At 48.6% G+C, this 144,179-nt stretch overlaps 2 protein-coding genes across 3 annotated transcripts; both read right to left on the reverse strand.

Annotated features, from left to right (window-relative positions):
* Positions 1 to 19,901: 19,901 nt before the first annotated feature.
* Positions 19,902 to 79,935, reverse strand: C2CD2 (C2 calcium dependent domain containing 2). Its single transcript, XM_052643256.1, has 14 exons — positions 79,663 to 79,935; positions 66,929 to 67,027; positions 53,904 to 54,023; positions 50,682 to 50,786; positions 48,934 to 49,056; positions 46,003 to 46,123; positions 43,800 to 43,908; positions 40,227 to 40,291; positions 37,528 to 37,652; positions 35,764 to 35,938; positions 34,483 to 34,596; positions 31,611 to 31,738; positions 29,359 to 29,677; positions 19,902 to 20,649 (listed from the first exon to the last, which is right to left on the reverse strand). Exons 1-14 carry the CDS (start codon positions 79,933 to 79,935, stop codon positions 20,429 to 20,431), a joined length of 2,097 nt encoding a protein of 698 aa, XP_052499216.1. The 3' UTR covers positions 19,902 to 20,428.
* Positions 79,936 to 114,505: 34,570 nt separating this feature from the next.
* ZBTB21 (zinc finger and BTB domain containing 21) lies at positions 114,506 to 131,148 on the reverse strand. 2 transcript variants are annotated; one of them, XM_052643704.1, is made up of 3 exons: positions 131,055 to 131,148; positions 116,342 to 117,926; positions 114,506 to 115,741 (listed from the first exon to the last, which is right to left on the reverse strand). In XM_052643704.1, the coding sequence occupies exons 2-3, from the start codon at positions 117,912 to 117,914 to the stop codon at positions 114,771 to 114,773; spliced, it is 2,544 nt and encodes an 847-aa protein (XP_052499664.1). In that variant the 5' UTR covers positions 117,915 to 117,926; positions 131,055 to 131,148; the 3' UTR covers positions 114,506 to 114,770. The 2 variants fall into 2 exon arrangements, with proteins under 2 accessions (XP_052499664.1, XP_052499656.1); XM_052643696.1 differs by having other exon boundaries at positions 114,506 to 117,926.
* Positions 131,149 to 144,179: the final 13,031 nt, after the last annotated feature.

A 144,179-nucleotide genomic window follows, 5' to 3' on the forward strand; every position in this document is an offset into this window, starting at 1 on the left:
TTATTTCCGGTTCAGCCTTGAGGTTCACCTCCATAGCAGGCAGCCACGCCCAGCCCCACTACCTATATATTTGTGGGCAATCTGAACATCTTCATTCTGGGGTCTCAGACTCCTGACCCATAAAAGGGAAATTAAGATGCCCACCCCATATAGTTTTGGGGTGAGTATAAAGTGAGATACACCTGGTGTGTGCCACTCACTAACAGTTCCTCTTCCACCCCACCCCTCCATCCCCAATTAAGTCAACCCAGTACATCCTTCCTGTATCCCACTCCTGGCCAAGACCATCTGTGGTACCATTTTGGGGAAGTATGCAGGCTGGCATACTTCCTGAATGCTGATTCCATATGCCCTCTGCCCCATTTCCATCCCCAGGAGCTATTAAAGGATGAACAGCAGACAATGCAAAGTCCAAATGAAAATGCAGATTTGCTGAGCACATAATTTCATGAGCAGAGTAGAGGACAGAGTTGAAAATTCCACCACGGAAGTCAATTAGTTACAAGGAAACAAGGCAGAGAGATGGGATTTCCAATTTGCCCTTAAAATGCCAAGGATCATATTTTCCCCCAAACACAGCACAATAGTTTCTGTTCCTAGGAACACTCCTTTACATTACAAGATGTCTCAGGTGGCTCAGCATGTTTGACTTGGGGGCTTCCTGCCTGATGGCCTGCACGGGCAGGGTCAGAGGTCAGTCTGGAATGTGGGCAAGCAGCTGGTCACAGAGCAAAAGAGGAAGGACAAACAGGAAGAAACATGTGGAAACCCACTTTCGTGAGCTGCTGAGGTGCCCCCAGGGGCCTGAGAACCGTCTGCCCACTGGCAGGAACCCCCTCCACTGGTCAATACCCGGTCATGTTCAAGGAAGTTCTCAAGAACTTCCTTGAACTTTCTGCATGATTCTGCCAGGTCATGGCAGAATACAGGGTTCCCACAAAGCTGGCAGCATCAGAGAGTGCAAACGACAGGAACCATTCTGGCCTTTCTCGAGGCCTGATGTGGCCACCGGCCTCTGGTCTGGCCTCTCAAGGAGTCCAGTTCCTGGCTATTCTGTGAACACTGGGGTGCCAGAATCTTTCCGAATTACAGTTTTCTCTCAGGGATATACCCAGGGATTGCTGGATCATACGTTAGTTCTTAGTTTTTTAGGGAACCTCCATAGTTCTTTCCACAGTGGCTGTACCAATCGACACTCCCTCCAACAGAGTGGAAGGGTCCCCTTTTCTTTACACCCTCTCCATCACTTGTTATCTGTAGACTTCTCAGCGATGGCCATACTGACCAGTGTGGAGTGATACCTCACGGTAGTGCTGACCTGCATTTCTCTAACAATTAGTGATGCTGAGCATCCTTTCACATGCCCATCTGGCATCCCTGGGCTTCCCTGGGGGCTCAGATGGTAAAGAATCTGCCTGCAGTGCAGAAGACCCGGGTTTGATCCCTGGGTCAGGAAGATTCCCTGGAGAAGGGAATGGCTACCCACTCCAGTATTCTGGTGTGGAAAATCCCATGGACAGAGGAGGCTGGTCTGCTGCAGTCCAAGGGGTCACGAAGAGTCAGACACGACTGAGCAACTAACACTTGGCATCCCTATGACTTCCTTTGGCAAAATGTCTATTTAGGTCTTCTGCCCACTTTTTGACTTGTTTGTTTTTCTGTTACTGAGTTATACAAGCTATCTGTATATTTTGGAAATTCTGCCCTTGTCAACTGCATCATTTGCAAATATTTTCTCCCATTCCATAGGTTGTCTTTTCATTGTGGTTTCTTTTCCTGTGCAAAAGCTTATGACTTTGATTACATCCCATTGGTTCAGTTTTGCTTTTATTTCTATTGCCTTGGGAAACTAAGAAAACATCAGTACGATTTATGTCAGAGAATGTTTGGGCTATATTCTCTTCTAGGAGTTTTCCGGTGTCTTGTCTTTATGCCATTTTGAGTTTATTTTCATGTGCAGTGAGAGACCATGGTCTAACTTCATTGCTTTACAGGTAGCCATCCAGCTTTCCCAATGTCAGTTGCTAAAGAGACTGTCTTTTCTCCATTGTACATTCTTGCCTCCTTTGTTGAAAGTTAATTGACCGTAGATGCTTGGGTTTATTTCTGGGCTTTCTACTCTGTTCCATGGATCCACAGGTCTATTTCTGTGCCATACCAAGCTGTTTTGATTAGTATACCTTCGTAATATTATCTGAAGCCTGAGTTGTGATGCCTCCAGCTTTGTTCTTCTTGCTCAGGACTGATTTGGCGATTCTGTGTCTCTTATGGTTCCATATAAATTTTAGGATTATTTTTCTATGAATTATGTCTCCGGTCATTTGATATGGATTGCAATCAATTTGTAGACTGCTTTGAGTATTATGGCCATTTTAACAATACTATTTCTTCTAATCAAAGAGCATGCGCTATCTTTCCATTTCTTTAAACAATATTTAATTTCCTTTATCAGTGTTTTATAGTTCTCAGCATATAAGTCATTCATTTCCTCGATCAGCTTTATTTCTAAGTATTTTTTATACAATTTTAAACAGGATTTTTTAACTTTCCCTTTCTGATATTTCACTGTTAGTGTAAAATAAGTGCACCAGATTTACACATGTTAATCCTGTACCCTGCTACTTTCTGAATTCATTTATCGGTTCTTATAGTTTTTGTGTGGCATCTTTTTGTTGTTCAAGTGGCTAAGTTGTGTCTAGCTCTTCATGACCTCAAGGACTACAGCCCACCAGGCTTCCCTGTTCTTCACTATTTCCTGGAGTTTGCCCAAACTCATGTCCATTGAGTTGGTGATGCCATCCAATCATATCATCCTTTGTTGCCCCTTCTCCTGCCCTCCATCTTTTCCAGCATTAGGGTCTTTTCCAATGAATCAGCTCTTCCCATCAGGTGGCCAAAGTACTGGAGCTTCAGCATCAGCCCTTCCAATGAATATTCAGGGTTGATTTTCTTTAAGATTGACTGCTTTGATCTTCTTGCAGTCCAAGGGACTCTCAAGAGTCTTCTTCACCACCACAATTTGAGAGCATCAATTCTTCAGCACTGAGCCCTCTTTATGGTTCAGTGCTTACATCCATACACGACTACTGGAAAAACCATAGCTTTGACTACACATGTACCTTTGTTGGCAAAGAGATGTCTCTGCTTTTTAATCTGCTATCTAGGTTTGTCATTAAAAAAAAAAAAAAGGCAGAGACATCACGTTGCAACCAAGGTTTGTTGTGATTTTGGAGCCCAAGAAAATAAAGTCTTTCACTGCTTCCACGTTTTCTTCCTCTATTTGCCAGGAAGTGATGGCGCCAGATGCCATGATCTGAGTTCAAAAATACTGGAGTGGGCTGCCATTCCCTCCTCCAGTGGCCCATGTTTTGTCAGAACTCTTCACTGTGACCTGTCCATTCTGGGTGGCCCTGCATGGCACGGCTCATAGCGTCACTGAGTTACACAAGCCCCTTTGCCACGACAAGGCTATGATCCATGAAGAAGTGGCATCTTTAGGTTTTTCTATATATAGTATCATGTCACTTGCAAATAAAGACAATTTTACCTCTTCCTTCCAGTTTGGATACCTTTTCTTTTTCTTGTCCGATTGCTGTGGTCTGCACTTCTAATAACTATGTTGAACCGAAGTGGTGAGAGTGGACACACTTGTTCCAGATTTTAGCAAGGAGGCTTTCAGCTTTTCACTGTTGCATATTACATTAGTGATGTGTATGTCATAATAGGTTTTATAAAGAAGCCTCCTGAAGTCTGTGCTATCCTGGAAAAATCCCTTTGGTGCGTGGAATGCTCCTTTGTAGAAGGGAAGTTCAGTCTCTAGACTTTTCCAGCATGTAAGAAATCCTAGAATAAGGGACTGTAGATAGTACTGTCGTAGGGGAAAATGACAGAAAAATTCACAGAGTGTGAGATTTAGCCATTTTAACTACTGATCCTGGAGATACGTACCTTACACCAGTGGTTCTCAAAGTGTGGTCCCTGGACTAGCAAAGAGTAATACCAGCAGCACCTGGGAATTTCTTGAAAAGGCAAATTCTTGGATCCCTCCCCAGACCTGCTGGAGCAGCCTCTCTGGGCTGGGATCTCCCTACTCTGCTAACCTTTAGGTTATTCTGAGGCAGCTCAAGTCTGAGAACAGCTGCTTAACCTTAAATCTTTTTAAAACTTACATGGCTGCCAAAAGAAAACAAATAACAACTGTGATCACTGGAGGGCCGCAGTAATAGTGTCAGGAAACCAGATTCATCCTGAACGTCATTTAGGCTCAGGTCAGGATGACCTGTGTGCAACTTGGTGAGAAACGGTTTGAAAAGAAGGGTGATGTGGAGCAGATGTTCTCTGTGACAACTGAGGTTTACAAGGCAGCCCCCGTAATGACAACTGTTAGAAAATGATTCTGCAAAGGAAGATTAAAGTGGGAGGAATCACCCTACCTGACTCAAACTTAATTATAAAGCAACAGCAATGAGTACTCCGGTTTAGTTGGAGGGACAGAAGCATAGGTCAATGGAAATGGAGAACATATTCACACAAATATGCTCAACTGATTTTGAACAAAGGGTAGAAGCAGCTCAACTAAAGAAACATGGTCTTTTCAACAGTGCTGGAGCAACTGGACATGCAGAGGCAAAAAAAAAAAAAAAAAAAAAAGAGGAAAAAAAAGCACTGTGACCTTACATCTTACACAAGGATTAATTCCTAACAGATAAGAAACTTAAAAGGATAATTTTTTTTTTTTTACAAACATAGGAGAAAATCTTTAGAAACTAGGGATAGCCAGCTTTTAGACTTGTTACCAAAAGCATAGTTTACTAAAGGAAAACTGATAAATGGGACTTCACCAAAATTTAAAGATTTTGCTTTACAGAATTCAGTGTTAAGAGGATGAACAAAGTGAAGACCTGGAGACATTTTAACAAACCATGTATCCATATATAAGATACGCAAAGAACTCTTAAAACCCAAGGATAAAAATGCAAGCAACCCATTTATAAAGTGGGCAAAAGACATAAACAGACATTTCACCAACACAAACACTGGAATGACAAACAAGCACATGAAAACATGTCCAACATCATGAGCCTCCAAGTACAAAGCACAATGAGACACCGCTACATACCTCTCAGAACAGCGGGGACTGGGGCACCCATGTGCCCTGGTGGGAATGGATCCATTCGACAATTCCTGATAAATCAACATGGCCTATGACCCAGCAATAGTACTGGCTGGATGGTCATCCCAGAGAAATGGAAAGTTACATCCATATAAAAGCCTGTACACGACTGTTGGGGGCAGCTTGATTCCTAACAGCCCCAGCTGGAGATAACCCAGTGTGCCTCACTGAGTGACCGTTTCTGTAACCCATCTACAGTCTGGAATACCAGTCAGTACTGAAAACATTGAACTCCTGACACACGACAGACCCTGGTCAGTCTCCAGAATGCTACTGGGTGAAAAAAGCCAGTCCCCAGCAGTTACATAGTGTGTGATCCTGTTCACGTTCTTGAAATGGCAAAATCAGTGAGACGGGAACTAGAGCAGTGAGTGGTTGGTGGGGGTCAAGGAGGGGTTGGGGTGGAAAGACAGAGGGCATGAGGCTATAAGAGGGCTCCAACCAGGCTGGCATGTTCTGTATCTGGACCCCATCAAGGTCACCATTCCTCCAGTCACCCAGTACCGGAGCTGTGCATGGCGGTACCACTGGTGGGAAGTGGATGAAGCGAACATGGATCTCTGCGTTCCTTTTCACAACCACCGGGGTAGCCACAGTGATCTCCAAATCACAGCAGTTTAAAAGCGATGTCCAGCACAATGGGTGGGAATGGTCTGGATCCTGGTGGAAATAAAGCACATCAGACCTTGACTGGACAGTTGGATATCTGAACACTGGCTGGGCATCTGGCCAGATTTTGACCACATCAAGGTGCCAGCATTAAACGTTTTAGGTGGGCTCACGTATAGTGTTTATTTTTCGGGTCCTTCTCCTGGAGAGACACAGATCGAAATGTTCACAGATGCAGTGACGTGACCAGGGTTTGCCTCTGGGTCTGACCAGTGGCAAGTCCTGGCCGGGGTGGAGGGGGCGGTCAGGCCCCGGGCAGCAGTGGCTGGGGTGGTGATGGACTCGTGACTGTTGCCAGCCTGTTTCCTGTGTCCAGGTTTTCGTATGAAAACTCCTTGTGAGTGGCACCCGTACACGTGTCCCCTGTCCTCTGCTTCCATTGACGTTTTTTGAGTCCTGCCCCCAGAGCTGACTGAAGACACACGTCAACTCCACTAAACATCTTTTTCTTCACCTCACTTGACCTCTGGGTCACTCCAGACGTGGCTGACCTTCTTCCTCTCCCCACACTCACTTGCCATCACCTCCCACGCCGGAGTCCACCCAGACCCTGACCCCACCTGACGCTTAGGTCCAGGCATGACCGACCTCTTTGCTGACGGTCCCACAAAAGTGTTGTGCGAAACGCTATTTCCTGCCCTTCACCTGAGAGTATTAAGTGGCTCAGCCTTACTTCAAACAGCTGTTCAGTTCAGCTCAGTTCAGTCACTCAGTCGTGTCCAACTCTTTGCGACCCCATGAATCGCAGCATGCCAGGCCTCCCTGTCCATTACCAATTCCAGGAGTTCATTCAAACTCATGTCCATCGAATCGGTGATGCCATCCAGCCATCTCATCCTCTGTCGTCCCCTTCTCCTCCTGCCCCCAATTCCTCCCAGCACCACGGTCTTTTCCAGCGAGTCAGCTCTTCGCATGAGGTGGCCAAAGTATTGGAGTTTCAGCTTCAGCATCAGTCCTTCCGATGAACACCCAGGACTGATCTCCTTTAGGATGGACTGGCTGGATCTCCTTGCAGCCCAAGGGACTCCAACACCACAGTTCAAAAGCATCAACTCTTCGGCGCTCAGCTTTCTTCACAGTCCAACTCTCACATCCATACATGACCACTGGAAACCATAGCCTTGACTAGACGGATCTTTGTTGGCAAAGTAATGTCTCTGCTTTTGAATATGCTATCTAGGTTGGTCATAACTTTCCTTCCAAGGAGTAAGCATCTTTTAATTTCATGGCTGCAATCACCATCTGAAACAGCTGTGAGGGATGTAATTTCCAGCATATTATAAATATTGACTTCTTAAAAAATAGTTCTGTGGCTCTTTAAGCAGGTCTACTGGAATCGAAGCACCAGAGTGTGCCATCCGGTCATAGGGTATGTGGACAAGCTCTTCTCCCCCTTCAGGAGGCGCCTCTGTCTCTACCAGCGTTTGTTTCCATCACTGCAGGTGTTAAACCCCACGTGTTACACTGGTGCTTACACGGATCTTTTATGCATACAGATCAAACCAGTCTTGATTTTCTAGGACCCTGAGTATGTGGTAACTTCTCCTGGAATGAGCTATCATTGCAATAACTGGGACACCACTGATCAAAATGGAAATGCTGCCCACACTGTCGACCGGTGACCTGACACACAAGCTCGGTTTAATGAGGTAAACGGGGCTTTCTCCCCAGTCCACTCACGTATGGTGGAAGTTGATTCAGCTCTGCTCCTATCCTCTGCTCTCACAGATGTAAGTGTCAAAGGCTCTGCTCCACAGACAAGCAACTTTGCGGGGGAGGAGCTCTGTCACTACTTAGTAAAGCCACTGCCTGAGGTCTGGGGGTCGCCATGTCCTGGATGACGGGAGGGGCCTTTCTTTCTTAAGCCGGGAGCACTTCAGGGAGGTGAGGACCAGGGCCGTGAGTGCAGGGCAAAGGTCTCTCTCACCCTGAGGGGCAGTTTAAAAATGCTGCTGGTCTCCTGGGCCCTGATTCCCCGACCACGCCCCAACCTGCACACCTGTCAGCTGACACCCCCTGCACATTCCCCACCAGTCCAGCAGCAAGGCCTGCCTCACTCTAGAAACACTCCTTGTCCCGTCCTGACTCATTTCCCCTCTGCCTCCACCCTGTTTCTAGGGGAAGACACAGATTTGCTGGACCCCTGCCCAAAGCCCCCAGGGGTGTCTGGCTCTCAGGGTGAACTCTGAGTAGAGTACAGCCTGTGCTGCCCTGACTTGGCCACACAAAGCTTGCTGCCACCCCAGGGCCTTTGCACTTGCCCTCACCCCAGATCTCCACTGAGGAACACTGGTTTCCATTCAGCCATCCCCTCCCCAGACAGACCTTCTGGGTCCCCACTGCCCAAGTGCGCCCACCCCTGCCCAAACCCCCACCTCCACCTGCTACTCTTCCTGCCTTCTCCGCCAGGCTCCAACCACTATCCATCTCCTCCCCTCCAGAACATTCGATCTATGGGGCAGGGCCTTCTCTCTTCTCCTCTTCAGCACCCGGCAAGGGACAGCTGCTTGAATGCAGGCATACATGAACTGTGTGAGATGAACTCAGCAAGTACTGTCATGGGTCACAACTGTGAAAAGGAGGCTGAGAAAGCATTTGAGTCTCTGCTCCCAATCTCAACCTCTCAAATCCCATGTCCGAGAAACAGCTGCCTTCAATCTCTCTTAAATCTGCAGAATGGGTGCAGTGTTCTCCTGGCCTTCTACACAGACAATGGTATGTGAGACATATATGCCAAGCTAATGGAGCTCTTTCTCAGATACAATCATTCCCAGAAAAGCTATTAGCCTTGTAGTTGAGGGTTTTTGTGTTTTTTTTAATGGGTGTTCTGGAAAAATATAAATTTTTTTTCTGTTTACAAAATAGAACATATTACTACTGCATTCTTTGCTGGCAACTTTCTTGCAAAAATATGAATCAAAGATATAGGAGGAAAAAACTGCATAGGATAAGTCCTACTATTTTTCCTCTTCAAAATTCAAACTACAGTCGTTTTCTTAACCATTCCCATAAGGTAGTGATGTCAAGGAAATGCAGAGAAGCAGAGTGAAGCAGTGAAAATGTGGAAAATGTGAAAATATCCAGGTTTGAAACAAAATATGGTAGTGGTGTGTGTGTAGTGGGGCGGAGAGAGAAGAGGGAGGCTGACTTATGAAAACAAAGTGTCCACAATCATTACAGGTTCCAGGGAGAGTTCACACTGTTGCCTCCAAATATTTGTCACAAAACCAGTTGCTCATTTACTTTTCATCCTTAAAAATACTTCCAGGAACTTAACAGTGTTCTCCAAATTGATCTGGTGAATCCAGATTTTATGAGAGTGGCTTAGGCAAACGTGGTATTTGTGGGCTGGCAGCTTTAACTATGTACACGGGTCCACGTGTCTCTGATCACACACTTTTTTCTACCATTTTAATCTACCCATGGTGTACCCAGTGGTGGGGAGGAAGCAATTTCTGAGCGTTTGTGGATTTAAAAAAATCTCATCCACTACATTAAGAGCTTAATAAACACGAAATAACTATAACCATCAGGTAGGTGGATATTTCCATAGGGCGTTTCCACTTGTCCCCTCAAAGCTGACCCTCACCCGTCCCCGACATCCTCTCCAGAGGCCCACATGGCTTGCTGGTCCACCTGTCCGCGCCAGGGCGGGGCCAGCGCACCCCTTCCCAGCACGGCCACCCACCCGGAGAGTAGACACATGTCACCTGTCCATGGGTTTCACTATCATGCCTCTGCCACGCAAGGGTTTACATAAACGGGATGCAGGGTGCTCTTGAGGGTGGGGGTGGGGTGGGCAGCCCCATCGCCCAAATTCAGGGGTCTGCCTTTGTAATCTCAGGAGCCAGGGGTCCAGGGACCCTCCCCGTGCGCCCCCGGAGGCTGGGCCCCAGGACGGGGTAGCGTGACATCACGAGGGACCGTCGGCGACGAGGGCGCCCGGGGGCGGGACAGCGGGCCGGGGGCCGGGGGGCGGCGGACCACCCGCGCCGCGCCCACGGGCGAGCGCGGCCCCGGCCCCGCGCCGGGAGCCGGCCGGCCGGCCGGGGTGCGGGGGGCGGCGGGCGGCGGGGCCCGCGGCGGGGCCGGCGGCGACGGGCGGGCGGGCAGGCGGCGCGCAGGGCGATCCCGGAGCGGCTCCGGGAAATCCAGCCGGGTTTTGACTCCGATCGCCCACGGTGCCCGCAGCCGGCGAATGTAACAAAGAACAGGCGGCATGGCGGATGGACCGGGGCGGGCGGCGGGCCGGGCGGGGCCGGGGGCGGCAGGCCGGGCCGGGACGTGCGGGGGCGGCCGGCCGGGGGTGGCTGGCCGAGGCGGCGCGCGCGGGGGCGGGCGGCGGGCGCGGGGCCCGGGCTTTACCTGCCTTTGGAATGTGCAGAGCGGGATCGGATCCGGACTCCGGGTTGCGATCCGCTCCGGAAACTGCGCAGCACCGGAAGCCGGGGGGCGGCAGCGGGGTATTGTGGGAGTTGTAGTCCTTGGGGGGCGCGGGCGGCGTGGAGGCGAGAGCCTGGACAGGAGAGCGGGAGCCGGCGGCCTGGGCCTGGACTGGGCGGTGTGGCCGCGGAGCGGGCGGTCTGGACTGGGGAGCGGGCACGGTGGATCGGGAGCGGGTGGTGTGGACGGGGCAGCGGGCGGCGTGAACTGGAGAGCCTGGGAGTAGGCGGTGTGGACGCGGAAGCGGGCGGCATGGACCAGAGAGCAGCTTGACGTGGTGGACGGGGCAGTCCGGGATTGCGGACCTCATGGACAAGGGGGACCGGAGCGGCGTGGACTGGACTGGCAGGGCGCGGGCGAGGCGTGGACCGGTCGCTGGGTGAACGGGCGGTGTGGATCCGGATCGGCCGGGACACGCGTGGCGGATTCCGGCTACCCTTTCCCCGGGGCCGGAGGGGGCGTCAAGCGGCCGCGCGCGCCCCTTCCCCGGTGGCGTGGCGGGTCCAGATACCCGCGACGGGTTCGCGTTGGCAGCTCGCACACCCCCCACCCCGCGCGGACCTTTCTTCTGATGGCTCCCTCGAGACTTAATTTCCTGGGGGTGGGGGGAGGGGAGGTGAAAGAGAGTCGAACTCTATTTTTTTCTAATTTATTAAATTTTTAATTGAAGGATAATTGCTCTACAGAGTTTTGTTTTCTGCCAAACATCGGCAAGAATCAGCCATGGGTGCACCCGTGTCCCCTCCCTCCAGAACCTCCCTCCCATCTCCTTCCCCATCCCACTCTTCTAGGTTGTTATACAGCCCCTGTTTGAGTTCCCTGGTCATACAGCAAATCCCCACTGGCTATTTACTTTACATATGGTATTGTAAATTTCCATGTTACTCTCTCCATACATCTCAACCTCCCCACTCCCCCCGCCACCCCCACCCTGCCGGTGCCCATGTCTGTTTGCTGCCCAGGTATAACCATGTCTGAATTTAGCCCACGGAGCTGCTTGCTACCCTTGGTCACCTTTCTGTCCACTTGGTAAAGGCTTAGAGGCTCTTGACCTGCCTGCCAAGCTCCTAAATTAGAGCAGCTCACTGGTGAGTGGAGATCCTGCCTTTTCAGTCCAGGCCCTGGGAGTCCCCAGAGTTCTGCCTTAACCACTGCCCCACACTGCGCTGTGCCAAGTACCTACAGGCACCCCGGATGCTGCGAACTTGAGGCCAGAGTGCCACTGTCTGGCACTAACTCTGTCCCCTCTGCCTTCCACCCAAACTTGGGGGAGGAATGGGGCTTGTATGGTCTCAACCCTTATCATTCACTGAACAAACAGTCACAGAGGAATAAAAACAGAAGAGACCAGAAGGATCCTTCATCTAGTCCTGGGCACTCAGGTTTGGCAATGTAGCTGCCTTGTACATTTCTGCCTGCCAAAAACTCATTAATAAAATCAAAGAGAGGGACTGAACTGAGAGCAATGATTTGAAATTGATATTAGAAAGGGCTCCTTCCCCTAATATATATATAAAGCTCTTAAGAACCAATAGGAAAAAGATAAAGAACCCAACAAAAAATGAACAGTCTATGGACAGTTCACAGAAAATACAGTGACTCCTATGTATGTTAGTCACTCAGTCATTTCCAACTCTTTTTCAACCACATGACTGAAGCCCTCCAGGCTCCCCTGTCCATGGGATTCTCCAGGTAAGAATACTGGAGTGGGTTGCCATGCCCTCCTCCAGGGGATCTTCTCAACCCAGGGATCAAACCCAGGTCTCCCACATTGCAGGCAGATTCTTTACTGTCTAAGCCACCAGGGAAACCCATAGGAAATGCTAACCAACTATATTATTGCAGCTATGTATGTAAGCAAAATTACAGTGAGATCATTTTTATCTCTCAGATTAGCAAAGATTTTCAAAGTTTAATAGCATGATTTTGAAGAGCCTGTAGAGAAACAAACGGTCTCATCCTTTCCAGGTTCGGATGTAATCAGCACAGCCTCCATCTGGGCCATCTGTTAATATCCACAGAAATCCTTAATGCACAGAACCTTTGGCCTAGCAGTCCCACCTGCAGGAATTTATCCTTCAGCCGGACTCACTTGTACAAATTGATCTGTGTATGAGGTTGATCTTTTTTTTCTTTGGCCATACCTTGAGGCTTGTGGGACTTAATTCCCTGACTAGGAATTGAAACCACACCCTGGGCAGTGAAGTTGATCTTAATTTCCCATCAGTAGCGCATGTCCATAGGGACTGGGGAGGAAGTGCTGCTGGGGCTCCTTTCTCTGCTCATCCCCAACCTTGACAGACAGCCTTCCCCAGTGGCTGCCCGGTGGCACTCTCAGTAGGTCCGCATCACGGCCTCCCACATCTGGATCACCTCACCTGTGTCTCCTCAGCTCCACCCTGCTGAGCCCCATCCAGTGGTGAGATTCCAGCCTTCTGTTCCTTGAACACATTGCCAAGGTCCACACTCACCCCTGTATCTTGGAACATGTTCCCAGGTTCTCCCCATCATTCAGGTCTTTGCCCAAGTGCGCCCCAACTCCGAAGATCCCCAAACTGACCACAGCAGCTAATGAGCAACCCCCACCAACACACCCACCCCTCTTGAAACATCACTCGCAGGTCTCATTCAATAAACTAAGATCATGGCATCTGGTCCCATAACTTCATGGCAAATAGATGGGAAAACAATGGAAACAGTGAGAGACTTTATTTTTGGGGCTCCAAAATCACTGCAGATGGTGACCTCAGCCATGAAATTAAAAGACGCTTGCTCCTTGGAAGAAAAGCTATGACCAACCTAGATAGCATATTAAAAAGCAGAGACATTACTTTGCCGACGAAGTCTATCTAGTCAAAGCTATGGTTTTTCCAGTAGTCATGTATGGAAGTGAGAGTTGGGACTATACAGAAAGCTGAGCACCAAAGAATTGAGGCTTTTGAACCGCGGTGTTGGAGAAGACTCTTGAGGGTCCCTTGGACACCAAGGAGATCAAACCAGTCAATCCTAAAGGAAATCAGTCCTGAACATTCATTGGAAGGACTGTTGCTAAAGCTGAAACTCCAATACTTTGGCCATCTGATGTGAAGAGCCAACTCATTGGAAAAGACCCTGATGCTGGCAAAGATTGAAGACAAAAGGAGAAGGGGACGACAGAGGATGAGATGTTTGGATGACATCACCAACTCAATGGACATGAGTTTGAGCAAGCTCCAGGAGATGGTGAAGGACAGGGAAGCCCAGAGTGCTGCAGTCTATGGGGTCACAAAGAGTTGGACATGACTGAGCGACAGAACATGTTCTTAGAAAGTGCTTTCTGAAGAATTTAGGGTGAAACATGATGTCCTCAAACAATAATCGATCAGTTGAGCACTAGATCCTGGACTGAACAAATGGAGCGAAACCAGTGAGTCTAGGTGAAGGATACATAGGTTATTCTCTAGGTTGGAATTTTAAAAAATAAATTGGGAGAATTAAAAACACACAAGGCTTTCCCTTGTGTGTTTGAGTGGCTAAGTCTCCACGCTCCCCATGTAGGGGGCTGAGGTTAGTTCCCTGGTGGGAACTGAATCCCACATGCCACAAAGAAGATTTAAGATCCTGTGTGCCAGGAACAGCCAAATAACTAAATATGTATGAAACCCCACATAAACAGAGAAGTGCTTCCCATACTATCAGTGGGTTTTCCTTCTCAGAGAGCTGCTGTGACGTCAGGATGCCATTGCTTTAGTGTGCAGCCCCAGACTGGGGCTCTTGCTCCCAGCCCTGACATTGGCCTGCCTGATACATGTCTCATAGCGCTGGTTTTTGTTAATTTAAACATAAAGCTCCTTTGCTAGGGGATACTGTGGACATACGTATCCTCAGCTTCACTTCTCCACCCCACCTTTGACTTCTGCTTTCAATCTGGCTAATTCTTCCCACCCAGATAAAGAGAACTAACCAGCAAATAGTCTCATGCCTACTGTGTGCCAAGCAGGCATCTCATGTTCCATCGTTCTCACCCATCACATAAAGTCCAGGAAAGACCACGTGAGGCCATAAGTCCTTGGTCTCTTCAGTTGACATGAGGTAGTAGAGACTAGTGGTCATAAAAACGGGTTATGCAGCCAGGCAGCCTGGGCTTAAATTCTGGTCCTGCCAGTCACCTACCAGCTTTGTGATCTTGAGCAAGCGACTAAACCTCTTGATGCCTCAGTTTCCTGAGATCATAACTCACAGGGTTGCTTCAAAGAGCATAGACGTCAGTGTCTTAGTAAATACTTTGCAAAATCCTGGCGCATAGCAAGCGCTCAGTTAGTTTTAGCAATAATTACTGTGATCTCGAGTCCTCCCCTGGTATTTCTCTAAAATATGAAGCAGCCCAGTGCACCTATACAAGCATCCAATTTGATGAATATTCACAGCGTCAATATCATGAATAGTTCTGAATGCCTGGCACATGCAAAGCACAGCTTGGCCATTTGCATTACGGACGTTACGGTTCAGAGCAGAGGTGAGCTGTGGACAGCTGTGGAGGGGGATGCCCCTGGCTCACCTTGGGAAGGGGGCCTGGCCTGGCAGCTTTCTCTTAGGGGCGGGCACTGTGCTAGGTCATTCATGCTGGTATCCAGCCCTCTATGGTGGGCGAGCTGCCTTTCTTTCGATAAACGATTTACTGACACACACAGCACCCTACATTTGTGAGGGACCAAGGTCAAGAGCAGCACTCTTTGTCATGCACATCCCCTCCATGTCCACTCCGTCCCCAGACCCCAGTGAGTGCAGTAGGAGTGGGTAAGCAGAATTCCTGTATGAGCTGATACAAAGCTGTCAACCGATGTCCATCATCACTCTTCATGGGCACCATTCTAAACCCAGGGGATGCAGGCACCCACATTCTTGCTGGGCTTCAAGTCTAGGACAGGGTGAGAAGGGGCCGAGTGACAGGGCTGAAGGATGCTGACAGAAGTGCTCCGGGGCAGGCACTTCACATAGAATGCAGGACTTGTTTGGTTAGACCGTAAGAACAGAAGAGGTATGTCCTGGGGCTGAGGGGTGCGCGCGCCACAATGAATGTGCTGAAGTGGCTGAACTCGATACATCTATGCTGTATAGATGGGATTGGCAAGAACACAGTGGGCACCTGCAAGTGACCGCCAGGAGGTCAGGTTAGGACAGCTGGCTATCCAGCACCTCCGTCCAGACTCCTCCCGGACTGTCAGAGCAGAACAGACCTCTAGCCATGCAGGAAGCAGCTGTTCAGCAGAGGGCCTGAGATGCCTTGGTCCCAAACCAGACTCGGTGCCGTCGCCACCTGCCGTGTCCAGAGCAGAGAACCCAGAGCCGAGCCTGCAATGCTGGGGCTTTATGCAGGCGGACCCTTCCTCTGAAATGCAAGGCTGTGAGTCAGTCTTGGCCCTCGAGTGACCACTCCATACCCTAGTGGATGTTCAGGGTTAGGACAGCTGAGAGGAAGGGTGGGGGATGGGGATGGGGGTTGGACTGGGGACCAGTTTTCTTAGGGCTTGGGCAGAGCAGGGGGCCGGGAATCTGACACAAGCAGGGAAGCTGATAAGCAGCCAAGATGTGAGGCCTTGAGGGCTGGCACCGGATACTCTGTCTGCACGCCCCTCCTGGCCCCTGCCCACTCCTACCCCCAGAACCTGCAGCCTGGGTCCCAGCCATCCTGGGGCCCCACCTGGCATCTACCCCTCCAACTCTCAGGCGGCTGGGGTAGGGTGATGATGGCGGTGTGATGGATGGATAGCGGTTTCACCCCAAGGGGAACAGTGCTCCCCAAAAGGCCCTGGGGATCACACAGGGTCACATAACCACCGGGGGACCCAGGCCAAGAGACCCTGAGTGGCAGGCAGCACCTACAATTCACCGGTGCCCTGAAGTTCACTGGAGACACTGTCGTTCCAGTAAATGACTTTAGCTCCAGGCTTAAAGCAGGTGCTTAGTGGCATATGAATCATTTAGGAAGAATGTTAGGACAGCTCCTCCTCCAACCACCTGACCAGGGTCACACCTGACGAGAGAAAGACCAGGATTCCCAGACCCTCGGAGAAGCTGAGGGACACGGGGGCAACACAGGACTCAGCAAAGGCAACTCAGTGTTTAGTGCTCTGTGGGCCATTTATTTCCTTCCAAGACCATTTGCATTCCAGCCACATCTTCCCGGAATGAACCCAACCACACAAGGTCAGTACGAGACCGCAGTCTGTTTTTAAAGTGCTACCCAGGAATACAATCACGGTCGGGTAAATTCATCACCACGCTTGGTCATCAAGCCAAACCTCTCCGCATACCTGGAAACCCTTCTGTTTTCTTCTTTAAAAAAAAAAAAATTGTAGCTTTGATACAACACTGGGGAGGGGGGAACTATAAGCCTAAATTATAAATGGCACATTACTGGTCGTTTGGAAGCTGGGGGAATGGGGCTGTGCTGTGCCCAGGCATGTCCAACCCTTTGCAACCCATGGACTGTAGCCTGCCAGGCTCCTCTGTCCATGGGATTTCCCAGGCAAGAACACTGGAGTGGGTTGCCATTTCCTCCTCCAGGGTGAATGGGGCAGTTTGTTGCATTTTGACTGCTTCCTCATCTGGAAGGAAGGAACGCCAAAAAAAATAAATAAATAAATAGAAGAAGGAGGAAGCAGAGAGGTGTAACCTGAGTTTGCTTCGTAGGACTAGCAGTGCTGATGTCCCCGGGCTGCTTGCTTTGGTCATCACGCCTTCACAGGTTTGGGATGGTGGTGGCAGGACCTGGCAACAGGATCTAGGCTGGTGCTGAGACCTGTTTTTCATCTGATGGAGTTAAATGTTCTGGCTTCCAACAGCCACCAATTTATATTCCAAGTTTCAAGACTGAGGGCCATGAGAACATTACTCAGAAAACATTTGAATTGAGTGGCAGCAGTGTAAATTAACCTTTCCCTTTCTGTTCAAGAAGAAAACGTACAGCATTCTTCTATAGACGTGGCCAGTAAGACCAATCAAACGTCTGGACAGGCACCCAGCTTGTGACTGGCTGGCAGCGGCAGGCCGGGTAGTTATCTCTAGAAATCCCAGGATGCTTGTGGACTTAAACTTGAGACCTGATGGAAATAAAGTGCTTGGTCTAAACCTTCTTCCTCACAGCAGGTTTTCAGCCAGAATGATGAGATGGGTACTTCTGTTGATGCTACATGAAATCAGACACACACCTAAAGGTCCATTTCATTCCTCAGGAAATAACACAAGCTCATCCTTAAACAAATCCAATAGAAGTATTGACAACTTATTAAAACAGACATGACCAGCTGGTTCCAGACATACAGATACACATTAATATTAGCGTTCATGAGAAATTGCTTTCAAAGCACCACTCTGCAAGAAATTTCATCAAAACAATATTAAAAGCCCCGAAACCACTCTCACGTGTGGAAAAGGTAAACGGAATGAAGTGATTTACAATAAGTAGGTTTTGCATTTGGTGTATAATCTTAATTGATGTTTGGTGTCAATGACATTTAACATAAATACCCTACACTATTAAAAAATACACCTGGATAAACAACTTGGAAATGAAACATTCACAGTATCAATATAGCCCGTGTTCTCACGGCACTACCCTGACCCTACCTCTCATTTTTCTTGTCTTATTCCTATGTCAGTGTCCTCTGTCACTTCCGAAAAACCCATTTGCCGGAGACTAATGTACGTGCGTCTGGAAGGTGGGCTCCTGGAGTGACTTAAATGTACAGGTTCTTGATGTGCATCTAATAGACACCAGCAGACACACATGTCGTCAGTACACACTCCCTCTCGCGCCAGCCCATATGCTTCTCCCTCCCTCACAGGTTGGAAGGAGAGCCCCTGACACTTCCCCAGGACCCTGAAGAGGTGTCAGGTCTTGAGAAAGTAGAGAAGCAGAGCCCTGGATGAAGGTATGGAGCAGTGAGCAGGACGCTCATGGGGTTGTTCAGGTATGGGAATGGCTACGACTTCTTTTAGAGCAAGAAAGTTGAAACTAAAAAGTTGAGTTCGAATCAAATAAAAAATTGCACTGACTTCTGATCAGTGCCTGACATTCTTACATACACAATACCCTCTTAGAATTAATTGTGAAATGTCACAGGTTCTGCCGACCACATGAGAAAGGACAAGAATCCCTCAAGTGAAACAGAACATTAATAAGACCATTGGTTCCAAAAGACTAGTAGTGATTTCTAGTCTGTGGGGACTAACTTGGTATGAACATACTAGATTTTGGAATGCCAGGTGCTAATTTACAGTGATAACAATTGGAGTATAATCTTTAAAAGCAATGTATGCTAAAAAAAAAAAAGTCATTTTACAGGCAGTTGATAACTCTTGGGACACCTAAGGATTTTGAATAGTGCGTTTTAAAACAAAATTCTTAGTTTTTACGTTTTTTGATGTGGGCCATTTTTAAAGTCTTTATTGAACCTGTTTCAGTATTGGTTCTGATGTTTATATTCTAGATTTTGGCCACGAGGCATGTGGGATCTTAGCTCTCTGGCCAGGCATTGAACCCATACCCCCTACACTAGCAGGTAAAGCCTTAACCACTGGACCACCAGGGAAGTCCCTATAATAAAATTCTTAATGTTATTTTCTAATCTCATCCTCAAAAAGAAAAAAAGTAGGAAAGAATTCTATAAACATGATTTTTATAAAGGTTTCTGCTTATCCCTGGCTCCCTTACCCATGATGTATATGTTGAAGGAGTCACAAAAGCACCTCTGGATAGGGACTCACCCAATTTCATATCTGTGACAGAAGCCAAGTGTTCATAATCGCCTTCAAGTCTTACAAAGAAAAATGGATCTTATGCAAAACCTGTCATCAGGATGACAGGTGCTCCTTAATGAGCATTTCTCCTAAAAGTGCCTCATCCAGAAGGAGTGAAAACCTGTGACTGGACCCCAGGGGATGGGCTCACGGATGAGGAACATGGTTCCCCCCAGGGGAAAGGCGAATTGATGAGGAAGGTAGTTTGGAAGATCCACAGGGTACTAACATTGTGTGCCAAGCTCACTGTTTTTTTCCACTGGAAATTAAAACAAGGGCCTCCCAAGAGCAGCTGAGCACCATTCACAGTAGCATTCTGAAGAGCTCATAAAAGAAATCTGACGTATGTTTGGCTCATTTGTTATTAAACTTCCATTCCTAAGACTCACACCTGAGACATAAAATGATTTCCTCCTTTGCCCTGATAGTACTTTGTTTCAGCTGTTGGCAATATTTGGCAAAACCTTGAACTAAAGAAAAACCACGTATGTATGGTGAACACAACCTTGTGTCTGTGGCTTATTGCTCCTGACTTCATCTGACGGGCTGGCTGCTCTCCTGTGAGCCCGGACGGCAGACGGCAGGGAAAACATTCCGTGTGTTGACTGCTCTGTTGGTATTATTATAGCTTCCGACACTATTCAGAAAAATGTAAAACCACGTAAGGATTTACATATCTCCTACTTGCAAATAGGCTCAAAGTAAACTTAGAAAAGTGTTCAGCATAATATGCATAGGATATATTTAGTATTTGCATAATTTTTCAAGTTATATGGCTAATATCAAAGGCAAGTGTCTTCCTACATTTGTCAGTGTTTCCGTTACTGCGGTGATTTCTCTGTTTGCCCGTGTCCCTCCTATCAGTCCTCAGGGGCAGCCGCACTTTTTACTCTGAGTAGCCAATCAGGAGAGGTGACCCATCCATTCCATTCACAATGACAGCATGGAGGGACCGCCCCCTTTGCTACGTGGTCCAGGCACCAACCAAGGTTAGAGCACGGAGGACCGAGCTCGTTTCCCCAGCTGCCCATCCACAGCCCCTTACAGTGAGTTCCACAGCTCGCACAGGAAGTATCCTCCCATTTAACTTCAATTCTCAGCTGTGAGCACAAACGGTGGAGTCTTCGGGTCCCCTGGCTTCTGGTGGCAAACTGGGCTTTGCAGGTTCTCTTCAGGGAAACCTCCTGGATGGAGACTGTTTTGTTTTGTTTTGTTTTCCCTTTAAAAGACAAAACGGTTGGGAAAACCCCAGCTAGATGGTGGACAGGGCGGCCGTCCAGCAGCTCGCTGGCCCTGTGGCTGTATCCCGGCAGGTGGTGATGGTGGATCCACACCTGCAGCTTACAGAGAGGGGGCACCGGCCTACGGGCAGGGGTCTGAGGGGGCGCCATTCAGGGTGCTCTGGCCCCGGTGCCTGGAGAGCAGCTTCTTGTTCAGGATCCGGGAGAGTGTCACCCCCTTCCTCCGCGCCCCATCAGGCTGCTGCAGGAACACAAGGTCGTTGTGCGACTGGCTCAGGCCGGGGTCTTTCTGCTGGTGCCGCCGGCGGAAGAAGAGCTTGGCACCCTTCCTTAAAATTCCTCCTGAAAGAGCAAGGCACAGGGTCAGAGGGCTGTGGCGAGAGGCTGGGACGTGCCCGGGAGGGAAGGAGAGAAGGCAGCTCCAGTGACTAACACAGGCAGCCTGTGACTGCAAGCGCAGAAAGGTAGCTGGGTCAGGCCACACAAGAGCTCCCAAGCCGTAGTGAGCAGAGCAGCTTAAAACATGAGAGTAGGGGCAGCGGGCTGGACTGTCCCTTGGAATCCATTCCCAGGGAAGGCACTCAGATCCCTGACTTTAAGGGGTCCCCCAGCCCTACCCACTCCTTGTCATGAGGAACAGTATAAGTAGCAGAGCAGGGAAGGGTGCTCCGATATTAAAACCAAATTAAGGACTCTGACAGAAATGATTTTCACCTTCTTAGGAAAGTTGTTTAGTCCCCGAGTCGTGTCCGACTCTTTGCGACCCTGTCGGCTGTAGCCCGACAGGCTCCTCTGTCCATGGGATTTCCCAGGCAAGAATACTGCAGTGGGTTGCCATTTCCTTCTCCAGGGGATCTTCCTGACCCAGGGATCAAACCTGCATCTCCTGCACTGGGGCAGGTGGATTCTTTACTGCTGAGCCAGCTGGGAAGCCCCTTAGGAAAGTTAAATAACACTTATTCTTTGGGGGAGGAAGAGCTTTTATAATTCCAGATCCAGTATGTGTCTATCAAGCTAAGTCACATGAAATGTCTGTTACTTGATCACTTTTGATCTACAGAACCTCAGTTTTGCCTGTTCCAACCTATGCGGATTCGACGTAAAATGATGGAACGTGAAATAGAAAAAATACAGCAGCAGCAATGATTTCAACGGCGATGCTTCCTTAAAGGTCAAAGGCCAGCTACCACAGCAACGGGACAGAGCCCACTAACCTGCTTTCACTTCCACAAACTAGTTTAACACCCTGTGAACAAGGCCCAACAGGGTCCTTTCCAGTCAGGCTGTGAAACCCATGACCATTTGCATGTAGGAGTTAAGGACTTTGAAAGAGGAATGGCTTGACGTTCCCAGTGAGGAGCTTTATAGCTAATCTGGCAATTCATTCTTTTCATGACAGATCCAGCGAGTACTTCAAAAGCTGTAACATATGCAGAAACCATCCGGCTTTATCCAAACGGGAGGCCCGAGAGCAACACTTTGCTCTTCTAGCTGAAACGTTCAGCCAGTTGTGAAATCTGACCCAGTCTTGTCCACAGACCTTTGCAGGATCAGCACTGACTGTGGGGAAGGCAGCAATCCCGTGAATTTCAGAGGCCACACCCTAGACCTGAACTTAAGGATGCCTGTCCTACTTGCTCTGCCCAGAATGGATGGGTCTCCTCTCCTGACTGGCTGCTCCAAATAAAAAGTGCAGCCAGTCCTGTGGACTGAGAGGTGGGACAGAGAAACAGAGAAACCACCACGGGAACTAAAACACTATGACAAATGTAGGACGACATTTGATTTTGATATTAGCCATATAACTTGAAAACTTAGGAGCTTCTGTGCGGAAGCTCAAGAGAAATGGGCTGAATTTCATTCGGTCAAAGCTGCCCCCAAAGACTTGTTTTGATTTTCTCTTTGGATACAATCACCTTCCAAGAAGGCTGAATAGGATATACATATATACATCAGTCAGTTCAGTTCAGTCCCTCAGTCGTATCTGACTCTTTGAGACGCCATGGATTGTAGCACGCCAGGCCTCCTTGTCTGTCACCAACTCCCAGAGTTTCCTCAAACTCATGTCCATTGAGTTGGTGATGCCATCCAACCATTTCATCCTCTGTGTGTATATATATATATATTTATTTATTTATAGTTATATATATTCATAATTATATGTATTGTATGTATATATTTACAATTATTATAAGTATATATAATTGCAAATATATAAAAATATCTATATACTTGTAAATATATATATACACAGAGGATGAGAAGGTTGGATGGCATCACCGACTCAATGGACATGAGTTTGAGAAATGGCAATCCACTCCAGTATTCTTGCCTGGAAAATCCCACGGACAGAGGAGCCTGGTGGGCTACAGTCCATGGGTCGCAAGAGTTGGACACGACTTAGTGACTAAACCACCACCACCACCAAAGTTGGGAGGTGGTGTGTGGGGGCTTGAGGAAGGCTGGAAGGGGGACAAAGCAGAAAGGTGAATGTAAGTCTCAGTGGCTTTACTCCAAGTCAACAGGCCTGACTGGCTGCTCCCTGGACCTCAGAGGTCCATTCCCGGATCCATTCTAATCCCTGGAAGATGCAGCGTATCTCAAAGAAGCCACCAGGCAGGGTGCGTGATGGCAGGAGTCACCACCAGCCCTGGGGCCTGACTCTGGAGTCTGGCCAGTGGGGTGGATACAGTGACGCCTGATGGCTAATGACCTAGGGATTCAAATGTCCCGGAGGCTCCCAGCCTGGCCAGGTTCCCTTGGGTTGGGGTGGGAGGCACTTAGGAGGTGTTTCCGGTCTACAGGTAGCTGCTCTGGGTTAAGTTCACAGTCACTCAGTCATGTCCGACTCTTTGCGACCCCATGGACCGCAACACACAGGCTTCAGCCCCTCAAATAGCATGTAAATGTGGGGCTGTCACATCAGAACAGAGGAGAGGGAGGGAGGTCCGAGGGACCCATCTGGTTAATCTAGACTCTAATCCCACTTCCCATTCCCATCTCCCTGGGGTGGCGGACAGGGAATGGAGGTGTGGGGAGGGGAGCAGACTGGTCTGTCCCCCAAGCCAGCTGCAGACCTAGCGATGTGGAAGCCAGCAGTAAGAGAACCTCCCCTCGAACACTCCATCCACAAAGCCCATTTCACACGTGTCCCTGTGCCGAAATCCCATCCGGGGTTTGGAGCCAGGGTCTGAGGTGTGAGTGGGGGCGGTGTCACGGTTTGCATCTTGTCCATCCAGAATTCTTATGCTGCAGTCCTAAACCCAGGTCCTCAGAATGTGACCTTATTTAGAGAGATGGTCATGACATTGGTGATTCAGTTATAGCAAGGTCATTAGGACAGGTGCTAATCAAGTATGACTGGGCTCCTTATAAAAAGGGGAAGTTTGAACAGAGGCACCCTGGGAAACGCCACGTGAAGGTGAAGGCAGAGCTCAAGGTGCAATCTACGAGCCAAGAGGCAATATGCTATGTTGTTAGCAATCCCCCCGACCCCAAAGCTGGGGTAGTGGCTGGGAGAGACCCTCCTTCCCAGCCGCAGGAGCAACCAGCCCTGCCCACACCTTGATCTTGGACTTCCAGCCTCTGGAACTCAGAGAAGCAATCTCTGTTGTTTAAAGTACCTCACCTCTGGAGCTCTGTTTCAGCCACCCCCAGGATCTAACACAGACGAGACAGGAAAGGGGAAGATCTGACTTAGGATGAGGATCCTGAAACGGCAGCCACGTCCTCCTGTATCCTTGAACCCTGGATACCGGGTGGAAGATCACACTGCCTTCCCTGCCAGGCACACGCGTGGTTTCTGGTCCTCATCCTCCACCCTCTGGAGCAGGTGGGCTCTGTTGTAAACTTTGCCTGCTCGGCGTCAGTGCAGAACCGGATGCTGCCACAAGTGCTCTGGTGCAGATCAACCCCTAACTTGACACGACTTGTCGTGGCTTCTCTGGGGACATCAGCTTTTTGGACAGAGCATGGTCTCGTGAGGGGTGAGACTGAGGTTTGCACCTCTACAAGCTGCAGCCCAGGTTACATTTCCCAGCCACCTCTGAGGGTGCTCTCATCTCTTGCTTACAAATAAGGAAGTAAAGACTCAGAGAGGGACACGCTCTGTCCTGCAAAGCTTGGCTCCTCTGTGCTGCTGAGCATCTGAGCTGGAGGTGGCCGGCGGGCATCTGGAGGGCCGGTCTGCCACACTGCCACCGGGGAGTCCTCCGGAGGGTGGAATTGAGCAGTTCTCAGAGGGAGCGCAGAGCAGAGCCCTGCTCTTTGGCAGGGACTTGGATAGGCTTCTGGGCGTGATGAAAGGGATGCCGGTGGCCTGGGGAGCACAGAATATTCCAGCACTGTGAGCCCTTCTCCAGGCTCCGCAGTTTAACTCATCACACGTGAAGAAGGACCAGTACAAGCCGAGGTTATTCCATGTGATCGTCTGTCTAAACTTGGTCACTCAAGCACAGTGAGCTGCGGGGAAAATAACTGGGGATGGACACAGCCACGGGTGCGCTTGGTGGATGCTGATGCGGCCGCAGCACGGTAGGTCGTAGCTCAGGCAGGCAAGTGCACTCTTCTGTGCAGGGAGGCAGGGCCATTCAGAGCCACCACGATCAGCACACTGGCACCCAGCATCCTGTGTCAGTTTGCCCAGCGTGCCCAGCGACTCCAGCTGGCACTGAGCTGAGTGTTGCTGGGAAGCCCCTGTCCGTGTGGTCCAAGTCTCCCATCTGTGCCTGAGCCCTAGGAGATACCCCAGGTGACGTGCATGGCCTTCATCCAGTCAACTGAGAACAAAGAGGAGGGATCCCTGGGCAGAGATTCTGCCTCAAGACTGCGGCATCAGCTCCTGTCTGCCCTGCAGGTTCCAGACTCACCCACACAAACTAGATCCTTGAAACCTAGAACCAATAGATTCTGTTTCCCTGGAGAACCCTGATGACACAAGAACTCTAGTTTGGAAGGTCACACTTTCCCCGGGCCCCAGAATCTGTCACTCTTTGCTGATGGGGGAACTCACAATCATGGGGCAATGGAGTGGGGCTGTTCGGATTTAACAAGCCCACCTCATTCACCTGACGGGCAGGAAGCACGGCTCAGACCTCACTCCTGATCTTAAAGATGCCTGAAGGTCAAATGTGAAAATGGGTTACATGAAATTTAAGGCAAATAACCAAAATCTTAGATGGCACCAGGAAGAGAAAAAAAAAATCTTTCCCTGGTTCCAGCAAGGTTGCTGCTGCTAAGTTGCTTCAGTCATGTCTGCCTCTGTGAGACCCCATAAATGGCAGCCCACCAGGCTCCCGTCCCTGGGATTCTCCAGGCAAGAACACTGGAGTGGGTTGCCATTTCCTTCTCCAATGCATGAAAGTGAAAAGTGAAAGTGAAATCGCTCAGTCGTGTCCGATTCTTTGGGACCCCATGGACAGCAGCCTACCAGGCTCCTCCGTCTATGGGGTCTTCCAGGCAAGAGTACTGGAGTGGGATGCCATTGCCTTCTCCACCAGCAAGGTCAATAAAAAGAAAAAAAAAAAAAATATATATATATATATATATACACACACACATAAGGCTCAAGTATAAACACGTTGTTCAGTTGCTCAGTTGTGTCCAACTCTTTTGCGACCCTATGTACTGTAGCCTGCCAGGCTCCTCTGTTCATGGGATTTCCCATACAAGAAGACTGGAGTGGGTTGCCATTCCCTTCTCCCAGGGATTGAACCTGCGTCTCCTACATTGGCAGGTGTATTGACAGGTGTATTCTTTACCACTGGCACCCCCTCCCGAGAAACCCCATAAACTCATATATGAAGGAATTAAAAATAATTATTCTATTTAATGTTGCAGATACTCCCCACTTTATTCCTGGTTGTTTCCACAGTTTAACTGACATAAATCACTCATGGAAAAATGTGTCCCAACATCTTACAGACAGGGGAACAGTGACCAAAAGTAAACTTGTAAGTTGCAGTTTGCTACCCAAAGGACAGCTCTAGATTCCGAGGGGAACCATAGACAGCCCATTCATAGGAATGACTACCTTTTAGAACCAAGGACAGTTATGGAAGCCGGTCTGTCTGTATTTCTCGGCGAGGTGGTGTCGTCACATCAGCTAACAGTTCTGTCTTTCCCTGAGATGCTGGTCCTCTACCACCTGACCAGGGCACTTTGAAGGAGGAAGGGGGGGAAACTAGCATCCTGGGAAGGTCAAACTGGGAAGGGATGGGAGGAATAAGGAAGTGGGGAGGTTATTTAACTTCCAGCTCAGTTAGGATTATCTGCTTTCCTCATAGCAAGACTATTCTTAATTAAAAAAATATATATAAAACAAAAATAACTTACTGTGTAGGCAATTAACTCTGGTTGGCATAGCGATCCTCTTAAGTTAAAGGGGATGAGCAGGAGATGGAGAAAAGGAAGAAGTGAAAAGAAAAGTTTGCAACAGCAAAATCAGAATGCGAGACGGTAAGAGTTTGAAGCATTTACATCACATAACATAGGACGTTACTGAGCAGGACGTTGGTTTGTTTGTCTTACTTTTGAAAAATTTTCAAAGTCTCCACCAATGCTTTTGTTCTGACTTGTGGTAAAACAGACATAAAATGTACCATCTTAGCCACTTCTAAGTTTGGTTTGTCTTAAGCGCATTTGCAGTGTGGTATAAGCACACCAGGGCTTTGTTAAGCTAAAAATAAAACTAGTTTGAGGAATGCACTTCCTGTCTTGTCTGCATCATCACAGTAAGTAGATTTCCAATCAGCAGAATTCCAGGGGAATTCTAACAGGCAGGCAGGTCTCGGAAAGCTAACTTCCTCCTATGCCAGGAGACATAGGTGGTTCTTAATCTGAAAACTGGTTTTTAGTTTAAAAAGGAGAGCTGCCTCCTTGTCACCAGTTTTGGTGGAAGACAGCAACTATCCGCACAACGCAGAATCATCTAAGGTTCTGACAACAGATCTCTCAGATAACACTGGAATATAAAGCACTTTCCTTAAGTGCTACCAAATGGGTCCCTTTAAAACATCCTGGGTCTGTGAAGCCCTAGGAGTGAGGTGCATCCTGTGAGCCCAGCGCCGCCTGCCAGGGCTCAGAGTGCAGGGCCAGCACATCTGTGGGCATCAGGTCCCCAGGAATGAGGGTGTCACCCATCCCGCCGGTCACGGGAGAGAAGCAGGGTGGCCAGGACACAGCAAGGACACACACCGCAGGGAGAGCGCTCCCTGGGAGGACCAGCAGAGGGAGGGAGGGAGGAGGGAACAGCGGTCTCCAAATGCACCTGGGTTGGCGAGGCTCAGCCTTTCAGAATGGACTGAGGGCGGGAGGCAGGGTCAGCTTCCGTGAGAAGAGCAGATGGATGGCTGCTGGTCTGTTGGGCACAGAAGGGGCGCACCCACCTGTTCCCCATGTGTCCACTGCCCAGCGCCCACCTGCCTGCCTTAGGTCCAGGTGAGCCCCCTTGGGTGGCTCTGGCCCCAAGAGGCCGGGGGCAGGGGGCGGGGGCTGGTGCATGCCGGGCTGTGGACCAACAACCAGGCCACCTTTTCCACAACAGAAGCCAGGAAGCCACCACAGAGCCAGTGCTCAGGTCACTGCTCCCCACACCACTCCTGGTCACCCGACCAGGCCCTGGGGATAAGGTCTCAACACTGGGCAGGGGCAGATGGAGTCTGATCTTCATCTCAGGGTCTGGAACCACACCCAGGAATCCTCTCCTTTCTCTCCCCTCCTCTTCTCACTTCTGTCTCCTCCCCCATCTATCCCAATCTGATCTGCGGCAGTGGGTCAAGGGGGAGAGACAGGAATCGAATGGGGAGGGCTCTCCAGCTCCATCCCAAGGATACCGGGGCTGTCCTGTGCCCCGAGGTGTGATGAGCAGCACCCCTGGCCTCGACCTGGCTGAAGCCAGCAGCGCCCCCAACTCCCAGCTATGACAATTGAAATTCTCCAGCTACATCCGGCATCCCCTGGGGAGGGGACATGATTGCCCCAAGCAGGGATCACTGCACTGGTCCATGGCACCAAGAACAAAGGAGCAGAAGGCAGAGCCCCTGACCACGGTTCTCGACCCGTGAGATTCCTAATATCTACCCTCGCCGAGGAGCCGGGACCAAGCTGCACCCAGGACTCCCAGATTGGCCCCAGCCCCTGCCTCAGCTCTCCTTTTCCACGCTCTGCACCGGGACCTCCTATAACCGCCTGGCCGGTGGGGTTCTCGGGAGGCGGCCACCTGCAGTATGCACATCCCTGTGCATACAGGAGGGAGCTGAGACTCAGCGAGTCTTGAAGCCTCACATCTAGAGCTGGCCGAACCTCTGGGCTAAATTTTCTTGGCAAGTATCTTCAGGTCACCATCGTGCCAAAGCGCTGTCTGGGTTAAACTGCACACTGAAGAAATGTAGATTTAAAGCCCTGTTTTAGTGCTAATGCGAAACAGTCGCTTATTCTCATACAGTGATTACCTCACCTCCACACATGTGTTAAGCTAATTGGCTAATTTTCTAGGGAGCTCTCTCCCCGTGGGTCCTGTCAGGGCTGAGTGGGGAGGTCTGGTTTGGTTTCAGTTGGAGGGAAGCGTCTGAGAGGCATGCAAGTGCAGAGGAGCCCTTCTGTGCAGCTGAGGGGACCCCAGTCTCGGCCCAGCTGGTCTCCTTGGCTCCATCGTGGTGTGTGGCTCCTGGAGGCCCCTCTCCATGCGCTGGATGGTTCTACCCCCAGAAGGAGGGTGCACAGACAGAGAACAGGGTGCCTCTAGCCATGAACACCAAGTGGCCCCAAGAACACAGAGAGATGACCTGGCCGCTCACACTCAGAAGGGTCCTGAACGTGCCCCCAGCCCTGCCCATGGGCTCGAAAGGGGCTCAAACATTGAGTGCAGGTGTTTTTGTAGGCGTGGGGGTGCAGGGGTAGGGTGCCCTTGTAGAGGAGAAGGGCAAGAGAGCAGAGGCTGAGAACCGAATTTCAGCCTGGAAACTAGCAGGAGACCAAAGCCACGGACTGGCGGAGGGGAGTGGCGGGGAGCAGGGCCGAGGTGGGCAGGGAGGGGTGGGGAGGGGAGGGTACCTTTATGCTTCTTGGCAGCGGCTGGCTCCAACTCCGACACACTCAGGGAGCTCTCAGACAACTCGTCCCCCTCGGGGTCCTGCAGGGCCTGGCCACCCCACGCCCCAGCCGGTGGCTCCTTCTCCAAGTCCCAGGAGTCTAGCTCTATCTCCTGGGGCTCCAGGACCGGTAGGGTCCCCACTGGGGCCTCCTCCTCGGGTGGGGCAGAGGTCACAGGCCCCTCCGGCTGGTCCTGGGGGGCATCCTCTTGGTGGGCACCATCCATGGAGGCTGCGTAGTCCAGCATCAGGGCTGCGTCACTGTCCTGAGATAGTGAGGTCTGTTCAGGGATACGAGACAAAGTCAGGGTGAGGAAGATGCCAGGATACTCGGGAGGAGCAGTGAGCTGGAGAAGCCTTGGCAGCCCCACACACACAGCCGTGGGGGTGGTTTCAGCGTCCGAAGGTGCCCGGCCCTCCAAGGAGACAGCTAAGGAAGCTGAGAATCAGTGGACACAGGTCTCCCAAGGCAGAGGGTCAGCCTGAAGTGCCAGGCTGGGGGAATCTGGGAAAGAGCACCCTGTGTGGGTGCAGAGGTGGCACACGGTCTGTTTAGTGACCGCTGACAACTGCCTTTTCTGACCCAAGTCAGAAATGCCCACTGATTCAACCTGGGACAATTTGACCTTCAGTAAAAAATGGGGCTTTCTTGGTGGCTCAGCAGTAAAGAATCCACCTGCCGGTGATGGAGATGTGAGTTCAATCCCTGGGTTGCAAACATCCTCTCGAGGAAGAAATGGCAACCCACTCCAGTATTCTTGCCTGGAGAATCCCATGGACAGAGGACCCTGGCAGGCTACAGTCCATGGGGTCACAGAGGGTCAGACACGACTGAGCGACTAACACTTCCACCCTCATTCTTATTTTTTGGTTTTTAGGTTGGTATAGTTTTGCTTTTGGTCACACCGCTTGGCATGTGGGATCTCAGTTCCCTGCCCCGGGGATGGAACCCCTGCCCCAGGGATGGAACCCCTGCCCCGTGCAGTGGAAACTCAGAGTCCTAACCACTGGGCCACCAGGGAGGTACATTCACTCATTTATTAATCCTAAAGAAAACCCAGCTACTGAACTGAGCCAGGTGCTTCCAGAGATGCTATCGCCCCCTCCTGGCTGCTTCTGGAAGTGCGTGCAGGAAACCCAGAGGCATCACCTGGCTCTTGGAAGATGGTTTCCAAGGCCACCCACACCCTGGGTATAATTGCCACATTGGTGACTCGCCCCTAGCACCTCCCAGGACCTGTTATGGCCCCTTTCCCAAGAGCCAGGGGCTCAGTTCTCAGCATGCCCTCTTGGCCACCCTCTTATGCCCTCAAGAAATCAAGCCACCTGCCGTGTCCAAAAATTCATCTTCCTCCTTGTCCCCTTCCAACTACTAAATTTCCCACCTGCCCCTCCATCACTCACATTTTCTTTGCTCATTCTGAAAGGTTCAAAAGAGTAAGGGACTGTCACCTGGGCCCTTGCCCAGAGGGGCTGGCCTCTCCCGTAGCCTGGCCTGCCAGGGGATGTCCACATGGGATGCCTCGAGCCTGCCATCCGCTCTGGACTAAGGTCACAGAGCAGCACAAGGAAGGCACGGGGACAGGGGTGTGTTTTAAAACAAGCTTCATTTCTCTGACTGCAGGAGGCATAAACATTCATTGCAAAAGGAAGCGTTTGGAAATGAGTCATGTGTAAAGTGAAAGTTCCCCAAGACGGCTTGGTGATGGGGGTGGAGGTCCTGTCCCAAAGGGGAGCTGACCTCATCTCGGTCTTTCTCTTTCAGTAATTTTTCTTCAAATGATTCACCAATCTCTACACCCAAAGCATCCCAGGTCAGAAACCATCAAGTTTCTTCCTCAACAGGATAAGCTGCGTAAACAAAAATGTCGCAAGTAATCCCTTGTTGGGGGAACACAATCTGACATTTCCCGGGTGGCTCAGTGGTAAAGAACCTGCCTGCAACGCAGGAGACCTGAGAGATGCAGGTTTGATCCCTGGATCAGGAAGATGGCTTGGGGGAGGACATGCAACCCACTCCAGTATTCTTCCCTGGAGAATCCCAAGGAGAGAGGAGCCTGGCGGGCTACAGTTCATGGGGGTGCAAGGAGCTGGACACGACTGAAGCCACCTAGCAAGCCCGCAGGCAACCTGACATTCCCGGGGGTGGAACTTTCTGGAGTTAAGTGGAGGGCGGGGCGGGGCGGGGCGGGCGTGGGAGGAGGAGAGGCTCACCTTGGAGACCCCGGATATGATGATCGTGCTCTTCTTCCTCGGGGACTTGAGCTTCAGCTTCGAGGACTCGCTGAGCTGTCGGATGGCGACTTCGGCCACCGGGTCAGCCCCGTTCAGCACCAGCAGCTCTGCCGGGGGAAGAGCAGGGTCGGGCACATTAGCAAAACCTGGAACTTCGACAGGAACTTCAAAGACTGGGCAACAGATCTGGTCGTTAAGGAGGGGTTGGCAAACGTTTTCTGTAAAGGGCCAGAGAGTGGCTAGCTTGGGCTTTGTGGGCAGCTGGCCTGTCACAAGGACTCCACACTGTCTCAGAAGTGGGTAAGCAAGGCTGGAGGTAAGAGTGAGCACAGGGGACTTCACCCCTGAATGTGGTCCAGTGGATAAGAAGCTGCCTGTCAAGGCAGGGGACATCAGTTTGACCCTTGGTCCGGGAAGATTCCACATGCCTCGGGCCAACTGAGCTTGTGTGCCACAACTATTGAGCCCAGATTCTAGAGCCCGTGCTCTGCACCAAGAGAAGCCACGGCAATAAGAAGCCTGTGCAATGCAACTACAGAAAGCCCGTGCGTAGCAACGAAGACCCAGTGTGTCAATAAAATAAATAATAATTTAAAAATTTATAAATAATTTTTTTTACAATGGGCATGGCAGGTTCTGGGGAAACTTCATGCGCAGGACAGGCAATGTTTCTGGTCTATAGCTGAGGCTCTGCGCTTACACACACTCACCAAGGTGTACGCTTCACATCATGCACCTAAAAAATAACGATTATTTTGTTTATTTATTTTTGGCTTTGCTGCTGCTTGGGCTTTTTTCCAGGTGCGGCAAGTGGGGGCTAGTCTCCAGCACAGGCTCTGTAGCTGCAGCGCACAGGCTCTGGAGCATGTGGGATCTTCCCAGATCAGGGATCGAACCGGCATCTCCTGATTGGCAGGGGGATTCTTTACCACTGAGCCACCAGGGAGGCCCTCACATCGTGCATTTTAATGCATGGAAGTGATGCCTCAGTAGAGGTGATAACAGAAACCTCGGAGCTCTGGGGAGATGTGAACTCTGAAGGGCAGTGTAGCTACTCCCTGGCCCTCCCAAGAGGTTTGGACACACAAGCTATTGTTCAGGGTGTCGAGGGACCGTTCACGGAGGCTGTTCCTCCCCAGGATTAGCCTGCACCCCAGCCAACATCCAGGGAACGCTTAACTCGGACCCAAGCCCTGCGAAGAGCTCAGTGTGTGTTATTTCAGGTAAATACCCCCAAGGTCTCAGCGGGGGCTGCTTTTTCAGTCTCCATTTGAGGAATGGGGAAGACAGGAGGCAGCCAGGTGGGCGGCAGGGCTGGGACCACTCCGCTCCCCGGCCAGGTCTCTCTCACTCAGAGATGCTGCTGGACCTCACAGGTAATCGCTGCTGTGGGGCATTAAAAGGACATGGGGTGAAGGGGCAGGATGTCAGCAGGAGCTTTTTCTCAGTTTGGCCTTAGTCTGTGGACCACAGATGCTCCACTTCCATGTAGTCGTGAAGGACCAAGCAGCGGAGATCTATGTGGCCACTGACGGCGCCCCCACCCCCCACCCCAGGGGAAGAGTGGAACATGGCGAGGGCTCCCAGGAGATGGCTGCGCTGTCAGTCCCAAGTCTCAGGACGGGGGTGGCGGCACCGAGCCCAGAGCTTCCGTCCATCCTCAGAGAGCCCATCTGGGTGTCAGCTATGCTTGCGAAAGCTTCCAGGGTCCCTGGCTGCACAGAGCGGGCTGGGGATACCACCCTTAGGCCAGCGGGGGAACCATAGCAGAGACACCCCGCTCAGGGTGAAGGTGCCCCCGTGCTACAAGGCAGAGCTGAGCAAGGACTCTCGGGAGCAGCCAAAGGAGGGGTATTGCTTCTGCCGAGGATTCTGCAGCTGTTGTTGTGGGGGGTACCCTGCAGCTCCCATAGAGCCAGGGAAACTCCCACGGGGAAGAGGCAGTTTTCCACCCCTGCTAGGCTCTGAGAACACGCAGCCATCCCAAGACAGCAGCCACCAAAGGAGCGCTGCCTGCCCCCTGCCCACCCCTCCCATCCCATCCGCGACCTTAACAAGGAAAGAAAAACAGGACTCGGTGCACGGGGGCTGGTGGGCGAGCTGGAGAGAAGCCGCCTGCTCCATCTCAAAGTGCTGGTCACGTGTGATGATCAAAGGGAGGAAATTTAACCCCAATGGCAGTGACACAAGCGACCAGGAAGTGAGAACCTGCATCCCGAGTTCTGGGGACACTAACCCAGTTACAGGGGCTTCCCAGGTGGTGTTAGTGATAAAGAACCCACCTGCCAATGCAGGAGATGTAAGAGACCCACGTTCCATCCCTGGTCGGGGAGATGCCCTGGAGGAGGGCATGGCAACCCACTCCAGTATTCTTGCCTGGAGAATCCCCATGGACAGAGGAGCATGGTGGGCTACAGTCCATGGGGTTGCAAAGAGTTGGACATGACTGAGTGACTTATGCCACCTTATTACAGAGGTTTCCAGAAACAAAAAATAAAGAAGTCTTTACAGTTACATCCCTGAATCCTGCTTATTTTATGGTATCCAGGAAACTGGCACATTGAACAAGAGGACAAATAACAGTCATAAATTTTTCGTAGTGAGGCATGAGCTGGGTTTTCGGCTTCTTCTGTCCAAGCTCCCTAAAACTTAGGGCAGGGATGCCAATGGCACTCTCAATCTTCCACTGACTTCCACTTCCCTCGTGCTCTTCTGGCTCCTCACTTGTCCTTGAAAAAAACAACTCTTCCCCACACTCTAACAAGGAAATGCATCTTCTCACCAGATGAAAGCTCGTAAGCAGAGCCTGAAGGGAGCCTACTGGGGACCATCTCGAGTGGTCTCACGTTACCTGTGTCTGAGGAAGAGAATGTTTTGCTGACGGGGGCACCGTGGCAGGAGATGGCCTGGACCGAGATGTCCTTCTCGATGACCTTCACCTTGACAGGTGTCCTCAGGGGAGACTCTGCCGGGAGAAATCCTGGTTATAGCGGCCCTTCGAAAGCTGTCTGACTCTGCAGTCACCAGAAAGTGAAATCATGTCTCATTTCAGCTCTACTTCAAGCAGCCTGGGGGGCTTCCCTGGTGGTCCAGCAGCTAAGGCTCTACACTCCCAAAGCAGGAGGCCCTGGATCGAGCCTTGGTTAGGGAACTAGATGCCACATGCCGCAACAAAAGATTCCCCATGCCACAACTAAGACCCAGCACAGCCAAATACGTAAATATAACTAACTGTAACAACCTAGAGGGGTGGGATGGGGAGGGAGGTGGGAGGGAGGTTCAAGAGCAAGGGGACATGTGTGTATCTTTGGCTGATTCATGTTAATGTTTGGCAGAAACCAACACAATTCTGTAAAGCAATTACCCTTCAATTAAAAAATAAATAAACTCAAAAAATCTATTACTAACCAAATATTCATGCAGCTGGAAAAGGTAAGAGGAAAACCTTAAAATATTTTTAACACACTCTTATTCTTTTTGTGGGGGAGGGGAGGAATGCCCCCAAAGGGGCATTGGAAACCTAGGTTTAAATTTCAGAAACCTTTGAATTAAGCCAGAATTTCACGTTCTGATTTTCATTCAAGAACTGAGCCAAGTGATTTATTCTGGCATGATAATACTTCTGTATAGGCAGGAACACAGTACAAATTAAAAAGTAATAATAAATCATACACTTCTACAGAAGTTGTCTCCAAGGTGGTGGATGTGGGGACAGGTACAGAATTTGGCTAGATCCGAAACCACTATGCGTCAAGCCTCCGAATGAACGATTTTTAACATGAGACTACCCACTGGCCACTCACATCTAAAGTTTAAAGATACAGTGCTGCCCCATGTAAATGACATGGCGTACTTAATTTAATGAGATATTTCATCTAATATCTTGACTTTGGTATCAGAATACACTGCAGGGTTGAACCTTGCTTTGTCTTGTCCTGCGTCTGAAAAGATAGAAAGATAATTGTCTTAAAAGAAAAAGAGCTATGCAGAAGCCTTGCCAGTCACCATTCTTCCTGTGCCAGGAGATTTTTCTCACGAATGATCCGGAGGCCTGCGGTGCTCTGCAGTTTATAGGTGCAAGACATTTACCGGGGGAGCACGACTGCAGACTTTCTGTGGGGAGGAGCCTCACCAGAGCCCAGCGGGGACGCCCTCCCTGCGTCGAAGCGAGGCTTGGTCTTCACGGCAGTGACAGTAGTAACCACGGTCCCGCATGGCATCACAGTGCGGTCTTTCTCTATCTTTGCAGCAGGAGCAGGTGCAGGCATTTGCCAGGGTTTTCCCTCACCGGGTTCTATGTAAGAAAACTGCAGAGAAGGCTGGTTACCTGCTTGTAGTCCGTGCCGACGGACACCTCGCCATGGCATACTGCCTGCCTTTGCAATAACCTCTGATATCTTTACCTGTCACTTAGCACCATAATTAATGGGTAAGAATTCTGATTTTCCCAGAAGTGACATGGGAGGATGAGACCCAGGCTCAGACCCAGCCACTCAGCTTGTAAAGACGGGAACACAGGATGGAGAACCAAACAAAATAAGATGGCCCTTTCTGAGTCAGGCCTGAGTGAAAGGATATCACGGGCAGTTATGTCAGGCAGACGACACAATGTAACCCTGGGCAGGAAGCATCCCACTCATGTCTAGAAATGTGTGGGAGGAAACATCAGCTCTTCCTGGACGAGCTTCTTGTTTCAAGGTGAATGAGAGCAGGAGTCTGACAGACATAAATTGTGGCGCCTACACCGAGGTCACAGGTATGGAGTCCTACATCAAGGTCACAGGTGCGCAGTCCTACACCAAGGTCACAGGCGTGGAGTCCTACACCAAGGTCACAGGTGTGGAGCCCTACACTGAGGCCACAGGTGTGGAGCCCTACACCGAGGTCACAGGTGTGTGCCCTACACCGAGTTCACAGGTGTGGAGCCCTACAACATTACAGGTGTGGAGTCCTACACCAAGGTCACAGGTGTGGAGCCCCACACCCAGGTCACAGGCGTGGAGTCCTACACCAAGGTCACAGGCGTGGAGTCCTACACCTTGGTCACAGGTGTGGAGTCCTACACCAAGGTCACTGGTGTGGAATCCTACACCAAGGTCACAGGTGTGGAGTTCTACACCCAGGTCACAGGCGTGGAGCCCTACACTGAGATACAGGTGTGGAGCCCTACACTGAGGTCACAGGCATGGAGTCCTACACCTTGGTCACAGGTGTGCACCCTACACCTTGGTCACAGGTGTGCAGTCCTATACCAAGTCACAGGTGTGGAGCCCTATACCCAGGTCACAGGCGTGTGCCCTGCACCGAGGTCACAGGCGTGTGCCCTGCACCGAGGTCACAGGCGTGTGCCCTGCACCGAGGTCACAGGCGTGTGCCCTACACCGAGGTCACAGGCGTGGAGCCCTACACCGAGGTCACAGGTGTGTGCCCTGTACCGAGGTCACAGGTGTGGAGCCCTACATTGTGGTCACAGTTGTGGCATCCTACACTGAGGTCACAGGACAAAAATTTCCGGAATTAACCAAGCCCCACAGCAACTGTTTACCACGAACCTCTGGATCTAAACCTGCCAGTTCCCTGACATATTAGGTAAAATACCCACCCTTTTACCCCCTCTACAGCATCCTAACCAATCACTTAATACCACCATTCTAGCATGAATTTCCTCTATCTCAAGGCTGTAAAAACTGGCCAATAGTCCTCGAAAGGGGTTGGCTCTTCCTTGAGCCTGTCCGCTGTTCTAACAGTGTCTCCCACTCTAATAAATTCTCTTCTCTCATTCTGCCTCATGTCTGGAAATTCTTTTTCAACTTGTGCTCAGACCATGACATCAACAAAGATGTCCCTTTGCTCAAGTGGCTGGAGCAGGACGTTGGCCTCATAGAGGAGGTCATACCTCTGCAGTAACTGAACCCAACGCCGAGCTGCCCGAGGAGGCCCCGCTGGTTAGCGTAAAGCTCTGAGGCCCGGAAGGCTGCTTCTTGAACAAATCCAAGGGGACAGTCGTCATCGCCAACAGAGTTAAAGAGATAGGGGATGAGTGGGGAGAACCATGGGTGTCTGCACGGGAGCAGCTGCACCCAGAAGCAACCCTGGATGTGCCCCCCCACCCCTCCCCCCTCCCCACCCTCCTGCCTTGCTCACTGGGAAACGCTCCCATTTCAGAACATTTTAGAAAAGTTAGTGTTGTAAAAGGTACAAGAGGGCTGTGGAAAAGCCACAAACCAAGGGGGCTACAGAGTTATGAAGATCAGAGGCAGTATGTGATCCTATCCTGGACTGGGAAATACTGCTAAGAAGGACCTTAGGGGATCGGCTGATGGGAACAGAAAAATCTGGTCGGTAGATTAACAAAGTGAATCAGTGTGACTCAGGAAGCTGATAACTACACTGTGGACAAATAAGAGAATGCCCCTATTCTTAGGAAGCACATACTAAAGAATTTAGGAGCCAAGGGCCAGGATGTTCCATACTTAAATGCACATGGTTTACCCTGAGTGTGTGAGTGTGTGTGTGTGTATGAGTGTGTGTGTGTGTGTGTGTGTGTGTGGCAAGAGAGAAAGACCAACTGACAGCAACCACCATGTATGAGCACAAACAATGAAGGAAACGGGCAAAATGTTAAAAATATCTGAGTTCGAGTAAAGGTTATATGGTTGCTCTTTGTTCTGCTTTTTGTTTTTACTTAAGTTAGAAATTTCACAAATCCCATCAGGCTGGACTGGAATGGAATTCCCACATGGCCAGCAGGGGCGGTGCCCTGGGCATGGATTAGCAAACAGCAGTTCCACCCTGCGTTCAGACCACACACCCTCTCTTGGAATGTTAGTTCTTATCTCAGGAGCATCCCAGTTATCTCCAGACTACAGAGCTGAGGAAACTGCCTCAAAATTATGGCTAATTAACTAGGGAGCTTGAATTGCTTTTTCCTATGTCTTGGTAACTTTAGGAGATAAACAGATGGCTTAGTTTCACAGCTTAATTAGCCAGGCAAGGGTCACCTCTCCATTTTGTTCATAAAGATTTTAAGAAACCTAATAAATACTGAAACTATGGATTTACACACATGCATACACAGGTCCACGCTCAGTCTAGGGAGTTTTACTTCTGATTATTGTTTTCTTGTATCTAAAGCATGTGCCCAATTTTGCAGAAGGAAATGGCAACCCACTCCAATATTCTTGCCTGGAGAATTCAATGGACAGAGGAGTCTGGAGGGCTACAGTCCAGGGGGTCACCAAGACTCGGACACCACTGAGCCAGCTAACAGTTTACTTCAAAGCATGTGCTCAGCTGAAGCTGCTGGGGCTTCTTTTACAAGGAAAAGCCAGTTGTAATTCATGGAGACAGAAAGCAGAAGGGTGTGTGCCAGAGGCTATGGGAGAGGCATGGGGAGTGAGTGTTAAGTTTTGTAAGATGAAGGACTGATATTGAAGCTGAGGCTCCAATACTTTGGCCACCTGATGCAAAGAGTGGACTCACTGGAAGAGACCCTGATGCTGGGAAAGACTGAGCACAGGAGGAGAAGGGGGCGACGGAGGATGAGATGATTGGATGGTATCACTGACTCAATGGACATGAGTTTGAGCAAACTCTGGGAGATGCTGAAGGACAGGGAAGCCTGGTGTGCTGCAGTCCATGGGGTTGCAAACAGTTGGACAAGACTGAGTGAATGAACCGCAACAAAGATGAATTTTGGAGATGGATGGTGGCGATGGCGGTACAACCATGTGAATGCACTTGATGCTACTGAACTTTACACTCAAAGATGGTTAAGATGGTAATGTTTATATATGTTTTACCACAATTAAAAACTGAGATAAAATTTTAAGAAAGAAGGTTTATTAAGCCCAAGAAGGCTGAGAACTGCTTCTCAAGCCAAAAATTGTTGAATAAAAGATTTTGGATATTTGTTTTAAAAAATGAAAAGAACCAGTTGAATATACTGTTTCTCAGAATGTTTGACCTTGCTAATAACTAGAGTAACTGCTGACAAAGGTCCATATAGTCAAAGCTATGGTTTTTCCAGTAGTCATGTATGGACACGAGAGTCAGACCATAAGGAAGGCTAAGCACAGAAAAATTCGTGCTTTCGAACTGTGGTGCTGGAGAAGACTCTTGAGAGTCCCTTGGACTGCAAGGAGATCCAACCAATCAACCCTAAAGGAACTCTTTAGGATTTCCATCAGGCCACCTGATGGAAAGAGCTGACTCACTGGAAAAGACCCTGATGTTGGGAAAGATTGAGAGCAGGAGGATAAAGGGGCAACAGAGGATGAGATGGTGGGAGGTCATCATTGACTTGAGGGACATGAGTTTGAGCAAACTCCAGGGGATAGTGGAGGACAGAGGAGCCTGGTGTGCTGCGGTCCATGGGGTCACAGAGAGTGGGACAGGACGTGGTGACTTAGCAACAGCAACAATGATCGGAACGGACTTTCGGCTAAACATTCCCTTGGGAAGACCTGGAGTGGCTGAGTGGGCACGGCCAGCCCTTCTGCCGGCCCTCCCGCCCTCCCTGCCCCAAGGCCCTGGTCGGGGCTGCTGTACGACCCTCCCAGAGAGCAGGCCTCCTCCTGTCTGCTGAACACCCACCTTCTGAGGGCTGCCCGTCATCTGAAATCTGCAGGTGCAGCTCCCTCGACTTGGCATTCAACTCACTGTGGAAAGAAGGGCTGTGAGTCCTTAACAATGCTTTACTATTTTCTTGAAATAGTATTTTTTTTCTGATTTGACAGAAAGGAATGCAAGTCACCATCAATATTCAAGAAACTACAGAGACATATAAGCCAAGTGAATACAAAGATTATCAGCAACTTCACTATCCAGAAATAGTTCATATTTGGTATTAGGATTCCCAGGTGACTCGGTGGTAAAGAATTCGCTTGCCAATGCAGGAGATGCAGGTTCAGCTCCTGGGCAGGGCATATTCCCTGGAGTAGGAAATGGCAACCCACTCCAGCAGTCTTGCCTGGAAAATCCCATGCACAGAGCCTGGTGGGCTACAGTCCATGGGGTTGCAGAATAAGACATGACTTAGCGACTGAGCCCACGTGGACATTCCTAGGATTAGCCAATGGAACTTAATGAATGATGATGGAAAGGTTCTGTAGAACTGCCATCAAATTTGGTGGCCACCAGCTACATTTGGCTATTGAGACATTTATTTTATTTTTGGCTGCACTGGGTCTTCATTGTTGCGCATGGACTTTCTCTAGTTGCAAACAGTGGAGGCTACTCTTTGTTGCGGTGAGCAGGCTTCTCATTGCAGTGGCCTCTCTTGTTGCAGAGCATGGGTTCTAGGCACATGGGCTCAGGCACACAGGCTCAGTAGTTGTGGCTCATGCCTAAGCAGCTCTATGGGAGGTGGAATTTTCCTGGACCAGGGATCGAACCTGTGTTCCCTTGCACTGCGAGGCAAATTCTTAACCACTGGACCACCAGGGAATCCCAGCTATTGAGAACTTTAAATGTGGCCAGCGTAAACTGAGGAATTGGGTTTCATCTTGTTAATTTTAATTCATTGAAATTTAAAGAGCTACATGTAGTTAGTAGTTCCTGTATTAAAAGGTAGAGCTGTATAACTATTTGAAAACAAATATAGAACATAATACACCTCCCCACTCCTTTATAATATAGTGTTTTCACCTAAGATTTCATGGACATCTTCCCATGTCAATAGCTATAGACCAACATCCTTTTTCATAGGCATCTAGTACTCCAGTATCTGGCCCTATGAGATTTTATTCAGCCAACTCCTTAATAACCAAGCCTTAATAATGGTTTGCCTCCAATATTTCATAATTATAAACAAGCTGAGATCAACATCCTCATATGTATATCTTTGCACACATGTGTGATTACTTCCTTAGAAAAAGAGCAATTGCCAATCAAAAGGTATATGCATAAAAAAGATTTTGTTTTTTTATATATATTGATGACTTTCAGAATAATTATTCCAATATCTATATCCACTGGCCACTTTTAGTTTTTCTCTACCCACTTGTAAGGGGAAAAATAATCTTTGCTTAAGTTTGCATTACTTTAGCTATTTCTGAGATTGAATATGTTTTCAGATGTTTCTAGCTATCTATAATTCTTACTTTTTTATTTCTAGTTGGGATATTTTGCCCAATTTTCTATGAGAATCTCATATTTGTATTAATAATTTATAAAAACCCCTTTATATTATACTTGGGACGCCTTCTTCCATTACTTTTCTAATTATTTACTATTTAACACCAGAAAGTGATTTCTATATTTTTATAGTCAGCTACTTTACCAAAATATAATTTATATTAATTTTTGTATTATTGTTTCTATCCTACATCCATTATTTCTAATAGTTTCAGTTGATTTTCTTGAGCAGTCTGTGCGTGTTAGTTGCTCAGTTGTGTCCAATTCTTTGTGACCCCATGGACTGTAGCCTGCCAGGTTCCTCTGTCCATGGGATTTCCCGGGCAAGAATACTGAAGTGGGTTGCCATTTCCTTCTCCAGGGGATCTTCCCGACCCTACCCCGGGATCAAACCCTGGCCTCCTGCATGGCGGGCAGATTCTTTACCGCCTGAGCCACCAGGGAAACCCTGAGTAGACGAAATATGCAATCATATCACCTCCAAGTAATGACTGGTTTTGCCTCTTCCTCTCTACTACTTGCATACTGTTTCTTTTTCTTATCTAATTGCCTTAATCAGTATTTCTAGAACAAAACAATGGGGCTCCTTCTCTTGACTTTAGTGGGACTGCTTCTAATACTTATCACTAATGTAATTTTTTTTAAATCTTTTGAAAAAAAGGGAACATAAATCTTATTCTAATTAAGTGTTAAAAATTAGAAATGGGTATTAAATGTCACTGACTATCTTTGGGGCCTATATAGAGATAATTACTTTGTGTTCTCCTTTGATCTAGTGACACAATGGATTTCATTAATAGATCTCACATTAAACCATACTTGCACTTTTGGTATGAACTCAGCCTCAGTGGATTATTCTTTTTTTTTTTTTTTTTAATTCAGTAGTTACAGTGCGAGGCTCAGTAGTTGTGGCTCACAGGCTTAGCTACTCCATGGCATATGGAATCTTCCCAGACCAGGGATGAACCCATGTCCCTGTATTTGCAGGAAGACTCCTACCCTCTGCACCACCAGGAAAGTCCTTGGTATATTATTCTTAATGTGCGACTGGATTCTATTTGATAATATATTAGTTCTTACATCATAATTATGATGTAATTCCTACATCATAACTTATAAGTGGTCTACACTTTTCCCCTTTCCCATTCTCTTTGTCAGATTTTGGTATTGAAAGAATTAATTCTTTGGTGGGTTGAAAAGGAGTCTGGAGCCCTCAAGGAGGAGAAAAGGACAAACTTTTTTTTTTCTACATTGCTTTGTCTTAGTCACATAAGAGGTTATTTTCTTTAAACCCAGAGCCAATGATGACACAAACTCATCTTGCTCAAGGATATGTTTTTCCTTAAGTTCTGTACTAATGATTATATATCAACAATGTATCTTGCTCAAGGACATGTTTCTTCTTCTTAACAAGAACATTCTGACTAATCTTGTTATCTTAAGATGTATGTTGTAAGAGTGGGTCTGGTAAGACCTCTCAATTGTTAGTTCTAATCTTGTTAATTTAAGATTTATGTTGTAGGAGTGGGTAAAAGTATATAAGGCCTTGATAAGACTAGCAAGTGTGGTATTCTTTTTCCCTCTTCTGGTGTCTATGTCAGAAGCTTTCTCTTGTCCCTTTTCATACTTTAATAAAACTCTGCTGCACAAAAGCTCTTGAGTGATCAAGCCTGGTCTCTGGTCCTGAAGCTAAATCTTCTTCGGAGATCACGAATCCAGCATTGTTCACGGTAAGCTATCACTATCAATCAGAAGTTTCCTTCCATTCTGCTCTGGATGGCGTGTGTTTCTAAAGCAAGTGGGAGGCCCAACAACACATCTCTCGTCACAGCGGGGCATGGGAGTAGGTGAGGCGTGAACCGATACTTAAGAGCTGCCTTCAAAAAGAAATCCATGTCTGACTTAAAGCCACGCTTTCTCTCTTCCTTTCCTTTCTACCCTCCTTTTGTGCTACAGGATGGTTTCAGAATTGGCAGCATCGAGTGGGCAAGGCCATGGAAACCCAAGTCCATGACAGCCAGCCGTACTCACAAGGTGAATTCTTCTTCCCAAGTGAGGGCAGTAGTGTTTCTTGCGAGGGTGCTGGAGAACTTCTGCACAGGATCATTCAGCCGAACTATACACACTGGGTTAGCATTGCCTGTAATCAGACAGAAGGCCACCGTATTAGCCTTTATTTCTCTCTTCTAATTGGATCAAGACATTTTGCATATAAGAGAAAGGCTGAATTCGATGTCTGTGGTCTTGGCTTTCCTACTTCTGAGTGTCCATTTACAACCTCTCAAAGCACGTACTCTGGGGTGGCAGATTCTATACTTGCTGGATGTCCACAGCTCTAGACTGCCTCCAAGTCACACTCCTCCCCGCTCAGCTCTGACTGTAGGCACTGCCCCCCGGGGTGACATTACAGCAGAGATGTGGGCCCCACTTTGGATAAGACTAACTGCTTGGAAAAGTCAGGGCATCTGGGGTAACAGCTAAATTTGGGGGTACCTCACATAGAACCTGCTTCCCTCTTACAAAGATGTATGTTTTTACAGTTGACTCAGCTCAGCCAAAAATTTTTGAGGTGTTTGATCCAGGTAACAGGACATTTCACTAGTGAAGATTTGTGTCTGCTTCAAGGCTATGCTTGCCGTATGACATAAAGCTGTGACTATATTGTGTAATCAGTGATCAATGGTAGAGCTTCCTTGGTGGCTCACTCGTAAAGAATCTACTTGTCAATGTAGGGGATGCAGGTTTGATCCCTGGTCTGGGAAGATTCCACATGCCGCAGAGCAACAAAGCCCATGTGCCAACAACTACTGAGCTCCTGCTCTAGAGCCTGGAAGCTGTAGCTGCTGAGCCTGGACACCCTAGAGCCCGTGCTCCACGACAAGAGAAGCCACCTCACAGCACAGCTGGAGGGCAGCCCCCGCTCCCTGCAACCAGAGGAAAGCCTGCACAGCAACAGCCCAGCACAGCCAAAATCAAACAAATAAATGAAGTCATCTGCATATATAAAAAGTCAATGGTGAAGGACCGGACTGTTGTTGACCCGTTACCAGGTGGTATTCAGTGTTCCATGCACATCACTTTGGAGAAGGCGATGCCACCCCACTCCAGTACTCTTGCCTGGAAAATCCCATGGATGGAGGAGCCTGGTGGGCTGCCGTCTATGAGGTCGCACAGAGTCGGACATGACTGAGCGACTTCACTTTCACTTTTCACTCCCATGCATTGGAGAAGGCAATGGCAACCCACTCCAGTGTTCTTGCCTGGAAAATCCCATGGATGGAGGAGCCTGGTGGGCTGCAGTCCATGGGGTCGCACAGAGTCGGACACGACTGAGGCGACTTAGCAGCAGCAGCACATCACCTTACTAATCACCACAATCATCTTCAAGAGGAGACTCAGACCCAGATGGGGACCTCCTGGCAGAGGTGAGAAATGGGTCCCGGACGGCCCCTCCCACCTGCTAAGCGGTGTGGCCTCCAGAGGCGACCTCTGAATCAACAAAACAGCCACCTATGCCCAGCTTCACAGAGCGGTGGCTGTCAAATGTACTCTGCCTGCACTTCTGGAACTGGATGAATCGCCTCACAAATAAACACAAGGAACCCCTGACGTTCTCAGACAATAAAAAAGAACTCATTGCTATTCTGGGCAAAACCCACATCACAGTGGAAAGACGTGTCCAGTCCCAGGCTCCTCGGCACCTGGAGTCTCGGCAGTGATTCAGAGTCACCCGTTCTGCAGTGTTTCTGTCCTCCTCCATAGCAGCCTCTCCTGGCAACACAGGGGCCCCCAGGGGCCCGACACCTGCGTGACACCCATAATCCCATGTGGCACCTCTTCTCCCAGGAAGCAAGGAGTGCGCTGGTTAGGGATGCTTAACATGTATTTACAGCGTCACTAGGAAAAGATAAAAATAGAAAGATGGCTTCCAGGCTAGAGAAAAGGACAAAGCAAAAAAAGTATCTTCCTTCCTTCTTCCTTCAGCCTCATGTGTGCAAAATCAGGACTGTGTTTTCACCATCTTGCATCATGACTACAGTGTTCAGGAGGTGCTCTCTGCTGAAAGGCAGAGATCACACTGCATACCAGATTGCAGGGAGCCACAGAAGGAAGCAAACAGCACAAACAACTCATGAGGCTACCTGGCCCCTCTGCTCATACTGCAGACAGTCACATCCACAGCCAGCTGGCACCATGCCCTCACCAGGGTGCTTTCTGCAGCCCCATCACCCACCTGAAGCACCAGGATGGCTCAGGAGCGAGACTCGGATGTTCTTCACCAACAGTTTGAGGTCATGAGCCCTTGGAGGTTTGGGAGGGCAGGATTCCTGAGTGACTGAAGTGCGCTGCAGATGCTACAGAAAGGAAAACAGAGAGCAGTGACTCCTGGGGAAGAGGCAGTGACCACCGGGCACCTGTTCCAGGGAAGGGATCTTCAAGAAGACCTGTAGAGGGAGCCTGGCCCTCACGCCAGCTCTGGAACAATGTTCCCTTCTCAGGAGGGTGGAGGGTACCAGTCACTCACTCACAGCCGCTTCCCACAGAAAGCAAGTGGAGGAGCCAAGTGTTCACCCAGAGAGGGCGCCCCAGAGGCCCACTGTGGGTGGAGATGGGGTCAAGCCCAAGCCAGTCCAGGAGCTAACGACAGAATGGGACATGCCCCATGGGCTGCAGGCACGCACTGCCCACCAGCAGTGAGCGGGACACCAACCAGGACATGAAAGGCTGCTTCGCACCTCGGGGCGGACCCGCCATCCACGTGGGGAGGAGCTAAGCGTCCTCCAGGTGTCACGCTGGGGACAAAGCAGAGGCAGGTGGCCCTGGAGCAGCTGAGTCACCTCATCCTCAAATCAGCATCGAGGTATCTCCAATCGAGAGCCTCCCAGAGCTTGGGGGACCCCACCTTCAGACCAGCCTTTCCAAGCTAACTTCCGCCTCCCACTCACGGCTCTGAGTATTCTTTAAGAGGAGCTCTTTAGACACAAATGTTTGGGAGTCCTGAGAGGCTTCTCAGAGACATCATGGGCCTCTGCACAGTGAGGTCTTCCAGGAAGGATCGATCCTTAAAGCTGACTTGACCTCACAGCGCTTTCCGGGGGGAACACTTACCAACATCTCAAGGACTGCAGTCTCCTTTAGGTCACTACCTAGAAAACACTATTGCCGACTGTGAGCTGAAGGGGCGGGGTGGCCAAGAAGTCATCATAGAATCCTTAAGATCAGGTCCCTGAGCTCTGGGGACAGAGTAACCCACATGTCTGGGGTGGAGATGCAATGTTTTCTCAGTTCTGTGTGTGTGATGGCTAATTTTCTGTGTCAACCAGACTGGACCATGGGGTGCCCGGGCATGCAGCCCTTGACTAAGCAGATAAGCATGCATACACATTATGCAATTATATGTATATAGCTGGCTCACACAGTTACAGAGACGCTCGTGTACATAAATACATGCACACACACATCCCTTGGTTCTGCTTCTCTACAGAACCCTAATATAGTATGCATGCTATTTTGATACATAAACTCTGCAAATGTATTTAAAAGCATTATAGAATGCATTACAGAAGCAGGCAAGAATACTGGAGTGGGCTGCCTTTCCCTTCTCCAGAGGATCTTCCTGATCCAGGGATCAAACCCGGGTCTCCTGCATTGCTGATTCTTTACCTTCTGAGCCACCAGGGAAGCATGTATAGTCATATTCCAAACAGGCAGCTTTGATGAACTGGGAACCCTGCACAAACACCCACAAAGTCCTCACTCTGCCTGTCTGCTTACTCAGCGGCTCCTTCTGCTTCGTCAGGAGGGTGAAGCCTACTTCTTATATTCTGATAACCCTCAGTGCCCAGAGAGAGTGACAGAACAGTGTGATCCACTGGTATGTGTCCAGGGAATCAGAGAGATTTTGTCTCCAGACTCTACACACTCACGGCTGGTGATGCCCTAAGAGGAACCAGAGCCCAAGAGCCTGCATCAAAGTCAAATTAAGGTTATACTATCATACTGCCTTTTTCTTTTAATACAGTTCATGGGGTTCTCACAGCAAGAATACTACAATGGCTTGCCATTCCCTCCTCCTTCAGCATTCCCTCCTGATGCTGAAGCTGAAGCTCCAATACTTTGGCCACCTGATGTGAAGAGCTGACTCAGTGGAAAAGACCCTGATGCTGGGAAAGATTGAAGGCAGGAGGAGAAGGGGGTGACAGAGGATGTTTGGATCACTGACTCAATGGAGATGAACTTGGGCAAACTCCATTAGATGGTGAGGGATAGGGAGGCCTGGCGTGCTGCAGTCCATGAGGTCGAGAAGAGTCGGACATGACTGGGACCGAACATCTTTTTCATATCATATAATAATGGTGGCTATTCTACCATGCCACATAAAAATACTGGAAACACGAATGAAAAATCACTTTAGGGACTGTACATGCCTGTTTTGCATAACCAGCATAAGAAGATCTGCTCGTAATTGGGAGAATTTATTCATCCCAAGCAAAGGTTTTTAGATGTGCTGCCAGTAAAGATGTGAGAGGCCAAGCCCAGGGGCTGGCCTGGATAAATGTTGTGAATGTAAATTTAGCCAAAGAGTTATTAGCACCTAATCAGGCAGTGGTGAGGGTCCCAGAATGGGGAGGGAGGGCAGGCAGCATGGGCAGGGACCCACAGAGAGGAGACAGCCTCGTGTGTCTGCACTGCCCAAGAGAGGCAGACCTCCGAGAGGCGGTGCTGTTGGAGGCAGGACCTGGTCACCAGGCTGTCCCGGGCCTGGGCTAAAAGTCTGTGGCTACAGTGTGCTGGCTCTGTCTGTCTCAGGGCAAGTTCCCAGGTACTTTGATCCTGGAAGGATAAGGTCTCCAACAATAGGCTCTGGATGGACAGTGAAAAGTCACGTACTGGTCCCTGAAAATGACAGTTTCTGGGCTACTTAGACGTGGACTATGCTGAGTGGTCCAGACACCTCCTCCTTCCCTCCCACGGGGCCTTGGAACCCTGTGCCCTGAACATAAAGCTTCGCCCCAGACTGCAGCCATCACCTACCAGCAGTCGTGCGATCTTGCTCTACCCTGGGGCGGGGCAGAGGGATGGGAGGTGCCACTGATCCCCCAAGAGAGGATGACCATGGTCCGTCATGGGGTTGCGAAGCACCACAAACCGAGAGCCGGCTTACCTGAACTTCTTTCAGGTCCGCAGGCGTGGTGCTCAGAACCACCGATGGGGAGGCAGAGCTAACCAGGTGCTTCAGAATGTCCTTGAGGCTCTCAGAGACTGCCTCTGTCCCAGCTACCAGGTCCTGTCGAAAGAGGAGGTTGTCACCAGATCATCTCCAAACCGGGCAGAGGGCAGGCCAACACATGGCTTTCCTGATGCCCTCAACATGAAACAAACTCCCTGTTGCTGGGGCTCTGCAAGGTTCAGGCTAGGAAAGACTCACTCGTTCTCATCTTTACTGACCTCAGAAGTCACTTATGCTCCTTACTCTTTAAAGTGGTTAAAAATAAGACACATACAACATAGAAATATGTCAACATTTCTGTGTATATTCTTTTAGTCTCTTTCCCCAAATACATAGACGTGTGTTTTTTCTTTTTTCACTGACATCTGATTTTTTTTTTTTTTTTAAGTTAAAAAGTATTCAAGGGGCTTCCCTGGCGGTCCAGCAGTTAGGACTCTGTGCTTCCACTACAGAGGATACGGGTTCAATCCCTGGTTGAGGAACTAGGATCCCACATGCTGTACGTGGCCAAAAAAAAAAAAAAAAAAAGGGATAGAAATCACGTGCTCACAATAGTGGAATAAAAAAGATTAGGGTCCTGGATCCCAGATGATACAGAGGAACCACTGCATAAGCCCTGATCTCCCTGCTTCTGAGAAATAAACTTTGGTATTAAAAAAAAAATTTTTAATCCAAAAAGTTTGAAAAGCCCAAGAATGAAAAGAATTTTGTAGAAGAACAAAGCAGGATGACATGCACCACCAGATGGCAAGCTCTATTAGATTATAATAATTAATACTCAAAAGAAATGTATCTATGTTCTAGAATGTTCACACAAACTAAAAACAGAACTACCAGAGAGCAAACCCCTGCCCCCTGCATCGGATGTTCAGAGTCTTAACCACTGGACCGCTGGGGAAGCCCCTGGAAGAATTTTTAAATACACATATTTCAGCTGTGGTGATAGTTTTGTAACAGAATAAGAGTCTGAAATAGAGTGAAATTTCAAGAAGATATCATAAAAGCCACTGCATAGGAATAACGTCATGACCTCAGCCTTCAGTGTACATGATTTTGAATGATCTTTCCAGTAACTAAAAGTAACAGCCCCTACGTGACTTAGCAGCCTGCCCTACACCCCCAGCCCCACTTCCCAAGTCACTTCCTCACACACCCAAGGCTGTGGGAGCAGGGGGGTGCCCTTCAGATTGGAGATGCAGCTTGGAAAGAGCTGGGAGAGAAGGGAGGTGGTGGCCTTGGGAGCCAGGTCTTGGACCCAGCCCGAGACGGAGGTGAGTGATGTCCCCTTACAGGGAAGGAGGGCAATGGAGGGGCGGGTGTCACAGAAGGGCGAGGAAAACCTAGATGTTACCACCACAGAGGCTCTCAGCCGCCACCGCACAAGTGGGCTTTAAAAGCTTTCTGGGCCAATCAAACCTGCCTGGGGAGGCGGGGCAGTCTTTGGGAATTTTTAAAAACTGCTAGGTGATTACAGGTGCAGCCCAGGTGAGAGCCTGGCATTAAATGCACGGAAGCTACCCACCACCCACCATGCTGCCCTGCCTCTGCCCTGCCTGCCATCCCCCAGGATCACACACCTGAGACCCCACTGATTAGAGGCTCCGTCTCCCAGAGCTGGTAGTCACAACACGCCCACGTTTGCATATTCATGATGGGGGAATCACCAAACCTCACAAACTGACCTCCCCTAGGACTTTGGGCTGGACTGTGATGGCCATCTCTGGGGTGCTGATGAAGGACCACTTGATCTGAATGTCTTCCCTCTTCTCCTTCATGTGGAGCTCCAGCTGTTCAAAAAAAAAGAAAAAAAAAAAGATTATTGGAGGGCTGCTTTCTCCACCGGAGCCTCGATGTATGTCTGTGTGTTCTTTTCTTAGACAGTGGTTTATCCCCTGCCTTGGCATTCTGTGTGCTTTCAAAATTGCAAGGAGAGTCCCCAGTTCCTGACTGCCCCTCCCCTGTCATGTAGCCTACCCCATCCCCACAAGCACCTTCCTCTACCTCAACCAACCACTCAGAGAGGAACATCAGGGTTGGGGCTGAACACCAGATGTCATGAAAACCCTGTAACCTCTGCTGTGCAGCTCTCTTCTGAGAGCATCACCAAGACATACTGGAGCTGGAGGCACAGAGAAGGGAGCCAGGATGCCTTGTCCGCTCCCACACACTCACATGGGCCCCTCCCTCACCCCACCCTGATGGTATGCAGGGGCGCATCAGCACTCTTAGCCTCTCTTGCCTGGGCCACTGCACAACCTCCACACGGACTCCAATCTCTCCCAGGGCCCCATCCAGCCCTGCCTGTAAGTCATGGCAGAACCATGCACTCCCCCCTACTCCCTGCAAAGACAAGCATGCTCCTTGGAACCTGTGAATAGATTTCCTCACATGGCAAAAGGGACTCTGCACGTGTGATCAGGGTAAGGACACTGAGGTGCGGAAACAATCCTACATGATTCCAGTGAGCCCACAGAGGCATAGGAGCCCTGAAAGACGGAAGAGGGAGACAGAAGAGCATGCAGAGAGAGGTGACTTGAAGACAAAGGAGGATGTCAGAAGCCCAAGAGTAAGGTTGCCTCTAGAAGCTGGGACCTGCCCTCAGCTGACAGCCAGCCAGAAATTGGACCCTCAGTCCAACAACCATAAGGAGCTGAATTCTGCCAACAATGAGTGAGCAAGGAAACAGATTCCCTCCAGAGCTCCCAGAAAGGAAGACAGCCCACCAGCACCAGGATTTTAGCCCGTGTTGGACATCACACCTCCAGAATGGTGATTGATAAATGTGTGCCATTTTCAGCTAAGATGTGGTGATTTGCTTCAGCAGCCACAGCAAGCTAAGCTACCATCCCTCCTTCTTCAGCAGGAGACTCCTTCTAAAGCCAAAGTTTAGACCCTTCCCATCTCCATGCTTCCTCCCACCACCCAGGGAAAGGGAAGGAAAGGATGGCTGTAGAATTGTTTTCTCAATACTGGGTATTCCCACTCATGCTAGCAACCAGGTAAGACAAAGGATGCTCCTGTTGCCCTGTAATTCTGGGCGACTCTAGCAAGATCATGCTTTAATTTCATTGCCACAGTCCCTGAGTTGTTCCACCAGGTGGGGGAGAGGGTGTAGCTGCTGGTCTCTATGCAGTTTTTATCTGAAGAACAGAGGAGGGAATGCCTCCTGCCATGAGCATTAATAATTCACCAACCTCTAGCAGCTGCTTCTGCTTTGAGACATAACCGACAGGCCGCCTTTAAACTGTGTTAAGAGATCAAAGACACAATTGAATTACCTGTGTCTGAGCTGTGTACAGTGGCATAGCAACAGCATCTCAGCAAACATGTTTCCTTGGTGAATGTCTGTGGTCCTTGCTGAACTCACCCCATCCTGAACACATCCCAGACTTTACAATTATCTTCTAACCACACTGTCCAAAAAACTAGGGGAAGCAGGAGGGCTTTATCATCTGACAAGTCCATGAGGTCGACTTAACTTCCCTGACTCTTGAAAATGGATGGGGGTGGGGGATGGGTTTCAGAAAAAAAGACATTTAGGTAGCCAGAAATTGTTTGTCCTGGTTGTTTAAAACCATGTCTTTTAAGGAAACCAAATGGAATGCAATCTCTTCTTGTGGTTGAGAATCTTGAAAGATTTGGGATCACCCCCAAATTAGCAGCCAAACACAAGTTGAATTGGCAGTGACCCCTAAAACAGACCCAGAAATTAACAATTTATACATTGCTCTAAACAAAGAGCATCAGTGAACTTCTGCTCCATGCGTGACATACACAGTTATCTGGTGGGTTAGTCATCCAGAAGCTTCACTAAGTCTATTATAATTATTATCTCTATCATTGTTCAATGTATAAAAATATATCAGTTATAAAAGTTGCATATTATGTGTCTATTATAATTATTATAATAATGTTGACTATCCAAAAATAATGGTGATACTCATTTTCTAACATAAAAATAATGAGCCTTTTAAAGTTGATTTTTTCGAACACTAAAAGGAAGAATGCTAAGTCCAGACCTTGAGCTGTTTTTCCAAGCTGCAGGGAACTTTTGAGGGCCAGCACCTGATTCTAAATTATTAACAGAACCACCTTCCTCATCTCAGATGCCATCATCCTCAATCCAACAGTCGCAACATCTTGGACATGTGCCTTGAAAAATACCATATCTCCCATATTTGATAGATGGAAACTCTGAATTCATTATATATATGTATACATGTGTGTGCATATGGTGGTTTTGGTGGTTTAGTCACTAAGTCGTGTCTGACTCTGGCAACCACATGGACTGTAGCCCACCAGGCTCCTCTGTCCATGGCGATTCTCCAGGAGAAAATACTGAAGTGGATTGCCATTTCCTTCTCCAGGTGTGTATATGCACGTGTGTGCAAATACCTGTGTGTGTATCCATGTGTATATATGTGTGTATATATACCGATGCATGTATATACATGTGTGTATTTATTTATTTATTTGGAGTGGGTAGCCTTTCCGTTCCCCAGGGTAACTTCCCCACCCAGGGGTCGAACCCAGGTCTCCTGCATTGCAGGTGGATTCTTTACCAGGTGAGCCACAAGGGAAGCCCAAGAATACTGGAGTGGGTACCTATCCCTTCTCCAGTGGATCTTTCCGACCCAGGAATTGAACGAGGGTCTCCTGCATTGCAGGCAGATTCTTTACCAACTGAGTTATCAGGGAAGCCTGTGCGTATTTATACATAAACGTATTACATGCACACTTTTGTATTTCCCACAAAGACAATATAATATGAAGGTAACAGTCTGAAACAAATGAGCAGTAATTAATGAAAATAGGAGCATTCACGTCTGTGACAGCACCCCCACTCACCCTACAGATTTACGGAAACTGTTTTCCTAGGACACACTCAAGTCTCCCAGTTTTACCTGTAGATGGAGCGGAGAGAGCCGCACACCATACAGCGAGCGCCCCGTGTCCTCAGACGAGAGTGGCCCCACGTTGACCAGGAACTGGATGGTCTCGCCCACCACGTGACAAAATACCACCTGGAGGAGGGGCCAGAAAGCACGCAAACTTTACACCCGAGAGAGGAGAGCGTCCACCTTACCCATCTTCAGTTCACCGAACAAAACAACCTGGACTCTGCAGATCAGCAAGAACGAGAACTCAGCTTCAAATGTAGGTCACTATCTAGATGCCTATCTTTTCTATTACACCAGAGCTTAAAGACTGGAAACAATATTTCCAGTCTTTTCTTCCTGATGTATTCTCAGGACTCGCCCAAATCTAGTTAGAATCTTTCCACACAACTTTTTTTGTCCTTTAAATATTTCTTTTTTCTATTTCTTCATGCAGCTGATTTTTAAATTTCCTGGGCAATTGATTCATACGGTGTGAAAGCCATTAGCCACCATCTCTCAGTAAAAAAAAAAAAGAGCCTTAAAAAGAAAATTAGTTCTGGATGTTTACAGGTAAAAAAAATTTTTTAAGTACCCAGAACATAAGAAATTGTTTCTATTTAAATATATTGTAACCTATTGTGGTTTAAAAAGATGTGGGGATAATTCAAAGAACTGTGAAATATTGAACGGTTACAAAATGATACAGTCTTAACAAAAATAGAGTTGTTAAAATGAGCTCATTTTAAAACCTATGAGACAAAGCAATTACATCAGGAACAAACCAGACCATATTCCTGACATAAATCACAAAGCATTTTGAGAGAGGACTGTGAATGCTGTTACTGCAAAGGGAAGCACTCAGTCCCTTCCAGCGAATCCCCTACAGGAGCAGACCTTCCAGAAGGAGGGACTGGCCACACTCCTGGCAGGATGCCAAGCGAGCCCAGAGCAGGCTGACTATGAGGCCAGGTACCAGATGTGCCTGGTAGAGGGGTGCTGGGGAGGATGAGGGGTGTCTGGCAGGGGGCCAGCATGTCTGGCCAAAAGAGTCTGAGAGGAAGATAAGATGGACCCCCACACTCCCAAGGGAACAAGCTGACCCCCACATTGGATGGTGTCACTTGGGAAGGAAGGAAAAATTCTTTAATTCTCTGGTGGATTTAGAACCTAAAATACCAAGTAGAAAGATTAACAAAATAATTACTTTGTCGGGGCAACTGCTATTTCACAAAGTTCAGGCTGAAAACCTGTCTCCCTCCCCCCGTCCCGATCCCTGGCTCACTGGCCCCCTCACAGGCGTAGCTTCACTCAGAGCCCACCTGCCCCTCCAAAAATGACATGATCTGTACTACACAGGGACCCCCCAGCAAGGGGTCCATTTCCAGGGTCCACTATAAAAGCTTTTGGCAGCACAGGGTTAGAAAGAGAAAACCCTGCCTTTTCTCAATACTGGCAGAAAATTGCACAACCCTTATTTTCATCCGTTGCTGTAAAGGCCCTCTCTGAGGACTGACTTATGTGGATTAGTTACATCTTCATCATGTTATTGTATCTCCAGAGTTCATCAAAGGTTGGAACAAAAAAATGTTTGTATAAGAAATGTCGCCTATTCACTTTAAAAATAAATGCTCTGTAAACATTCCTTGTAGGAGGAATGTATTTTGATGCCGGATGAGTTACACACACACAAGTGACATGATAGAAAATTCTGTCCTTTGTCTTAAGAGCTGAGGTCGTTTTACTCCTTAAAGTAAAGGAAAAAAAAAAAAAAAAAACAGTCAGTGATTGGTTGACTTCTGTTATTTCTATGGAACTTTCTATATGAAGCTAATTAGAACGTCACTGAGAACCTTGACAGATTCATTAGCACCCTAACTCAAGGAAGAGTTTGGTTTCTGTTTGTATTCAGTTCTACAAAAAGCTGGACTCCTCTGCTGATCCAGTGGTTAAGAAGCCGAGGGGGCAGCCTAGATGGGGGTGAATTTGGGGGAAAATGGAGAATATATATATACATATATATATATGGCTGAGTCCCTTCGCTGTTTACCTGAGACTATCACAATATTGTTTGTTAATTGACTATACACCTATACAAAGTTAAAAGTAACTATAAGAAAAGAAAAGAATCTGCCTGTCAATGCAGGGGACATGGGTTCCACCCCTGGTCAGGGAAGATTCCAGATGGCTCAGGGCAACTAAGCTTGTGCACCACAGCTTCTGAGCCCACGCTCTGCAACAAGAGGAGCCACTGTTATGAGAAGCTGCAAACCACAACCAGAGAAAGCCTGCGTGCTGCAGTGCAGTCAAAAATAAATCCATTAATTAATTTTAAAAAAGAATGAAAAAATTTTTTTAAAAAGCTACCCCACTGCTTCGTTTCTGATACATGGATAGCTGAAGCACCTGGTTAAAAGCAATTAAACCAATAATCCAGCATAGATTTTAAGACTTTAAAACTTCTAGAATGCAAGCCTCAAAGGTCACAATTACCATTCACATCACATCTGGAAACTAGGTGCAATCATTAAAACTGGGACACCTTTTGCAGAGGTCCCTGGAAGGTCTTCCCAGCCCTATGGCAATGCTCTCAGTAACACCTGTCATATGGACCAACCGTTTCTCGGCCTCTCTTCCGTGTTCACCTGAGAAACCTAATTAAAACAACTATCTGATCAGTTTCAAGACGGGCAAACAAAATGCCTCCACCGTTCCTACAGGTCCAGTGGGGAGGGATAATGACCAGGGCCAGCCTCTGCTCCTCCACCCTGAGAGTAAAAGTCCCATTTGTCAAATGGACCAGAACAAAATGGAAAAGAGATTTTAAATATAAGTAATCTTCTTTCAGGGCATTATGGTGTTTTATACACAATGGAGATTAAATGATCTCAACCCAGGCAAATAGTGGCCAGGCTGTCCCTGTAACCAAGGGGTCCCCTCTTGTAATGGCAGAAGGCAGGATCACCCGATGCAAGGTCAAACAGACCCTTCCACCCAGGGCCAGAGTGATCAAGGTTGATGTCTATTAAATACGGACAAACAGGTAGAGACCCCGATCTTGACCCTAGAGTCTCCCTACCGCAAACACAGACCTGTTCATGAGGCTCCCTTCTGGAGTCTATACATTAGGTCCTCAGAGCATCCCAATTACACTGAGCCGTTTGATATGACTTGGGCTTCCCAGGTGCACGTGTGCTAAGTTACTTTACTCACGTCCGATTCTCTGTTGTTGTTTAGTCGCTCAGTCACGTCCAACTCTTTTGCGACCCTGTGGACTGTAGCCTGCCAGGCTCCTCTGTCCATGGGATTCTCCAGGCAAGGATACTGGAGTGGGTTGCCATGCCCTCCTACAGGGGATCTTCCCGACCCAGGGATTGAATCGGTGATAAAGAATCTGCCTACCAATGCAGGAGATGCAGGAAACATGGGTTTGATCTGCAGGACCATAAAGAAGGGTGAAGGATGAAGAACTGATGCTTTCAAATTGTGGTACTGGAGAAGACTCTTGAGAGTCCCTTGGACTGCAAGGAGATCAAACCAGTCAATCTGAAAGGAAATCAAGCCTGAATATTCATTGGAAGGACTGATGATGCTAAAGCTGAAGCTCCAATAATTTGGCCTGATGTGAAGAGCCAACTCATTGGAAAAGACGTTGATGCTCGGAAATATTGAAGGCAAAAGGAGAAGAGGGCAGTAGAGGATGAGATGGTTAGATAGCATCATCGACTCAATGGATATGAGTCTCCCAGCAAAGTTCGGGAGACGGTGAAGGACAGGGAAGCCTGACATGCTGCAGTCCATGGGGTCTCAAGAGAGTCAGACACGACTGAGGGACTGAACAACAACAAGTGCTCCAGCTCCTCCTTCTCTGAGAACACTCCAGAGAACTGGAAGAAATTTCATTACTTTTGTCTTCAAAAGAACTAGAAACACAGCTGATAAAAAGGACCTAAAAGGTTTATGTCACTGAACAGTTTTTGCTTTAATCACACTACATGACATCATGAAGAGAGAACTTCAAAATAAGATGGAAGAAATGACCTTTCACTAATTATTCAGAATTCCCAGCCAGGTCTCTGCCCCAGCTCTGCATCCAGCCTTGGTCAGATAATTATTCTGTAAGATGGCATGCACGTGTGTGTGCTCAGTCGATAAGCTGTGTCCGACTCCTTTGTGATCCTATGGACTGTAGGATGGGATTCTTCAGGCAAGAATACTGGAGTGGGTTGCCATGCCCTCCTCCAAGGGCTCTTCCCAACCCCAGGGTCGAACAATCATCTCCTTTGTCTCCGGTATCGCAAGCAGAGTCTTTACCACTGAGCCACTGAGATGGCACGAGTTTGATATAAAATATTACTTCTACTCTGGAACAGAAACTCATTTTAAAAAGTAAAGTGTCATTGGCTGAAAATTCTCAAAACATCTATAAAGCTAACCCTATTGCCTGCTTGTTCACAACACATGGTTGAAGATATATTTTTATACGCTGTATCCCAGTGGGCTAGGGGCTTCCCTTGTGGCTCAGCTGGTAAAGAATCCGCCTGCAATGCAGGAGACTCAGGTTCAATCCCTGGGTTGAGAAGATCCCCTTGGAGAAGGGAATACTGGCTACCCACTCCAGTATTCTGGCCTGGACAATGTCCAGGACTGTATTGTCCATGAGGTCGCAAAGAGTCGGACACAACTAAGAGAATTTCACTTCACTTCACTTCACTTCCCCGCAGTGGACTGAGGTGGAAAACGCTGGAAACAAGATGGCAGCCAGCCCCAAAGAATGCTGGGTGGATGCTCTATTTCATCCCCTCGAGGGGTGTGCCTTGGACCACACGGGCTCCGACACCCCACCCCCACCCATACTCTCCATCCCTTCTCTTGTTTGGATTCTTTAAAATGAACAATGAGGCTTTGAGACTGTGGTGCTGGAGAAGACTCTTGGGAGTTCCTTGGATGGCAAGGAGATCAAACCAGTCAATCCTAAAGGAAGTCAACACTGAATATTCACTGGAAGGACTGATGCTGAAGCTCCAATACTTTGGCCACCTGATGCAAAGAGTCAACTCACTGGGAAAGACCCCGATGCTGGGAAAGATTGAAGGCAAGAAGAGAAGAGGGTGACAGAGGATGAGATGGTTGGATGGCATCATCGACTCAATGGACATGAGTTTGGGGTCGCAAAGAGTCAAATACGACTGAGTGACTGAACAAGAACACTACCAGGAGGTATTGTTACTACATAATGCAGCTTAATGTGGCTTTCCTTGGCTTAAAAACCTGAGAATGCGTTCTCCTCCACGGTCTCTATGTATTAAAAGACATATAAGACACTGCCTTTCAAATGAGGGCAGGAGAGAGCTGGGTCTTTTCCAGGCTGGCTGTTAGTGTTCTAGTGTTCTGCTCAGTCATAGCTTCATCATTAGCCACTGCCTCGTGTTCCAGCTAACGAACAAACCCCCAGCTTGCCCGAGGGTCCTTTCAGCAGTCTACACCAGGCAAAGTACCTGAGGGTTGACTCAGCCCAGATTCCATCTGCCTCCCTTCAAACAAACAGGTGACTCTCCCAGAGGCTCTGCTCCCATCCGGCCTCAAAGGGTGGGGCCCCCAGGGAGGAATCTCTCACCTGCCTTTGGAAAGACCCTGCTTCAAAACAGTTTCACAAGTTGTTAGAACTTTAGCATAAATACCAGGCTAATAGGGTACCTGGAATTTCAAGTCATGCAAAACCAAAAAAAAAAAAAAAAGTCCACCAGTTCCATGCTGGCTCAGTGGTAAAGAATCTGTCTGTCAATGCAGGAGACACCAGTTCCATTCCTGGGTGGAGAAGATCCTACACGCTGCAGGGCAACTAAGCCCGTGCGGAACTATTGAGCCTGTGCTTTAGAGCCCAGGGGCTGCAACTACAGAAGCCCATGTGTCTACAGCCTCTGCTCTGCAACAAGAGAAGCCGCTGTGACAAGCAGCTGTTGCATCAGGACTAGAGAGTAGTCCCCGCTCGCTACAACTAGATAAAAGTCCCTGCACGGCAATGAAGACCCAGCACAACCAAAAGTAAATAAATAGTCACTCATCCAGAAAAAAGAAAAGTCAACCAAATTTCCTATTTGCAACTACAACTTTGTGTTCCACTACCCTGGCAAAGGAGAAGGGGGTGACAGAGGATAAGATGGTTGGATGGACATGAACTTGGGCAAACTCTGGGAGATGGCGAGGGACAGGGAGGACTGGCGTGCTGCAGTCCATGGGGTTGCAAAGTCGGACGTGACTTAGTGACTGAACAATACACTTGCAAAGCACGGGGTTCACCAAGGTTTGGAGAGAGCAGAGGAGACCCCGGAATCTTTCAGTGTATTTTAGTGTATAAATGTATAACAGACAGCCTTTAGATCGAAAAAGTCCATGTGCTCAGAATACACAATTCATACCCAGGGAGGGATGTGGGGTTCCCCGACATATCACATGGAATAAGATTCTGGGGGAAATTCCAAGCAAATGCCTCAATCTGTTTGTTGCTATGGTTTCATGGAAGCAAAGGTTGGTTAGTGCCTTTCAGTTCCCCTTTTTCCATCTTCCCTCTTTCCTGGGGAGGGTGGGAGCTTAAGTGAAATGATAAACATAAAATGATAATAATAAGAAAGGAAAGAATAATCGTTAACAGCTCCATTTATGGGGCATCACAGTCAAAGCCTGTTTCTGGAGGCTGACTCGGGTTCAATTACAGTCTCTGCTTATTCAGTGGTTCTTAGTTCCCTTACCAGCCTCTCTCTGCCTGGCTTCCCCCTCTATACAAAGGTCACGATGCTTCCTTGGGTGGAGGAGAGCTGCGGGTGCTAAGGAGAACAGACAGAATCTGTATAGCCCAACGACATCAGGAGCAGGTCCCTGCAGGTAATGCACAGGCCGGGGCCAGGCAGGGGTTCACCTTTACAGACACAGCCCAGGGCTCAGAGGGAGAAGGAAGTACCCAAGACAAGCTCGCAGCCAGCCTGGATCTCTCTGACTTCTAGATCTTACTCCAGTCTGGGTGGATTGTTTATTTAAAACTTTAACCTGCAGCTGATCGATGCACCATTAGAAGCCTCTATTTATTTACAAATGACACAGACAACAAAGCTAATTCACATTTTTTACGGGGTAGGGCCACCTACCAAGGTAAACAGCACTGCAGTCCCTCAGGACCAATGGTTGTTGCTTTCCCTGGCGAGCCTTCAACATACGAATCCCGTTTACAGGGACACTCACCACACTTGCTAAGGAAATATGTGGCCTTTGCAGCAAGTGCCTGTCCCGCACAATCTGCCTAACCCCGGATCATGTTCAGGGAGCTCAAATGCTGCCCGTGTAGACCTCATGCCTCCACAGGTGCACCAGGAGGGGCCGCTGCTGCCACCTGAGGACGAGGAGCTGCTCTCAGGCTACCTGCAAAATGGAAATTAAGTCTCCATCTTCTGGGTCAAATATTCTGGAGCAAAGCTCTTCCAGGACATGAGCAAAGAGAATGCAGCTGAAACTTGTTGCTCTTGTGTAAGAGTGTAATTACACTTGGGGAGAGAGAAATGTGCTGGGGGCGTGTTGGGACTGGAAGGGAGGACACAGAGAGCCCTGCAGAGAAGTTAAAGGGTGATGCCTTGCTCCACGAGTGCTGCAGACAGGGGTGCTTCCAGTCGCCACCTGAAAAGATGCCCTTCCAAAGGAACGCAGATGCCCTGTCCCATGAGCACTCCCTTAGAGAAATGCCCCAGCCCCTGGTAGGTTTGTCTCTTGGGATAAATATTTGGTGGTGTCCTCAGCTCATGGCATACAGCTTCTAAAACCCTTGGAATCTCCAGAGTGATAAGAATGTCTTTTAGATGCTAAGGAGATGACTGGTGGCTGGGGACCTAGATAACAACAGGAGGTAGGCAGGAGGTCCGCACAATCAAGGCGTGATGAGAGGGGAGAAGCTTTGCCACCTGGAGCCCAGGGGAATGGACAGGGACTGGAGATGGGACCACAGACCCATGGCCTGTGGTTTAATCAGACGTCCTCTGTAATGGAACCTCCATAAAACCCTTTAACAATGGGGTTCAGAGAGCATCTGGTCCTGGAAGGGTGGCACATTAGAGGCCACGGAAGTTCCTGTCCTGTCTCCCTTCCCTGCTCCAGACACCTCTGCCATTTGGCGGTCCCTGAGCTGTGTTCTTTATAAGACACTGGTAATGGCTCAGAGGGTAAAGCGTCTGCCTACAACGCGGGAGACCCGGGTTCGATCCCTGGGTTGGGAAGATCCCCTGGAGAAGGAAATGGCAACCCACTCCAGTACTCCTGCCTGGAAAATCCCATGGACTGAGAAGCCTTGTAGGCTATAGTCCACGGGGTCACAAAGAGTCAGACACAACTTCAATTTCACTTTCAATAGTAAGGAAGGGCTTTCCAGGTGGCTCTGTGGTAAAGAATCCTCCTGCAGTCCAGGAGACCCAGGTTTAATCCTTGTGTGGGGAAGATCCCTTGGATGGCTACACACTCCAGTATTCTTGCCTGGGAAATCCCATGGACAGAGAAGCCTAAGAGCTACCATGAGGTCACAACAAGTCAGACACGACTGAGCAAGTAAACAACAACAATAGTAAGGAAACTGCTTTCCCAAGTTCTGTGAGCTGTTCTAGCATGAGGAGGGGTTGTGGGAACCTTCAACTTTATAGCCAGATGGTGGGTACAGGAAGCCCAGACCTACGGTTGGCATCTGAAATAGGGAGCAGTCTCGTGGGACGGAGCCCTTGATCTGAGGTGTCTGCACTTCAGTTAGTGCCAGAATTGAACTGAATTGTAGAACACCCAGCTGGTGTTCGGAGGACTGGAGGACTGCTTGCTGGGTGACAGAACAAGTGCACACATTTGGTGTCAAGAGTCATAAGCAAACCACTGAGAGGTCCCCTTTCAGCCCTGGCTGCAGGGTGCGGAATGCGTAGCTCCCATGGGTCCTGCAAGACGACTCTGACACTCTGATCTATGCAAGACCTCACTCTCTGTGCAGGACTAGGGCAGGGGGCTTGCTGATGAACAGATTTTTGCAACTGTGGTTACTTTGGCACACAGGGGTCTTCAGGGGCTGCAGGAGAAAGTTGGAGCACAGAGCACTTGGAGGGCGGGGGGAGGCCCAGTTCTGTTCTGGGGGGGTCCTGCAGGGAGACTCAAGTTCAAACCCAAGTCAGGAAGATACCCACAAAGGGAGACCAGAGCCCCATTCTCATCTGACCCAAGCCCCATTCAAGTCTTGATCCAAGACGTGACTATATACCAGCCCCCTTGTCCAGGCAGATTCCTCCTCTTCGTTACCTCAAACGCCATCCACACGTCCCTTGTCAGGGCTGAGACAGGAGGATGAGAAACATGGGCCCTGACGCTCTGAGGGGAGCAGAGAAAGGGCAGGGTGGGGGAGGGGTGGTGGATATCCTAGAATCTCCCGTCTGTATTCCCTGGACACGATCTGTTTGTATCCTGAGGTTCTGCTGTGGATTCCCCTTCTCAGGAATTACACTGCACAGAGGGAGCATGTGACAATGCTGGTACAGGATTCGATCTACGTTTGGAGACCCTGCGGGCGGCTCAGACCCTGAAAGAAGGAAGGCACTGTCATCAGCTCCTGGGACGATGTCTGTCCTTCATTTAACTTGTGGATATTTGGTAACCTCCCATGGGGACACGTTACAAGAGAAATTGACTAGTCAGCCTCGATTGCTTTGCAAGTGGGTACCCTGAAATGGGCTGTGATCAGTCAAGATGCACGTCCAAGAGAGGAAGAGGTTGTGTACAGGATCCAAGCACCTGGGGGTATCCTGCTCCCCACTTCCCACGGGCCAGGTGGATCCCCACAGGGTGCCTGAGCTGGTTCCCTGGGACCACGACACTCAACCCACTTTCCTGCATTGCTCAGGGGGCTGGGCTCCTGCCCAAGAGGAGGGCCCTGATGCCCGCACAAAGGCACTGGCAGGCGCTCAGGTCCTCTCTGGCCAAGAAAACATAGGAGACAAGAACTATGAAGAAACTTGTAAAAGAAAACAAAATCGTGTGCACTTTCTAGTAGTTTACTGGGTGAAAAGCTTCCTAGCACAGAGTGCGGACAGCTCTGCCCATGGTCCCATCTGCAGGGAGCAAAGGAAGGAGAGCTGAGAGCAAGGAGGAAGAGGGCAGACTTAAAAAACTTGATGCAGGGCTTCCCTGGCAGTCCGATGGTTAAGAATCCACCTTGCAACACAAGGGACACCTGTTTGATCCCTGGTTTGAGAAGATCCCACATGCTGGGGAGCAACTAAGCCCAAGTATCACAACTACTGAGCCCAGGGGCTGCAACTACTGAAGCCCGGGCACCGAGAGCCTGTGATCTGCAACAGCAGAAGCCACCACAGTGAGAAGCCCACACACCGCAACCAAGAGCAGCCTCTCGCTTGCCCCAGCTACAGAAAGCCCGGGGGCAGCAACAGAGACCCAACACAACCAAGATAAAAAATTAATTAACTGAATGTTTAAAAAAGCGTTAATGACAGGCTTTAAAAAAAAAAAAAGCCTGTGGACTTCTATACATTGTTCTCAGCTTTTTGATGGGTGTGCAATATTTCTGCCATGGTCTTAAAACAAACACTGTTTAACCATCCACTTTCCAAATGCTGTGTTTCTGGTACTATCTATATATCAAGACCTTTAAAAATGGTCTATGCTCATTTCTAATCCCTGCTCCCTCCTCAGCACCTCCAGGTCAGTCTCTGAGCTCTGTTCTTTTAATACTGACAGCGTCAGAAATCAGGAAATAGAAACTGTCCACCACAAAGGGCTTGAGGCTTATTTGTCAATAATAGGGCACTCCATCAATGCACAGGGGCACATTCCCAGCAGGGAACTCGGGTAGGTCAGGCCTACAGCAAGCTGCCCCCAGACCCCTGGCTTCTGAAACCTGGGCACCGCACCACCTGCTCACAGGGCCCCTTCCGGCTCTCAGGGCTGTGCTGGTGCCATCCTGCCTTGTTGCCACCAGTTTCCTCCCAGCATCTCCCAGGGATTTCCCATGCTTGCTGCAGGGGTTATGGAGCTCTAAGGCTCCAGGATCCACCAGGGCATGGGGAGAGACAGCCCTTCTGCATTGCCAGGGCAAGGGACGCTGGGTCAGTGCCTGGGTGACCAATTCTGGAGCTGACTGTGTGAACCTACAACCCAGGAACCTCACACCTGCCCCAGAGATACTCCCAGGCTTGAGTCTGAGGACTCAGGAGACAGTTCACGGCAGCCTTGCTGCACTTGTGAAAAAGAGAAAACCGTCTCAATGTCCATCTGCAGAAGGTGGGCAAAGCTGCCTGTGTCCACCCAGAGTCGTGAACTGCAGTTCCAGCTAATGAACTACAGCCCCCAAAACCAACCTGGGTGAACATCCAAACTGCCATGTTCTTGTAAAGAGAAAGCTTGTTGTGAAAATGTACACATAAAACAATAAACATTTGAAATGCACAAATGATGTTCTAGCTGACCCAGGGTGGGGGTGGGCGAGGATACACAAGGACGGGGTTCCAGCGGCTGGGTGGGAACTCCTTCTGGGCCCGGGGACCACCCAGATATCTCCTCCTCACAGTCTGCTAAATGGTATGCATTTAACTTGACAATAAAAAATCAAGAACAAGGGGAAGCTTATACTTAAGAGTCTCTCAGCACTTCGCAGAGACTTTTTATTACAAAAAATTTTTCCCATTTTTTATGATAGTTGACCAGTGTAACAAGTAATTTCAGCCTGTAAACTGTTAGCAACTATAAAATAAACTCTGTGTAATAGCTAAATGGCTAAAATCTATATATTATGCCACAGAATTATTCACATATTATTTATAACTGTACTCATACAAATCTAGAGCTTCCCTGGTGGCCCAGTGGTAAGGAACCCGCCTGCCAATACAGGAAACATGAGTTCCATCCCCGGGTCAGAAAGATCCACTGGAGAAGGAAATGGCAACCCACTCCAGTATTCTTGCCTGGGAAATCCGCTGGACAGGGGAGCCTGGCGGGTTCCAGTCCTTGGGGTCACAAAGAGTCGGAAATGACTTAGCAACTAAACAACATTTTATAAATTATAAAATGTATGGTTATAATTTAATAAAATTTATAGATCAGTCCTGGGTGTTCATTGGAAGGATTGATGTTGAAGCTGAAACTCCAATACTTTGGCCACCTGATGCAAAGAGCTGACTCATTTGAAAAGACCTTGATGCTGGGAAAGATTGAAGGCAGGAGGAGAAGGGGACGACAGAGGATGAGATGGCTGGATGGCATCACTGACTCAATGGACATGGGGCTGGGTGGACTCCGGGAGCTGGTGATGAACACGGAGGCCTGGTGTGCTGCAGCAGTACATGGGGTCACAAAGAGTCGGACACGACTGAACGACTGAACTGAACTGATATATATATAAATTTACAAATAATCTGATCATTTAAACTATACCATCAAATGGCTTTTAAATATATTAAATATATGTTAGATATATTTCACATTTTTGTACGAGCATCCCCAGCACCACGTTTAGAACGTTTCGTCACCCCCTAAAATCCCAGCCCCATCAGCAGTGACTGTTCACAGCCCACTCCCAGGCCCTGGACACCACTTGTCTACTTTCTGTCTCCACTGATTTATCTATTCTGAATATTTCATGTGACTGGAATCTCGTAATATGTGTCATGTCTGGCTCCTTTCGCTTAGTGGAATGTCTTCAAGGCTCATCCACGTGGGAGCACGTGTCAGAATCGCATTCCTTCATGAGGCCAAATAATACTCCATCATGTGGGAATGCCATATTTTATTTATCCATTCATCAATGATGGGCCATATTTTATTTATTTTTTTGGTGTAAGATGTCTGGCATTTTCAATAATTCGAAGAATAAATTCCCCCACCCCAGTAAAAAAAAAAAAAAAATTGAAGTATAGTTGATTATAATGTGTCAATCTCTGGTGTATAGCAAAGTAACCCAGTTATACATCCCAGTTTAAAATTGGCTTCCTGGGTGAGGAAAGGCCTCCAGCAGGTAACAGCACCTGGCTCACCTTCTCCTGGGCCGATCGGGCCATGCTGGAGACTTGCTGCACGGTCAGCTCCAGGGGTGGCTGCAGCAGGTCCTCCTGGAAGCAGAGGAGCAGTGGGCCCTGGAACAGAAGAGCAGAGTGAGGAGACGGTGCCCTGGGAGGGTGGGGGCCGGGGGGATCTACTTTCTAAAGGAGATGATGTACTTGCTACAAAGCTCTGCAGCTCTAAGAAGATGTGATATGACTTCATTTAGTTCAATAGGTGCTTCTGAAGAGCAGCCCAAGACAAATATCAGTAAGAAACTCCGGGACAAAATAAAAAATGTGGCAATGAAGACGGCAGAGGGGCTTTTGAGAGCTCAGGTTCACAGTGAGAGCGGAGAAGCCCAGGCTCCCAGGAGGGTGGGTGCGCGGCTGGCCTGCAGGCGGGGCACAGCAGGTACATGGGCTGTGTTCTCCCCTTTCTCTAGGAAAGCTCTCTCCCTAGTTTCAGAGAATCACCTCGCCCTGCCCCACGGGGGTGCGGGCACTCTCCTTAGGTTACCCTCTTCTTGTCTCCCACTGCCCAAGTGGCAGGTGGGCAGGAACCCGTGGGGAGCAGACAGGTGCTTCTCCATGGAATTTAGGATTCTTTGCCTGGAAATGAGCCAGCCGGCAGTACTGCTCAAGGATCAGGTTCCTGAGTCCCTGCTTTGAGGACCCCCAGAGCTGCCAGGCTCCTGCCCTCCATGGTCTCCTGGTTTAACTCCACCTTCAGCTCTCCACATCCTCTCATACCCTCCCAGAAATGTCCTCCACGGCTTGTCACTCTGGCAGGTGACAAGTTCTTGCAATTAAAATCTTTCATGAAAATTCTGCATTAAATTTTGTTTTTTGCAATTAAAATCTTCAATGCAAGACATGCAAATCAATTATTATAAACACAAGGCAATAAGACTAATGCTTTATGAAAGAATACATCAGGACTTGGATTACCAACCAGGTCTCGGTTTTTTGGACTCTGTGGGAGAGGGAGAGCGTGGGATGTTTTGGGAGAATGGCACTGAAACATGTATAATATCATATATGAAATGAATTGCCAGTCCAGGTTCGATGCATGATACTGGATGCCTGGGGCTGGTGCACTGGGACGACCCAGAGGGATAGTACAGGGAGGGAAGAGGGATTGGGGTTCAGGATGGAGAACACGTGTATACCTGTGGCGGATTCATGTTGCTGTATGGCAAAACCAATTTAATATTGTAAAGTAATTAACCTCCAATTAAAATAAATAAATTTATGTATATTTTTTAAAAAATTCTCTTGTGCTGCTGGACACGTACGCCAACAATACGACCCTAGAACAAACTCTCCTTCAACTCTCTTCCTGACATGCTCCAGAAAGCCCATCATTATCAAATGATCATGGATTTAAAACCAGACTCAGCCCCGCAGCTCCCCACCACATCTCATCTATTTCTGAGACTCCCGGCTGTGATGAGCTGGTTCCAACTGCAAGGCAAGATTAAGGGTGGGGGATAGAAATGGTACAAATGGCAGCAAAGCTCTCCTGGCAAGTGCAGTGGGGATGAGCAAGAATGAAGTCAGCCCAGGGCTGTTTCTTAAGAATCCCCAGTGATGCAGCGCACACCTACAGGCACAGAACATTGTCACGGACGTTCTTCTAACCTCATCTTGTCTTAGCGACATCAATCTCACCTCTACAAACCATCAGGGGAGAATTAAATCTACTTCTCAAGAGCGATGAAGTCATGGCTCGGGGCTGCTCTACGGATGTTCTCCATGGCTAGAGCTTGTTTTGGTGCGACCTGCTGGCCAGTGGCTTGGGGATGACATCGCCCTGTGTGCCAGGCCTCCTACTGAAAGAGCAGCCCCAGCACAGAGTGCAGTACTAGGCAGGAGACTGACCCCTTGCAGCTGCTGGACCACCACCAGCTCTTTGTGACCCCATGGACTAGAGCCCACCAGACTCCTCTGTCCATGGGATTCTCCAGGCAAGAATACTGGAGTGGGTTGCAGTTCCTCCTCCAGGGGATCTTCCCCACCCAGGGCTAGAACCCATGCCTCTTGTGTCTCCTGCATTGCAGGCAGATTCTTTATCACTGCACCACTTGGGAAGCCCCACAGCTGCTGGGACTGCGTGTGAAACAATGTACCTTCTACATCAGCCTGAAGAGACCACGTAGACTTAAGCAGCCTGGATGTCACCTCCTGCCCCTGCCCATCAGGAGGTGCCATCTACACCCTCTTACCCATGGCACCTTCTGAATGAAAACCCTGTAGATAGTCTGCTAGGAAAGTTAATGTCAAGAGGCAGGCTCACAAAGAAAATATGTGATTCAGTTAAAATGAGGACCCCAAAGTTCCCCTTCCCTTTCTGATTGATCCTGGAGTTTCAGAGAGCCCAGCCTGTGTGCAGCAAAATCCCTGCATCTCTGCACTCTGTCCATGGGCAGGTAGCATCGTTCTAGACTCAACCCCACTCAGACCAAAGAAAGACTTTACATCTACAAGGAAAAGCAACAGGCAGCAACTGCCAGGAGAACAACTGAGAAAGAAACACAAGCCACTAGCTCTCCCAGACATTAAGACACACTACAGAACCTCTGTGGGCTTTGCAGGTGGCACAGAGATAAACAATCTGCCTGCAATGCGGGAGATGGAAGAGATGTGGGTTTGATCCCCGGGTCGGGAAGATCCCCTGGAGTAGGAAATGGAAACCCACTCCAGTATTCTTGCCTGAATAATCCCATGGACAGAGGAGGCTGGAGGGTTACAGTCCATAGGGTCACAAAGAGTCAGAAACCGCTGAAGTGACAGCATGCATGCACATACAGAACCTCAATGATTCCAAGCGTGTGGTACCAGCACACAAACACACAGATGACCAGTGGGGCTAACACCGGGCATGCAGAATAGACCCCAACATGTATGGAAAGAGTCAGTGACGAGAGTGGCATCCCAAATCACTGGCTAAAGATGGAGTTGTGAAAAATCTGGATGTGGGAGGAGCCCCAGATAGAACACAAACGTAACTGCGCAAGTAAAGAACACAACTGCCAGAAGGGGCAGGAAACAGATTGAACCGGAGAAACTGTGGCAAACAGGATCCTGGCTGCACATAAATGCGAGAATCTAGCCAGGAAATGTGATTCTCACGGGGGCACAGGTCAGCAATGCAGAAAGCACGTTATGTGTACGCTGGAGTTGACCACATAAGTATGTCACAGACAGTGAGTCCCAGATGTCTCGCTCTTGGAGGAGGAAGTTAGAGATAAGGAAAGGGGAAGATGAAAATGAACTCTGTGCCATTGGCCTGGAATCTGGGTTATCAGCATTTGTTGTTCAGTGGCTCAGTCATGTCCGACCTCTTGTGACGCCATGAACTGCAGCACGCCCGGCTTCCCTGTCCTTCATCATTTCCCAGAGTTTGCTCACACTCGTGTCCATTAAGTCGGTGATGCCAACCAACCATCTCATCCTCTGTTGCCCCTTTCTCCTCCTGCCTTCAGTCCTTCCCAGGATCAAGGTCTTTTCCAATGAGCTGGCTCTTGGCATCAGGTGGCCAAAGTATTGGAGCTTCAGCATCAGTTCTTCCAATGAATATTCAGGGTTGATTTTCTTTAGGATTGACTGGTTTGATTCCCTTGCCATCCAAAGGACTTTCAAGGGTCTCTTCCAGCAACACCATTTGAAAGCATCAATTCTTTGGTGCTTAGCCTTCTTTATGGTCCAACTCTCATATGCATACATGACTACTGGAAAATCCATAGCTTTGACTAGATGGACCTTTGTCAGCAAGGTGATATCTCTGCTTTTTAACACACCGTCTAGATCTGTCATAGCTTTCCTTCCAAGGAGCTAGTGTCTTTTAATTTCATGGCTGCAGTCATCATCTGCAGTGATTTTGTAGCCCAAGAAAAATAAAATCTGTCACTGTTTCCATTTTTCCCTCATCTATTTGCCATGAAGTGATGGGACAAGATGCCATGATCTTAGTTTTTTGAATGTTGAGTTTTAAGCCAGGATACTTGGAATGGTTTGCCATTCCTTTCTCCAACAGTATGAAAAGGAGTGTCAACATGGTCATGATTTTGAAGATAGAGGCAGAGAGATGTGTTAGATGAATATGTGCCATCCACACATATCTTGTCCTAGGTCTGTTCACTAAAAGGGTCTAGAAGCAATGAGGCCCCAGCAGTAATGAACACCCCTGATGCCCAAATCTTGTATTCTAAATAATTCTTCAGTAAAAGGAATCAGAGCTGCTTGGAGAAGTGGTCAAATCCAGGGCCAGAGAAGAAGAAAATACAAGATCTTGCAGAACCATCAAGGAAATGCTAATATGTGTGTGTGTGTGTGTGTGTGCGTGTGTAAGAACACAAAAGAGCTTCTAATGGCCCAAACAAGAACAGTTTAAACAACAAAACAAATAGTGATGGTGCTGGATTATAGAGGCTTCCCAAGTGGCACAGTGGTAAGAACCCGCCTGCCAATGCAGGAGAGGCAACAGACTCAAGAGACGAAGTTTTGATCCCTGGGTTGGGAAGATTCCCTGGAGTAGGAATTGGCATTCCACACCAGTATTCTTGCCTGGAAAATTCTATGGACTAGGAGCCTGGCAGGCTATAGTCCCTGGCGCTGCAAAGAGCTGGACATGACTGAGCACATCATGCTGGGTTGTAACCCATGGAATAAAGCAAATATCCATGAATACACACTTATGTAAATACTCAATAAAATGTATAGATGGAAGAGAAGTGTCAGCTCTCTCTTGCAACAGAATTCCAAGGAATAAATGCAGAAGGAAAGAGAAAAAGAGAAAGTCAACATTAGGCAAACTCCACAGAAGTGTCGCAGACTAGATACATGGATGATGCCAAAATCAGCGTGCAGAAGTGTGAAGAGTAACAGGATTTGTGCAGTCTCAAAGTACCTCCCCAAGCTATCTGCTAACTATAGGGAGAAACGATAAGGGAGACATAAGATGTAAGAGAGGAAATGGGTGGAAATCACCTTAACACAGGGATCAAGGCCACAGTCCCCATTGGTAAGCCATGCTGACATCATAAACCCATGAAATAGTACACTCAAAGGGGCACATCCCTTCTGCGGTTTGTGGAACTGCAGCCCAATTGTGCAAAACACTGAACTGAGGGATAGTTGGCAAAACAGCAATCAATACTCTTCAGAGTTGTCAAGGTCATGATCAAAACAAGGGAAGACTGGGAAACTCACAGACTGCTGGAGACAAGCACAAAGCAACAACTCAACAAAGGCAGGACCTGAACGGGACCCTGGAACAAGAAAAGGACACTGGTGGAAGACAAGGGAAACCAAGCAGGGTCTTCAGTTTAGTTAAAATGTTTTGTTAATTTCTTATATTGTTACAATGCTAATATCATTGTACCATGAAATATGGTAACATTCTGCCAACGTTAATTTCTTATATTAGAATATCATTAATATCATTGTGCAGGTCAGGAAGCAACAGTTAGAACTGGACATGGAACAACAGACTGGTTCCAAATAGGAAAAGGAGTACGTCAAGGCTGTATATTGTCACCCTGCTTATTTAATTTACATGCAGAGTACATCATGAGAAACGCTGGGCTGGAAGAAGCACAAGCTGGAATCAAGATTGTCGGGAGAAATATCAATAACCTCAGATATGCAGATGACACCACCCTTATGGCAGAAAGTGAAGAGGAACTAAAAAGCCTCTTGTTGAAAGTGAAAGAGGAGAATGAAAAAGTTGGCTTAAAGCTCAACATTCAGAAAACTGAGATCACGGCATCTGGTTCCATCACTTCATGGGAAATATATGGGGAAACGGTGGAAACAGTGTCAGACTTTATTTTGGGGGGCTCCAAAAATCACTGCAGATGGTGACTGCAGCCATGAAATGAAAAGATGCTTACTCCTTGGAAGGAAAGTTATGACCAACCTAGATAGCATATTCAAAAGCAGAGACATTACCTTGCAAACAAAGGTCCGTCTAGTCAAGGCTATGGTTTTTCCTGTGGTCATGTATGGATGTGAGAGTTGGACTGTGAAGAAAGCTGAGCGCCAAAGAATTGATGCTTCTGAAATGTGGTGTTGGAGAAGACTCTTGAGAGTCTCTTGGACTGCAAGGAGATCCAACCAGTCCATTCTAAAGGAGATCAGTCCTGGGTGTTCTTTGGAAGGAATGATGCTAAAGCTGAAACTCCAATACTTTGGCCATCTCATGTGAAGAGCTGACTCACTGGAAAAGACTCTGATGCTGGGAGGGATTGGGAGCAGGAGGAGAAGGGGACAACAGAGGATGAGATGGCTGGATGGCATCACCAACTCGATGGACATGAGTTTGAGTGAACTCCAGGAGTTGGTGATGGACAGGGAGGCCTGGCGTGCTGTGATTCATGGGGCTGCAGAGTCAGACATGACTGAGCGACTGAACTGAATATCATTGTACTATGAATTGGCACTGTGGTGAAGAATCCACCTACCAATGCAGCAGACACAGGTTTGATCCCTAATCTGGGAAGATTCCACGTGCTTCAAAGTAACTAAGCCCGTGGGCCACAACTATTGAGCCTGTTCTCCAGAGCCCGGAACCCTCAACTACTGAGCCTCCGTACTGCAGCTCCTGAAGCCCGTGCTCTCTAGAGCCCATGTGCTGCAACTAGAGGGTAGCCCCAGCCCAGTGCAGCCAAAAATAAATTAAAAAATTTTAATCATAGTAACATTGTACCAATGTTAATTTTTTATACTGTTACAATGTGAATATCATTATACTATGAATTATACTAATATTGTACAATGTTAATTTCTTATACTGTTACAATTTTAATGTTTTACTATGAACTATAGTAACACTGTACCAGTGTTAATTTTTTATACTGTTACAATGTTAATATCATTGTACTATGAATTATAGTAACATTGTACCAATGTAATTTCTTGTTTCTGATTATTGCAGCCCTGTGTGGTGTTGGAGAAGACTCTTGAGAGTCCCTTGGACTGCAAGGAGATCCAACCAGTCCATTCTGAAGATCAGTCCCAGGTGTTCTTTGGAAGGAATGATGCTAAAGCTGAAACTCCAGTAGTTTGGCCACCTCATGAGAAGAGCTGACTCATTGGAAAAGACTCTGATGCTGGGAGGGATTGGGGGCAGGAGGAGAAGGGGACGACAGAGGATGAGATGGCTAGATTGCATCACTGACTTGATGGACGTGAGTCTGAGTGAACTCCGGGAGTTGGTGATGGACAGGGAGGCCTGGCGTGCTGCAATTCATGGGGTCGCAACAAGTTGGACACGACTGAGCGACTGAACTGAACTGAACTGACTGATGGTTATGTAGGCTGGATAAGGAAAGGATAGAGACTCAATTGTTTTTACAACTTTTCTCTAAATCTAAAAGCAGTAAACATTTTTAAAGTTTTTTTTTAAGGGGATGTTACAAGAAAGCAGCCCATCTTGACCCTATTGGCTAAAGGCTTCACACAGATCTCATCTCATCTGGACTAGAAGCTGTTTCCCAGGCTGAACCCCAAGTTATCCTCTTCCAGGGATGAAGTACAGAGAGGTCAGGGCTTGCCCAAGGTCACACAGCCCCAGAGCTGCCTCCCAACCTAAGCAGAGAACACACAGCTCTTCCAAGTAGCTCAAGAGGTCCCCTCCCTCAACAACCCAGGGGGGCTGGCGGGAGTGGAAGTTAGCTTTGGCTGCATTTTAGTTGACATTAACACTACACCCACTCTTCCTTCCCCTGAATTCCCATGTTGCTGAGAGAATGGGTGAACACAAGGAACAACCTGAACTGGCATCTCTTCCTCGTTTCTACTGACAATCTGCAGAGTCATCAGTGAGCCTCCTTTAGGTTGACGCTTTAGAAGTGAAAAACAAAGCACATTAAACAGTTTGCTTGGCCCAGGCTTGGCCAGCTCCCAAGCAGGGGAGGCCTGAGTCCAGACAGGCCGAGGTACATCACCACCGTTTCTCCCCTTCAGTGACAAGTTTCTAACAGGGGCTGTTATTCATGCCCTGAGACAGCTGAGCACTCGGCGCCGGGTGGGCTGCACCTGGATGGACAGAGCTCTGGCCTCCCTCACGATCCTGGGAGCTGATGAGGGCACCGGTGACCACACAGTGCTGCTGGGGTGGGAGTGGGCCAGCAGTCGCCAAAAAGTGGGGAGGAGGGATTTTTGTTCTGAGACCTGAAATACTGCTGTTGTTTTTCAGTCGCTCATTCACATCTGACTCTTTGCAACCCCATGAACTGCAGCACACCAGGCTCCCCTGTCCTTCAACATTTCCCAGAGTCTGCTCAAATCCAAGTCCACGGAGTCAGCAATGCTATCTAACCATCTCATCCTCTGCCACCCCCTCCTCCTATTGTTTTCAGTCTTTCCCAGCATCAGGGTCTTTTCTAGTGAGTCGGTTCTTCGCCATCAGTTGGCCAAAGTATTGGAGCTTCAGCTTCAGCATCAGTACTTTCAATGAATATTCAGGGTTGATTTCTTTTAGGATTGACTGGTCTGATCTCCTTGCTGTCCCAGGGACTCTCAAGAATCTTCTCCAGCACCACAGTTCGAAAGCGTCAGGACAAAGCCTGAATAAGTGTTGGGGACAGAAGGAATGCCCTGTGGGAAGACCCCACACAGGAAAGAACCCTGAATGTTTGAGCAACAGCAAGGAGAGTTAATTTGACGGTCAGGTAAAGGGTGACTGACTCAAGGTCACCTTCCCATTCTTACCAGCTGACCTCTTACACTGTGGGCACCATCGGTGCTCAAGGACCTTGAATTTTTGTGAGGAGCACTTGAAGGAAGCTCATTACAGAACAAGAAACCTCCAAGTCTTGTCACTTTGTTTACTCCTAAAATTGCTGCAGCTCATATACAAGTCAGAGCTATTAATACCATGTTTTAAGTTCACACGGCATCTTCTTCTTTTCTTTTTTTTTTTTTTATGAAGACCACAAATTGTCCTACAGTCTTGGTCATCTACATTTAGAACATTCCTCTGAAAAGAATCCTGGGGTAAAGGACTAAAGAAACAAACAGCTTCATGACCCTCTCCACCAGGGCCTGGGCCTACTCAAGCAACCCATTCCCAGACAAGTCCAGAACATGGTGCTTGCTCTCAGACCGCTGCTCCCCGCACGTAGTCCCGACAGCATCAGCCTTGGGAGGGGGCTCTATCCAGCCTGTGGGTAGGGGTCTCAGGACCATGGGCTCTGGCTTTCAGAGCTGGTGACCTGCTGTGGAAAGAGCAGCCCCAGAGTCAGCGGTGGGTGTCAAGGGTGTGGACTGCTGCTGAGGTGATGTCACCCCAAACAACTTTATAAATATTCTCATAAATGCAAAGGGGAAACCTCCACTGTTGCCCTCAGATAACAGGGCATTAGTTCTCAGGTTGGTGACTGAACCAATCCTGGGATCTTCCTGTCCTCATGGACCGAGCTGCGATCAGAGCAGCTGATGTCAGGTGTTTGCAATGCCAGCGTGGAGAGGTGTTGTTGGATGGGGGGACTTTGACAGAATGCTGGCTGGCTTATGGACACTGTGTGTGTCCAGCAGCTTCTCTCTAGTGAAGAGCTAGCTTTGGGAACTTGTGAAACATACAGTAGGCTCCCTGTACCCCCGGTGACTCCCTGAGTCTGAAGTGGGGGAGGTGGCAGACATGTATATTCTTTCAAAGGTCTCTAGGCAATTTGCCAGCGTTCCCCAAATACCAGGTATGTGCTGCCAGAGCAGCCATGCCCTCATCTGTCTCTCCAACTCAGCATCCTGTCTAATCATAAGGAGTAAGGGTCAAAACCCTGCAGGACCCCCTGATACAAGGAGCCTGCCCTGCCTCAGTCACTGGTCATCCAGGGTCAAAGGAGGCTCCACAAGTTACTAACCATCTTTAACTCCCTGGAGACAGGAGCCCCATTGTTGGGGATGACGTGTTAAACAATCGTACCCTTTGATTCTTTCTTGCTGGACCTCAACTGAAGGAAATATTTGAGTCTCAAAGTCAAATTTGCTGCCCATGGGGGACCATGGACCCTTGCAGATGTAGATGAACCATGAAGACCCCTGGCCCTGGGTCTAGCTCAACACTGGCAAATCTCTCCAGCTCATACTCCTCTGTCTCCCCTTTAGGAGAAGGAAGAGGTGCTGCTAGAAGGGTTTAGGGTTCCTTGCAGTGCTAAGATACGAACTGGGGTAAAACAGGATGAGAGGAGTTGCTCCATTCAGGAGAGAACTCCACCTTGCACAGAAGATGCTGGAGATGACAGTTACTGCCAATCCCCCAGGAACAGGAGTGCTCTCCTCTTGGGCCAGGGCACACAGACAACAGCACAGGGTGGGGGCAGGAGGGGGCCGCTAAGCTGGCTCGCTGTGCCGAATGCGGACTTGGAGTTGTCAACCCTAATCGGGGATTAGCGGGAATCGAGCTGAAGGGAGGACAGAGGGAGAGTCCCGCAGGGCTGGCTGCCAGGTCAGGACACCCACTAGGAAGACATCAGGGCCTGCTCACCCACTCTGTCATTAGTGCTGCAATCGGATGGCCCAGGACAGGGGAGGGGGTGTGCCAAGGCCATAGCAGCAGTTACCCAGATCCTATCAGCCTGCAGAACCTTCCATTTGAATTCAAATCAAGCAACACATCCAGGTACCAGGGAGAGCAAAGTGACACACACACACACACACACACACACTGAGCCACCTGATACCACACTCAGACCCAACTGCTGTCAGAGAAGACTTAGAGCTGCCTTGAGCCTATACTCAGTACATCATTGCCCCTTCCAGGCAGGAGTTCTGGAAAAACTAGTGTCTAAGATTCTGCAGTGCGTGGTGAATAGCAGACGACAGGCAAATAAGCCAAACCTCCCCCAACTCAAGCCCTCAGCCGAGGCCTCCACCCACACAGACGCGAGCGAGCAGGGAGAACGGTCTTCATCCCAAACCTTCAGGTATTTTCTCCAGTTACTCAAAGGGCTGCCCACAAATTCCAGGGCAGAGATTTCCTCCTTTCTCAGCCCTCCAGGCACACAGATAATCTGGAAGCTTCCAATCAAGGCAATTGCAGGTTCTGAGCCAATCAGGAAATGTCAGGGAGCCAGGCAGAATGGTTTAAGCAGGACTGTCCCAGACTTACAGGAGGGAGGGTTGTGCCTCTGCCTGACTCTCTCAAGGGCCCCAGGGTGACAACAGGACCCTACAGATCAGCTCAGAAAAGGCTGAGAGGCAGAATCAGTGGCCCACATCATGCCCCCGTCTCTTCCAGCTGAGACAAGACTTTCGCCCGCTCACAACTCCAGCCTGCAGTGTACTCAGCCCCGGAACCCAGGCCCAGGACACCCGGTCAACCAGGGGTCAATGACAGCAGCTTCGTGGGGAAACAGATTTGTGTTTGCTTATCCAGGTGAGGTCACGGGGCTTCAGGGTTCCCACAAGAAATGGGGTGGTTCCTCTGAAGAGTTGTCCAGTTCTCGCAGCGAGGCCACAGACTCCAGGCACCCAGGCAGTCGGAAGTCAAATGACCTTGAAGGCTTTTTGCATCCAAAAGGCATGGTTATTTTTTCCCAGAGTTCAGAACATAGTCTTTTGTTGGATTTATGCTCATTCGCTCAAAGCTTTTCTGTTTTTCAGGTCCATGGCTACATGAGCCAAGGCCACGGCACAAGAGCCAGACAGAGGGCTCGCCATGCAGCATTCGGAAGGCGGACAGTTTAGACACGCAGCATTTGTTGTTTCCAAAGCAAAAGGCCATGGGCTTCTCCACTAAGTTCCCAAGCAGGTGGAGGAGCGTGTACACCTGGGAGCAAGGAGCAAGGAGGACTGGCAAAGACTTAGTGCCCCAGACTCACCAGGCCTTCATTCCTTCTATGGAATATTTAGAAACAGCAGACAAGAGGAGTGCATCATTAAACCAAGATGCCTTAAAAGTACCAATAAGCCACCCAGCCATTAACTAGACCAGGAACACAACCACAGGTGCCCAAGGCAACAGAGTTCAGACTAAGCCCCTAAGAGTTTTCAGGAAGTTCTCATTCAGAACACAGGTTCTGAGCCAATCAGGAAATGTCAGGGAGCCAGGCAGAATGGTTTAAGGAGGGCTATCCCAACATGCAGGTAGCTGGGTTCAAATCCCAGCTCTGCCACCCATGGGCTGTGTAACCTTAGGCAGGCTACTTAACCTCTCCAGGCCTCAGTTTCCCCCAACTCTAAAATGCTGAGGATGCCTTTGCTCCAGGAACTGTGAGGATTCAGAGACGATCATATGTACCTAAAGCCCCCAACACACGTCTGGCCAGTAGCTGGCCCTCAATGGTCACTAATTTTAAGTGCAAACCTTTGGGTTATACATTCTGGGTAAAATTCAGCTCCATAGATGGAAGCATGTTTGGTTCAGAGTGATTCATAAATCAGGTGCAAAAGCGGTCCAGTGTCCAGGCGAATACGGGAAGCCACCTGGGACGCCGGCCAGGAAGGACAGGTAAGGGCCAGCGGGGAAGTGGCCCCTGAACAAGTCCCTCCAGCAGCCAGGCTGTCCCCCTGGCACACTTCAGGTCAGGCTAATGAGACCTAATCACTCCGCCTTCATTCCCCATCGAGGGTCCTCCGGCTCCACGGTCTTTCTAACTTTCAAGGATGCTCTGCCCCCTGAAGCAGTCAAGGGCTGTGGCGAGGCTCCAGGGAATAAGAGCCTGAAGACACCCCGCGATCACCGCGCCCGACCCCGCAGCACGGCCGCCCTCACAGAAACTCACCCCCTTCCGTTTGGCCTCATCGTTCAGGGCGGTCACCCAGGCGGCCTGCCACTGGCTCCTCCAGCTGTTCAGAGTCAGGATCCAGGCGAGCAGCGCATCCGACTCTGGGCGCTGGCAGTCGCCAGGCTCCGCCGCCCGCCTCCGGGAGCGGGGTAGCGCCCTGGCCAGCGCCCACTGCGCCAGGTACAGGCCCACCGTGCCCAGGGCCACGACGAAGAGAGCCACCAAGACCAGCCACTGGACCTCATCGAGCCACGAGCCCAGGCGGGACATGGTGATGGCGCATACCCGGCACGCCTCGCCCCAACTTCCCAGGCAGCCCCCGGCCGGGCGCACAGCCCGCGGGCGGCAAGCTCAGGACATCAGCTCGCCGCCGGCCGGGACTCGCGGGGGGCGGGACGGGGGCGCGGCGGGCGGATCAGGGCAGCTGGCGGTGCGGGCCCCGGGCGCCGAGAGGCCGGGCGGACGGCGGGAGCGGGAGGAAAAGCCGGCCGGCGCGCGACGGCCACGGCCCAGGACTGCGCCTCCAACCCCGCGCACCTGGCAGATAGAGACGCGGCCCGCGTTCCCGACTCGGGCGCCTGGGCTGTTCCCGGGCCGCAGCCGGCCGCGCTTCCTCCTGCGCGCGCCGCCCCAGGCGTCCCGCCCGCGGCCCAGTGGCGGCCGGAGAAGGCTTGGGCCGCGGGGCGGGGGAGGGGGCGCGGCCTGCGGGGCGGGGCCGGGCCGGGGCCGGGGCGGGGCCTGTGCCTCCCTTGTGCCTGGGTCGTCGCGTCCGTCCCCGCCCACGCCACCCGCCCGCCCGCCCTCTTAAAGGCCCGGCGTCCGGCTCCGCTGTCGGCCCCGCCTCCGCCGCGGCCTCCGGCCTGGCCCGCCACGTGCGCGCGCCGCCCGCCCGCTTCGGCGCCTCCCCAGGGCGGCGGCGGCGCGGCGTCTTCCGGACCTGACCTGTCCACAGCGTGGCGACGCGAAAGCGCGGGACTTTCCAATTAGCCCGACGCCGAGGCTACAGTGGGGCGGTCTGGCTGGACTTCCATGAGCGTCTGTGCACACGTGTGTGCACGTGTGTGTGTGTGCCTATGTGTGTGCGTGCGTGTGGAAGGGTGATTTCTAGGGTTGCGGTCTGCCCGCCAGCAGAATACTGAATCTGGTTTTCACATCCTTGGAAAGTCCCTGGAAACCCACCATTCGCACCCTGAAGTCTGGACCCTCCCTTGCAGAGCTGCCGTGATATCTCCCAGGAGCGTCAGAAAGAAGGCTCAGTAAGAAGCTTGTGCGCATGGAAGCGTGTGACACCTCCTGGCGCCCCTCACCTGGCAGAGTCAGCCCCCATCATGAGGGAATGCCTCAAGGCAGTAGCCTGAGACTCTCAAAGTCGTAAAGACAAACCTGAACCCGTAAGATAGTGATTTGTTTGTCCTTCCGTAGTGGCTCAGAGGTTAAAGCGTCTGCCTGCAATGCAGGAGACCTGGGTTTGATCCCTGGGTTGGGAAGATCCCCTGGAGAAGGAAATGGCAACCCACTCTAGTATTCTTGCCTGGAGAATCCCATGGACATAGGAGCCTGGTGGGCTACAGTCCACGGGGTTGCAAAGAGTCGGACACGACTGAGTGACTTCACTTTCACTTTCTGCAGCTGTATGAAGGGGATTTGACCTTGAATTGGGTTGACTGAACCTGGGCAGTCTCTCTGGCTGGGTCTGCCTGTCTGATACCATCAGTATGGGTCCTGGCCCCACCACTGCAGCAGAGGTTCCTCACTGATTCCCCCCCAACCCCTCCTTTCCAACCTGGCTCAGGGAGAGATTACTAAGACAGACTAGTGTCTGGCCAAAGGACATAAGGATCTAGATCCGGCTGGGAGGTTGGTGGCATTTATTGACAACTATTATGCACAAATCCTGGAAACAGTAGAGCAAAGAGAACCACAGACAGATGCTATGACAGATCTGCCCTGGATGCCAAATATTAGAGACAAGGCTGAGGTGCCGGCTGGAAAGGGCGAGCTTGGTGTAATGGTATTTGAAGAAGTGTGCGTGTGCTAAGGCCCTGAGGCCCGCATGTGGCTCAGTACCCCAAGGCATAGAATGTGAGTGGGATGGTGTGAGGGTTGCAGGGGGGTAGGAGGTGGGGCAGAGGCTGCACCTGGAGCACCTGAGTTATGGATAATAGATTGTGCCACAGAAAAGGAGAAGCAACAATCTGTCTTAAGCAGAGTGGAAAAATTGAATTTTACAAAGATCACACCTAACAACACGTGGGACTAGACTGGAAGAAAGTGGGAGAAGGCAGAGAGATCAACTAGAAGGGGATCCCAAGGGTCTACAAGAAGGGTTTAACACAGGCCTGGTGCATGGCATGGGGGAGAATGGGCCGCCACAGAAGAGGACATTTCTGGCTTAGAGACTGGAGGCAAAGAGATGAGGGTGGATGAAGTTTCTTTGTTTTTTGTTTTAATTTTACTGAAGTACGGGCTTCCCAGGTGGCTCAGTGGTAAAGAACCCACCTGCTAATGCAGGAGACACAGGAGACCTGAGTTTGATCCTTGGGTAGGGAAGATCCCCTGGAGGAAGAAATGGCAACCCACTCCAGTATTCGTGCCTGGAGAATCCCGTAGTCAGAGGAGCCTGGTGGGCTACAGTCCATGGGATTGCAAAGAGTCTGACATGACTTAGCAACTCAACAACAACAAAATTGAAGTATAGTTGATCTACAAGGTTGTGTTAATGTCTGCTGTACAGCAAAGCGAGTCATCTATATATACATTCTTTTTCATATCCTTTTCCATTGCAGTATTTCAGGATCATGAATATAGATCCCTGTGCTATAGAGTAGAACCTCGTTGTTTATAGAGTAAGTTTGATGTGGTGAGAGCAGCCAAGGAGTTTACACTCAAGGGCCTGATTTTCTTTGAGCGTAAAGTCACTCAGTCGTGTCCAACTCTTTGTGACCCCATGGACTGGGCCTGCCCGGCTCCTCCATCCCTGGGGTTTTCCAGGCAAGAATACTGGAGTGGGGTTGCCATTTCCTTCTCCAGATCTTCCCCACCCAGGGATCGAACCCAAGTCTCCCACACTGCAGGCAAACTCTTTACTGTCTGAGCCATCAGGGAAGCCCCTTTCTTTGAGAAGGAGGTAGGAATTGGGAGGTAGGTGGGCTGAGAGCCCTAGTGGGGGACAGGACTGGAAGCTGGCAGGTAAGGGAATTCATCAAATGGCCCAGGTGAGCAGGAGCCAAGGAGAACCAGCCCTTCCTCAGTTGGTCTGATATCAGGTCTGACCTTCTAAAAGCGGAAATGCTGTGATCCTATCAGTTTCCAGCAAGTTATCAATCCCTTAAACCGTAGCTCACCCCTCACCCCCACACAGGAAGGGGTTGAGAATTGCTTTTCTTTTCTCAGAAATCTCTTCTTATTTGGCAGAAATGTCTAATTACTTTCTGATCTGTAGCCAGACCTATGCAGTTCAATAATCCAAGTCAGGCTGGGCCCCTTACCAGAATAACTGGGACAACTGGGTACCCCGGGCTCTCCGTCTCCCTGTTCCATGAAGAGTACAGGTGTGCACTTGTGCACTGGCTGGCTGGCAGGTAGGAGACGGCTGTCCCCACCCCGTGTGACTGGTGGAACCAGTCTCATTCCTCTGCTGCCATATCTCTGGGGCACGCTACCCCTACTGGCTCATTTAGAGGCTTGTCACACACTGTAAACTAACAACCACCCCGGTGTGGAATTCATCACATGCTCTAAGTTTTTTCAAAGGGAAGATAAACATATAAATATTGAATTGCTTCTGTGTAGAAGCAAAGTGAAGCAAAGAAGGGATATCACGGGCTCACAGGAACCCACAGCTGGCCAAAATGTGTAATAGGAACTAAAACTCTTCTTGTAAACCGAGGAAAGAGAGCAGACTCCCTTCACTTCTGCTCTGTCACCTGGTCCCGTCCATCCAGTGTGTGGAGGACACCGGAGGCTCAGTCTCTAGGGAGAGCAGCATTCCCCTGACGTGTGATGACAGTCCTTAATCCTGTAGCCCTTCAACCCAAGGGACTGGGCCATAGCTCTACCCAGGAAGGAGCTTTGCTGTCACCCCCTCAAACCTCCCGATGGGTCAGGGACCATAACACTCTGCAGCAGTGGCTTGCTGCTGTTAACCCCACCTCAAAGGAAACCACTGTGCTTTGAATCCTCCGAGCCCCAGAACTGAGTTTCTGTGAGCAGGTGGGGTGGGGGGTCTAGGGGTCTGGGTGCAGGGGAGGGGCTCATGGGTGCTTGCTGGCCATTGTCCCCAACCCAGTAGGCCCAAGGAAAACCATCTACACCTCAACCTACTGGGCCACCAGAGGCAGCCACCTGCCTGGAATTCTCCAGAAAGGCCTGACTCTGAGCCTTGGACCATGTGGGTCCCAGAGCAGCAGAGAGGAAACAGCAGACACTGTGTTTCGAAGGCCTCCTCAGACAATGCTCTGCAGCAACTTGCTGTGAGCTTGCGCACAAGAAGCGGAGGACAGGCTTCGTTGTCCCCTTTGGCGGCTCATCTGTGTTTCCATGCTGCTGTTCTAATGTCTCCCTCTACCAAGCCCAGGAGGCTCTGTGAGGATGTTACTTTTTAAAATAGTATGTCTAGTGTCATATATGTTTCATAACTACACACAAAGTTATTAACACTGGAAAGTACTCATTACCATTGAACCAGATATTCTTATGGTCTTTTAAAAACACTTAACAAAAAAGTGGGATTAAGTACTTACTAAAAATGTCACTAAATTTCCGCCTAATTATCTTAAGTTTCCAGAAGAGGAAAGGGACAAATTTAGTAAGCTTCTAGTTTGTCTCTGACTTGGTGGGGATGCTTCTCCTTCACCCTGTAGCAGTTTGCTTGAGGGTGAAAATGACAATGACAATGGCTTAAAGTATCAGCTTGTGCTCGCACTCCCCGATGGACAGATGGACAGACGTACTGACAGATGGGCACCCTGGGCCCCAGTAGGGCTGTGATGGGCCACTTGGAAATGCAAACGTGCAGCTTCTTCCTCTGTGTTTGACAGAATACATTCCGAGAATTCCTTCTTAGCGAAATGCTTTTAAGACTTGGCTCTGTGCCCTCAGCTGTGGGGGTCCGCGGGGACATTTGACCCCATCTCCTAGGCTCCATCGGCAGGACTTAGTCATTTCCACAGGCGGAGGCTGGGGGCTGGGGGCCGTTTCCTGTTGCGCCTACAGCAGGGCGTGGGGGTGGGCAGGGATGCAGGGAGCCTGCAGCCCGGTGGCATTAGAGGCCTCAGATCCTCCTGCTGGTGATGTTTGTGGTTTTATGATGCCATCCCTGGGAGAAAGGCTGCATCTCTGCATAACTGCCTAAATCCCAAGTACCGGTGTCAGGAGGGCCGTGAGAAAATGTCTGAGGCTGAAGATCAGACCACACACAGGTTGTCCCTGGCTGCGTGAGATGGAGATCCCATCTGTCCTGCATGCCCCGTCCCAGAGGCCACCACTGCACCTGGGGGTGGGCCCCCACAGAGGCACCTGGTGTGGGTGGGTGACTGCAGGTGCTCACAGCAGGCACAGCTGGGTGCTGGCAACATTGAGGAGCCCCTGCCCTTAAGGGACTCACTTAATTTTCATGGCACTGTGTCAGATGTCACCATCCAGTGTTAAAGGTGTGGAATCAGAGTTCAGAGAGGCTGGGTCACTGGCCCAAGGCCACACAGTGAGAAAATGACTGAGCCGGAGTCGGCCCCCAGGTGTTGTCGACCCCCAAGCCCCTGTTCTTTCCGTCAAGTATCATAAACACATTCTGCTAAAATTAGAAACCTGTTCAAAGCTGGAAATGAAGGGGTCCCGTTTCTCCTGTGCTCCCCTGAAGATCTGTCGAAAGAAGATGAATTGCCTTTTGTGTTCTGAAGTCCAGGAGAGGCAGATTCCTTCAGACCCAGAGGGGAAGGAAGTTCATTCAGGGGTCATTCATACAAGAGGGGCTTGTGTGGTGCTTCTCCTGGGATCCAAGCCCGTTCCTGGGAAGACTGCAGGGCAGTCAGACAGCTCTCTTGCAGGCGCACAGCGAGGAGCACCAAGCCCACCCCCTGCACCCCTGCGGGGTGCCCAGGCCGTCCACCTCTCACCCAGAGCCAGCAGCCACCAGGATGTGCCCTCATTCCCTGGCAATGGCTGCTGAGGAGCCTGAGTCACTGGTGTTGCAGGGCCAGAGGCAGGGCCTGGCAGCCTGCTGCAGGCTGGCCAGCCAGCCTAGAGCCCGCCCGGGCCACCCCGATGACACAGTTCCTGTGTACAGCGCCCATAGTGGGTGGCGGGGGACAGAGGTGGGGCAGAGGAATGGAATCCAGCCCATCCAGGTGGCTTGGTTCAGCCTCCCATGTGTGACTGCCCAAGAGCAAGGGGGCTGGGCAAGCTCGCTGGCACCCAAGGCTAGGATCTACCATATGAATAAATATTTGCGCTTGTTTGTTTTCATACTGTGAAACTGTCCTGAGGAGGCAGTTGCCTACACCCTATGCTCTCAGAAGAATGTGGCCCCGCACCTGTCCACTGGAGTCTGAAGTCACGCTGTCAGAGAATCGGATGTGTCCGCTGGGTAGAGGTCACATTGGCAGGGTGGCCGTGGCAGCCTGGCGGAAGTGCACGCCAAGGAAGAGAGAGATGAAGGTGCTGAAGACAGATGTTGCCCCTCCCTCACCTTGTTGGAACTTTGCTTGGCTACATCAGAGGCTCCAAGGGGGACAGCTGTGTGGCCACCTTGGGGCCTTCTTGCTGGATGCAGACTCCTGGGCACGGAGCGGCACGGCCCCTTCTTTCTCAGAACCCTTGGGATCTGCCTCCGGCCTCCCCCTGACCTGACCATTCCCGGGGCGGACTTCAGAATAACAAGGATTTGATGCATGGGATGGGGCAGCCGCACAAGATGCAAACTGGAGGAAGGGCCACACTTAGCCCACCTGCAGCCTTGGAAAGCTTCTCCCATCCCCCATCGAGGTACAGGCCATATAATTAATATTTTGCTTTTACTCTAGCCCCAAATTTTCCTTTGTGCTATGTGTTTTGCTGAAAAAGCCTTGCTGGGCACAAGGTTAGGATCAACTAACTATCTGGAGGAATATTTAGTCTCTTTGAGAGTTAAAGTACTATTAAAGGGTTTTAAAAACAACCCAAAGACACCTTAAAAAAAAACAAAAACCAAAAACCAAAGACACCTGTTTACCGACAGAGAATGAATGTAGTAATTACATATGGTTATTATCTGTTGCTTCCCTGGTGGCTCAGTAGTAAAGAACATGCCTGCAAATGCAGGAGAGGCAGGAGACTCAGGTTTGATTCCTGGGTTGGGAAGATCCCCTGGAGGAGGAAAGGGCAACCCACTCCTGGTATTCTTGCCTGGAAGATTCCATGGACAGAGGAGCCTGGTGGTCTACAGGCCATGAGGTTGCCAAGAGTTAGACACAACTGAGGGACTGGACACAATTATCTATTGCAGTGGCAAGCGGAGCAGTCCAGTAAGACAAAGTGAACAATTTTGCTCGTCTGGAAAAGTCTGGAGTCTGGAAACGACTGATTTAGTGCTTAAAAGAGGGAAACACAAATGCCTGCAGTTTGCCTGGCACTCTGCAGTGATTCCCACAACAGGTAGCTCAGCAGGGACCACGTGGCTTGAGTGGACCTAGACCCGGAATCCGGGTGCTCTCTGTGGGACCCTTCCTGCTGCACCTGCGGACCATCCCTTTGCAACTGATGAGAGATTCTTCACGACGACTTATCACAGAGTCTCATTTTTCACTGACTGTGATGGAGTTGTCATCTCCCACGCCACTCGAGTGGGAGGTTCGACTGTACCTGTGAACACCTGAGGTCATCACGTGCATCTTCTGGTGCATCATTTCTGGCAGAATCACCTTCTAGAAAGTCTGCCAGCTCCCTCTCAGGGCCCCCACTGAGCCCAGGGACCAGGCAGCCAGCAGACCATGGGAGAGGGACACCCCTGTGCCTCCAGCTTCCCTCTCTGCCCAAACAGGCCTGGCTCTCCTTGAGTTAAGGGGGGGTCACAAAGATGAAGCAGAAACTCCAGCGAGGGGAGCAACTGAGCCCTCACTCTCCAGGCTCTTCCCCAGGCGACAGGAAGAAGGCAGCTGATGATCCCAGTGGGAGAAAAAGGTCCCGCCTTTTTCAGTTTGTGCAAACATAATAATCCTGCCTGGAGTCTGTTAGCAGTACTGCAATTCCTGATTATTCAATAAAATATTATTCAATACATATTCTGTTTTTTTTAATATGTCTTTAAATTTTTAAAAATTTTATATTGGAGTATAGGGGCTTCCCCAGGTGGTATAGTGGTAAAGAATCCATCTGCCAATGCCGGAGATGCAGGTATGATCCCTGGGTCAGGAAGAGATGGCAGCCAGCTCCAGTATTCTTGCCTGGAAAATTCCATGGACAGAGGAGCTTGGTGGGCTACAGTCCATGGGGTTGAAAAGAGTTGGACAAAACAGTGCCACCACCCGGAGCTAATAAACAATGTTGTGATAGTTTCAGGTGGACAGCAAAGGGACTCAGCCATACATATACATGTATCCATTCTCCCGCAAACACCCCTCCCATCCAGTCTGCCACGTAACATTGAGCAGAGTTCCCTGTGCTGTACAGTAGGACCTTGTTTGTCATCCATTTTATTTTCTTGAATGTTACTCAGCCATGAAAAGAATGAAATAGTGCCATTTGGAGCAATGTGGATAGATCTAGGGATTACCATACTAAGTGAAGTAAGCCAGAAAGAGAAAGACAAATATAACATGACATCGTTTATACGTGGAATCTAAAATACAACACAAATGAACCTATCTACAAAACAGAAACAGACTCACAGACATAGAGAACAGGCTTGCCGTTGCTATGGAGGAGAGAAGGATGGTGAGGAATGTATCGGAAATTTGGGATTAGCAGATGCAAACTAGTATATGTATAGGATGGATAAACAACAAGGTCCTACTGTTTAGTACAAGGAACTGTATTCAATGTCCATATTCCATTATGGAAAAAAATATGACAAAGAATATGTATATATATATATACACACACACATAACTGAATCACTGCTGTACAGCGGAAATTAACACTATAAATCAACTATCTTCAGTAAAATGTTTAAAAATCTAAAAATTAAAACCATGCTAAAAAGTCATCCATTTAAAATATAACAGTGAGCACATCCAAACTCCTTAACTATCCTTTCCCCTGTCTTTACCCGCTGGTAACCATAATTTCATTCTCTGTGAGTCTGTTCTGTAAATAAGTTCGTTTTGTTATTGTTGTTGGTTTTAACTTTGAAGTTTTTATTCTGTATGGGGGTATAGCCTGTTAACAATGTTGTGGTAGTTTCAGGTGAATAACCAAGAGACTCAGGCATACATATACATGCATCCGTTCTCCCCCAATCCCCCCTCCCATCCAGGCTGCCACACAACATTGAGCAGAGTTCCCTGTGCTGTACAGTAGGTCTTTGCTGGTTATCCATTTTAAATACAGCAGTGTGTACATGACCTTGCCAAAGTCCCTGACTATCCCTTCCCCCTGGCAACCGTAAGTTCATTTTCTAAGCCTGTGAGTCTTTTTCTGTTTTGTAAGTTCATTTGCATCATTTCTTTTTAGATTCCACATATATGGGATATCATATGATATCTCTCTTCCTCCGTCTGACTTACTTCACTCAGTATGACAATCTCTAGGTCCATCCGTTTGCTGGAAATGATATTATTTCATTCTTTTTAGGCTGAGTAGTACTCCATTGTGTATATATACCACATTTTCTTTATCCATCCCTCTGCTGATGGGCATTTAGGTTGCTGCCATGTTTTGGCTATTGTAAGCAGCACTGCAATGGACATTAGGGTGATGTACTCTTTCAGACCACGCTTTCCTCTGGGTATGTGACCAGGAGTGGGATTGTAGGGTCATATGGTAGCTCTATTTTTAGTTTTCAAGGAGCCTCCACGCTGTTCTCCATAGTGCCTGTACAGTTTGCACTCCCACCAACAGTGGAGGAGGGTTCCCTTCTCTCCAAACCCTCTCCAGCATTTACTGTTTCTGGACTTTTTTGACTGGTGTGAGGTAATATATCACTGTGGTTTTGACTTGCATTTCTTTAATAATAAGTGATGTTGAACATCTTTTCACGTGCCTCTTGGCCATCTGTATATCTTCTTTGGAGAACATCTGTTTAGGTCTTTTGCTCATTTTGGATTGGGTTGTTTGTTTGGATGCTATTAAGCTTCATGGACTGTTTGTAAATTTTGAAGACTAATCCCTTGCAGGTCACATTATTTGCAAATATTTTTTTCCCAACCTGTGGATTGTCTTTCTGTTTTGTTTATTGTTTCCTTTGCTGTGCAAAAGCTTTTGAGTTTAAGTAGGTCCCATTTGTTTATTTTTGTTTCTATTTCCATTATTCTGGTAGACGGTTCAGAAAAGATACTGCCACAATTCATGTCAGAAAGTGTTCTGCCAATATTTTTCTCTAGGAGTTTTATAGTGTCTGGTCTTACATTTAGGTCTTTAACCCATTTTGAGCCTATAAATATTTCTTTTTTTTACTGAAGTATTGTTGATTTATAATGTTTCAGATATACAACAAGTGATTCAGTTATATATATATATATGTATGTATAATTCTTTTTCAGATTCTTTTCTATTATAGGTTATTACAAGATATTGAATATAGTTCCCTGCGCTACATAGCAGGTCCTTCCTTGTTGTTCATCTATTTTATATATAGTGGTGTGCATCTGTTCATCTCAAACCCCTCTAAGTTTTCCCTCCAGCCCCCCTTTCCCCTTTGGTAATCGTAAGTTTGTTTTCTATGTTTGTGAGTCTATATCTATAAATAAGTTCATTTGTATCTTTTTTCTTAGATTCCACATATAAGTGATATCATATGATACTTATCTTTCTCTGACTTAACTTTGCTTGGGATGATAATCTCTGTGTCCAACCATGTTGCTGCAAATGGTGCTATTTCATTCTTTTTATGGCTGAGTAATATTCTGTCATATAAATATGTCATATATATATATATATATATATATATGTATGTATGTAGCAGGTGCTCAGTCATGTCCGACTCTTTGTGACCCCACTGAACTGTAGCCCGTCAGGCTCCTCTGTACATGGGATTTTCAGGCAAGAATACTGGAGTGGGTTGCCATTTCTCCTCCAGGGATGTACATATATATAAAGAAGATGTGATATATAATATTATATATAACATATATGTAATATCGATATGTTGATGTGATGCATAATATACATATTATGCATCACATCTTTACCCTTTCATCCATCGATGGACACTTGGGTTGCTTCCATGTTTTGGCTACTGTAAATAGTGCTGCTGTCACTATAGGGGTGCACGTTTTTTTAAATTAGAGTTTTGAACTTTTCCATATATATGCCCAAGAGAGGGATTGTTGGATCATAAGCTTGCTCTATTTCTAGTTTTTTAAGGAATCTCCACACTGTTCTCCACAGTGGTTGTACCAGTTTGTGTTCCCGTCAACGGTGTAGGAGGGTTCCATTTTCTACACACCCTCTCCAGTGTTTACTGTTTGTAGATTTTTTAATGATGGCCATTCTGACTGGTGTGAAGTGACACTTCATTGTGCTCTTGATTTGCATTTCTCTAATAATTAGCAATATTGAGCATCTTTTGATATATCTGTTGGCCACCATCATACATAACATGGGTTTTAGCTCCATGCTCTGTGTCCAGCAAGATGAGGGGGTGCAAAAACACCCTGAGAATCATCCTGCCCCCACACAAGCAGGAATCCTTTGGGGAGTGACAGCAGCAGCCTTTCACATGCATTGTTGAGTTTGACTGGAAAACAGCCTGGACTTCAAGGCCTCCCCGAAGGAACAGAAAGAAGCCAGGGCGGCTTCCCATGCAACAGGACAGGGCAGGCAGGGAAGGCTCGGTGGTCTTTGTCATCAAGGAGCTGGGGGGTTAAGAACACTAGGAAGCAGATGAATAAGAGCAGATGGAAGTGAGACCCCCTCTCTCAAGTCGAACACACCCTTGGAAGGAAAAACAATTTTCTGGGAGAAAAGAATGATGTCAAGGAAGATAGTTTACATTTACATTAATTGAGCAATCTGAGAAATCCATGCAAATATTTATACAAAAGGGAACGCCCAGGGCACCTGCAGAAGTCCCTCTGGAGAGTGATATCTTTCATCGTGACTCTGAAGACCCTTGGCTAAACTGCTTCATGCAACATAGATGCCAAGTTACAAAATCTTTGGGGAAAGTTGGCAGCTGAAACCACCCAGAATCTTAGCCAATATGATTGAGCATAGACTAACCCCGAGTAAAAATGATCAGAGATTCTTTAAAGGGAGTTGAAAACATGAACGAGGAATGAGACATGGTTTGATTTTATCACAGTGCTCTGATGTGGACATCCCTGTTTTGTGGCAGGAGCCTGCAGTCCAGAGAGTCTGCATTTACTACCGACACAGCTGAGGGGTCATGCATGTGTCCAGGGCACTGCTGCTCCCATGCGCTCCCCCTGGTCACTGAGAACAGCCTTGGGGAAGAGAAGGGACCAGAGGCCGTGAACCTTACTCGCCCTCCACCCTGGATGAGCCCTTGGGACCTCTTGGTCTTTAGCTCGAGCCATTACAAAGGGCTGGTTGGCATTATTTGCTCCAGTAATAAGGCCCTGAATATCCTTTAAGGAAATATCATCAGAGCTGCCCTCACGTGAGAAAGTGCACAGGCATCAGTGGGCAGGCTGCCGATGATGGAGTTGTGCATCGCTGTTCAAATGCACCTTGACTGGGGGATTGTCTTTTTAAGTTTGTCTGAGAGGTTATGCAAAATTGAAAGAACAGAAAAAAAATTGTGGTCTATGTCGAGTTCTGTCACTGCCAGAGGTGTGTTTAGTGTGGAACTGTGCCCCTCTGAGGGGCAGACTGTGGGGGGCTATCAGGCTCTGTGGTCCAGAAATGACGGGCAAGAGCCACCCAGATACGTGTCAGTAGGCATGCCGACCAAAGTTTCACCTCCCTCCCAGGAAGAGGCAGGGAATAGATGATGGAAACTGCTTCCTGATGGTGGTTGTGTAGGATTTAACAATTCTGGCGTGAGCTGGAAACTTTCTGTTGGGGAGAGCCGGACTGGCCATGAGTGGATGTGGTTAGTGAGAGTCCTGGACCAGGGGGATGTTCAAGAAGGCCACTAGAGGAATTGTCCTCACGCACGAGGCCAAGGGGCAGAGCTGGTCCATCCATCGTATTGAGTGAGCTCTGTCCTGAGAAGACCAAGGGAAGAGGGAGCCAGCGGGGAGAGATGGTGCCAGATGAGCCCGGAGGCAGCCTATCCTCCATCCTGTGGCTCTAGGATCAGCCTCAGGGAAGCCAGGGCTCGAGTCAGCAGAAATGAGCATGGAGACTCAGACGTCCATCGACAGATGAGTGGTCAGCCGAGCGCACCACTTGGCCTCCTTCACAAGGACAATTCCTCTAATGGCCTTCTTGGATGTCCCCCTGGTCCAGGGCTCTCACTAACTGCATTCACTCATGGGCAGGCCAGCTGTCCTCAACAAAAAAGGATGTTCCCTGTGTCACCACTTCGCACCAGTCTGTCACTCAGAGGGGCACAGTTCCACACTAAACACACCTCTGGCAGCGGTAGAGCTTCAGGTAGACCACATCTGCCTTCTCCTCTTTTCCTGTTTCTTTTTATTCCATACTGTGGAATAGTTCAGCCATGAAAAGGAACAAAGTAGTGATGCAGGCTACAGAGTGGATGAAACTCGACCCATGATGCCAAGCGAAAGAAGCCAGAAATGAAAGGCCATGTAGAGTGTGACCGAATTTATATGAACTGTCCAGACAGGTGAATGGATGCAGAGATAAAGTGGATTTCCATGCATGCCAGGGGCTGGGGGTGGGGAGGGATGGAAACTGGCTCTCAATGGTTACGGGTTTCCTTTTGCAACCATCAAGACATCCTGAAATTAGTTAGGGTGATGGTTGCACAAAATTGTGCTGCTGCTGCTGCTAAGTCCCTTCAGTCGTGTCTGACTCTGTGCGACCCCATAGACGGCAGCCCACCAGGCTCCCCAACATTGTAAATAATGCCAAATGCCACCAAATTGTTCATTGTAAAATGGTGACTTTTGGGTCATGTAATGTTACCTTTATTAAAGTAAGATTTACTTTATTTAGTTTTTACTTTATTAAAAGAGGACACAGTACCTCACCCAAGGCAGTGATGCTTCTCTCCCTTAAACACAATCAAAGAAAGCACAAAGGGAAGAGCCTCTCATTCATTCATGCAACTCATGCTTACTTAGTGCTTCGTTGGAGCGGCAACAGACAAAACAGTTTGAAATGTTTTTGCAACAACAGAAATATTCCTGCCTCTCTGCTTCTCTCTCTGTGCCCCAGTGGCATCATTTTCTCTCACAAACACACCCAAATCATTTTACCTGCCTCGTGTCTCCAACTCTGGTCCCATCCCCTCTGATAGATCGGAACCCCAAGCCTGTCCTTCTCAGTCTAAATGCAGTTTCTTGCTTCCTTCCTCCCAGGTCCTGTCTGCAGGGCTCTCCCATCAATCCTCCCGTGACTGGGTCGCTTTTTCCTCCACGCCACCTGCTCCCAACTTCCGACCACCTGGGGTGGGTGGCTACTCCCGCTCAGTCCTGTACCTTTCAGGCTGAGTGACCTTCATATTCACCTGACTTTCCTCAAGCTCACCTCCTCTCGCAAAACGGGCACAAGAATGCTGAGCTCACCTGGCCACTGGGCGGCCTGGCGACCCCAGCAGCTGTTGAGCTCTTGCTTAGTGCCAGGTGCAAGTTGAAAGGGTCTAGCGTCGCCCCTGGCTCCCCAGTGCTCCCAGGATTACTTCCTGGCACCGAGGCTGCCCCAGCCTCAGCCACCCTCCACTGCCCATTCCCCAGACCGGTGCTCCCCCAGGTTACAGCACTGGGCCTGTGCCCCCTGCCATGGCCTCTCCCCCCACCCCAACCTGAGCCTGCACGCCCTCGGCTGTCATATCTCCTCCACTGTGTGGACGTCAGAGGGATCTTCACAGTTCTGTGTGTGTGTGCGCGCGTGTGCACATGCCTGTGACCTCACTAGTCTCTGGGTTCCTTCAGGACTGAGACTGCAGTCCTTTGGATTCTCTGCAAGAATCTGCAGGTTTTCAGGAACTGTCTGTTGGTCTGGTGTAGAGGTTTTGTAGCTTGAGTCCCAGAGGCCAGTCTGGTGTAGGGCTGCAGTCTGCACCTCAGCCCAGGTGCACACAGGCGCTGCTCCAGCAGTGCCCTCCGGGGCTGGGCTGGGTCTGCTCTGGGCGTCCACCTCAGGCTTGGTCCTTCCCATTGTGGCCAGGGGTGTCTTTCGGTGATGCAGACAGGAGGGCGGAGCTGCTTCCCCTCAGCCTGGAAGCAATCAATGCCAAACTGTCCCTTTCTCAGCATCCCTCTGGGCCTCCCCCTCCACTTTCTCCCTTCCCTCCCTCTCCCTCTCCTTCCACTTTCCTCCCTTCCTCCCCTTCCCCTCCCTCCCCCTCCAGCTGCAAACACCTCTCCTACCTCCAAGATCAGGTCAAAGTCACCCCCTAACAGGAACTGTCACACGGGGGTTATGACCTCAGGCTCCAGGTCAGATCCCCTGGGTTCAAATTTGGGTCCCTGTGATTTAAGGCAAGTCGTCTCATTGCTCCATGCCTCAGTTTCCTCCTCTGTAAAATGAGGTTATTTTTCTCATCGCCAAGAGGACTGGACATGCTAACGCATACGTGTAAGAGCACAGTGCTGGCAGCGGCCCAGCTCCCAGGCCCTCTTAGCTCCTCTCTGGTGATGTGCAGATGTGGCAGTCCCATTTTCTGTGCCTCTTTCCCTCACAAGACCAGGAATTCCTGTTCTCTGCTGTGCTGTAAGCTGTATGCCCACACGGAATAGCAGACAGGTCAGAGGGCATGGACTCGACAGGTGGTTGCTGATGGTTGCACTCTGACTGTGTCAACTGAAAGAAAATGCGCAGCCTGAAAGCTGAGAGTTGTTTCATCTGGCAGACAAAACTGAGGACATGAGCCTGGGACACAGCATCTCTGAGGTCAGTGGGGAGCCAGGATATACAGGAGTTTTTGCAACAAAGACCAGGTAGTTAAAACATTAACTGTTAATTAAAGAAACCCAGACACAGCAGGTTAAGGAATTTGGCGCCCCCGTGCCCACAGCCTAAATAGCTTGATTCTCTATCTTCTGGCGGGCCCCTTCTCCCCAGCCCCCAAGAATCACTTCCAAAAGTAAACCACCAGGGGGCAGGCTCTTACCCCTGGGGAAGCCTGGTGATGGCCTGCACAAGGGGTTCCTGGTCCACAGAGATGGAGAAAGCACCCCTGAAACCATTAGTTACAGAACAGTGGGCCTGGGGGACACAGGATAAGCATACCAGGCTGCCAGGGGTGGCCGTGGATGTGAGAAAGTCTGAACTGGGTCTTGAATGCCAGCAGAAATCAACAAGCCGGGGGAGGAAGTGGGGGTGGGAGGGCCAGGCACAGAGAGGAGAGGCAGAGCAGGTTCAAAGGCCAGGAAGTGAGAGTAGTGCTGGGGTGAGGCTGGGGGTGAAGGCAGGGCCTAGCCACACGTGGCCGTGCGGAGAGTCGGGCCGTGGCCCTAGAGGGATGGGGGACCAGCCAAGGCCTGAGCAGCGAAGACCTTGTGCAGGAGGCCCCCAGAACCTCATTGTGCGGAGCGTGGCCTGGGCCCCGCTGCAGCAGTGTCACCTGGGAGCCTGTAGGCAACCAGACTCTCAGGCCCTGCCCCTTTAAGAAGAGCCCAGGCATTTCACTTTAAAATTTGAGAAGTCCCGTCCCAGGAGGCTCTTGGTGGGGTGGGTAGGGTGGGCACCACGTCCTGTGGGGAGGTTGAGGGGTGGGTGGTCAGGGGCACCTACAGAAGAACCTGGAGGGTAGGGCCGAGGCAGCGACTCTCGTCCATGGGTGGGCTGAAATCCTTCGTGGAGCTGCAGGGCTGAGAGCGGGTTGAGAGAAGAGGGAGGTGGCTGGTGGGCTCCGTGTAGGGGATGTTACCTGTTAGGCGTCTGTGGCTGCGGGTCCAGAACTTAGAAACCAGAGACATGCACTGGGAGCGGTGGTAGCAACCTGGCTGGTTTTGAGTCTCCTGTTTTCTAAATCTTTGCAGACTGTATGCTCGATGATCCATCTGACACGCTGTCAGGGATCACTGCCAACACGGACAGACTGAAATTTCTGGGAGCCGCCTTGAAAAAACCGGGATGTTTCCATCCCCCTTCATTGCACCTCATAGTAGAATCTCTGAATGGGGTCCCTCCAAAGTTACACCTCGCTTCCTCACTGAGGTTCTAAATAAGCTGGTAGTGAAGTGACCAGTTAACAAGGAGGGAGACTGGCATCACTGGTGCTGGTGAGCCCAGTGGACACTTGGCTGGGTGTCTTAGCTGAGCCCCCATATCAGCTAGGTGCAGGTGCCCGGGCGCTGGGAGGGCTGGGCACACCTGTGCCCTGCAGGCAGTTTGGATAGCATGTCCAAGGACTGCAGGGGGGGTCACATGAAGGGGGTCCCTGGGAGGTTGGGGTGCTCCCCCAGCACACCTGTCTGCTCACCCAGTTCCAAGCACAGGGATCCTACGGCCACACCTGCAGCTGGGCTTCCTTGTGTTGACCTACCTGGGCCTGCGGACCTGACCCGAACTGTCTCCTTCTCCGGCTGCAACACCCGCCCAGTCCCGCTGATGATGTTCAGACTGCGGACAGCTGTGGTGGGTGAGGGATCACAGAAAGTCAGAACAGACTGAGGGCCCCTGTGGTGGAGGGGTGCGGGGTCCCGAGCTGCCAGCCTCGCCTCGCTCAGGGTCACCCAGGAGGACTCAACTTTAGCCTCCAGCTGGCGGCCAGGGCGCGGTCATCGTGGGCACTCTGTGAAGCCTCCCTCGAGATGAAGGGGCGTCTCTGGGGCCCCTGTTTTCCTTCCCCACCTGTGCAGTGCCCTCCCTGAGCCTCCTCCCAGCCTGGAATGTGCCTCCTGCCTTTGGCCAGTTAAAATCATTGTTGAAAGTAGCTTCTGAAATCTGTTAAGCCAACTTTCTTATTTGCAGGGAAACAGATAATTCTAAGGAAATTCTCACCATCCAGTGAAGCAATTGGGAACTTGATGGGTGTTTCCCAAACCTGCCTAAGAACCACGGTGCTTGTTTAAAATGCAGGTCCTCGGGCTCCCCAGGCCCGGACAGACAGTGCACTTGCGCTCCTGGATGGTGCTGGGTCGGGCAGCCTTGCCCCCACTGGGTTTGTTCTAACACAAGTATGAATGCAGAGTCCTGGGCTGCCTGGGCCTGGGTGAGCAGGAGCTGCAGTTAGTGAGGTGCCAGGCCCATTGACGCCTGAGAGGCCCTGCACTCGGTGCCTACACTACAGTCTACCGGGGGCTCTTGGAGGGTGAGTATGCCTGCCTCAGGCCTGGGGCTCCCCTGCCTCCCCGGCCCTCTGGTCAGCCTGCAGTGGGCCCGGCACTGTGCACCTTCCAGCTACTTTGTGAGCATTTACTGCAATGTATCGTATCTCAAAAAGTGCAAGCACCTGTGTTTAGCTCTGTGAGTTGTCACTAATGGGCCATCCCCACATAACCCAGGTGAGGAATCTAAATGGGACCAGCGCCTGGGGCCCTGCGGACAGACAGACGGACTCCCTCCCGGTCACGCCCCCTCACCACCTCCAGAGATAACCTGGTGATGGTGCTGCCAGCCCAGGGTCACGGCTGTGGTTCTCCCAGAAGCTGCCATGGGAAGCTGAGCTGCTTCGTTGTTAGCCTGCGCACAAGCCCATCATGAAGACTCAATGCTCCATCCACGCTACCCTCGATGTGGGGGGCACCGGTCACCTCCCGTTTGGACTGCTGTGGATGAGGCGCCCATTTCTCTTCATGGTTACCGTGCTGACTTCAGCGCAGAACCAGGGCAGAGCCACGGGCCCACACAATGCTTCAATCCCTCTGGGACCCCTGCCAGGACAAGGCCCACCCATGCCCCAGCCCCTCCATCTTCAGCGCCCACTGAATGGCACTGGCAGAGGCCCTCTCTATCTTTCGTCCAGCTGCCCTAGGATAACAAATGGCCATTTCCAGGAGCCTCTGTGTTCCTCCAGGACAGCGGCAGCTGTGATAAATTTTCAAGTCCAACCTTACTTTCTTCAAGTCAGGAGCTCTGATGAACAACAATGTGACCTATACCCACATCCACGAGTCTTCAAGTGTCCAGCCAGGGAGAAGGCGGAAGCTCCATCTCTGCCCGCTCTCCCTGCTCCTGGTGGGTAGATGGCTCAAGGTGGGGGGCAAGGGGGCCCAGTGCCAGGGTGAGTGTAAGGTGAGGAAGGCACTTGTCTGGGTGCAAATTTTAAGGCGACTCAACACCTCAGAAATCAAGATAATCACCATTTTTATGCAATATTTTAAAAAAATCAAGATGAATGCATAAAATCCATGATGAACAAATTACCAACATTTTAAACAAAGGCCAGTGTTGAGCTGAGCCATACTGGATCACCAGCAAAACAATGTACACCCTACATACACAGTCTTCCCCTTCATGGATCACAGCCTTTTCATGGTGAAGGGGATTGTGTAACTCAATGAAGCTATGGGCCATGCTGTGTAGGCTCATTCAAGATGGATGGGTCATAGTAAAGAGTTCTGACAAAATGTGTGGTCCACTGGAGAAAGGAATGGCAACCCACTCCAGTATTCTTGCTATGAAAACCCCATGAACAGTATGAAAAAGCAAAAAAATATGACACCCAGGTCAGAAGGTGAAATATGCTACTGGGGAAGAGTAGAGAGCAATTACTAACAGCCCCAGAAAGAATGAAGCAGCTGGGCCAAAGCAGAAACAACCCTCAGTTGTGGCTATTTCTGATGGTTAAAGTACAGTGATTTACAGAAGGACAATACTGCATAGGAACCTGGAGTGTTGGGTCTATGAATCAAGGTAAATTGGAGCGGTCAAGCAAGAGATGGCAAGAGTGAATATTGACATCTTAGGAATCCATGAACCAAAATGGACTGGAATTGGCCAGTTTAATTCAGATAACCATTATATCTCCAGCCTGGTTGGGTCTGTGGGACCTGGAGAAGGACGTGTGCTCATCTTCTGTGAGAATGCCAAAACTGCAACTAACCATCGACAGGAGAGTGTTGGATCCCACCAAAAAGAGATACCCTATGCCCAAGGGCAAAGGAGAAGCGCAAACAAGACAGTGGCTTGCGGGGGTGTGGGGGTGGAGGGCAAAATCGCATTTAAATCAAATACCATGCCCACCAGAGACACTCGGAGGGTACAAATAAAACCTTGTGTGCACCAGGACCTAGGGATCCCACAGGAGACTGAGCCAGACCGGCCTTTAAGTGTTTGGGTGTCTCCTGCGGAGGCCCAGGGCAGCAGTGGCCTGCCGTGGGGACAGGGGCTCTGGCTGCAGCAGACCTGGGAGCCAAGGCATGTGAGCCCCACCACAGAGCCACCCAGCAGACAACCCACAGAATGGAGAACAATTATACCAAAGAAGTTCTTGCATTGTTGCGAAAGCTCTAGGGCCCACAAGAGATTTCCCAAGCTGGGGATCTGGCAAGGGACTGAGAACCCCCATGGAATTTGACTGTGAAGGCCAGTGGGATTTGATTACAGAACTTCCACAGGACTAGGGAAACAGACTCTTGCAGGGCACAAACAAAAGCTTGTACATAGGACCCAGGAGAAAGGAGCAGTGACCCCACAAGAGCCTGAGCCAGATTTGCCTGTGAGTGTCCAGGAGTCTCTGGCAGAGGCATGGGTCGACAGTGGCCTGCTGTGGGGTCAGGGGCACTGAATACAACAGTCTTGGCATAAGTCCCTTAGAAGGAGGTCTCCATTACCGCCATTACCCCTACCATAGTTTGGCCTCAGGTCAAACTACAGGGAGAGAACACAGCCCCACCCATCAACAGAAAACTGGGTTTACTGAGCATGGCCCTTTTCATACTGTTCATGGGGTTCTCAAGGCAGGAATACTGAAGTGGTTTGTCATTCCCTTCTCTGGATTTAGAAAAGGCAGAGGAGCCAGAGATCAAATTGCCAAAATTCATTGGATCATAGAAAAACCAAAGGAATTCCAGAAAAACATCTACGTCTGCTTTATTGATTATGCCAAAGCCTTTGACTGTGTGGCTCATAACAAATTGTGGAAAATTCTGAAAGAGATGGGGATACCAGACCATCTTACCTGCCTCCTGACAAATCTGTATGCAGGTCAAGAAGCAACAGTTAGAACTGGACACGGAACAAAGGACTGGTTCCCAATTGGGAAAGGAGTACGTCAAGGCTGTATATTGTCATCCTACTTATTTAATTTCTATGCAGAGTACATCATGCGAAATGCTGGACTGGATAAAGCACACGCTGGAATCAAGATTGCTGGGAGAAATGTCAATAACCTCAGATATGCAGATAACACCACCCTTATGGCACAAAGCAAAGAAGAACTAAAGAGTCTCTTGATGCAAGTGAAAGAGAAGAGTGAAAAAGCTGCTTTAAAACTCGACATTCAAAAAACAAAGATCATGGCATCTGGTCCCATTACTTCATGGCAAATAGATGGGGAAACAATGGAAACAGTGACAGAGTTTATTTTCATAGGCTCCAAAATCACTGTAGACATTGACTGCAGCCATGAAATCAAGAGACTTGCTCCCTGGAAGGAAAGCTATGACAAACCTAGACAGTGAGTTAAAAAGCAGGGACATCACTTTGCTGATGAAGGTCTGTATAGCCAAAGCTATGGTTTTTCCATTAGTCATGTACAGATGTGAAAGCTGGACCATAAAGAAGGCTGAGCACCGAAGAATTGATGCTTTTGAATTGTGGTGCTGGAAATGACACTTGAGATTCCCTTGGAAGCTAGAAGGTCAAACCAGACAATCCTAAATGAAATCAACCCTGAATATTGATTGGAAGGAATGATGCTGAAGCTGAAGCTCCAATACTCTGGCCACCCGATGTGAAGAGTTAACTCTCTGGAAAAGACCCTGATGCTGGGAAAGATTAAGGGCCGGAGGAGAATGGGGCAACAGAAGATGAGATGGTTGGAAGGTACCATCAACACAATGGACATGAGTTTGTGCAAACTCTGTGAAATAGTGAAGGACAGGGAGGCCTGGTGTGCTGTAGTCCATGGGGTCACAGAGTTAGACTTGACTTAGCAACTGAACAAGTTGGGTATTAGGTGTTAGAAACTCAAAAAAATAACCTCAGATGTTACAAACTATTCAGTAACCCATCTGCTGTCTTTGCTTTTGTGAACAGAAAGGGGTTCTTAATAAGCTCTTTGAGTTCAACTTGGAGACCCAAGTTTAATGCCTATGAGCACCTACTTTTCTTCACTGAGATCATTAGAACTAAATCCCTGCTTCTACCAGATTTCCATTTTGAAAGGAACAAGTTAAGGTTTCATCCTAATGTGTTTGTGCTTCCTTGGTGGCACAGTGGTAAAGAATCTACCTGCCAGTGTGGGAGACACAGGAGATGCAGTCCACCCCTGGGTCAGGAAGATCCCCTGGAGGAGGAAATGGCAGTGCGCTCCAGCATTCTTGCCTGGAGAATCCCACGGACAGAGGAGGCTGGTGGACTACGGTCCATGGGGTCTCAAAACGTCAGACGTGGCTCAGTGACTAAACAACAACAAACAAGAACAACCTGATGTGCTTATCACACGAGGGAGAAAAATAGGTTTGGCGAGCCTGCCATTGTAACTACTTATCATCTCTGCCATCAAAACACCAAGTATCAAAGGTGACAGTTCTTCACGCAGTAGCAAGTCACAGGGCCCCTAGCTACCTTCTGGAGGACACCCTTGCCACCCAGTTATCCACATACCTGGGCAGGATAAATTGTCTGACTGTGGGCTGTGACCCATTACCAGATCAGGAAATTCATGTAATGGGTTACGATTGACGTATTGTTTGTTTAATAGTGAATGAATAAAACAAAGGCCGATCTACCGTGCAGCTAATGAAGCTAGGCTCCAGGACCCCTCACCTGTGCAGGCCACTTCCTAAATTATCCAACTGTGGCAACTTGTATCACAGAGTGACCAGGCACACACTGAACATGAGAGAGAGGTCTGTCTGTTCCCATACTGCATCCCCCCGCCATCATTTCCTTCTCGATGGTTGGTGTGGAGGTGAACATAGGCTTCATGAGGTCTGCTTACGGATAAGCTGGGGAGGGGACAAGTTTAGTTTGGGTTTAGTGAGATGTGATTTTCTGCTCAAGTCAGGGAAAATCCTTACTGAATTCTTTCATTTATGAGTTGCTTGGAACTTGCAGGACTCCTCCATAGGCAGGTTTTTGGTGTAGCGTCTACAGATGCACAGTGTTAGGACATGTTTGCTGACCTACTGATAATAAAATAACTAGTCTCAGTTCTTGACCAACATGCAGTAGTAGGGACTACATTCTCCATCCTTCTTGAGACAACTGAATTCCAGACAACACATATGAAAGGATGAGGTTTAAAACAACGAACACCCAGGCAATGAGGAACAGTGGCCACTGAGGGGTGAGAAAGAAATGAAGGAGAGCAGCATCTCCGTGATGGAGGACTGGAGCTGGGAGTCCAGGGAAGACATGGTGGCTGGGATTCTGAGGGGACCAGAGAGGAGAGTCCTGCACAGCAAGGACCTGACTCTTCAGCCCCATCCTAATCAACATGTGCAAGTGAGGAAACCTCTGAGCCCAAGAAAAGAACCACCAGAGTGAATCAGAAGGAAAACCCTGGAACTCACACTGCTTTAAATAACTCATGGGACATTGGACAGGAGTGTATTTGCCTCAGCAGTGGAGCAAAATTAGTCCAGATAAAATGCTGCTGGAATCTCACTTAACATGGCTTGAAAACAAAACCTAAAAGGCTAGAGCTGTTTCCAAGTAAGTTAATTATGTCCCCCCAAAAAAAGCTCTAGAATATTTATAGAAATACAAAAATACCCAGCATCCAACAACATAAAATCCACAATGTCTACCATCCAACAAAAAATTACCAGATATGCCAAGAGGCAGATGTTACCCAGGATGAGAAGAGAAAGAAGCAAATTGAAACCAACCTAGAAATGGAACAGATGATAGAATTAGTATACAGGGACATTACAAAGTAATTATAACTGTATTCCATATGTTCAAGAAACTAGAGGAAAGATCAAACACATTAAGTAGAGACACACAAGATAAATATAAGATCCAAATCAAATTTCTAGAGATGAAAACTACACCAGATGGTTAATGGCAGATTATACACTGCAGAAAAAAAAAAAATAAATAAAGATTAGTACCATCCAAAATGAAACAGAAAGGAAGAAAGGGAAAATTTTAACAAAGCAACAGTGATCTCTGGGACAATTTCAAGTGGCCTAATAAATGTGTAATTGGAATATTGAAGGAGAGAGGGCAGAAAAGCAAAAAATATTTGAAGAAATATGGGTGCAAATCTTCCAAATCTGGTAAGAACTATAAACTCAAACATTTAAGAAAGTAAATAAGCCCAAGTGTACATGGGCACACACGCACACACACACAAACACACACACCCCCCATAAGAGTATACCGTAGTATGTCGTAATCAGATTGCATAATATTTGTGATAAAGAGAAACATTTAAAGGAAAATTGGTATACTATGTATAGGGTAACAAAGATGAGAGCAGATTTCTCACTGGAAATAATTCAAGATAGAAACAGTAAAGCAATATCTTTACAATACTGGAAAGAAAAAAACAAAACTATTCATTCTAGAATTCTATACCCAGCAAAACTATCATTTAAAATTGGCAAAATAAAACCCATAATGGAAAAGAATAACAAAAGAATATAGACTTATACACATATAATATATATATAATTATGTAACAGAGTCACGTTGCTGTACACCTGAAACTAACACAACAATGTAAACCAAATATATTTAAATAAAAAGTAAACAAAATTGGGGGGGGGGGGAAAAAACCTTTTCTAAACATACACAGCTGAAATAATTCAGCACCAGTATACTTTCTCTCTAAGAAATGTTAAAAAAAAGAGAGAAAGAAACGTTAATGTGCTTCAGGCAGATGGATAATGACATCATGTGAAAACCTGGATCTGCAGGTGAAATGAAGAGATCCAGAAATGGAAACCTATATGGGTAAATATAAAGACTTTATTTTTTACTAATTAAATTCTTTTTAAATTTTAATTATTTAAAGCAAAAATAATGACAATGTATTGTGGGGCTTATGCTATACACAGGCGTGCATACATGAAATGTATGACCAACAAGCGTAGAGACTGAGAAGCTTATGCTGTGAATTTTTATAAAATCCAAAAGATGGCATGACATTACTAAGAGAGGATTATGATGAGGTAAAGATGCATCTTGTAAACCCTAAAACAATAAAGTTATAGGTAACAAGCCAACAAAAAAGATCAAAAAATCATTAAAAAATCATTAATGAAATCATAAACAACTCAATTCATCTTCCTCTCCCCTGCAAAAAGAAAGAAAACAGGGAACACAGAATAGTTGGAATAAGTAAAAAATGAACAAGATGGTAGATTTAAATGCAACATTTAATTATTTGAAGATTTAATCTATAATATTATTGATGCTAAGTCACTTCAGTCATGTCCAACTGTTCGCAACCCCATGGACTGTAGCCTGCCAGGTGCCTCTGTCCATGGGATTCTCCAGGCAAGAATACTGGAGTGGGTTGCCATGCCCTCCTCCAGGGGAATCTTCCCAACCCAGGTCTCCTGCATTGGAGGAGGATTCTTTACTATCTGAGTCACCAGGGAAGCTTACAAAGGGGTCAGTTAATCAACCTTGTACATTTATGGACCTAATATCAGAGTGTTAAACTACATATATAAAACCTGAGAGAACTGAAAGGGAAAAAGAAATAGACCATTATGATCCTCTGTCCCTCCTCCCTCCTTCCCTTCCTTCCTCTGTTCCTTCCCTCCTCTCTTCCCCCATCCTTCTTTCCTTTGTTAAAAGCCAATAGATAGAGCCTCATGTGGACAGCAGTCAGCCTGAGTGTGGAAGGGAGACCCAAGGGGGCTGAAGATGCAGGGAGCTAAGTTCCTTACCATCAGAGAGGAGAGATAGAAACCTGGAGAGGGGCAGCCAGAGAATAAATCGTGTGGTGTTGGACTGTAACTGAAGCTGTGTGTGTGAGCTCATAGATTTCTGAGTGTGTCAATAGGTCTAGAAGATCCAGAAATAAATTCAAGTGTGTGTGTCTGCTTCCCCTTTAAGCCTGTCCACAGAAGGGCCCGGGAGCACCTACACTTTGGTCACAATCAGTAAGCATGCTTAACACCCAGATGCTGGTCTCCAAAAACCATTCTCCACTGTTGCTGCTGCTGCTGCTGCTGCTGCTAAGTCACTTCAGTCGTGTCCGACTCTGTGCAATCCCATAGACGGCAGCCCACCAGGCTCCACCATCCCTGGGATTCTCCAGGCAAGAACACTGGAGTGGGTTGCCATTTCCTTCTCCAATGCATGAAAGTGAAAAGTGAAAGTGAAGTCACTGAGTTGTGTCCAACTCTCAGTGACCCCATGGACTGCAGCCTACCAGGCTCCTCCATCCATGGGATTTTCCAGGCAAGAGTACTGGAGTGGGGTGCCATTGCCTTCTCCCCATTCTCCACTAAAAGGAATCAGATTCTTTAGGGAAATGGCTTATTTCAGGGCTATAGCAGAGAAGAGATAAGACGGGTCTGGAACATCTTGATGTGTCAGCAAGCAAGAAAATACTCAAGGAATAAAGGGGACATGCCAAAGGTCAGAGAAGACAGGGTGATGGCCCCACTGGCCAAATCCAGGGTAATCTGAGCATGAAAACAAACAAACAAAAAATGATGGCAACTGATTGTAATCTATTGAATAGAACATGAATCCACGAATCTGCAACACATAATAAGTAAATGAACAAATTAATGGGAGAAACAGAACATTTTTTCCTTGCAGCAGAAAGCCCACAGATAAACGAAGGAAGAATGAAGGTTTGAGAAAATCTCCACTTGGCAACAACTATACAAATAATTCAGGCAAGACACAGAAATATCAACAGTTGCTACAATTAGTGAGTAAAACTGAGATGAAGAAGGTAATTTTGTGCAGTCTCAGAATGTCTCCCTGCTAAGTATTTACTGACACCAAAGGGGGAAAAACCTAATGAGGAAACGTGGCAGAAAAGATCTCAGTCAAATAACTGAAATTAATACTCTCAGTAATAGGACACACAGGCATCGTGTGCCACCCATTGGCTGAAATGAACACAGACTGTGACATCCTGGTACAAAAAATTCATGACATGGCCTCGTCATGAGAAAACACTGGACAAACTCCAGCGTTTGAGGGAATCTGCTAGATGGTTGGCCCACAGTCTTCATAATCATCAAGGCTATAAAAGTCAAAGACAGACTGAGGAATGTTACAGATTGAAGGAGAACAGACAGCACTGGGCTGTCTGAGAAGGGGGTGGTGCGGGGGTGCGGGGGTCAGGAAGGGAAAGTCAAAAGTAATATGTGAGGAAAACAAGCTCTGCTGCTGCTGTTTTACAAACTCTCAGACACACATGCTTGAGCACAATATTGTTAGGGGAAGCACACTGACCAAAACCGCCCACCCTCACCAGGCACCATAGTAACCATTTGTGTGAACTGGCATCCTTCTTGGCTGAGCAATGCATGCGCCACCAGGAAGGACCCTGAGTCAGAATGATTGGCTAAGGACAACCCATTGGCTAGAAACTAATCCCATCACCATAAAACCCAAGACTGCCAGCCACGTGGCAGAGCAGTTCTCCAGGGTTCCCTTATACTCCTGCTCTCCGCCCAGGCTCTCTTTCCCAATAAAGTCTCTTGCTTTGTCAGCACACGTGTCTCCTTAGACAATTTTTTTCTGAGTGTTAGACAGGAGCCCACTATCAGGCCCTGTAAGGGGCCCCCCTTTCTGTAACAATACTAGGAACCACTATCAATTAGCTACTGCTACTCCTGGGTTTAATGATGAGTTTATCTGGGCAATTGGCCACACTGGTGTTGACCAACTGGGCCCTTTGGCAGTGAGTGCTGGGATGCATACAGAATGGTTAGCAGTACAAGGGTGATACATATGTACAGTTGAAGGGACTCATCAACCTCAGACTTGTTACTTGAGCATTTCCATCCTCCTCCTGAGACTTCTTATTTGAGCATTTCCATTCCTACTCAGGCTAACTGAGAACAGGAAAATGAAAATACATTCTGGGTCTCTCGGGCTTCCCAGTTGGCACTAGTGGTAAAGAACCAGCCTGCCAATGCAGGAGACGCAAGAGACTCGAGCTCAACCCCGGGTCAGGAAGATCCCCTGGAGGAGGGCAAGACAACCCACTCCAGATTTCTTGCCTGGAGAATCCCATGGACAGAGGGGCCTGGTGGGATACAGCCCCTATGGTCGCACAGAGTTGGACACAGCAGAAGTGACTTAGCATACACGCATGCATGCTGGGTCTTTTATTGAGTAGTTGAATCAAAATTGGGGGAATATATGCAGAGATATTCAGGAAGTTTCCTTCTAATATTAGCTGAAAACCAATGGTCTGGTTGTCTCTCATCTTGGGCAAGATTTTTTGCTGTAGTTATCAAATAGTTAACCCTTCCCTTGCCTGGCCCCGGAAACAGAGATGGGTAATAACAGCCCCCACCCTTGGGCCTTTCCTGAGGAACCATACCTGGTGAGACAGAGGTGTTAGAGGGATGGCAGGGTCATGTCAGAGTTTTATGAGAACACGTTGGAGGACAGCTGCTTTGGGTTGGAGTGGGAGGAGTAGCCGGACAGAGGAAGGGAAGTACTTCCTGGAGGAAATGTTGTCAACCACAAGTGGGATCTGAGACATTCAGCTGGGTGAAAAGCAGATTTACATTGTTGAAACCATTTACCTCAGATTGGGTCTTGAACCCACATGCTGGGGCTTGAACCCAGCTAAAACTCAGTTTGGGACTCAAACCCACATGGCCAGGATTCCAATCTGGCCAAAACCCTTCTTGGGACTTGAACTCACATGACTGGGACTCAATCTCAGCCAAAACCCATGGTCTCCCAACTGAGATCACAAATCTGGTTTCAGGACCTAATGAAGCTCAGGTTCGTGATGTCTCATCACGGAAAGAATTCAGTGGGAGACAAAGTGATAGGTAAAAAGTGGATTTATTCAGAGAGAAACACACTCCACAGATAGATTGTGGTTCACCACAGACAGTAAGTTGCAGTGGCTTTGAAACGTGGCATGGTTAGTTTTTACGGCCTGGGTAACTTCATAGGATCATTCCAAGTATTTTGGGGAGTTCAGTTGCTCAGTCGTGTCTGACTCTTTGCGACTCCATGGACTGCAGCACACCAGGCTTCCCTGTCTATCACCAACTCCCAGAGCTTGCTCAAACTCTTGTCCATCAAGTCGGTGATGCCATCCAACCATCTCACCCTCGATTGTCCCCTTCTCCTCCTGCCTTCAATCTTTCCCAGCATCAAGGTCTTTTCCAATGAGTCAGTTCTTCCCACCGTGTGGTCAAAGTGTTGTAGCTTCAGCTTCAGCATCAGTCCTTCCAGTGATTAAGGATTGATTTCCTTTAGGATTAACTGGTTGGATCTCCTTGTAGTCCAAGGGACTCTCAAGTCTTCTCCAACACCACAGTTCAAAAGCATCAATTCTTTGGCACTCAGCTTTCCTTATGGTCTTTATTTTGGGGAAGGGGTGGAGATTTCCAAGAGTTGGGCCACTGCCCACTTTTTGGTCTTTACCTTGGAACTGTCATGGTGCCTCTGGGTGTGCCATTTAGCTTGCTGATTGAGGATCAAGGTCTAGTCGAAGTGGACTTGTCTGCCATCTTGGGCCCATTTGATTCTAATGGGTTTATGTTGTGTCCTGAAGTTGTGCCCTGCCCCCCTCCCTCCTGTTTCATTATGTCAATAAAGGGGCCCAGGGGCTCTACCCCAAGGTTGGGGGCTGATGGTAGCCAAGTTCATGCTACAGCAGGCTTTCTATTTAAAGTGCTTCTGTGACAACATGGGGAATCATTTTCTCCAGACAATTGCCTTGTAGGAGGTATACCTGCCACTCCACTTTCATGGTTCACAGAGCCAAGATTTGGGCCTCCAGCCAGGAAAATGTTACATGTTGGAGACATGTAATGTCATGGTTTTGCCACCACAAGCGTCTGTTGAGTGTGTGCCCAAGACCAAGGATGCAACGGGAGTGTCACTGTGCCAACCTCAGGAAGCCTGTGATTACTAAGAACAAAGGGCAAACCTAAGCTTTTTTTTTTTAAGGAAACAATGTTTGGAGGCAAATTGAACAGCAGGGCTAAAGTGGATTAAAATAAAGATTAAAACCACTTACACCTGGTGCAGTATGTTCGTAACTTTTAGGCAGAGGTTCCCTAGAAAAGCTAGTCTAGGGTATCAGGCAGGGAAAACGAAACCTTGAGAAGACGTGAGGGCAAGCCCAGGTGAGGGGAACTAGCCTTGATCATCCCAGTTCTTCACTTAAGCTAACATTTTAGAGTGAGCACACCTTGGATGTTCTGGAAGAGCCTGATTAGAATGACAAAGGACGCCATGTGGAATCCCTTAAAACGTGAAACAAAACTAGGGTGCTAAACACGTTCTTTTTAATGCATTTATCCCCACAATCACATTAAAAACTACCCATCTAGACCGTAAAGAAAAAGGTGGACAGGCAAAGATTTCCACTTATGGGGTTTTATTATGCATCTGTGGTGCCCGAATAACTTAAGCTTTACGAGCCACCTGGAGCAGTGGGGAGATGAAATCTCTCTCACAGCTCTTACGTGGGTGGCTACTCACACTCCCCAAGCAGAAGGAAGGGCTTTATCTCAGCTTCCATAAACTATTGTATCCTTCAAGTCCAAAACATACCAATGAGACCACAACTCAAAACAAAATACAGTACAAATTTATTGACTCCACTCAATCTTAGTTGAGATTTAAGCAAAGTAAACAGACAACTGGATACAAAGAAGCGATGGCTTAACATTAGGTAGAATCCTATTTTACTATGAATTTTCAGTCCAAAAAAGCTTATTCCTAAATAAAATTGAACAATGATTTCTCTGCTGAGGCATATGAAACAAAATACACACAGTTATAAAACCACATTTGTTGTTCTTTTAGCAATAAGCATTTATTCAATGAAAATTTTGAAACAGTCTTGGATTAATGTCAAGAAGAAATTATCACTTCTGCAAATTAACCAAGTACAACTTTGTGGAAAATCTGGATAGCACGAATAAATGACTAAAGAGCACTGAATTCAATGCTTTTAAAGATATACAGTAAAATACTTTGGTTCCCAAATGACTGCCTCTAAATGGAATTTTTTAAAAACCTGACATTGACTCATTTTTTCTCCTCTAGAATCTAAAGACAGACCATGAGTTTTCTCCAGTCACGTGGCAACGTGACGCCCTGGCGCATACCCGGGAAGCACACCAAAAACTATGCAAACGCCAAACTCCTTAAAGTGCTAAAGCCACAAGAGAAAAAACTATGTGTAAAACTTAAAAAAAAAGCCAGTGTTAAAGAACTTATTAAAGAATATGTGCTAGCATTATTGAAATCAATAATGCTTTTCACAATTATTGCAAAAAACATCAGAGACTTCAGAAATTGATAAACTGACTTGTAACATTCCAATATTAATTAGTGCAATTTATAAAGAAACCTGTTACAAATGACATGTAATTATTTTTGCAGTAAGAAATGAAAATAATTTTACTTTCTGAAGTTCCAGATTATGGTTGTACACACACACACACACACACACACACACACACACACACACACAGTTTGAGGGAACAAAGGCCGACTTGGACCAGTCCATTCCTGTCACCCCCTCATCCGACCACAGAGTTGGCCTGAACACACCTCTTTTCTCCACCGAAGGGCACATTTTATTCCGGTCTCAGTTACTACTCTTAGCACCCATGGGTGCTGTGTGTGGACCAGATGATCACGGATTAAGTGCTGGGGTTATATTTTTTAAGAGAAGGCTGGGATGATCTGTTCCCAAACAGAAAACCAGGAACCACATCCATCTCACTACAGATGCAGACAACATCACTGTCAAACTGTTGGTTGTATATTTTGACAAAGCTATAAACGCATATTAACCATAACCAGTTCTAAAAGTGAATAGTCTCTTACTCTTTAAATATTTTTACTATAAAAAATGTACAAGATTTGTTACCTCCATTACTTATTTTGATAAAAATGCCCTTTTTGTGGTGTTCCTCCCTCCCCCCAAATGAAGAAAATGATCAGATAACAAGTTTTCAGATTAACAAAGAATATATTAAAACATCTGACATTCTTTCCACAATTGCATAAAAAGGCAGGCATCCTGAATACATACAAAGGAGTAAGGAGCTTTCTACACTTCCCAAAATTAATTACAATCAGAAAAAAAAAAAAGATTTTCAAGAATATCTTTCCTAGCTAACGCATTTCAGTATGAAAAGACCAACTTGTCTTATACCAAGTATTTGCCCACTGGCTGAGTTAAACATTCTTAAAAAAAACACTTTACTGCATAAAGCAATTTATCTGTCTTTCATTATTTTACATCTTAACATTTAAAATAGTCAAATGAGAGGAAGCCTATTTTTTTGACCACCAAAATAAACTCTTCCAAGCCTAATGCTTTTAAGGTACAGTATAAAAAGTAATAGAAAAACCAGAACTGCATTATAAATGTTTTTGGTTCAAAATTTTATTTGAAAACTTATGTTCCTTGCCTAGACAAAAATGTGGACAAGACAAAACACTGGCAATTTTTAAAATCTAACAGATATGCAGAGCCTATATTTAGATCAAAAATATTTTTTTTTACTAATTAATGTTATTAAAAAATCTTCAAAAATGTAGCATAAAGGTTCAAGTCCTGGGATACTGAGTTTACAATGTCAAGATCCCATGTATCAGGGAATTATCCACCCAGCCTCCAGCAGCCATAAGTAAGCATTACTCTGAACGGAACTGTCTTCTTTTGAAGTGATAGCTACCAGGGTGTTCAGAGTAAGAAATACCACATTATGCAGGGAATGAATTCAACGAACAATATATCTATCCTAATGTTTCACAGAAAACCACATGCTCTTGCTTTGTCTTTAAAACGCATAGGTTTGTTCAAGGAAATCTAAAGATGGCAATAATCAGTAATGGCAACTTAATTTTATTTTCTCCATCAAATTTAAGAACCAAAATAGGAAGGGGACTTTTGATAATTTCCAAATGAAAGAATAAAAGGCAAAATTTCACATGTAGTTTCTACAATGTACAAAGTCAATTAGAACTTTATAAAAATGCTTGTGTTTCAATAAAAAAGTAAGAATCTCTTTCCTACTATTGGTATGGAATGCGGGTTATGAGACTATGAATAGACTTCTGCCAGAGGACCAGTTTAAGTACTTGGTAGAGTATTTCTCAGTCACAGTAGTTGATTTTCTTATCTGAAAGAAGAGCTTGCAAAAAAATTAATAAACTTGGAGGCTTTACCATCAAGGTCCATCATTACTTTGAAAGAATTTAGGGGTTTTGACAATATTCCTACTTTTATGTATCTCACTTCCCCACCCCTGCCAATGAAATAAAATTCTTTTCCTTTTTAAACATCCCAACGAATTCTGGACTATACCAACTCAAAGGCTTTAAATTACAACTTACACAAAATAGGAAAACAAAAAAAGCCCAAGTGCTATGGGCCAAAATAAGTAGCAAAATAAGTAATAACTAATTGTGGACCCTTGAGAGTACGTTCATACGTATTTATGAAATATTCAGCAGTGCCTTAAAGAAGGATGGTTTCACTATGGACATTTTACCACTGTAAACTCCAAAAAATCTTAACAGAAATCACAACACAAAGAGGCAGGAAAACTGATGACTGTACAGGTTGTTCTTGAAAAGGGTGTGGAGACTGTGGTGTGGCTCCTCCCTCTGCTTCAAGTCTCTGAAAGTGAACAGTAATTCGGGATTTAGAGCAGCTGCACTCACTCTGGGGGGTGCTGTGTAAGTACATGTCCTGACCTTACCTGTTATACTAACATTAAATTCAAAATTTGTGCCGTATGCTGTTTTCTGGCCCCAATATACGCAGTTTCAATCTGTGATGGCACAAACCAGGGGAAGCAAACCTGCACAGCCCCTCAATGCTGGTCTGAATTCAGGGCCCTGGTGGGTGCTCTGACCACCACGCCCACCACCACCAAAGCTTTAGAAGCAAAGGTGAAGGGCTTCCAGAAATCTCCATGCTTTCCTTTCCTGAGTCTTCCATCACTAATTATATGAAATGACCCAAGAGCAAGTTGTTACTTTATATAAACCTAAGTATTACTATTGCTGATTTAAATTTCTCACGCTTTTCATACAAAAAAGGTTCTAAATAACCACAAAATACCAAATATTTATTTTTTATCAAGTGTCAGGATATCTTATTAAAAGTTGAGGTTTATCTTTTTTAAATTTTATTGCTGAAGTACTCTAGGATCTTAATACTGCAAACTACTCCACTTTGTTCTGATATGTTTGGACTTGAGAACATGGCTAAGATGTACAAACTTAGGTTTCTTCATAGAATCTAAAGAAGAAATACTTTCATAGTGTTTCAATAACTGAGAATCAGTAAGAAAAAACCAAACCATCTCAAGTAGATTATACTGATACCATGGGATGAGGAACCATGCAAACAACCAAGAACGAACTTCCACAGTAATAAAGGCATTACTGTAAGGTCCAGAAGCACAAGGCTTTGGGGAGTTTTCCTAGGTTGAGTAAGGACATTTCTCATTAATATCAGTTTACCTCAAACTTATATTCAAGCATAATAATCTGCAACCTTTATTATTCTTTTTTAAAAAATAAGTTGTTTCTTATGACACAGTTCACGATTCGGGCTGAAGCCTGGAGACCAGCGCTTGTCTCCAGGGTTGAGAAGTGTTTCAGTTGTGCGTCTGCTCATGGCTCCAGAGGCTGAAGGCTGTCTTGAATGTCCTGTGGCAGAGCTTACACATGAACTGTCTTTTAAAAGTGATGGCGGAGAGGGGGGGCGCGTGGTAGAACAGCGTGTCTGACTCTCGGGGCGCGAACAGCTTGTCGGCGGTGGGAGTGGGGGTTTCGGGCAGGCCTGTGGGGCTGTCGGGCTCCAGGGGCTGGATCTTGGGCAGCGGTGGGGGCAGCGGGGGCGGCGACGGGGAGCCGGCGGGGCCCGGGCCAGCCTCGGGTTCCCGGTGCGCAGGGTCCTCAGAGGCCTGGGCCATGTGGGACTGGAAGTGGCTCCAGAGCCGGAAGTTGGTGCGGAAAGCCTTGTTGCAGACGTGGCAGATGAAGGGCTTCACGGAGCACAGCAGTTCCTGGTGCCGCTCCAGCTGCTTTGGTGCCGGGAAGGTCTTGCCGCACTTCTCGCAGGGCCACAGGTCCTTGGGGGCCGCGCCGGCCTCGGGCGCCTCCTCCTCGGCCTCCTCCGGCGGCTCCTCTTTGACCTGGATCTTCAGCGGCTTGGAGAGGCTGAGGTCCTCGGGGAGGCAGGTGGAATCTTCGGAGTCAAAGTTCACAGGCTCAGGGCCGCGGCTGCCCCCCGAGGGGTCATCTTTGGCGGCAGTGGCCGCAGGGTCGGCTCGGCCAGGCTCGGGCAGGACAGGGGGCCGGGCAGGGCCGGTGGCCTCGCCGTTGAGGTCAGGCCGGGGTGGGGAGGTGCCGGCGGCCGGGGCCATGCTGTTCTGATTGTGCACTTCCACCTGGTGCCGCCAGATGCTGAAGGCCGACTTGAAGGTGCGCATGCACTCCAGGCACGTGAGCTTGCGGAACTCGCACTTGCCCTCGTGCTCGCGCTTGAGCTCGGGCGAGAAGAACCTGAGGCTGCAGTAGGGGCACACGGTAGCAGTGCGGCACAGGCGCTCGTGGTTGCCTTGCTCTAGGAGAGAAGAGAGCTTGGCGTTACAGAGGCGGCACAGATAGAGCTCCGGGCCGCCCGCTGCGCCCCCGGGGGCCACGCGCTCCCTGGGCCGCGTGGCCCTGGCAGCCCCAAGGGCCTTCTCCCCCGGGTGCATCTTCACGTGCTGCTTGAGCTGGGAGAGGAAGCGGTAGGCCTTCCCACAGGCCGTGCACACATACGCGCCCTTGGCCCGGGAGCGCAGGCCCCGCTTGAGGACCTGCGCTGGGGAGCCGCCAGGGCCCTGGAAGCCCGGCCGGCCGCGCCGCAGCTTCAGGATCAGCGCCTTCTTGATCTCCCGCTCTCGCACAATATCAATGAGTTTCCTCTGGAACTTCTCGTCCAGGACAGCGTGGGAGCTGGCGGCCGGAGCCGGATTTTTAACCACACCGTGCTGCGTCTGGCAGTGCGTCCACACTTTGAAGTTGGTGTGAAAGCGCTTGTGGCAGATGTCGCAGGCGTACGGCTTCTCAGGGTTGTGGTACATGTTCACGTGCCGGTGCAGGCCCGCCGTGGATCTAAAGATTTTAAGGCAATGTTTGCATTTAAACTTTTTGTTTGGTCTCGTGCCCTCCAACTCACCGAATTCGTCTTTGTTCAAGTCAGAGCCTGGGAAGTCGGCCTGGAGGGCAGATGGGCTCAAGCCCTCCTTGCGGGGGTCTCCCGAGCCCGGGGAGCCTGGGCTCTCAGCTTTGGGCTGCTTGGCCGGCAGCCTCCTGTCTGTCTGGAACCGCCTCTTAGCCGGGAGTCTGCTGGGGTCTTTCCGGTCGTCTTCTGTCTGTAGGGCCAGGTCTCTCGTGGCGGCCGCGGCATCCCCCACGGTGACGCGAATGATGTCGCATGGCTCTGGGGGGCTGCGCGGCTCGGCCTTGACCCGCACCTCCGGCCCCGGGGGTGCCCCCGGCCGCTCAGCCGGCTGAGAGGCGCTGAAGGACCTGAGGCGGTGAGGCTGAGGGGCAGGGGCCCGGGCGTCGGGGGCCGCCGTTTCGCCCCCATCCTTGGAGGGCGGCCTCTGAGAAGAGAAGGCGCAGAGCACGCTGCCCGCCACATCGCCCGAGCCCTTGCCTGGGGGAGGCTGCAGCTCGGCAGTGGGCGTGTACACGGGGACTTGGCTGTCCATGGACAGCGACCGGCGCAGGAGGCTCTTGACAAGCGGGCCGCTGCGGTCCACTCCCTGGGCCCCCGGCGCTGGTGCCCCGGCTGGGATGACCAGCCCCAGCCTAGAGTAATACAGCAGGTTCCGGTCCTCGCCCGGCCCGCTGCCCCGGCCCGCCTCCTTCAGCAGGAAGGGCGTCTCGGGCGAGCCCCGCAGGGACAGGACGGGCGGCCGCGGGCTCCGCAGCGCCAGCTCCACGGCCACGCCTTTGGGGAGCAGGGCGCTGGCGCCTGGCCTTTCATCCACGGCCGCCCGGTCCAGCGGGGGCTTCGAAGGCGGTGCCGCGGCCCGCTTGGCCAGGCCGCTCCGGCTTGGCTCCTCCGAAGGCCCGGCGAGCTCCGGCGGCCTCGCCAGAACCGCGGGGCCATCTTTCGGCCAGCTTTTTTCAGCTGGCGCCACGTGGTGCGGGGGCTCCGTGGGTTTGGGGCCGGGGGGCTTACTGGCGTTTGCCTTGACCGCGATGCTGGGGGAGGGCCGGGGAGGGTGGCTCAGCTCAGAGGTGTTCTGACTCCCGGCTTTCCCGGGGGCTTCGTTCCTGCTCTGACAAACGATGACACTTCTCTTTTGAGAACTGTTCTCCTCGTCCTCGGTGATAGTCTTCTTTCTGTTGGGACACGTGGGAAAGGGGGCCTGGGGTGTCTTGGAGGCAATGTTGGTCAGGAAGGAGATGCCCAGGCTGTAGCCGAGCTCCTGCACGGCAGCCAGGCTGCTCTTCTCCACGAACAGAGATGAAGAATAGATGTAGTTGAGCACATTGTCGAAAGCATCTGGCTCACAGAAGTCCAGCTGGAATACAGTCTGTGCCTCGTTCTCCTTGTTGGTGAACAAGCTCTGGAAGTACTCACTGCTGGCAGCCAGGACGTTCTTATGAGCTCGGAACTTCTGGTCACCGACGATCAGGAGTGCGTCACACAGCTGCCCCTTGAGCCGCTCCTCGTTGAGGGCGCTGAGGAGAGAGATGGCGTGTGCTGGGTTGATGTAGTGCAGCAGCCCCTCCATGCTCGGCCTTATCTGAAAGACAGATAAAGTCACTGTGAACAAGGCCGGGCGACGCTCCCCCAGGGGAGGGCTCCTCAAGGGCAGGGAACAGCAGCTGTCTTCTCACCGGTGTCAATATTTAGCAGACTGTGGCCTGACAAAAACTTTCTGGATGAACAATCTTATTTAAATAACACAGAAAATACAAAGAAACAAGTATCACAGCTTAAATAGGTCACCGATCATTAAAACTGACAAACTTGAGGAACTAAGTCTCTGTAACAACCCATTTCATACCATCGAAAAGGCAGCTAGAACTTGGCAGGTATGTAGAGAAGCAATATTTGAAAACAAGGTTTATTATTTAGGGCCCTTATGCATTTGATGCTTAATTCTATTCCTTATTAGATCAGAGAGTAAGTATGTAGTACCAAACCCTATAAAGTCCACAATTCTTGAAGGAAACAGTTTTATTACTCGAGATGAATAAACACAACGTGAATTAACAATAGGCTGTAGAGGCTGCAAAACACATAAGAATTTATAAAGACAGAAATCATTTAACTAATTACTACTGCATCAAAGTGTTTTTAAAAAGTTAGAAATATTATACAGAAAAGTTTCTTTAGTTTCTTATGCTGAACACCATGTAATTCGAATACTAATTCTTACCAAATTACACTTTCAACAATAACACAATGGAAACTTTAGCCTGGAACTAAACTTAATTATACTGATTCTAAACCTAAGGGGTCTGACTTGAGATTTCACCGAGACTCTTCCAGCCTGTAGGTGAGATCTCAAGGCCTAGTGGCTGGGTGCTGGCTCTGCCCTCGTGGTCAACTAGTCTCTGGAATCATCAGGTCCCTCACATGGGATGGTAACAGCCGTGCCCTCCTTTAGGGCTGCTCGGAAAATTAGACGAGCCTGTACCTCAACCTGCAAATGTGCCATTAATTTTCACAAATTGCAGGGTTACTAGACATTTAATTCAGCGTCTAGATTAACTCCTGATGAAGATGAAGCCATTTCACACAGAGACGATGCTTGACTCTCCAAATCTTTCTCTCAGGCAGCTGCTGCTATAACATCTCATCTCTTTGGGCTGGTTTTACAATGCCATCTCTTCTTTACAATACTTAAGACGTATTTTTAATATAAAATGGATTCAGAGTAACTAAGATTGTTCAGAGAGTCTTACCATTCTCTAGAGGGTAAACTATCGATACGCAGACATGGCACCCAGCACACCGGCAGGTTCTCCTCCAGCTTCAAAGGGTCAGCTTTTGCTGGCTACCCAGCACTGGTCAATAGTTGGTCAACGGCCTCTTGGTATCCCTCTAGAGACACCAAGGGAACATTTCATGCAAAGACGGGCTCAATAAAGGACACAAATGGTAGGGACCTAACAGAAGCAGAAGATATTAAGAAGAGATGGCAAAAATACACAGAAGAACTACATAAAAAAGATCTTCATGACCCAGATAACTATGATGGTGTGATCACTCACCTAGAGCCAGACATCCTGGAATGCAAAGTCAAGTGGGCCTTAGGAAGCATCATTATGAACAAAGCTAGTGGAGGTGATGGAATTCCAGTTGAGCTATTTCAGATCTGAAAGATAATGCTGTTAAAGTGCTGCACTCAATATGCCAGTAAATTTGGAAAACTCAGCCGTGGCTACAGGACTGGAAAAAATCAGTTTTTATTCCAATCCCAAAGAAAGGCAATGCCAAAGAATGCTCAAACTACCACATAATTGCACTCATCTCACATAGCTAGCAAAGTAATGCTCAAAATTCTCCAAGCCAGGCTTCAACAGTACGTGAACAGAGGACTTCCAGATGTTCAAGCTGGATTTAGAAAAGGCAGAGGAACCAGAGATCAAATTGCCAACATCCATTGGATCATTGAAAAAACAAGGGAGTTCCAAAAAAAAATCTACTTCTGCTTTATTGACTACGCCAAAGCCTTTGACTGTGAGGATCACAACAAACTGTGGAAAATTCTGAAAGAGATGGGAATACCAGACCACCATACCTGCCTCTTGAGAAATCTGTATGCAGGTCCAGAAGCAACAGTTAGAACTGGACATGGAACAACAGACTGGTTCCAAATAGGAAAAGGAGTACATCAAGGCTGTATATTGTCACCCTGCTTATTTAACTTATATGCATAGTACATCATGAAAAATGCTAGGCTGAATGAAGCACAAGCTGGAATTAAGATTGCGGGCAGAAATATCCATAACCAACCCACTCCAGTGTTCTTGCCTGGAGAATCCCAGGGACAGCGGAGCCTGATGGACTGCCATCTATGGGGTTGCACAGAGTCGGACACAACTGAAGTGACTTAGCAGCAGCAGCAGCAGATATGCAGATGACACCACCCTTATGGCAGAAAGCAAAGAAGAACCAAAGAGCCTCTTGATGAAAGTGAAAGAGGAGAGTGAAAAAGTTGGCTTAAAGCTCAACATTCAAAAAACTAAGATCATAACATCTGGTCCCATGACTTCATGGCAAACAGATGGGGAAACAATGCAAACAGTGACAAACTTTATTTTCTTGGGCTCCAAAATCACTGCAGGTGGTGACTGCAGCCATGAAATTAAAAGACACTTGCTCCTTGGAAGAAAAGCTATGACAAACCTAGACAGTGTATTAAAAAACAGAGACATTACTTTGCCCACAAAGGTTCATCTAGTCAAAGCTATGGTTTTTCCAGTAGTCATGTATGGCTGTGAGAGTTGGAATATAAAGAAAGCTGGGGGCTGCAGAATTGATGCTTTTGAACTGTGGTGTTGGAGAAGACTCTTAAGAGTCCCTTGGACTGCAAGGAAACCAAACCAGTCAAACCTAAAGGAAATCAGTCCTGAATATTCATTGGAAGGACTGATACTGAAGCTGAAGCTCCAATACTCTGACCACCTGATGTGAAGAACTGACTCATTGGAAAAGACCCTGATGCTGGGAAAGATTGAAGGCAGGAGGAGGGGACGACAGAGGATGAGATTGTTGGATGGCATCACTGACTTGATGGACATGAGTTTGAGCAAGATCCCGGAGTTGGTGATGGACATGGAAGCCTGGTGTGCTGTTGTGCATGCGGGTCCCAAAGAGTCGGACACAACTAAGTGACCAAATTGACAGGCTCTGTGGTTTTTGGCAGAAGCCACAGAGGCTGCCACCTGGAGTGAGCAGTGTCTGGTGGCCCCAGGTCTCCCTCCCTGCTATGGTGCTGACTCGACTTGACTGTCAGAGGCAAGGCTCTGCTTCCAGGGACGAAGCTCGGAGCCTGTAGCTTGTACATAGATAACTCCCTCGGTCAACCTGTGCTGAGTTGCCGTTCAGTCTCGCCTGGCATCGTTTCATCTTGATGGTGAGCACCCGAGAAAGACACTTTCCCTTCTTTTTCTCTGATAGCCATTTAAATTTCTTCCTTAATCCTACTACACTGTACTCACACATCTAATTATCTGCAAAGAAATCCACCATCATTTACAGAGGTCAGCAGAGAAAAAAAAATAAGCTTATAAATGCCACACTCATAACTCAGCTGCATTCTGAGCACTATTTTTAGTGCAAATAATTTTTGAGACAGCTAGTTCAGATGTTGCCCCAGGGACCAAGAGGCTCAGGAGATGCAAAATCAAAAGTCTGGACAAGTACTTTCCAAAAGGGTTGCTTAAAATCGATTTAAAATTGATGCAGTCGTCCCTCAGTATCCACAGAGGACTGGTTCCAGGCCCTACGGACACCAAAATCCACAGGCGCTCAAGTTCCTATAAAAATGGTGCAGTATTTGCATATAACCTAAGCACATCCCCCTAAACACTTTAAATCATCTCTAGATACTTACATCAGTGATACGTAACATGATGTAAATGATACTTAGATAGTTGCTGGTGAGCAGCAAACACAAGTTTTGCACTTTGGAACTACCTGGATATTTTTCTTTTTGAATATTTTCCATCTGCAGTTGATTGAGTCCATGGATGTGAACCCCATCGATATGGAGGACTGACTGTACAATACATTCCTTCCTGTGGCTCAGAGTTAATACAGTTTAAATGTCAGTGCTCTAGATCCCCTAGAGGAGGGCATGGCAACTTACTCCAGTGTTCCTGCCTGGAGAATCCCCATGGACAGGGGAGCCTGGTGGGCTACAGTCCATGGGGTTGCAAAGAGTTGGTCATGACTGAGCAACTAAGCACAGCACAGCTCTAGGCTAATGCTCTAGAGCTCTCTGAGCCTCAGATTTCCCACCTAAAGCAACGATAGTATTAATAATGTTACTGTGAGAATTAAAGGAGAAAACCATAATTGCTACCATTTATTCAGCACTTATAACACACTACAGATGGCACCAGGAACTTCATCCACTTATTCACTCCCTCAACAAAACAGCATTGAGGAGGCCTGGAAGACACATAGGTGGGCCATGAGATCAGCAAGGGCCGAGCACACGGGCAGAGGGAAGACAAGGTGACAGTCGGGCTGCAGCAGAGCTGAGGGAGCTGTGGACGAGGATGCTGAAGGAGTACAGGGAGGCATCGTGCAGGGCTGGCTGGACCACTGGGAGGACTGCACTCTTTACTAGGGCAGCTGCTGGAAGATTCTGAGCAGAGGAATGACAACCACCTGAATTTTGTTTCAAAAAGATTCCACTGGTTATGCTGCAAAGAATGGAGCACAGGAGAGGCTGCAAGCTGGGAAGCCAGCTGAGAGTCCACTGCAGGGACACATGCCAGACTGGATGGTGCCTGGACTGGGGTGGCAGGAGTGGATGTAAAGATAACCATTAAAATTTCTGCAGGACTGACTGCAGAGGATGGGAAGGGGAGGAGGTAAAGATGTCTCCAAGGTTTCTGCCAGAACTGGAAGGATGTCCTTACCTGAGAGGAAGTTTGACCGAAAAATGGGTGCAGAATTTTTTTTGGAATTCATTTAGATATTCTAAACATGCACAGGAACCTGGTCGTTTAATGGACCCTTTGGGGACACCCTTCCCTGCTCCACTTTCCCTACAATCTTTCCTGTGCTTTCCGAGATCGCTTCCCAGATAAACACCTACATCTGAATCCATGTCTCAGGGTCTGCTTCTGGGGGAACCCAAACGAAGAAATCAAGGGACTGTGTGAAGACGAAACCAAGTGAGATGTTCTGCGTCCCTGGACAGGAAGCAGTGCTGACCCACACACCATCTGCTCCCTACTCCTACATTTTCTCACTTTTAATTGTTCAGAAAAGTTTCCTTCTTTTTCTCCTTTCCAATTATCATGACCTGTATTTCTGTTCTAAGTAACTGCTTCTAATCCCTAAACCGCAGGCTTCTATACTCCTTGGATGAAATAAGGAATTAGGGAAAAGTATCACTGCAGATGGTGACTGCAGCCATGAAATTAAAAGACGCTTATTCCTTGGAAGAAAAGTTACGGCCAACCTAGACAGCATATTGAAAAGCAGAGACATTACTTTGCCAACAAAGGTCCGTCTAGTCAAGGCTATGGTTTTTCCAGTAGTCATGTATGGATGTGAGGCTGAGCGCCGAAGAATTGATGCTTTTGAACTGTGGTGTTGGAGAAGACTCTTGAGAGTCCCTTGGACTGCAAGGAGATCCAACCAGTCCATTCTGAAGGAGATCAGTCCTGGGATTTCTTTGGAAGGAATGATGCTGAAGCTGAAACTCCAGTACTTTGGCCACCTCATGCGAAGAGTTGACTCATTGGAAGAGACTCTGATGCTGGGAGGGATTGGGGGCAGGAGGAGAAGGGGACGTGAAAGGATGAGATGGCTGGATGGCATCACTGACTCGATGGATGTGAGTCTGAGTGAACTCTGGGAGTTGGTGATGGACAGGGAGACCTGGCGTGCTGCGATTCATGCGGTCGCAAAGAGTCAGACACGACTGAGCGACTGAACTGAACTGAAACATACTACTGTGAACATCTTTTGTGTTTACATTATTAAACTCATTATTTACACCAACCTGAGGAGGTTGTACTATTTGATCACCATTTTACAGCTGAGAAAACCAAGGCACATGAGGTTAGGTATCTTGCTCCAGTCTGCACAGACAGTGAGGAGCAGAGCAGAACTCTCACCAGATGACCTGGCTCCAGAGGCCATGCAAGATCACCACCCACATACCACCCTACCTCTAGCTCCCTCTCTTAGTTCTCACATAAACATCTGAAATAGGCACTGCCATCATCCCTGTCTCACCAAGCAGGGAACCCAGACACCAAGAGTCGGGGGCAGTGTGCCGAGGGTCACCCACTCAGCGGACCGTGGGCTGGGAGCCTGGCCCCAGAGCCCACACTTAGTCATCATGCTGCACGCTCCTCATGGCTGGGCGCCTGTCTAGTGTGTGCTAGAACTGGCCGGACGGGGAGGCTGTCAGTCTGGCAAGCATGGTCCTGCCTGCCTCTCAGCCTTGCGTGGGAACAGGACAAGTCGATCCCTCACCCACTCCGGTGTGTAAGCGCAGGCAGCAGGGTGCAGAGGTACACATGGGAGCAGAGGTGAGGCACTGGGTCCAGGTGAGAGGAAGGTCGGGGGGGCATTCCACAGTAGAAGTTTCCTGGAGAAGCTGACGTCAGAAAACGTAGGAGGCAGGAAGGATGGGTGGAGGACATATCAAGGACAGGAGCAGTGTGTCCAATATACAGAGACAAGACCAAGTGCCTGGGGGAGCAAAAGACACATGTAGGGGTGTGCAGGTGATGAGGCTGCGGAGCGGGTGGAGGCATGAGGCCCTGGGCGCATGAATAAGGCCCCTCCAGGGTCACTGGAGGACAGTGACCCCTCCCATCCTCTTCAGGAAACAGACCAAGGGTTCCGGGTGCTGGGGTGAGAGGGGCACGCAGGCACAGCAGCACAGACTCCTCACCGTCTTGCAGAAGCCCTTGCTGTCACCTTTCCATTCACTCACCAAAGCTTAACAATGGAGCCCCTTCCTGGTCTAGAGGCAAACAGTGATCATTGTGGACTAGCGCTTTCATGACACGGTAGGTATACTCATTGAGCCTAAGAATTTTATTAAAAATATAAAATGCTACACTAAGAATGCAGGCAACAACAGGGATCATGACCACTGAGTGTCATGAGATATTCAAGATTAGGGTGACAATCACACCCTTGGTGGCTGGTGGATATGCAGGCTGAACTCTCAAAACCACCTGCCTTTTCAGCTCTTTGGCCTCAGATAAGGCTAGTTTTGGTGCCAGAGGTACTTCCTCCTTCGTAACTCTGCTGACTTATCAAGCCCTAATCTCTCAGTATGTTTTAACTGTGGACACACAGGGCATCCTGGGTCTGATGACTCTGATGTAGACATGCGCTGTAACTCAGCCCCTTCCTCCACTGCTCATCTCTGGAGTCCCCAGTGCAGGAGCGCCAGCCACTGCTGCAGTCACGGTGGAAACCTTGGCACTGTGACAAGAAAAGTGGGTGAAACAGGGAAGAAAAGGTCCCTCCCCTATGGAAAAAGCTGGGGGGAAATCCCCCAGAAAAACCAGATTCTAAAGCAGGGCTGGCTTGCTTACCACTTGGATCCTTGAACAGAAATCTTCCCAAACTCTGCCTGAATTGTTTCTATTTCATGTTGTTTCCTGGTATTTCAAAATGAGGGAATCTTTACAGTTAACACTCCATGGCAGTCACTACAGCTCCATGGGAAAGACTTTCAAAGTCATCTACTTGTCTCAAATCCTGGCTTTGCCACCTATTAGGTATCTAACCTTGTAAAGATCACTTGACCTGAGTACAAGTTTCCGTAACTTGTTCAATGAGACTAGCAGCTGCCCACCCTATGGGATCCTTATGAAGGCCAACAAACGCAGTATGTCTGCGAGTTTCCGGTGCATACAGTGTTTCCTGTCTGCAAGCTGGCACTTGACTTCATCCTTCTCTTCCTTTCCTGAAAGTTTCCACAGTAGGAAAGACACATAAGGATACAAAAAGTGCTATGAGAAGAATGATTTCAGCAAGCAGTCGACTTGGCCCAGGGGTGGGAGGGTCCATGAGTGAATGCTGGGGATGTGAGTAAAGATGGGGACTCCGTGTTCACTGGATGGTTATGTTACCACAGACTCCACTCTTCACTGTATTGTAGACATTTTCTAGAAACATGCATCTAACAGTGCCAGGGCTTCAAAACCCCAGAAGCCCCTGGGCTGAAGTTCCAATTCCCTAGAAAAGCTTCAATGCCCTTCACAACTGGATTCCAGAAAACCACTTCATACCATCACCTCAAAGTCCTCAGGGACCGTGTGCTAAGACAGAGAATCCATATCTTAATATAAGTTGATTCAATGCAAATAATTCCCTCTTTATACCAACTGCAGGAAGCTAAGATTTTTAAGGAGATGGAGGAAGGGTAGGCACTTTTGGACTATAGAACATTCTGGGGCTATAAACAAAAGAAAGCAAAGCAGAGCTAACACTCAGATAAAAGGAAACTAGGAGTAGATAAGGGCCGGGAGATGAGGAGGGGCCACATAACCTCACACCAACCAGCTTCCGAGTTCTGGAGACTAACACCAGACTGGCATCAGAGCTAAAGGTACACTGCAAATCAAATTTACTCCTAGACTAGCCCATAAAACCCTTGCTACCAGTTCTGTAGGGAAATATCTCTTTACATCCAAAACATTACTGTGAAACTGAACTCCGGGCACACGATGCTTTGGAATGTTGGAGATTGCTTATATAGTCCTACAAAGCAAACAGAAAAACAAAGCACCTACATTTGACTCTGGAATATAAACACACACACTGTTCACCCCACAGCCTTACCTCTGGGTTCAGCCTTGACTCTCCTTGATTTCACTGTGAGATGGTGACAGGAAGTGGCTCTGAGGTGAGGTCTAATCATGGCTCACTTGGAGATAACGCAGACATCCAGACACCATTGACAGCTCCTCGGATTTCAAAGCGGGCCTGGCTGATCTGACCCTTGGAGAGCAATGATGTCACTGCCTTGGGTCCCATTTCCCACATGCTCAGTCCCCCTAGAGAGGGTCTGATCTGGTCTAAAGGTGTGCGCTTGGCCACGACCAGGAGGAGGCACCTCGGCGACTAAAGCAGCCTCTTGCTTGGTGCTGGCCGCTGGGCAGCCAGTCCTCCTTGCACTGGAGCGCGCCGTCCTGAGTGGTCTGTCAGGCCTTGCTCAGGGCTGGCTAAGCCTGGTAGGAAACTCTCTTTTGGAAAGTGGGCTCAGAACAACAAAGGCAGAACTGAGCAGAGCCGGTGCATCTCAGTCACAGCCTGAAAATGCAGCCTGCGGCGCCCACGATCCAGACTCCTGCAGTTACCCTGGTTTCATCCTTCCTGGCCCCATTCTTCGTTTTTTCCTTCACTCTCAAGAGCAACCCTCCACTTTTAAAGTCAACTTCTTTTTCTATTTAAGCTGGTCTGTCAGTTTCTGCTCTTGCTACAAAAGGACCCTAACATATTTTCAAGTGGTATTAGGTTCTTCCCATCATGCTCTCCAAATCCACCTTTTATTAATACTGCTGCCAGACTGGCTTCTTAAAACACAGCTCTGATCATTCCCTGGATGTGCGCATTAAGTATTACTATCATTAATTCAGCTTATTTACTCAGCTCCTATTATGTGCAAGGCGTAATTAGACATTAGGAATACAGAGGTGCATAAGACAGACAAGGCCCCCATTTTCTTGTGGGGTAAATCAGACAGTGAACAAGGAAACAAGGTAACTCTGACTTTGTTAAGAGCTACAAGGAAATAAACAGGGTGCTAGGACTTGGGGGAGTAACCAGGGTTCGCAGAAGATGGTCGGTAAATGCCTTGATGTCGTGGTTTACCTGACCCCTAAGACCTCGGTAAAAAATAAAACGATGAAAACAATGGCTCTCCATAGGTTAAAACGCAAAATTTTAAAAACATGGACTTCAGGATTCTATCAATCTGGTTTCAAACTACTTTTAAAATTCTCTTTGCTTTAGTTATTGCCTTGTGATAACTTCCTGCTTCAGATACTTTGTCTCTAAGACATGACCTGCAGGTCTCACCTCTTCTATTATCCAATTTACAGTGTCCCAGCCCTCCTCTGACCCCTCCCCTGACACTGCTCAGCTGAAGCTCACTCACTCTTCCAAGCTCAGCTCAAGGCCCATTTCTTCCATTAAGCCTTCAGCCACGGGCTGGACTGTCCCACAAGGTCTAACCCCAGCACCTCAGAATGTAAGTGGATATGGGGACAGGGTCCCTTAAGAGATCAGAAGTTACAACGAATCCTTAAGGGTGGGCCCTAAGGTCCCCCCAAATGGGGTGGTGTTTCTGTAAGAGGTGGGGATAAGGACACAGACACAGAGACTTTGTAAATACAGAGAAGACGACCATCCACAAGCTGAGCAGAGAGGCCTCAGGAGAAATCGACCCTGCCAAAGCCTTCGTCTTGAATGGCTCCAGAATGGGGTTCAAGGCCCCTGATCTGTGGTGCTCTGTTATGGCCGCCCTAGATCACTACTCTATTACACACCTTCCTGGACCACTGCTATCTGCATTGAGCAAACACCTTTCAACTCCAGTATTATCCCACAGTGTTTCTTCAGTGCCGCGTACTGTTAGCTGTCTGTTCCCCAGCAGAACTGGAAGCTATTTAAGGGCTAAGACTCTATTTAATGTCTTTTGACACTCTTCACAATGCCCAACACGATATCTTATACAGCAATAAATATTTGTTGGTTTTTCTGGACTCTGACACTCCAATTAGATGCAGGAGTGGAAACTGTGCCTTTTATTTGTTTTCCTAAAGCAGAGCTAGTCCCATCAGTGCCCTTTAGAATACTGTATCGATTTTTCTATTGCTCCCTAGATAAAACCCAACCAAACTCTCCAGACTGGCACACCAGAGTCTTCATATTCTGATCACAGTTCACCTCCCCACCCCTCCTGGACAGCATGCAGATGAGCATTTACCCTACCCACCGTCTTTCTTACCTTTCCTTCACTGGTAGAACTTCTACAGACCCAAATGTCATTGCCTCTGCAAAGCTCCACGGATGGCTCCTGGCCAGGAGGAGCTCAGCCACCTAAGCCACCACAGCACCTCATTTCTTCAGTAACATAGCTATTTTAAGTTACCTGCCTCCACATCTAACCCTAACCCTCTCATGAGAGTCCATGAAAGGAAGAACACTTGTTTTTAGCTGTGTATTCCTAATGCTTCCTGCAGGTCCATCAGGTGCCTCCTGGACAAAGGGCCAAACCATCAGGAAGGCTCGAGACCTGGGCTGGGCTGGGAGAGTTGCAGGTGGCAGCTATCTTTGCTTTTGGTATGAGTGGTTGTGGCCTTAAATCCCACTGGCCAATGACTCCCAACTCTGTACTCCTGCTTAGACTTCTCAGGACTCTTCCATTACAGGATATGCCCCTTGTCCAGTACCCTGACTCTGACCTCCACATCTGCTGGTCTTCACATATTCCATTTAGTTTGGTATGCTGCCAACCAGCAAGTCTCTCAAACTAGAAACCTCTTCTCTTTCCTTTCTGACAGGCCAGTGACCCAGCCTGTCAAGCCCTGCTCATAAACAGCTCTAGAGTCTGCTCTCCTCAACCCCACTGACATTGGGGCCAACTGAAATGGTCCCTCAGTCATCTCCCGCTAACCCAGACACTCTCTCAATAACTTGGCCCCTCTTCTGTTAAACACCTAATATGCCCTGCCGTAAACTATCTTCAGTTCCTCTAAGGTGGGGGTCATAGCCTTTCCAACTTCTATTTCCACAGAATGAAGCACATTAAACGCGGAATAGTGTTAACAGGAAGAATGAATGAAACCTCAAGTTATTTTTAAGTAAACCAGGGCCCCAAATTTCTACTTTTATTTAGTGATTATCAATGTAATGGCTATTACTCATTAAAGTAGATGAAGGATTTAACTCCAAGCATCGGAGGGTAAAAAGGTCTCGAAAATAACCGTCAAGGAGAAATCTAAAATGGATTAACCCACTTTCTTCCAAACAAGGAACCAGTACACAACGCAGGCTCCGTCTGGATGACTCAGGGTCAGCGTTATGAACACTCATGGATTCTGCTGAACATGCTGGTGCCCTCAGATGCTAGTCGTGAGCCGCTCCTGACCTTCGGCACCAAGACCCCTAGGCTGCTAGACCGTGCGGCGTCTGGTTAACGCTTCCCCCACCTCCCACTGCCAGGCCATCCCGCCGGGGAACCTGTCTCTAAAATCACCCCGCCCGCTAACGTGCTGCTCGAGGGGCTTCTTCCAGCAGCAAAACAGTGCTGCGGACTGAGTGCGCACCAACCGGGGTGAAGGGCCAGGACCGCGGAGCGTTCCTGCGGTCAAGGGAATGCTCTTCTGTAGTGGGTCAGTGAACTTGCTCCAAGAGAGGGGGCTGGGCGATGAGAGAAAATATGTCGGGGACTCTGGCAGAGGAGGTCTCTGGGGCGGGGTCTCCAGCGCGACAGTCGGGACTCAACTCCCCCTTCCCCACCCCAACCCCGCAGGTTGCGGACCAGAGTTTTCTCGATTGGGGGCGGGGGGGATCCACATTCCAGCAGGGACGCTCGCGACCAGCGGTGGAAAGTCGGGGAACCGGGTCCTCCCGGAGGGGTCGGTCGGGGGACGCGGCGGGGAGAGCAGTCTACTTGGGTCAATGGTTGGATGTGCCGCTGGCCGCCAGGCGGGGCTCGAGGGGGTGGTGGGGCGGGGGTGCGGGCCGCGGCAGGTGCGGGTTCTCCCGCATCCCAGCTTCCGCGGACGCTCGCGCACCCTGGCGAACACCGGCCGGCTTCCACGCCTGCCCGGCATGGAGCACGCGCTCTCGGCCGGAAGGTACCCCAACCGCCCGGCGGAGGGGAGCCCGGCCCGGCGGGGGAAGCCCAGTGAGGGATGGAGCGTGCGCAGTGGCGAGGGCGAGGCCAAGTGCGGGCAAAGAGCATGCGCAGTGTGAAGGCACAATCGGCTACGTGGGAGCCTGGGGCATGCTCGGTGAGAGCCGGGCCCGGCGCACGCGCAGAAGCGCTCAGAACCCGCAACCCACTGGCGGAGAGAAAAAGGAGGAGAGAGATCACCTCAGAGTTACGTCAGGAAAGGCCGCGTTTTGCGGGGAAGCTATGGCCTCCCACGGGCCCCGCAGCTCCCCTGGGGCGAGGGGCGTGACAGTTACTCACCGGTTTTCAGCCCCGAGGCAGACGTCAGGCCCCTTTCCGCTCACACTCGGCTCGCGCGCGCCGCAGCCGCCGCTGCCGCTGTGATTCCATCCATCTTGAATTTGACGTCATCCCACACCAGGGATGAGGTCATCGCAGGCAGCGCTCGTCACGTGCGCGGCGCTATGATTGGCCACCGGGCCGCGGGGGGGTGGGGCGAGGGAGGTGCGCAGCGCCGGGGGCTGGGCGAGGGCGGGCCTGACGGCAGCCGGGTCACCGCCACCGCTGCTGCCGCTGCCGCGTCGTCCCGCGCGCGCCTTCCGCTCGAGGTTCTTCCTCCTCCCGCGCCGCCCGCGCCGCCCGCGCCGTCCGCGCCCGCGTCCTCTCCCGGCCCTAGGCGGGGTGCGCGTGCCCCACGGGCGGCCCTGAGGGGAGGCGGCAGCGAAGGCTAGAGGGGCGCGCATCGCGAGGGCGCACAAGAGGCAGCCCCGGTGGGCTTGGCGCCGCGGGGTCACGCGTCGGTGGGCTCGCCGGCTGGTGCCCCGGGCCCGGCGCGGTGCGCCTGCGCCTCCGCTCGCCCCCTCGAAGGATGGTTCTCCGACGGCGGCGGCGCGGTACCCCAGGTACCTCCAGGTCCAGGTGCCTCCGGTGGCACAGATGCCCGTGGAGGCGGGCTGCGACCTGCCGAGAAGAACCGACCTGGGCGGTCCGGTCTTGGGTACCACTCAGGGCTGACTTGAGGTGGACCGGCCCCCAGGTTCCTTCCACTTGAACAGGTGGGGGTGGCTGCTCTGTTTCAGCCTCCCGCGGCATCCGCTTGTCAGCTGCGCGTTGCCAAACGCCTTCACTTTTATAGTCATTGATTCAAAGATCACTGGGCAGCTAACTTTTTTCCCCCTCTCTTATTAATTCTCATTTGCTGTCTGGTAGAGTGTTGTTTTCTTGTATGAATGTTACAAGCTCGTCAATTAGAAAACTCACTTCACTCACTCAGAACCGGAAAATTAGTGTGACAGAAATGCCAAACAGTAAACACTAAAGAAAGGTTCTGTTGGGCAAGATAAACATACATCTAGATGTGTTCCCCAAAGCCAGAACAGATCAGATTGGAAGGGTGAGGAGACTGCGTTTTGTTTGAGTAGGACATGCCGGATTTTAGTTCCCCTACCAGGGGTCCAGTCTATTCCCCCTGTGGTGGAAAGTCAGAGTCCTAACCTCTGGACCCTCAGGGAGTTCAGGAGACTGCCTTTTGAAGCGATAATTTTTAGGACTGATGTCTTAATTTCTGGATTTTAAACCCATGTTGTTTAACACTTTTCAAAAGTCTTTAATTTTCAGATAAAATGTTTTTTAAAGTTGAATTTATGCACATGACCTAAGATAAAATAATTTATGAAATGTTTGAAGAATATGTGTAAGAAATAATCTTGCCTTAGGTTGGCTAAAATGAAAAACGTGTCCCACATGAACAGCTCTATTGTGAATTGTTTTCATTCCTCTCGTTTTAAGAAGACTCAGTCTCAAAGGAAGAATCTTGCGTCTCAAAGTCTTTGCTGCAACTATTTAAAAACTTCATAAAAGTTTTTTTGTATTTTGAGCTGAATCATGGTTGAGCAAAAAATGGCTTTGAACGTAAAAGAACAGTGATTGTAAGTCTTTCAAAGGGCCTTGAGTTTTACGGTTCTGTGTGGTTAGGCTGGGTGAGCGTGCTTTACAGGTAAGGAAACCTATACCATCATGTGTAGCTAGAGCGAGAAGCTCAGTTGTCTGGTTTTTAGTGTACGACACCAGATGCCAGAAGCAGTTCTCTGCCTGCATCCCTTCTAGTTGCTTCAGGAGGAGCCATGTTGGTGTCTCCTGTTTAAGAATATTTCAAGGAAAGGGGTCTGAGTGATAGGACTGGTGCTGTGGGTGAGAATCTGCCTGCCAGTGCAGGGGACCTGGGTTTGATCCCTGGTCCTGGAAGATTGCACATGCCCCTGAGCAGTTAAGCCAGTGCACCACAACTCCTGAGCCTGCGTGCTGCAGCTACGGAACACTGTGCCTAAAGCTTGTGCTCTGCTACAAGAGATGCCATCGCAGTGAGAAGCGTGTGTACCACAATGAAGAGTACCCCCCACTTGCTGCCACTAGAGAAGGCCCCAGCAAAGGGACAAAGACCCACCTCAGCCAAAAATAAAACATCAATAAATGAAAATAACAATGACCAATAAAAATCGGGCTTCTCTGATGGCTCAAACAATAAAGAATCTGCCTGCAATGCAGGAGACCTGGGTTCCCTCCCTGGGTTGGAAAGATCTCCTGGAGGAGGAAATGGCAACCCACTCCAGCATTCCATGAACAGAGGAGCCTGGCAGGCTGCAGTCCATGGGGTTGCGAAGAGTCGTACACAACTGAGTGACTTTCAGACAGACCAATAAAAATGGGGGCACTGACTGCTAAATCCAGCAGAATCTTTCAGTCTGTTCAGCTGGCCCCGTTGATTTGTGGCTCTACCAATTTCATCTTGAAACCTACTTGTTTTGGCGATGCCTCCTCGTTCCCTTGGATTTTCTTTTTCTTTTTTGGGCCGTGCCACACGACTTGCAGGATCTTTGCTCCCCAACCAAGGATTGAACCTGGCCCCTCAGCAGTGGAAGTGTGGCATCCTAACTACTGGAGGACCAGGGAATCCCCTGCTCTGGACTTTGCCTACTTGCTTCAGTGGTGCCTCCTCCCCCTGAATTTCCTACCCGTTAATCTGACCTCTGGCCCTTGGCCTTCCCTGTCAGCTCCTCTGCCCAGACCCTGCTCACACTTTGGGTCTCCTGATGTTCTGACCTTGGCCCTTTTGTTCCATTCACCCCATGCAGTCCTGTCCATCCCTGGGACGTGAGCCCAGCTGGTTGAGCCAGAGGCTCTCGCTCATTGCCAGTGTTCAGCCCATCACCAAGTCCACGCCAATCACCTCCTGACTGTTACTCTGATAACGTAACCACGGCCAGTCCAGGAACTTTCTAACTGTTCCCCCAGCTGTCAAGAGGTATCCTTTCAACCCATAGTCATTCTGCAGTCCACATGATCTTTTTTAAAAGCCAGAAGTATCACACCGCCCCCTTGCTCAAGTTGTTGATGGCTGTCCACTGCTTTAAGGATAACTTTCAAATTTCACAGTGTGGCTGACCAGCCTAGCGACAGCCCACTTCTAATTAAAACCATGTCCCTGGCACCCACATGGACGCACACTTTGTCTGAACAAGTCACACTCTGTCTCTTGCCTCTGAGTGTCCTCATGTGTGTGTGCTTTTCCCTGAGAAGTTCCTCCCCCAGCCCTGTGCACATTCAGTCTCCCCTTGGTAATTTTATCTTCCTGGTTCACATTCCCCCTTCCTCCCCTGTCATCACTCAGCCTCATTCTGGGTTTGGTGCTCTTGCCTCGTGCTCCCATGGTTGCTAGAGAAGCTTGTTCTGCACTCATGCACATGCTGTTGGATTTGCCTGCCAGTAACCTCTCCCCCGAAGTAGGCTTTCTGTCCCCCCTCTGCCTGCCTAGTGCCCAGCAGGGTGCTGATGCTGCACTCTTTGGCCACCTGATGGGAAGAGCTGAATTATTGGAAGAGACCATAATGCTGAGAAAGACTGAAGGCAAAAGGAGAAGGGTGGCAGAGGATGAGATGATTAGATAGCCTTACCAATACAATGGACATAAGTCTGAGCAAACTCTGGGAGATAGTGAAGGACAGGGAAGCCTGGTGTGCTGCAGTCCATGGGGTCACGAAGAATTGGACATAATGGATCGACTGAACAACAGCAACTACCAGGTCGTAGTTGCAGCATGTAGAATCTTTACCTGTGGCACTCGAACTCTTAATTAGCATGTGAGCAAGTAGCATGTGAGATCTAGTTCCCTGACCTGGGATTGAACCGAGCCCCGCTGCATTGGGAGCACAGTCTTAGGCACTGGGCCACCAGGAAAGTCCCCTAACATCTTTTTATTGCATGTTATCCATACACAGATGCCTCCCAGTGGGATTTCTAGCTCCATATAATTATATATTTATTTAGACAGTTCAGTTCAGTTCAATCACTCAGTCGTGTCTGACTCTTTGCGACCACATGGACTGCAGCACTCCAGGCTCTCCTATCCATCACCAACTCCCGTAGCTTGCTCAAACTCATGTCCATTGAGTCGGTGATGCCATCCAACCATTTCGTTCTCCAAGACCACAGTTCAAAAGCATTAATTATTTGGACACGATTCAAAAGCATCAATTATTTAGACACAGTTAACATCATTTATCTGGCCAACTTCTTGTTAGCTATCACCATTCAGATAACCTACAGCTCTGTGCTCAGCAGGCTCATAGTTTAGCTTCTAGGTGCTTTCTCTCTTCCCTTAAACCTGTTCCTCCACCCCTAACCCTGTCCTACCAAGTGGGGCTGCCCTGTAATCCTGGCCAGAAACCTGATGGTAATTTTACTCTCCTGTCTCAGTGTCTGCATTCAGCCATCACCCAGGCCTATCAGCCTACCTCTGAACACCCGATCTGTCCTCAGCTGCCCTCCTGCTGTTGCTCCCTGCCTCCAGGGCCTCCGGCCAGTCATTGTAGCCACTCAACCAAGTTCCTGCTCTGGGTTTGCACCGTCCTTTCCCAGTCCAGTTCGTTTTCAGTCCAATATGAGTGCAGATCTGATGTCCACCCTCAGTGCTGGCAAGGCCTGCAAAGTGGAGTGGAGGTGTCCCTACTGCACGCAGCTCCAGCATGTGCAGCTGGGACAGACACCTCCCAGATCCCCTTTTCTTCTTCAGTCTGTTGGCAGACCCCATTTCTCCTCCAGCCATCACTTCAGGCCTCCTGTTGCTGTGCTGTACTTGCTCTGCTGGGACACCTGTCCATCCGTTGCTGGCTGCTCACGGGCCAGCCGCTCCACTAGCCTGTGGGCTCTTGGTGCAGACACTGTGCCCATTAACCTGTGTGCCCCCAGCTACCGGCCTGTGGCTAGCATCCTGGGCCATCTGCCTTTGATGACCAGTTTTCCCTCAGAAACTGTCACTGTGATATCCGAGTCTGAGTCAGTAATTTTATAAGTTGACTTGTTTGCATTTCTTGTATTAAACACCTGTTTCATTAATTGAGGTTTAAAAATATAAGCCTCTCCATACTTTGAAATGGGAAGTTGTTTTTTTTTTTAGTTTTTATTTATTTATTTTGTGCTGGGTCTTTGTTGCTGCACACAGGCTTTCTCTAGTTGAGGTGAGCAGGTGCTTGGGCTTCTCATTCGGGTGGCTTCTTTTGTTGTGGAGCACAAGCTCTAGGGCGCGAGGACTCAATAGTTTCGGTGCAAGGGCTTAGTTGCTCTGAGGCATGCAGGATCTTCCTGGGCCAGGGGTTAACCCACGTCCGCTGCATTGGCAGATGAGTTCTTAACCACTGGACCACCAGGAAAGTCCTGGAAGTGGGAAGGTTTAACCAGCTGTGATTTTCCATTTCATTTTGAACTTGCATCTAAACGTGCAAATTTTCCCAACCCGTAGGTTGAGGGGTTGTCCCTTTAAACACTAACGTTAGGGTGGAGGGTGGTGGTTTTATTTTCTGTGGCTTTTTTTTTAAACAAATTACCACAGTCTGAGTGACTTAAAACAACAGAGACGTATTCTTTCACGGTTCCAGAGGTCAGAAATCTGAAATGAGTGTCACTGGGCTGAAATGAGGGTGCTGGCAGGATCATTCTCCCCATCGAGGATGTGGGGAGGATGCTGGGGTGCCTATGAGCTGCTGTCTGCTGGCATTCCTTGGCTTTTGGCCTCTCTTATCAGGACCCTTGGGATGGCATTTAGACATCACCTGAGTAATTGAGGATGATCATCTCAGCAGGAGGAGAAGGGGATGACAGAGGACGAGACGGTTAGACGGTATCACAGACTCAATGGACATGAATTTGAGCAAGCTCTGCGAGATGGTGGAGGACAGGGAAGCCTGGCATGTGCAGTCAATGGGGTTGCAAAGACTCAGACATGACTGAGCAACTGAACAATAGCAACAGTCTCTCCATCTCAAGACCTTGAACTTAATCACATCATATATGCGAAAGACCTCTTTTCCATATACAGCCACATCATAGGTTCCAGAGATTAGGACCTGATATCATTTTTTAAACTTTTTTTTTTATTGTGGTAAAAGTCACATAATATAAGGCATACTATTTTAACCATATATAACTGTAGAGTTCAGTAGCACTCAGTACACTGATACTGTTGTGCAGCTCTCACCATCATTCATCTCCCAAATTTTTCACCTTCATAAACTGCACTCTGTCCCCATTAAACACTAACTCCCATCCCCCCCTCCCTACCCGCCTCCTTCCCCCCTTCCCCACAACCAGCCCTGGCCCCTGGCATCTATTAGTGCAATGTACTTTCTGACTGTATGAACTTGACTGTTCTAGGGACCTCATATCAGTGGAATAAATAGTATTTAGGACCGGATATGGGATTTACCAGGTGGCGCAGTGGTCAAAAACTATGGTGGAGGTAATGAAGATAATGGTGACCTCCCTCGAAAGATCCCAGGCATGTACTGCTACAGTCCATGCCCCCAACCCTGCAGCAGGCCACCACTGACCCAGGCCTTCACCGGAGACTCCCGGACACCCACAGGCAAGTCGCCTGTGGGGTTGCTGTTCTTTCTCCCGGGTCCTGGTGCACACGGTTCTGTTGTGCTCTCCAAGAGTCTATTTCTCAGTCCTATGTAAGTTCTGGCAGCTCTATAGTGGGGTTAATGGCGACCTCCTCCAAGAGGACTTATGCCGTACCCAGAGCCCCTGTCCCTGTGGCAGACCACTGCCAACCCGTACCTCCACAGGAGATGATGCTCAAACACAGTTCTGTCTCAGTCTCTGTGGGGTCCCTAGGTCCTGGTGCCCACAAGGTTTGTTTGAGCCCTCTGAGTGTCTCTGGCAGGAACAGGGTTTGATTCTAAACGTGAATTCGCCCCTCCTACCGTTTTGCTGGGGCTTCTCCTCACAGCCACTCCAGTGCCTACCACTGCTTCATTACTCCACCATAGTTTGACCCCAGAAGGCAATGGCACCCCACTCCAGTACTCTTGTCTGGAAAATCCCATGAACGGAGGAGCCTGGAAGGCTGCAGTCCATGGGGTCACTGAGGGTTGGACATAACTGAGCGACTTCACTTTCATTTTCACTTTCATGGATTAGAGAAGGAAATGGCAACCCACTCCAGTGTTCTTGCCTGGAGAATCCCAGGGATGGGGGAGCCTGGTGGGCTGCCGTCTATGGGGTTGCACAGAGTCAGACCCTGACTGAAGTGACTTAGCAGCAAATAGCAGGGAGGGAACACAGCTCCACCCATCAACAGAAAATTGGATTAAAGATTTACTGATCATGGCCCCGCCCATCAGAACAAGACCCAGTATCCCCCCTAGTCAGTCTATCCCATCAGGAAGCTTTCATAAACCTCTTATCCTTCTCCATCAGAGGGCAGGCAGACTGAAAACCACACTCACAGAAAACTAACCGATCTAATCACATGGACCACAGCCTTGTCTAACTCAATGAAACTATGAGCCATGCTATCTATGTAGGGCCACCCAAGACGGGTGGGTCATGGTGGAGAGTTCTGAAAAAATGTGGTCCACTGGGGAAGGGAATGGCAAACCACTTCAGTATTCCTGCCTTGAGAACCCCATGAACAGTATGAAAAGGCAAAAAGATAGGACACTGAAGGATGAACCCCCAGCTAGGTGCCCAATATGCTACTGGAGATCAGTGAGAAATAAACCAGAAAGAATGAAGAGATGGAGCCAGAGCAAAAACAACACCCAGTTATGAATATGACTGGTGATGGAAGCAAGGTCTGATGCTGTAAAGAGCAATAGTGCATAGGAACCTGGAATGTTAGGTCCATGAATCAAGACATATTGGAAGTGATCAAACAGAAGATGGCAAGAGTGAATGTTGACAGTTTAGGAATCAGTGAACTAAAATGGACTAGAATGGGTGAATTTAACTCAGATGACCATTATATCTACTACTGTGGGCAAGAATTCCTTAGGAGAAATGGAGTAGTCATCATAACCAACAAAAGAGTCTGAAACGCAGTACTTGGATGCAGTCTCAGAAATGACAGAATGATCTCTGTTCGTTTCCAAGGCAAACCATTCAATATCATGGTGATCCAAGTCTATGCCCCAACCAGTAATGCTGAAGACCTACAAGACCTTCTAGAATTACAACCCAAAGAAGATGTCCTTTTCATTATAGGGGACTGGAATGCAAAAGTAAGAAGTCAAGAAACACCTGGAGTAACAGGCAAATTTGGCCTTGGAGTACAGAATGAATCAGGGCAAAGGCTAGTAGAGTTCTGCCAAGAGAATGCACTGGTCATAGCAAACACCCTCGTCCAACAACACAAGAGAAGACTCTACACAAGGACATTACCAGATGGTCAAAACTGAAATCAAATTGATTATATTCTTTGCAAAGATGGAGAAGCTCTATACAGTCAACAAAAACAAGACCTGAAGCTGACTGTGGCTCAGATCATGAACTCCTTATTGCTAAATTCAGACTTAAATTGAAGAAAGTAGGGAAAACCACTAGACCATTCAGGTATGACCTAAATCAAATCCCTTATGATTATACAGTGGAAGTGAGAAATAGATTAAAGGGACTAATCTGATAGAGTGCCTGATGAACTATGAATCGAGATTTGTAACATTGTACAGGAGACAGAAAACAAGATCATCCCCAAGAGAAAGAAATGCAAAAAAGCAAAATGGCTGTCTGGGGGAGGCCTTACAAATAGCTGTGAAAAGAAGAGAGGCAAAAAGCCAAGGAGAAAAGGAAAGATATAAGCATCTGAATGCAGAGTTCCAAAGAATAGCATGGAGAGATAAGAAAGCCTCCCTCGGTGATCAGTGCAAAGAAATAGAGGAAAACAATAGAATGGGAAAGACTAGAGATCTCTTCAAGAAAATTAGAGATACCAAGGGAACATTTCATGCAAAGATGGGCTCGATGACGGACAGAAAAGGGATGGACCTAACAGAAGCAGAAGATATTAAAAAGAGGTGGCAAAAATACACAGAAGAACTGTACAAAAAAGATGTTCAAGACCCAGATAATCACCATGGTGTGATCACTGACCTAGAGTCAGACATCCTGGAATGCGAAGTCAAGTGGGCTTTAAGAAGCATCACTATGAACAAAGCTAGTGGAGGTGATGGAATTCCAGTTGAGCTATTTCAAATCCTAAAAGGTGATGCTGTGAAAGTGCTGCACTCAATATGCCAGCAAATTTGGAAAACTCAGCAGTGGCCACAGCACTGGAAAATGTCAGTTTTCATTCCAATCCCAAAGAAAAGCAATGCCAAAGAATGCTCAAACTACTGCAAAATTGCACTCATCTCACATGCTAGTAAAGTAATGCTCAAAATTCTCCAAGCCAGGCTTCAACAATACGTGAACTGTGAAATTCCAGATGTTCAAGCTGGTTTTAGAAAAGGCAGAGGAACCAGATATTAAATTGCCAACATCCACTGGATCATGGAAAAAGCAAGAGAGTTCCAGAAAAACATCTATTTCTGCTTTATTGACTATGCCAAAGCCTTTGACTGTGTGGATCACAATAAACTGTGGAGAATTCTGGAAGAGATGGGAACACCAGACCTGCCTCTTGAGAAATCTGTATGCAGGACCAGAAACAACAGTTGGAACTGGACGTGGAACAACAGACTGGTTCCAAATAGGAAAAGGAGTATGTCAAGGCTGTATATTGTCACCCTGCTTATTTAATTTATATGCATACTACATTATGAGAAACACTGGGCTGGAAGAAGCACAAGCTGGAATCAAGATTGCTGGGAGAAATATCAATAACCTCAGGTATGCAGATGATACCACCCCTATGGCAGAACGTGAAGAGGAACAAAAGAGCCTCTTGATGAAAGTGAAAGAGGAGAGTGAAAAAGTTGGCTTGATGCTCAACATTCAGAAAACGAAGATCATGGCATCTGGTCCCATCACTTCATGGCAAATAGATGGAGAAACAGTGGAAACAGTGTCAGACTTTATTTTTCAGTTCAGTTCAGTTTAGTCGCTCAGTCGTGTCTGACTCTTTGCCACCCCATGAATCGCAGCACGCCAGGCCTCCCTGTCCATCACCATCTCCCGGAGTTCACTCAGATTCACATCCAACAAGTCCGTGATGCCATCCAGCCATCTCATCCTCTGTCGTCCCCTTCTCCTCCTGTCCCCAATCCCTCCCAGCATCAGAGTCATTTCCAATGAGTCAACTCTTCACATGAGGTGGCCAAAGTACTGGAGCTTCAGCTTTAGCATCATTCCTTCCAAAGAAATCCCAGGGTTGATCTCCTTCAGAATGGACTGGTTGGATCTCCTTGCAGTCCACGGGACTCTCAAGAGTCTTCTCTGACACCACAGTTCAAAAGCATCAATTCTTCGGTGCTCAGCCTTCTTCACAGTCCAACTCTCACATCCATACATGACCACAGGAAAAACCATAGCCTTGACTAGACGGACCTTAGTTGGCAAAGTAATGTCTCTGCTTTTGAATATACTATCTAGGTTGGTCATAACTTTTCTTCCAAGGAGTAAGCATCTTTTAATTTCATGGCTGCAATCACCATCTGCAGTGATTTTGGAGCCCAGAAAAATAAAGTCTGACACTGTTTCCACTGTTTTCCCATCTATTTCCCATGAAGTGATGGGACCAGATGCCATGATCTTCGTTTTCTGAATGTTGAGCTTTAAGCCAACTTTTTCACTCTCCTCTTTCACTTTCATCAAGAGGCTTTTTAGCTCCTCTTCACTTTCTGCCATAAGGGTGGTGTCATCTGCATATCTGAGGTTATTGATATTTCTCCCGACAATCTTGATTCCAGCTTGTGTTTCTTCCAGTCCAACGTTTCTCATGATGTACTATGCATATAAGTTAAATAAGCAGGGTGACAATATACAGCCTTGACGTACTCCTTTTCCTATTTGGAACCAGTCTGTTGTTCCATGTCCAGTTCCAACTGTTGCTTCTGGACCTGCATACAGATTTCTCAAGAGGCAGGTATGGTGGTCTGGTATTCTTATCTCTTTCAGAATTTTCCACAGCTTATTGTGATCCACACAGTGAAAGGCTTTGGCATAGTCAATAAAGCAGAAATAGATGTTTTTCTGGAACTCTCTTGCTTTTTCCATGATCCAGCAGATGTTGGCAATTTGATCTCTGGTTCCTCTGCCTTTTCTAAAACCAGCTTGAACATTAGGAAGTTCACGGTTCACATATTGCTGAAGCCTGGCTTGGAGAATTTTGAGCATTACTTTAGTAGCATGTGAGATGACTGCAATTGTGTGGTAGTTTGAGCATTCTTTGGCATTGCCTTTCTTTGGAATTGGAATGAAAACTGACATTTTCCAGTGCTGTGGCTACTGCTGAGTTTTCCAAATTTGCTGCATATTGAGTGCAGCACTTTCACAGCATCATCTTTCAGGATTTGAAACAGCTCAACTGGAATTCCATCACCTCCACTAGCTTTGTTCGTAGTGATGCTTTCTAAGGCCCACTTGACTTCACATTCCAGGATGTCTGGCTCTAGATTAGTGATCACATCATCCTGATTATCTGGGTCATGAAGATCTTTTTTGTACAGTTCTTCTGTGTATTCTTGCCACCTCTTCTTAATATCTTCTGCTTCTGTTAGGTTCATACCATTTCTGTCCATTATCGAGCCCATCTTTGCATGAAATGTTCCCTTGGTATCTAATTTTCTTGAAGAGATCTCTAGTCTTTCCCATTCTGTTCTTTTCCTCTATTTCTTTACATTGATCACTGAAGAAGGCTTTCTTATCTCTTCTTGCTATTCTTTGGAACTCTGCATTCAGATTGGGGACTCCAAAATCATTGTAGAGCGTGATTGCAGCCATGAAATAAAAAGCTTACTCCTTGGAACAAAAGTTATGACCAACCTAGACAGCATGTTAAAAAGCAGAGACATTACTTTGCCAACAAAGATCTGTCTAATCAAGGCTTTGGTTTTTCCAGTAGTCATGTATGGTTGTGAGAGTTGGAATATAAAGAAAGCTGAGGGCTGAAGAATTGATGCTTTTGAACTGTGGTCGGAGAAGTCTCTTGGACTGCAAGGAGATCCAACCAGTCCATTCTAAAAGAGATCAGTCCTGAATGTTCATTGGAAGGACTGATGTTGAAGCTGAAACTCCAATACTTTGGCCACCTGATGCAAAGAGCTGACTCTATGGAAAAGACCCTGATGCTGGACAAGATTGAGGGCAGGAGGAGAAGGGGACGATAGAAGATGAGATGGTTGGATGGCATCAGCGACTCAATGGACATGAATTTGAGTAAACTCCAGGAGTTGTGATGGACAGGGAGGCCTGAAGTGCTGCAGTCCATGGTGTCGAAAAGAGTCAGACAGGACTGAGTGACTGAACTGAACTGAACTGACAGTGGTCAAGAGTCCACCTGCCAATGTAGGAGATGCAAGAGATGCAGGTTTGATCCCTGGATCAGGAAGATCTCTTGGAGTAGGAAATGGCAACACACTTCAACATTCTTGCCTGGAAAATTCCATGGACAGAGGAGCCTGGTGGGCTATAGTCTATAGGGTCGCAAAATAGTTGGACATCACCAAGTGTACACACTGTGTACACACACATGTGTACACACACATGTGTACACACCCACACACATCTTGAGGCTACTATTAAACCTACTACACATGAGGCTAGTGTTGTTTTTTGCATATTAGAGGTAGGGAAAGGTCTTTGAAAAGCATATGATGATATAGAAAAAAAGGAAGGGAAAGAGAAGTGAAATGTTAGCTTCTGTGTGAATGGATTAGAACAATTACCTGCACAGTTTAAGTCATGTCAAATGCTCAGTGAGCCTCAGAACTGGGTGGGCCCCAGCTCTCTCTCTCTCTCTTAGGCTGAGTGTCAGTTCCACTACATTCTTACTGCTGAGAAGGCTGGTCTTTACACATCATGGTAAGAAGAGGTTGGGGACCAAACTGAAGAACCTCCCCCAGCAGAAGCATCAGTCCTCTGTGCTCTTCCTCTTCTAGGCAGGACCTGATTTCCTGCCCCCTCTTCTCACCACCCTGGTCCTTAAAGACA

Source organism: Budorcas taxicolor, chromosome 1 (genome assembly GCF_023091745.1).
Source record: "Budorcas taxicolor isolate Tak-1 chromosome 1, Takin1.1, whole genome shotgun sequence".
NCBI classification, from domain to species: domain Eukaryota; kingdom Metazoa; phylum Chordata; class Mammalia; order Artiodactyla; family Bovidae; genus Budorcas; species Budorcas taxicolor.

Coding starts and splice junctions, on each gene's coding strand:
- C2CD2 (XM_052643256.1), bottom strand. CDS start 79,935: ATGTCCCGCCTGGGCTCGTGGCTCGATGAGGTCCAGTGGCTGGTCTTG. Junction 54,024..66,928: donor CCCGATCGGCCCAGGAGAAG/GTGAGCCAGGTG, acceptor CCCCTCCTCCAG/GTGGTATTTTGTCACGTGGT. Junction 20,650..29,358: donor CGCTGCCAAGAAGCATAAAG/GTACCCTCCCCT, acceptor TTGCTCTTTCAG/GAGGAATTTTAAGGAAGGGT.
- ZBTB21 (XM_052643696.1), bottom strand. CDS start 117,914: ATGGAGGGGCTGCTGCACTACATCAACCCAGCACACGCCATCTCTCTC.